The sequence below is a fragment of the Aulonocara sp. 'chitande type north' Nkhata Bay genome, linkage group LG15 (assembly GCF_057382095.1).
Source record: "Aulonocara sp. 'chitande type north' Nkhata Bay isolate Kocher_YH1m ecotype deep benthic linkage group LG15, A_spYH_male_GT1.1, whole genome shotgun sequence".
Lineage (NCBI taxonomy): Eukaryota > Metazoa > Chordata > Actinopteri > Cichliformes > Cichlidae > Aulonocara > Aulonocara sp. 'chitande type north' Nkhata Bay.
In genome coordinates, this window is record NC_141358.1 from 27,274,061 (window position 1) to 27,384,590 (window position 110,530).

At 45.2% G+C, this 110,530-nt stretch overlaps 1 protein-coding gene and 1 long non-coding RNA gene across 3 annotated transcripts; one reads left to right on the forward strand and one right to left on the reverse strand.

Moving 5' to 3' along the window:
- Positions 1–626: 626 nt before the first annotated feature.
- Positions 627–72,834, reverse strand: LOC147313264 (kinesin-like protein KIF26A). Of its 2 annotated transcripts, XM_086265310.1 has the most exons (16): positions 72,682–72,834; positions 71,200–71,463; positions 51,382–51,819; positions 43,390–43,520; positions 31,152–31,344; positions 27,069–27,251; positions 20,748–20,841; positions 20,401–20,663; positions 18,181–18,364; positions 16,478–16,634; positions 15,375–15,537; positions 11,590–14,692; positions 4,723–4,913; positions 4,031–4,054; positions 2,906–3,056; positions 627–2,629 (listed from the first exon to the last, which is right to left on the reverse strand). In XM_086265310.1, the coding sequence occupies exons 1-16, from the start codon at positions 72,739–72,741 to the stop codon at positions 2,442–2,444; spliced, it is 5,787 nt and encodes a 1,928-aa protein (XP_086121436.1). In that variant the 5' UTR covers positions 72,742–72,834; the 3' UTR covers positions 627–2,441. The 2 variants fall into 2 exon arrangements, with proteins under 2 accessions (XP_086121436.1, XP_086121437.1); XM_086265311.1 differs by lacking the exons at positions 43,390–43,520; positions 51,382–51,819; positions 71,200–71,463; positions 72,682–72,834 and adding an exon at positions 33,894–34,897.
- On the forward strand, positions 6,507–15,426 carry LOC147313265 (uncharacterized). The gene is made up of 3 exons (XR_015125181.1): positions 6,507–6,585; positions 6,953–7,039; positions 15,315–15,426. It is a non-coding gene; the product is annotated as an uncharacterized LOC147313265 (long non-coding RNA).
- Positions 72,835–110,530: the final 37,696 nt, after the last annotated feature.

The following is a 110,530-nucleotide window of genomic DNA, read 5'->3' on the forward strand; positions in this document are numbered from 1 at the left end:
CGGCCTCACGTCTTCTAGTCTGACATTTGTAGACGTTTTACCTCCTCATACTTGACCACTGCCACCGAGGTGTGAAGTCACATGACAGAAAGTGAAATGTCAGGTGTGTGAGAGACCTGGAGATGAGAGGAGCAGAAACTGTCGAGGAGTAGGAGGGGAGGAGGAGGAGGGGAGGAGGGGAGGAGGGCGAGAGGAGGAGGAGGGGAGGACAAGAGGAGGATGGGAAGGATAGGAGGAGGAGAAGGGGTGGAGTAGGAGGAGGCAGGCAGGAGGAGGAGGAGGAGGAGTGTTTCCTGAATGATGATGTCTCTTGTATGGAGGACTTTAAACAGGCGACCTGATGAAGCTGAGCTCTGTTGGGTCAGGTTTGATTTACAGACTGGCCGTATGCTGACGTGTGATTGGTAAGTGCTGCAGTGCAACGAGTCCACCAGCTCAGCCTGGAGCACAAAAAGAGTTCACCAAATAACAAAAACATGAATTGAAATCTTTGAATCTTTATTCATGTTCCTGATGCTGCCTCTGCGCCGACCCACGCACTCCTCTTTTTTTTTTTTTTTTACAAATAGTTAGAAAACTGTACAATACAAAAACAAAGAAAAGGAAACAGACGGTTAACACGCCACATCAGCAGAGCGATTTAATCAATTTAAAGAAAAACACGAAACCTGACGAACAAAAACAAGAACATAATGCAGAACGATGCTTCATGCAGCCACTTCAGAAAGAGCCTGAGACGGGAAACGTCTGAATCTGAGTGTGTCAGTTCCTGCTGCACATCACACGTGTGATGGAAATCTGCAATGTGAAATTTTACATCCTCACAGCTGACTCTGAACTTTTATTTTGTATTCTTCAGAGAGTATACTGTGTTTGGAGGTGGGGTCATGTGTGGAGCTCAGAGTTTGATCTTTGCTCTGTCTGAGAAAGCATCTGGGGACAGTTTGGAGTTTCAGAGACATCCTCATGTGGCTGTAGAAGTCGTGGACGAGAAAAGATTCCGATGCGTCATGACAAGCTAACGTTTCAGGGTCCAACAGGAAGTGAGTGTGCATAAACGTGGCCACAGACCATCGATCAGGCAACCACAAGTGACTGACAGTTTATAAGTGGGTGGGGCTTCAGTCAGAGATCTCCAGGTTTTACACATCAGTGCTCTTCTGGACCAGGGGTCTCAAACTTTAATGAGCTGTGGGCCACTCCTGGCACCGTCATCTCATTGGAGGGCCACTTTAGCGTTCAGGTATTAAAAAAGAAACAAAGAAACAAACAAGAAAACACCCACAAATATTTCTGAAAATGTAATATTTTGTTTGTTTTTTTTAAATTTCAGATAGTGTATAACAAGACAAAACTGCAAACGTGAACACAGATTCTTTTCCTCACTCTTAACTAACTAAAGCCTTTCATTGAACTACCAAATAAACACAATGGTCCTCTCTTTCTGGCCAGACACGTGGCAGCACTTCTGCTATCATTTTGTTCGTATTTAACAAAATAAAAATGCAGACATAAGTGTACACATTAGTTTTTGACTGTCTCACTGAACTAACATAGTCAATCTCTTAGTATGTTTGCACTCTCTGCTCATATTGCCATCATATTAAATCATTTTTGGCTTTTTAAAGAACTTATTTTAACATTACACTTAACAACAAACAAATCCTCCCTAACAGAAAAAAACTGCATTATATTTCTTCACGTCAATATACGGACACCCCTGTTCTGGACGCTTCGAATTAAAATGGGCAACTTGCGATCGTCGGTCACGTGATTCGTGATGTCACCTGACCGAGATTCTAGCTTTTATTCAGTGATTTTAAAATTGGATACTGTCAGAACATTGTTCTCTTTCAGAAACACATCCGAGTTGTTATTTACTGAGAGGAGACCATAGTGTTTCAGTGTTTCACGTCCCCTTTAATGTGTGTTTGTATGTCTGTACATCTGTCAGTTAGATACCATTCCTGCTCTGTGGTTCTGGCTGCAGTGCAGATGATGTCATCATGTATGTTGCCACAGATGTTTTACCTGCTGAAACATCTGTTTGAGTCACTGAGAACATGAGCAGGGTGGACGAGGCGGTTTCCTAAAACCAACTTCAGAGTTGGTTCACTTCAACTCGAGTGCTTAAGTCGTTGAGCGGGATCAAACCCATGGTCCTGCTCTGGGTTCTTCAGGTTTGAGGCTCGGGGTGGAGCTTACAGGTGAACAGAGTCCATGCTGGAGCTGAATCATTTTTCCTAAACTCTGCTGCACAACGGATGAATTCAGCACCATAAAAAACACCACGACAAACAAGCTCACAGAGTCGTTGAGCTTGTGAATAGAAGGCACTTGCAAAGCTGCGTCCTCTGAGGTCTGATCTCCGATCAGCCATTTGCTGCTCTGCTCTGACAGGACGTCTGCTTCAATCTTCCGTCGGTGAGTCAGCGAACCTTTCACACCTCCACCTCCTGACGGCCCCCTTGCGCAGCGTCACCTGCCATCATCACGGTGATGTCAAAGCAGGTCTCCATCATGAGACGGGACTTGCACAGGTTGACGCAGTACTCCAGCTCCCCCGTGGCCTGAGCCAGAGCCTCTAGGTACTCCTGGGACTCGCAGTCCAGGTCCTGGTCCACGTCAACTGCAAACACGGAGAAAGCGGTTAGCTATTTAGATGCATGCGGGCCGATGTTTGTACCATGACATCACCACGCTGCCTCAGCTGCTCGTGCACAGCATCTCTGAATGCTTGGCCCGGTCAGTTAAGTTCAGTTAATGACAAACACATGAAGCTGAACTCTGAGGTTTCTGTGGTTCATCATCACAGAAATATCGCAGCCGGTCACTGATGGCTTTCTAAACGGTGAGTAATCTATTATATGCGTACCAGCTCCCTCCCGCTGCAGCTCATACTCACACTCTCCACTCCACCTGCTCGGGTGGAGCATCAGCCAGCTCTTGGCCTCCTCCAGCTCCGCCTTCAGCCTGTCGTGTTTGCTCTTCAGCTCTTGGATCTGCTGCTGCCGCTTCTCCAGCATCCTCAACCGGGCATTGAAGTAGAGCAGACCCTGAGGAGCGAGCACACAGTCAGAGCCTCGAACTGCACACACCGGCTGGTAGGGGTGTGGACGATGACAAGGAAGAGGAGGGGGGATTAGCACGAGGCTTCGAGACTCCAGCCTGTGTCTGGCTTTAATTAGGAGTCAGTGCAGTGCTAATCTGTGATCAGAGGAGGATTAAGGACAACTGAGGACAAGCAGGTGACAGAGAGGTGGTTCAGACCTGCGCTTCATTACAGCTGCCCCTCAGAGAGCTTTATTCTGAAAATCCTGGGATGTTTCTGTTGTGAAAGTCTGTAAATGTGGGCAGCTGAGCAGTAATAAAAGAGTTGATCATCCAGATGATAAGTGACCTGAACATTAACTGTGTGTTTATGTTTCATTTGCAGCAGCTTCTCTGTGACACGCAGCCAAAAAGGCCAGATTCTCAGGTGAAGTCAGACTGACTGACTCCAGTTAGACCATCACAAATTGTTCATGTGGGGCCATGACACAGGCGTGACCAACCTCAGTGAGGCCCATGGGAGGGGAAACCAGTGAAACCAGCGAGTTGCTGATGTAAAGCCAACTCAGGTCTCCGTGTCAGCAGCAAGAAAGCCTTGTTTCATTTGGAGCTACAGGACAAGTTGGGATTTGGGGAAAACATGCAGGTGTAAAATACACATGAACAGATGCAGCAGGACAGGAAGCACCTCCGACAGGTGAAGCGAGCAGAATGAATCCAGTGTGAACAGGTAAACACAAAAAGCATGACAGGCACAGTGTGTGAGACAAAAGTTTGAGCACAGACAAGCGACACCACACGGCCTCCATGTTGGCGTCTCTACACCGGCCGCCAGTCAGACCGGCACCCTCTCTGACCTTTAACCCTGCACTCTCCGGTGGGATCACAGAGGTCCTCCACACCAGGGCCGGTTCGAGTTTCATGTCATGGATGGTTTGTTTGGAGGAATGTAGGAATGAACGTGTAAAGGACAACTCACCTTCTCAACATCGTGGAACGTCTGCTGGGACACAAATAGAATAGAATAGAATAGAATAGAATAGAATAAACCTTTATTATCCCACGGATGAGAAATTTTGGTGTTACACAGCTCTTACAGGAAGGAAAAATAAAATATAAAAGGAAGACACAAGGTGGTCCTATAAACATAAGCAACCGAAGTCCATATATACAGGTAACAATGTACAGAATATGTATAGAAAAATTGAAAAATTGTACAGTGATATGTATAAAAAAAAACAGAGAGAAGCCAATTATTCACCGAGCAGTGCTCCAGATATGAAGAGCACGTCACCTTCCTCTAATTGAAAATAAATCAGAGCCCGACAGGCCGCTCTGCCGAGGGTTAATGACCCGTTAACACTGAGAGAGGCGGCTGTCACAGAGACCAGACAAGCATCCCCCCCACGGTCTGCTTTATATATGTGATTTGGATAAAAATATAAAAAGCTCCTCTGAGTGCGCTCAGACTGAGGCTGAGGGTCCAGATGAAACTCCACCTGCTTCAGGAGGCTGTGTTTGAGTCATTCTTGTCAGTGCATCGCAGAGAAGCGGAGGGTTCTAACACGACCTCCACGTGAGGGGACTAAACCAGCATGCTGTGATGCTGAATGGCATGTGAGCAGCACGTCATTATTTAACCACCACCTACTGGTCAGGTGGAGGACTCACCTCAGATCCCATCAGCGCCTCCTTCCTCTTCTGCACACACTCAACGTTGTCGATCTCATACACCTTTATCTCAAACTGCTCCTTCAGGGTGCCGCCCAGCGGCGGCAGGTCCACCCACTGACCACCCAGCTTCCTGCCCAGGGAGGAGGTGTCCGGCAGGGGGGCAGGGATTAGCCGCCGCCGCAGGAACCCTGCAGGTGGAAAAGGAAAGAGATGAAATAACTCATGATCAGTAAATGCAGCAGACTGTGTGTCAGGTAAAGTTCACAGGGCTAGGGGTGCAGGTGTTTCCAGCTGTGGAAGCTAACATCAGGGCCCTGCATTCGGAGACTGGTGTTTGAATGCTCACTGAACAGCTTCAACACAGCCAGCTGACTCGCTCAGTTAAAGCTGCAGTCAGCGAGGAAGTTAGTCACACCTGTGCTCTGAGCAGGTACCTGAGTCAGTGTCAAGGAGCCGGTGATGTCATTAAAAAGACAGCCAATAGCACTCAATAACAGGCAGGACTATCAAGGCTGTAACGCAGCTGCACCACATGGCCTTAAACCAGACCTGGGCATTTCACGGGCCGTGGCCCATGTCAGCCCAGGTTGGCCCACATCAGCCCATGTGAACCTTCCTGTCCAGCCCGTGTGACTTTCACTGATGTACAGATGCATGTGCAGGTAAATGTTTACTGACCAATCTGCGATGCTGCGTTTTTAACAAGGCCCGGACTAAAAACTCTTTATTCACTGAAGTCAAAGGAAAAGCTGTAAGCTCAGTCTGTGGTGTCGTGTTCAAGAACCATATTTTAAATCAGCACTGTAGCTGGGCATGCACAAACTACAAGAACGTGTGTAATGAAGGGCACAGACTGGTGACTGTACAGGGAGTGCAGAATTATTAGGCAAATGAGTATTTTGTCCACATCATCCTCTTCATGCATGTTGTCTTACTCCAAGCTGTATAGGCTCGAAAGCCTACTACCAATTAAGCATATTAGGTGATGTGCATCTCTGTAATGAGAAGGGGTGTGGTCTAATGACATCAACATCCTATATCAGGTGTGCATAATTATTAGGCAACGTCCTTTCCTTTGGCAAAATGGGTCAAAAGAAGGACTTGACAGGCTCAGAAAAGTCAAAAATAGTGAGATATCTTGCAGAGGGATGCAGCAGTCTCAAAATTGCAAAGCTTCTGAAGCGTGATCATCGAACAATCAAGCGTTTCATTCAAAATAGTCAACAGGGTCGCAAGAAGCGTGTGGAAAAACCAAGGCGCAAAATAACTGCCCATGAACTGAGAAAAGTCAAGCGTGCAGCTGCCAAGATGCCACTTGCCACCAGTTTGGCCATATTTCAGAGCTGCAACATCACTGGAGTGCCCAAAAGCACAAGGTGTGCAATACTCAGAGACATGGCCAAGGTAAGAAAGGCTGAAAGACAACCACCACTGAACAAGACACACGCACTGAAATGTGTCTTAAACTGCTCCTTTGACTGTGCAAGACATTATTAAACAATAAGTAAAGAGTCAAATATCAGCCAGCTGTCGAGTCTTATCCTTTATTTACTTTGAATCTGTCCACATTGGCAGTGGCGTGTCCAGCGGGGTGGCCTGGGGGGGCACAGGCCACCCCCCCCAACCAGACTGGCCATCCCAGGTGCCACCCCAAAGGCAAAACAATAAAATTCAATCAAATATCAAATGTACGATTATGTTTTCACGGTGAAGCTCAGATATCCGAGTGTAAGTGAATGCAGCATCGGCTTCTGCGCTATGCGCATCACGTTAGCAAAGGTAGGAGAGCCAAGCACGAAAGACGGCACTGCAGGAAACAATTTTTCGGTGAAAGAAAATGAGGACAGAATAAATGTCCCGGTAAGTAATATTAAGTTTGTTGAGTTTAGTAAACTTCGGTGAAATTAGAATACCAAGGAAAAAAATAACACTTAAAGAATTATTGCAGAAATATTTCAGACAGTATGCTACTGAGGGGAGCTAACATAAGAGTTATGCGTTATAAGATATAATCTAAGTCGTAACATTGCTGTATGGAGCTGCAGATTTGGTTGCAGGTTAACATAGCTGGACTGGCCATCGGGCATACCGGGCATATGCCCGGTGACTTATTTTTTATTTTTTTTGTAATGGCATGAACAATGAGAGGTGGTGGATTGGCCAGATGCAGGTCGATGTGTAAGAATAACTCAGTTGTTTGGTGGTGGCTGTGGCAGGGCTTCCACAGAGGCCAGCAGGTGGATGAGGGAAGGGGAGGCAGGAGGAGAGCCCCGAGGCAGCCGCCAGTCCGAGTGTCAGGTGAACTGAGCTTCAGGTAAGAAGTTATGACCTGCAGTCTATGTGGGTCAGATATAAACCAAGTTTAGGTGGACTTTATTTTCGTTGTGCTGACTTTTTACTGTCAGTTACAATAACTCATACTGCGTTCTAGCCAGCTTGACAGAGTTTCTACACAGCTGGGTGGGTGCTATGATTTTACTGATAGTGAACTTCTCTCATTCTCCCCCCTCCCTCTCCTGTTGCTACTTCAATCATGAAACTGATCAATGATCAGCTGATCGGCTTTTCTCTCTTGTTTATTTATCGCCCACTTTGCGCCAGAAAGAGGAAACCAGCAGATGTCGCGCTAAACAACAGCAGCACGTTTAAGCTTGATCAGCTGATGTTAGAATTTATTTAATATTAATTTCTAGTATCAGCTGATGTTGGCTGGAGCCACAGCTGTAAAAGCTGCTGGTCATGATGTCGGTTTGGATATGTGGTGAGAGGGAAACATGAAGATGAAACCAGGAGATGTTCTTACTGAATCATCGGAGCTGAACAGGTGATGGAGAAACAGGTTTACCTTTTAGGTGACATGAATGAGTTGAAGTTATGAACTGTTTCTGAGAGACAAATAACACCAGGATCCTTTTTTTATGTAGCTGACAGCTGGTAACTGTGCAGGGGCGGGTCTAGGAAAGTTTTGCCAGGGGGGCAGGTAGGGCATTAACAGGAAAGGTGGGGCACAAGGAAATACTTTTCTTTCTTATTCTCATTTAAAATATCTAGCTTTTATTAAATAATTATCTAAATCTTACAACCAAAGTTTTTATCTGATGTAAAATGTATAGAAATCATACATATACCAACAAGACAGTGTACATATGGAAAAGATATATATAAATTTTATAAAGTTTGTATCTGTCTTGTGTGAAACTTGTATGAAAAGCATGCAAGAGTAAAAACAGATATAAGATCCCATGAAAGATTATATAATGAATCTTGTATGTTTTGGATACTAAAACAATATATGAAAGTAATAAGAAAGTGGCCACTTTCATGAGTAAAGTTTTTACTATTTCTTTTCCATATGGGCACTGTCATAACAGCATTTGTTTTCTTTCAAAGTCTTTATGGCTTTAATACCTGGTGGGCCGGTCTGTAGTCAAAATGCCCGATTTTCTGTCCCAGTCCAGCCCTGCAGGTTAATACTGGCAGTGTCACCATGCCAGCTGACTGTATTTCATCATCAGGCAGTGTTGCTCTTGATCAATATTACCAAAGTTTACCATAAGGCAGCATAGAAAGTATTTACTTGCTTTCAGGTTTTATTCAAATGTTAGTCTTTTCATTTGTTTCCACACTTTTTTCCTGTTTCAAAATCAAACACCAGTTTGTGAGAAGATTGTATTGTATTATAGGATTGTTGAATTATGGTTAATGGTTGGTAGAATTTTTTTTAAACATTATCTGCCAATTACATCTGCCACCCTTCTCCAAATCTGTGCCCCTACCTGGCCCCCCCAACAAAAATTTTCTAGACACGCCACTGCACATTGGCCATAAAAACACTTTTATGTGTAATATGTGACGGTGCCTTTAAATGCCAGCAGCAGGTGGTGATGGACCTGAAGTCACAGCTGGAACATAAACGCTCGCCAAACGCTAACAGAAAGCTGTTTGTCTGTTGTGAGGCGAGCCTAGGGATGGGTATTGATAAGATTTTAACGATTCCGATTCCATTTTCAATTCTGTTTAACGATTCGATTCTTTATCGATTCTCTTATCGATTCTTATTTTTAAAAAAGGAGAACACTAAGGTCGATTAGCTTAAAACTTTGTTTTATATCTTCTCTTTGAACAAGATAGAAATTTAGGAGTAACATGGCCTTACAAACCCAATAGTGAGATCTTAAGAGATCCACAGCCTACGGCTCTTCAATGGGGTGCCACAGGGTCCCCAGGAAAAAAATGTAAATGTAAAATAATAAAATAAACATTCTTCTGTAGCAATAACAAAGTGTAACATAAATTATTCTGTAGCAATTACACAAGAATATCCAGTAATGTCCTGCCTACAATTAAACACGTTCACTTACCAAAGTGAAATCGGGGGCATCTGCTGTGGCAAATGGGTGCAAGACTTTTACCACAAACTCAGTCACTGCTCGGTGACATTCGTCTATCCTGGTCTGAAAGGAGACGCTACTGGTAGACTGCAGCGAGAACTGCCAGCATCTGAGCCAGCCAGACTCTGTCTTTGTCTCTCATCGTGGTCACCTAAATGCACAGTAATGGCAGGTTTTGTAATAAGGCCGATCGCACTAACATAATATGCACTGTTAGTTGATTATTTATCTGCCGCATTAACAGGAGAGGACGTGCAAACGTTACCGCTGCTGCTGGGTTGAGATTCACGAGTCCGGAGCGGAATTAACAACACGACATTTATTTAAGGTCATCGTGTGTTTTGTGAGCAAATGCTTTTGCATATTCGTAGTGTTTCCTCCCTTAAATTAAATATCTACTTTGCAAGTATTCCAAGTTGCCCTGTTGTCATCCGTTCTCGTAAAGTATAACCAAACTTTTGAGTATTTGAGCCGCTTACACGCCGTGTTTCCTGCCAGGTAAGCGACGCTCCGCAACGTGGTGACGTCATTTGGGGCGACTGGAATCGATAAAGGAATCGTTTGCAAAAATGCCAAACAATTCCAAGGAATTGAAACAGTGGGAACTGGTTCTCAACAAGAACCGGGTTTCCATACCCATCCCTAGGCGAGCCAGTGAAATATCACAATAAGCTCAATAAAAAGTTGCTGATTTCAGCAGACAGCTTTAATTAGCCTTCTCTTCTTCTGTGGTGCTTCCTCCTCTGTCAACATCCATTAGAGCTGCTGATCAGGTTTTAAGGCCGCTGCTGTCCACCTGAAGACCTCACTCGTATTTTTAACGACTTTGTACACACGGCTGTCAAATTAGGTTCCCAAGTAAAAGCAGAAGCAGGCATGTGCTCCACAAACAAAAAACCGTTATGGCTTATTAAAAACATCCGGGCTCACTGATGAGGATTCAGACATGATGACAGATTGAGGAGGAGTGGGTGTGAAGGCTGTGGAGTTCTGTGGAGTGGATGGGAGGATGTGTGGGTGATAATTGGAGTTGGATATGTACACTGGGAATTGTCCTCATGAAACATTCATGAGGCAGAAATGAGGCGAGATCCACAGGCCAATGGCAGACAGATCACAAGAGTGCCGATTCCGTATGCATCAGGCCGCTGGCTCGCCTGCCGCACGAATTGCAATCGGCTGCTGGGAGCTGGGACGTGGCAGCGGCGTGCCACATGATGTGCGCCCATGTCAAGTTTTTGTACAAAGACACCGGCTGAGAGATAATTTCACATGATATCAAGGAGGAGAGCTGCCTTTGATAGATGCTCCCACAGCAGTAGCACCTGTACTCGGTGTGCTCAGCACTCATAGGAATATTGTAGCGAGCAGCCATCATCACACACTGATGGATGCTGGAAAAAGCCATAAATATGTTAATTCTTCAGCAGAGATGAGTTTTATTGCTCTTTCACTTTCTGAGTCGATGCACGGAGAAATAGTTGCTGAATATCAAATCTGAGATTTAAATTTTGGCCATCAGCTCTAATGATTTCACAGGTTATTTAAATAATATCACATTGTGATAGAAAAGCTTCCAAGTTCCTCTGCACGAGCCGCTGTTTCATAAAACCCATAAACCTTTCGTTTTGCGTTTCCATAACTGCTTAGATATACCATCCCTCGGAGAGCAAGGGCTCGTTTAAGTCTATGTGAGCTGCTGTGAGGTTAACATGGGAGCGACCGGGACGGATCTGCTGACAGACACAAAGGGGGGAGGAGTGGCCAGACATTGGTGTTTATGTGGCCCTTGATGGAACAGCAGCTGACATACCACATCATGTTTACAGTAATAATGTTGGGCCAAAAAAAGGAAAAGCACTTATCTGCACTTATCTCACATACACACACACACACACACACACACACACACACACACACACACACACACACACACACACACACACATCAAGCTACTTTTTGCACAATCCACTGTCATTGCTGCACTTTTCTATTGCACTGTTGTGCCTGCACTGTTGTGTCGGCACTGTTGTCTCTGTATCGTTCTCTTCTGTCTTTGTTTTGTTTTTTTGCACACTTGCACTTTATGTAATCCTGTGTTGATTGTCTGTTTTATGTAGCACCATGGTCTTGGAGGAACGCTGTCTTGCTTCACTATGTACTGGCAATTGTCTTTATGGTTGGAATAACAATAAAGACAGTTGACTTGACTTGAAAAGACAATTTTAAAAAGACTTTAAAAAATGTTCAGCTTCCACTGAGCCTTAGAACTGAATTCATGTCATATTTAGGTGATGAGCTCATTATATGCGCTCTACATAGAATTCTATGATGAGTACAGAGAAGTCAACGAGTTAAAGATTTTTGTTCTTCAGATCTGATCACTGTAAAAAAGGGGCAGTGCTGCATGGAGCAGAACCTAAAGTGTTACCTGTGTTACATTACCCCATCTCTGGCGGCGGCATGCACTCACCGTTTCCTCTCTTCTTGGGCGATTTAGAAACTCGGCTCCTATTTGATGAGGATGCTCTGCTCTCGCTCATAGAGTCGTGTGCCGAGGAGGTGCTGCCGGTTGTCTCGCTGTCTCGGATCATGCTCTCATAGCCGCTGCTGCCCCCGCTGTGGTAAAACAGGGCGGTGCGTCCCATGGCGGGGGGCAGCTCCCCACTCAGGATGCTACTGTTGTCGCTGCCGTGCCCACTGCTGTAGCGCTGTGGCCTCCGAGGCGCTGTGATCTTGCTGTAAGGTGATGGCAATGGTGCGTTGAGGGGTGATCCAGTGATGCTACCAGTCCTGCTGCCAGGGATGTCGCTTCCAGCTCCACCACCAAACATCTTCCTTTGGCTACCTGAAACCAACTCGCTAATCCGGCTGTTGGCTGCCCTGCCGATGGTCTGCTTGGTGCCCATAATGGTGCCTTTTACTGTCTTGCCTCCGGTTCCAGAGCGAGATGGGGACTTGCCATTGGAAGGTAGGTTGGTGTTGCACCCAGCTACATTCTCTGGCAGTTTGGGGGAGGAGCTTGGGCTCTTCGAAGTGCTGGCAGACAACGTTCGAAGTTTCAGTCCACCAGAAGCTGCTCCTCTTGATCCGCTGCCACTGCGGACCTGCCACAGTTTGCTGGTTGCTGCAAAAACACCAGCTGGAACTTGGGACGGAAAGGCCGATGTGGAGGTGGATGCCGGATCACTGAGTCTTGGCACTGATCTGTTGGATCTGCCATTTCCTCCAGATGTAGCACCACTGTTTTCTCTGAACAGCTCAGGTTTGGACCCAGCTAAGGTTGGGCTGTCGCACCTTTCCAAAGACATTAGACTCCCAAAGTACCTGGAAGAATCTTTGGCTCCTTGCGTCTTCAGGCTTGAGGATGTCCTTGCAAAACTGTGTTCAGTTTTAAAGCTGGATGTCCTGTGGCTGAATGAACCAGCTCTGAGCTTGACATGCACTTCATCCTCTGAGGACTTTCCAGTGTTGCTGCTTGTTTTTAAGGCACTTGGAGACAGCACAATTCTTAATTTTTGTTCTTGACTCGACTGTCCAAACTTTGTGCTGCTTTTTTGTCCATTTGCCTTTTTTCCCAGGGATGAAAACCTCAGTGTACTGATCACTGAAGCAGCTTCTTGGGGGGTGGAAACGGTTCCTAGAGTTGTTGCGCCCCGAGTGAGTCGTGGCAATTTGATGAGAGTGTCTCCTCTCCTGCTGCTGGACTTCTCACAGCCATCAACAACCCTCTGGGCTGAAGAAGACATCTGCATCTTTGGTGGGCGAGGTACACTGTTGCTGTTCCCTCCGGACCTCTTGGAGGAAACATTAGTCACGCCACTTCTTGTTGGCTTACTTGCAGAAAGAAACTCCGCCTCTCTGGTATCACAATAACTGCTTCGCTGAAGCAAAACATCATCCTGCCTGCCTTCCTGTCTGCTGCAGCCCACAGCTGCAGATGAGGTAGGCTTGGTTTTCCTGGGAAGACTGGAATGGGTGGCATGGCGGGGAATCTGTGTTGACACTGATGTGTTCAGGGTATTGGCTTTCACCTTCAGAGAGCCTTTTAGAGATGCTTTGGCTGACTCGGGGGAAGGAGGGCACTTAGTAAAAGATGGTTTGTTTGGGCTAGCAGGGTCGCTTTCCAGCTCTGAGAAACAGACACCGCTGTCATTTAAGGAGCTCCTAATGCCATGCTGTAAGAACGGCTGTTTATGGAATATACATGGTGAGCTCAGCAGGGTGGCATTGTCCATTGTTTTATCCCTCAAGTAAAGCCTGCTTTGTGAATGAATACCATCACCTTCAGCTGATTCACAAAGCCATGAGCCAACAGACGGCTGCTTTTTGTTGTGGGAAAGCAAACCTTGTTGGTGTTCGGTGCCAACATCAGTGCCTGGTCCCACAGCTCCTTGTAGAGAGGTGTAAGCATCATATTCATCATTAATACTACTGATGATGCTGACCGGGCGAGAGCCAGCAGCTAAAGTCTGTGGAAAGCAGTCGGTGTTAAAGCTGAGGAGGTTGGAGGGACGGCCATTATCTGGGACAAGGCTGTGCGGGAGCTCCTCTATAACTGTGAACACGAGCTCGTCCTCTCCATTCAACTCCACGGGCTGCTGCAGAGTGATTGTGGTCCTCAGAAAGTCTCCGTCCAGGCATCGTCCTAACAGAGAGGCCCGGAGGTTGTTCACCTCCGTGGGGTACCTGCTTGTGTGAGCAGCTCCATCTGTGTTTAGGTTAGGGCTTATAGATTTGGGTGGCTGGTCTTGCCTCATTGCTTGTTCACTTATACTGACAGGGGGAGTCCTGCCAAGAGCCTCCTTAGGCCGAGGTGCCGTCCTCGTTGTCCTGGGTAAGGACGGTGAGGCCAGTGGCTTGGGTACAGCTCCTCTGAGGTAGACTTTCTCTCGAACTACAGGCTCTGAGTCATGGGTTGGAGCCCCCCCTGACTTTACCACACATGGCTGAACGGGGGTGCCTGAAAGCTTCTCTCCATCTGCACTCGTCCTTTTGGACGTCTCGATGAAGCCACCAGCTGAAGGTAGTTTGGGCTGATCCTGATCTGATTTGTCTATGCATGTTGTCAGTGTGCTTTCTGAGAACATGTGGGACGAGTTCTTCTCAGATTTGGGTGGAGACGTTGCCTCTGTGGGTTTAAGAGGGCCACTCTGAGCCTTCAGCGCTACTGATTTCTTCTCTGTGCCGAACATGGCCGGGCCCTCGCTGCCATCAATGCAGTCGAGTCTCTCCTGTAGTTCTGCAAACGTGTTACACTTAAAGTGGTCACCGTCGGACTTGGGTGCATCTTTGACTCGCTTTTTGTTCAGGGACGGAATAATGGGAACGAAGGAAGGCGGACCCTCGTTGTCGCTCAGCTCTCGGTCTGAGATTGCCTTCCCTCCCGGCCCAACGTAGATGACAGTGTCACAGGAGTGCTCACTGCTGGAGGAATAGTCGGGATCACTCGAGAGTAGCAGCGGAACATCCGGGTCGAGGGCCACGGTCAGAGGGTGGAAGGGTCGAAGACGAGGAGGCCGACAGGATGGGCCTTCCTCACAGGAGCTCTCCCCTCCAGATGAGCTGGAGGCATGCTGCGAATAAAAGAGAAATAATACAGAATTAACCTCCTAAAGAGAGCTGGAGCATGCAGCGATTAAACTGAAGGGAAATCATTACATGAGTGCCCATGCACTGTGTTACATTAAAATGAATGTGAGTGAGATGCACATGCTACTAACTCTGGATTGAAATCTTCAACATACAGTGTGTAAGTCTGCCTAATGAGGCTCATCTCAGCACACAAATGCCCATCTCTGTAGATACACTGGTATTGATTATCTATCAAACCATGATAGGAAAAGTCGGTGAATTATGACATTCTGAACTCATTAAAATAGATGTGAGGGGTTTATTGTTATTAGCCTCAAGAAATTAGTGAAAATTCATTTAGAGTCCAAAATGTTTGGAAATCCCAAAGAATGGTTTGAAGACTTTGATAACTTTTAAACCTCAATTTGTCCTTTGAATTTGTTTTGCCTTCAGTGTTATAGATGTTTAATGTTCAGAGACAAAGACTTGAGATTTAAGTTTGAGGTGCAGTTTTCTGTGAACTTCAACCTAACAACAATCAGAACCTAATCAATCTCATCCACATGTGAGTAAATGGTTTCTGTATTGGTGATATAACATTTGGTGTTTTGCACACTGTACCAGAGATCCGTGACCTCCGCCACAACGAGCTCCAGAAAGAAAACCTGAATAAAGATGAAGCACCTTCGACTTCTTCTTCCTCATGCGGTGGATGCGATAGGCCAACTGCACCGTGGTCAACGTCTCCATGTAGCCCGCCGGGGAGTCGGAGATGTGAGCGATCATGGTGGTGCGGCAGTTGATGTTGCCCAAGGATTCGCGGAGCAGCATGGTGAGCTTGCTATCCCTGAATAATACATTAAAAAAATGCTTCGTTAGCTCAAAAAAAGGAAGACATGCTGCGGGCGTGAGAATCCCCACGGGGCCGCAGATACCATTCATTACACCGCACAACAGTTTGGCACAGATAGGCAAAAAGGAATAGGAACGAGCTCTCATTTCACATTAATGAAGTTCGCTTTGAACTACACGCCACATGTGATCCAGAGGCAGAGACAGACTGAAATGTTCATGAAACTCTGCCTTTGAAAAGACCTGGACTATCGCTACAGAAGACGGATCAAACACAGAATTTACATACAACAGTCTAAGCTTTTTCTCCTTTTTAACCCAACACGACTGAACTCCAGCCACCGACTGACCTAAAATATCACAAGTCCTCGTTTGGGGGTTTTCTTTGGTTCAACTTCCACTCACTAACTTCACTCATGTAAATGTGTGAAAAAAAATCTTATTAATGGATGTGACTGGAGCATCAAACAACTCAAGGGTTGCTTGTCATTAAAAAACATGAAAACATAAAGATATCAAAGATTCTTCCATCGACAGGCTTGTATGTTAGTCTTTGAAGTCTGTGGATGATAACTGATGAGATTCTTTGGTGCAGATATTCGCTCCATAAATAAAACACATGTGATGCTGATGGCTTCACAAACGAAAAGAAAAGGGGACGAAGGAGCGAGGTGAAAGTTCATCAATATAATTAAAAAATAGCATCCAGAAATAGGTATTAAACAGAAAAGACCAAATGTGAGGAGCAAAAAAGGACTGAACATCAGTTATCATTACTGTGACTTATTCATCAGCATAAACAACCATTTAACACTGACTGAAAGCTCATTAAAGCTCACAGCTTGACCCCCACCCCCCTCACGGGGATCATTGGTCCATCTGTTGTTTGGCTGCTGTGACCTTTGATCCCATTGAGCTCATCAAAATGCCCGTACCTGTAGGGAACGTGCTTGGCTCCATTGGCAAGGGCGAGGATGACATTTCCCAGCGCCGAGAACGACAGACACTGACCCCCGCCCCCCTCTCGGGTCCTGCTGATGTCCGTCTCGCAGCTGCCCAAATCCAGGAGGTGAAGGCGACTCCGACTGGACACTGCCATGCAGATTGAGAGGGCTTTATAATGTATGACACTGCCTGCTTAACTGTTCATTAGTTCTGAGACAACAATCTATTCATTAGTCTATAGACAGAAACATAATCAATAGCTTTGGTAATAACTTATTGGCTGCTTTGAATCATTTATCAGGAACCAAGCAGCCATTAGGGTAAAGACATCTCTTCCTTATCTGTGAATGATAGGAATCATATAAAATGCCCGTGGGCTGTGTGCGAGCTGAAGTAAAGTCCTGCAGCAAATCTCAAGTCATCAGATCATACTTCCAATACATTACTAACCAAATGTAGAAACATATATACGCCTGCATGCATGTGCAAATGTTAAAGAAGCTTCATCTGAACACGTCCCAAATGCATCCCGCTAAGCTTCAGTATCAGTCTGATCCGCTCAGTTTAACTGCCTGCTCATTTCATTAATTCAGAGTAATGATGGCGAGAACCATTAACCGGCCACATCAGCAAGATTTAGAAAGTGCTGAGCGCCACTGAGTGGATGCTTTTCCACAGCTCTATAAACACTGCAGGATGCCAAGCCATCAGGGCTCGTTAGCCATGCAGATTTATTCCAGCATAAAAGCCCAATAACGGAGGAAGCGGCTCTGCTGACAGGTAGACGTGGGTGGAGGCAGCGTTAGTGTAGCTGCTCTGCTTGTAAACGCTCCTGTTGAGCATGTTAGCAATTCAACACCAAGCTAATTAGCAGCTACATGTTTGGAGTGTGGAAAAAAAGAGCTAACGACTAATTGAGCTGCCAAATTTTACAGCTGCATGGTCGCTAATGGGGGCTTTTATTCTTGTCCCGGGGTCAGAGCCTCTAACCTGCTGCTGCTCCAAGTCCTTGCTGAGCTGATGAGTCTGCAGCTGGAGTGTGTGTGCAGGTCTGTGTACTGCTGGGAGGTTTAAGGATTATCATATCTCGCTTCAGCTGAACCAAATAAGCCATTCAGACTTCATTTAGGGTTTTCAATGACATGCTGAGTACCAGTTTCTCTTCAAAGCGCCCTGCTTTTTCCCAGATCCACAGTTTGTATGGAATGAATTGCAACCTTGCCTTCACCTTCAGAAACGTCTGTGAACATCTCAACAGGAAGGGAGACCAAACTCAGAGAGCTCCACCCAGCCTGAATCTCTCAGCCATTTCATCAGAGCATGTCCAATTACTTGTCTGACACCGTGTCAGAAGTGAACCATGTAGAGCATTAGTCCATCATGTATCTGCTTAACCTGCCATCAGTGTTCTCTTTGGTTAGTCTCAGCCTTCAAAACGTGGAGTCCACAAACCAACAGGTGTCAGACGAGTGAGGTATATGTTCCTGATATACTATCAGTTCCCTCAGTGATCTCAAGTTTGAATTTTAAAGGGTTTAGGTTTTATTGCTTGAGGTTCTGCTTCCTGATAACAAACATACTGAAAAGAGGAAGAAGCTGCGAAACTGGTCCACAAATATGAGTAGAGTTTTAACGTCACAGCAACTTTTAATAATTCTGGCAAAATATCAGTTATGACCACGCACACACTCACTGGCTGCCTTGTTGCTCTTGTCCAGTCTCTCCTGGTAGAGGTGCAGGGTAAACAGGAAGTGGGAGTTCCTTCGGACTTCCTGGTTGTTCGGCATTTGGTTGCTCTTCCTCGCTGCCAGGGCGGCGTCCAGGAAGGATGCTGCTCGCTCGGCACTGCTCGCCCGAACCTCTATCTGGTTCTGCAGCTGATAGAAAGAGCTAATGAGATGCAGATAAGCTGGGACTGAGGTGGCTGCACAGAACAGAGGCATGCTTCACGGTGAAATGCTGCAGGCTAGCATGAAAGTCCATGTTTTCAGCTTCTGCTTGCAGGTGTACATGATGAAGATTAGGGATGGGTACCGGTGTCCGGTGCCATGATGGCACAGGTTCTGACATAAACTGTAGTAACCAGACCGAAAAGCAGCGCACATTTCGGTGCTTTATTTCGGTGCTTTTTTTTCCTGAGCTGTGATACACTTCTAGCCAATAATTTTACGTTTCCGAGGATAGTAGGCGGGCCCAAGTACGTACGTTCTTTTAGAGCAGAGCTACAGATTAAAAATGCCCAAGGCGAAGCGGTCAAAAGTCTGGCTGTACTTCACAGCAAAATATGCAAACTCAGCAGCCTGCAACAAGTGCTTTAAGCTGATACTGTCAAAGGAGGCAACACCTCAAATCCGATGAAACACCTGGCGACGCATAGTGTTTTTTTTTTAAAAGCCCAGAAATGCGCCGTATGATAGCTTGCTGCGAGACCTCACACCGAGCGCATCTACTGTGCATGGGTTGCCTGTTATCGGACCCGGAGTTAGCAATATCCCCCAAAAAACCCCGAAGAGGAGAGTCCTAGCCTCTAGCCCTGCCAGTGTAGTGAAATGATGACGGATGATGATGGCAGCAGCAGCCGTTCTTCTCTGCGTGAGTAGCTTAATGTTGTTCGTGTGTAATTTACGTTGAGTAGGCTAACCACGTTATTACATTAATGCATGTAAGGTGAACTAGCAAACAACATCATAGCTACATGCGGCTGTCTTCTTGTTTGATGGCAGATACTCCCTTCACCCTGGCCAAAAAGGCTAAAATGACCAAAGAAAAAGTGGAAAACAGTTAAACATGAGAGGTTTTGGACAAAGTTTGTGTTTTTTCCATTGATTAAGCACTGCTTCCAGCCAAGAGTGATACCATATATGCCCCATAGCTGCAGAAAAGGCTAACATTGTTATCTTTTTACAAAAAACCAGCTGAACATGAGAGGTTTTTGGACCAATTTTGTGTTCTCCATTCTTTAAGCACCGGTTTGAGCACCGTTTAAGCACCGGCACCGTTTCAAAAGTACCGATTTGGCACCGGTATCGGATAAAACCTAAACGATACCCATCCCTAATGAAGATCCTGCAGTAAGAAAGAGCTTTTCTTCTCTGTTCATATAAAGCCAACTTAGATTTATATATACACAGAGTCTGAGAGCTACCACAGGACAGGGGGAAGAGGATGGATGGATTCACATTCAGATTTCACTGAGCTATGACCCTGATGGAAGCTGTATTTATCCAATATTGATGTCTTTCTCCTGACTCAGTTTAACATCAGGCACGATTAAAACACATAGGCATCTTGCAATCAGGCGCAGACACTGCCAAGAGTTTACCCCATATTAGTCAGGCTCGGACTGAAACAAAGCTTTAAATCATTCTGCAGCACAGAAACCAGACTGTGATCATCTTCCTGCCATCTGCAGCTCTGTGATGTTCTTCTGGCTCAAAGTAGAAATCCTTCTTTACTCTTAGAGAGAAAATGAACGAGATAAAAGTTAAAGTAAGACAGAATGAGGTTTGATAAAGGAAAAAAAGGAAGGATGTCAGAATGAGAGGAGAAAAAGAGAAAGAAAATTAAAGTGAGCGCAGATAGAAGGAGCCCGGGGAGATAAAACAAACTGAACGAGTTGGAGGAGGAAGGTCAGGACTAATTGGACAGGTGTCAACAGTGAAGAAGTCTCTAGAGTGAACAGGAGTTCAGTGAGTAGGTCAGGAACAGACAAAGAGAAGGAAAGGAGGAGATGGCGAGGTCTTTTGGAAAGGGAACGGCATGAGTGGCCCGGATGACTGGATGAACATATTGGATATCATGTTGAGCTGTAATCATTAGTTATATATCATCTAATCACAGTCCTCGGTTTATATCAGAGGCCAGTTTGTGTGATTGGTTAAAAAGTGCTCAAAGTGCGAGTTGTTTCCTGTACCTGGGATCCACAGATGGGATCTTCTCTCAGCAACACAGCGGGGCCTGGTGCCTCCTGGTGCCCTGCCGCCGCCAGTTCGGCCAAGAGGTCGGTGAGCGTCTCCTCGCGGCCGGAGATCTCCACGGCCGACACTCTGACTGAGAAACAAGCTCCAGACTTTTCCTTCCGGTCCTCGATCACATTGAACAGCCAGGAGATCGCCGTTGGAGCCACACCCAGGCTCTGGGTGGAGCAGTCCCGACCAATCATGGTGTACGTCTTACCTGTGGAGGCAGGGTCAACTCAACAATCATGTGACTTTTCAGAATTATGTCTTTGTGTGTGTGGGTGGCGTATCATGTGTTTACCCAGGTGAGCATGCCCGAAGCAGAAGATGCAGCCGTCCGCGCCATTCACCACCGACTGGATGACCTCTGCCACCGTTCCTGAACACACTTCAGCCTAGAAGAGAGAAGCCAGCGATCACTTAGAGCACTGCCACTATCACAGCGCCTCATACATAACAATACACACAGTACAGTATTTTTGACAAGCTTTAGGTCAGAGATGTTGGAGCACTTGGTGTACCGAAGCCCGCTGCTGACATGCCAGCAACAGCATGGCAGGTATGTGACCTGCTGCAGGTAACCAGAGCAGGAAAAGTCATTTAGGACCAGCTGTGAGTGACAAAGTGAATCCTTCCCCATGTGGATGCCTTGACTTTAAAGCTGAGCTTACACACCTGAGAGGTGTCCTACAAAGGAAGTTAACATATCCAGGCTTCCTCTGAGTTAGCTAACTCAACTAAACCTGGAACCTCAGTCAGAGATCATGGGTCTCATCACTGTGGTTATCAACTTTCTCTGTTGTGGCTCTCTGCTCCCTGTGAGCTCCACCTTCTCCAATCAGAGACGATATCAGATGAGACGATGATAAAATCTAACAGTAAAATAGTCTTAAAGACAAAAGTGGCAGAAACTGGTTAATCTAGTGATTTGTGTCACACAGCAGTAAATTCAAGATATGAATGGCAGTGAATGATGTGTCTGGGTATGCTCAGTGCTGCTGTTTGTTTCTAAGGTGATGGCTGCACATATAACATTCATATCACACTGAAAGCAAGATGTAAATAAGAGAATTTGTAAAAATCTAGTGCTTCCAGATGATTTTAAACCAAATGAGTGTTCAGCGTTCATTACCATGGTGATTTAGGAGGTAAAAAAGAGACAGCTCAGTAAACGAAAGAAATCATCAGCAGGAATACATAAATGTGTAGAATTACAGGAAGAGTTCTGATAAAAACAATCAAACCAAAAATAGTTGTTGTATATCTATTACTTAATTACTTTGATGGAGATTGAGTATCTTGACTTTTCTAGTGCCTTAAATACAATGTAATGAACCGCTGATCTGTACCATAAGTCATCCTTGCGGGGGTTGTCGGAACTGTATGCGCAGTCGCACTAAGGACAGATGTGCTCAGAGGCATACCCCGTAATGTGTATGGAGCAGTCTGTCGCGGCAGGAATAAGTTGTACAAAGTCCATGTAAGTTACGATAATACTTTGATAAGTATGATAAGTGTGTTTCTAATGTAAGGTATGTTGCTGCGTTTGTATTGTGAGCTATCTGAAAACCTTTTTATTCTGTATTTACGTTACTTACATCCATGTGCTATTTTTTTTGGCAAGACATGTGTGTCATGCAAGCTAGCAGCACCCCATGAGAAACGGGCCGAAGTGTTTAAGTGTTTACCGGAGTTTTGCACCCTTGGCAAGCGGACTGAGGTATGTGATGAGAGGTGATCTGTTGTTATATTTTATTTAACTGAACTGTGTAATCCCTTGATGCTGTTTGAAGTAACCCCTTTTGTTTTATTTAATCTGTGACTGTATATCTCATAATTACTTGTTTGAACTTGCCTGAATTAACTTAAGCTCATTGTTGTTATTCCTCATTGTTATAGTTCAAAAAGTACTGTACGGGTATCAATTTTTTCTTATTTTATAGTTTTCATGGTGCTCAACGTCCAGAGAATGAGCCGTGTGTGGTGAGGAAATAAATGGCTGCACCCGTTAGAGACTCTTCTGTTGTTCTTGATGCCAAGGGGTGCTACAGTGAAACTCATCGCTGCCTTGCAGCCATCTACGCTCATCTTATTCTTTTGTCGAACTGTGAGTAAAGGAGTGTATCGCATCATCCAGAGACTGCTGGATCAGTAAAGGACTCAAAATAAGGACATTATAAATACAATGTCATGCACATCTGCATCTTGTAAGCTGTGTGAGCAAATGATCTTCAACATGGCAGTCTAAAGTAATGCAAGAAAGAAAGACCTCTTCTGTATTTAACACAGTAGCATGTAAACTTGTGATGCTGAATATCCCACATTTCTTACATCAGAATGTCTAAGACTGAATCTGGGCTTTATGCTATCAGTTGTACTTCTGTAAAAACTTAAGTGGCAAATTGTCTGATTTGAGGGCATCATCAGTATTATTTGGGTTTTGTTGCCAGTCTGTGAGGTTAAAGGTGTAAATATCTAAGTTGAGTGTTAATAAGTTTGAAACCACCACTCAACCCATTTGAGTTCAGATATATACACTTAAAAGGGCAGGTGCAACAAGCCAAAAATAAAATTAATAATAATGTGGTCCCCCGTTGAAGAAATAGACAAATCTACAGAGGCACAACAGGCCAGGTCCAGCTCCAGAGAGCGAAGACTAACAGAAAAGGGGCAGGAGATGCATGAACAGGAGGCCAAGAAAAATGAAAGGTCATTTAGCAAGGCATATGAGTCCTGGAAGGAGTTAGCAAGAGGAGTTAGAACAAAGCTGAAAGGTTTCTGCTCAAACGAAGACCTTGTTAGAACACAAACGGACATTAAGGCTAAAGAAGCATTAGTACATGAACTGTATGAGCCTAGCCGACGTAATCATACTTCTACTCCAGATGTTGTCAAGAGAATGGATGCCTGTGTTGCCCTAACAACAGAAATTTGTGATCTCATTAGTAAACGACTAGAAGATATAGATAAGACTTTTAATGACAGGTTCGAGAAGGAGCGTGTAAGGATGATATTAAGTAAGGAGGAGTATGGATCTGTTTTTGGGAAAACTGAAACAGAAACAGTTATTTCAGAGCATTCAAAGGGCTCAGATTCATACTCTGGAGCCACATCTACGACTTCTAGCAAACGTGTGGATGCCGAAGCTGACCTTGCAGCTAAACTAGAACAGGCGAAGGCAATGCAACGAATACATGAACAGCAAGCCAAGTTGAGTAGCTTAGAGCATGAGTGGAAAATCAAGGAAGCACAAATGATTGCAGAAATGACAGCAAAGTTAGAGGAAGAGAGAACTAAACTGCAACAGCTACAGGCAGAAAATGAGGTAAAAGTAGCAGCAGCCAGAGTGAGAGCTTACAACAACTACAATGGATTGGAAAGCCTTAAGTATGAAGCAGATGACAAATCACAACTTGATAGCCAAATCATTGAATCTCAGAATCCATTGAATCCACAGGCTGAATCATTTCGACCTCAGTGTGCACCACCTGAGATTTTGCAAAAGCAACAGGAGGTCAGCTTAACACAGGAGCTTGCAAGCTTGTTCGTCTCCAACTGTCTGCCTGAACCTGAACCCACAGTAACCCTTTAAAGTTTATAGACTGGAAGATATCCTTTATAGCATTGACTGGCCACAAACCCCTCCCCGCAGGTGAAAAAATGTTGTATTTGAAAAGTTATCTTGCAGGTGAGGCACGGAAGGCGGTCGAAGGATTCTTCTATCGAAACTCAGAAGATGCATATCAGGGTGCCTGGGAGATTCTTCAGGAGAGGTATGGAAGTTCATTTGTCGTCCACAAGGCTTTCAGGGATAAACTGATGAAATGGCCAAAAATAGCTCCCAATGACCCAGTAGCCCTCAGAGAGTTTTCAGATTTCCTTCAAAGTTGTGCCGAGGCCATCCCTCATGTTAAAGGGCTGGCAATTCTAAATGATTGTGAAGAAAATCATAAACCTCTCAAAAAACTGCCCGAATGGCTGGTACGCAGATGGGGTCGCGTTGTTGTGGATGAACTAGACAGATGTCAAGAGTATCCACCATTTGCTCATTTCACCAGATTTCTACAAAGGGAAGCTAGAATAGCCTGCAACCCCATTGCTTCTCCCTTCTTATTAACCACTAAAGTAACAGATGAAAGGCTTCCTAAGAGAAGCACTCTTAATTCTTACTCTCATGTATATATCTCATGTATATCTCATGCACATATCTTTCCACGTAGCACTTTTAATTCTTATCCCCACTTTTATTTTTTCCATGTCTATTTAAGTGTTATTTATGACACCATGTTTGCACTGAAGCACCGCAGCAATTTCCTAATGTTGTAAACCTGCTCAACATTTGGCAATAAACCCCATTCTGATTCTGATTCTGATTCTGAGAACCAAGGCACTCAGCACCAATGCTCAAGCTAAGCACTCTGCAGGTAAACCAGGGACCTTAATTTCAAAGCCAAGACCACCATGCTTCGTCTGCAACGATGAAACACACGGTGTCGCCAAGTGCCCAACCTTTGCCACAAGGCTTCCTGATGAAAAGAGAGCTTTCATTCGTGAAAACCGTCTTTGCTTCGGCTGTTTAAGAAAGGGTCACACTAGTAAAGAATGCAAAAGAAGGCACACATGCACTATATGTGGTCGAAATCATCCAACTTGCTTGCACATAGAGAGAATTGAGGGAGCCAGTGAAATGTTAAACAGTGATTCACCATCTGCAGGAAATGAGACAAAGGAAGTCCGCAATGTCATGTCTAGGGATGGGTACCGGTGTCGGACATAAACGGTAGTAACCAGACTGAAAAGCAGCGCACATTTCGGTTTTTTTTTAAAAGCCGAGAAATGCGCCGTATTTGATAGCTTGCTGCGAGACCTCACACCGAGCGCATCTACTGCGGGTGTGGTGCCTGTTATCAGACCCGGAGTTAGCAACATCCCCAAAAACACGAAGAGGAGAGTCCTAGCCTCTAGCCCTGCCAGTGTAGCAGGATGATGACGGATGATGATGGCAGCAGCAGCTGTTCTTCTCTGCGTGAGTAGTTTGATGTTGTTCGTGTGTAATTTACGTTGAGTAGGCTAACCACGTTATTACATTAGTGCAGGTAAGGTGAACTAGCAAACATCATCATAGCTACATGCGGCTGTCTTCTTGTTTGATGGCAGATACTCCCTTCACCCTGGCCAAAAAGGCTAAAATGTCCAAAGAAAAAGAGGGAAACAGCTAAACATGAGAGGTTTTTGGACAAAGTTTGTGTTTTTTCCATTGTTTAAGCACTGCTTCCAGCCAAGAGTGATACCATATATGCCCCATAGCTGCAGAAAAGGCTAACATTGTTATCTTTTTACAAAAAACCAGCTGAACATGAGAGGTTTTTGGACCAATTTTGTGTTCTCCATTCTTTAAGCACCGGTTTGAGCACCGTTTGAGCACCGGCACCGTTTCAAAAGTACCAATTTGGCACCGGTATCGGATAAAACCTAAACGATACCCATCCCTAGTCATGTCACACACATTGACAAGATACTCCTCAGCTACGTCTAGCATTGTTCCTGTTTTTGTGTCATTGGCAGAAGACCCCCACAGCGAGATTCTCACATATGCTCTGCTCAACACACAGAGCGATTCAACTTTCATCTTGGGAGATCTGGTCTCTGCACTAAATGTGAAGACTCAGCCAGTGCAATTAAGGCTCAGTACAATGACAGCAGTAGACACAGTCATAGCTAGCAAAGTGGCTTGTGGATTGCAAGTTCGTGGGCTCCATAGTGAGTCGCATGTTCTTACAGTGGATGGCATTACCTTGACTTGCAGTAACACTGTGATGAACCTTGGAGTCATTTTTGTCCAGGATATGTTCTTCAATGCACATATTAAACAAATATGTAGGACTGCTTTCTTTCATTTGTGTAAGAAGTAACTTCCACAACAACGATTGACTGTTGAGGAAACTGTTGGTGTGATCTAGTGCTATATACATAAAACTGAAATTAATAAGAATGAGGGAAGTCTCTTATTGGTGCACTTTGTCCAGCAGTCAGACACCTGAGCGTGGACTCCACACTGACCCAGGTGTTTTCTCCAATTCTCCAATAAAACTCGTGTTAAACATGAAACCATTATATCACCGATGCAGTCAGGTGTCTAAAAAGAGAGAAGATCTGCAGCCCAGCAGGCACGATGATGCTGAGTGCCATGTTGTTTGCTTGGAGGAGCTGAAAAATTGAACATCATAAACATGTTTTTATGAATCTATCTGCAGGTATATGTCACATCACAGATACAAACATTCAGCACTGGCACTCACACACACACACACACACACACACACACACACACACACACACACACACACACACACACACACACACACAGCACTGTGATCTGTCTGCTGCTGTCATTGCTCTTTGTGGGTAAAGAGCATGCTGACACGTTGCTGATGAAGAGCTCAAACCTTCGTGCGTGCCCTGAATTTAGATTTTTATTCAGAAAACTCTGAAAGTTTCACTTTAAACTGTTCATTCTGCGTCACCAGCAGCAGGTCTGTGCAGCTAAATTATCAGCTGTAACGTTACCCACATTAATCCCCGGAAGAAGATATGGTAAAGTTCCTGATGCTGGAGAACTCACCTGGGAGGCGTCCTGCGAGAAGATGGCATCAAAGGTGAAGGTCTTTGGCGCTGAGGCTGAGGACCGTCTCTGGGCTGACGTCTCGCACAGCGTGAGCTGCTTCTTCCTGCCGTCGACCTTCAGGAAGGACATGGACTCCGAGGACTCATCCTGGACCGAGCAGATCCGGACCATGACTCTGACCTGAGGACAGACAGGAAGCATGAAGCACAGAGAAGACTGCTGCGTTCATCAAGTCTCTGGCTGGACAATGGAGTTGCATCATGAAACGTTAAACTAAGCCAGAGGTGCTCAGATAGTGATAGATGGTTGGCCTGAACGTGGCCACGTTTGCTTCACCTGCAGCCGTTCGTTATCTTGGGTACAAGCGTTCAGAGATATTGACACCGAGTTGGAAGGAAACTGTGCTTCTTTGACTTTGTTTAGTTAAACTTTGATTTGATTTTTTCTACCTGCTGTTTAGTTTTGTTTTCCATGTGGTTTTCACTGAGTTTGCGTTAGATCACCTGACTCAGATCACCTGATACACACCATCAACTGTTTGTGCTGAAAGAAGCTCAGAATCAGCCGTAACGCCTCCAGAGACGTCCTGAGCTCTTCTTCAGGTATTCCAGGATGACATTTTAGACTGTAATCAGAGCTGGACTGAGCAGGGAGTCACACTGCTTTCCTGACCTTTAACCTTCAACAGCCCGTGTCCCTCAGCCTTCTAAAGGGTTTTATTGTGCTGTCATAGAGCTGCTGAGCTGGTGGCGAGGAGTTTGAGTTTACAGCCAATAATGAGACGGAGCAGGTTTTAAACATCGAGTCTCTGCGAGCCAGCTCCTCTGTCACCACGGATACAGACAGGAAGCAGCTTGAAAGTCGCCATCTGATCCAGTCACAGCTAATTTTATGTGTTCCAGTCACTCGGCACTAGGGGTGGGTTTTGATTATTGATTATTTTTTTGATTATTGATTTTCAGATTAAAATCGATTCTAGCTTGAATAACGCAATATCGATTCATTAAAATCTTGAATGAATATAAATCTAAATATAAATTTATTATGCCCGAAATGCCAGAATCTCAGGCTATGTCTCTCTCCAACCAAATTTGACTGAACCAGCAGCAAAAGAAGATCCAAACTACGCTTCACATTTCACTTCACATAAACATCGTCATGAATTCTCTCTTTTGCTGTTTTGCTTCCACCACAGTAAAATGACACTTCATGCACAGCTCTCTCTCTCAGTACACTTCAAAAACACTTTCTCATCTAAAAATCTCTGTTTTCTGCATTATTTTCTTGTTTATTACGCACAAGTCTACTGTTATGTACAGCGCTGTCGGCCGCTGTTTTTCTTTTTTTTAATTTAACTGACTTCTGACAAGAAAGCCCCATTTCTTTTGTTCAATACTGAAGAAAATTTTCAATATTATGTGATATTGCAAAACACTTAGCTGTGTCTCTAATTAAACCTCTGTAAATTTGCTTTCACTTCAGAAACATCAGGTAATGTTCATGTGTAGATTAATGGTTTTCTTCTGTTTTTGTTTTACTGCAGAATATTTTTAAGGTGGTTATCTGCTATAAAAAGACAGGTCAGGAAATTCTCCTTCATGTTTTTCTGTGTTTTCGCTCTGTTACTTTGACACAAAAGCATTTGCTGTGATGCTTACAGAAATGTCAGTTTTCTTTTTAAAGATATAAAAATATGGATATGTACTGATAAATGATCAGAATTATAATATTTCTGTCTGAGGCAAATTTCCCCAATTCAAATCAAATCGAATCGAATCATGGATCAAATCAAATCGGGACCTTGTGAATCAATTCTAGAAATCAGTGACGATACCCAGCCCTACTCGGCACATTTATGTTCAATCACAAATGTTTTTACAGGATTTTTTCTTCATTTTTTCTTTCACCTGATCAGTAACATCCAAATAAAACCCTAAAACTGAAGCTCCGCCTTCCTGGACAGTCTGTTAGTGCAGATGTATGATGTCATTAAAAATGCTCCAAAAAGCTCCAACAGCACAAACACAGCACAGAGGTCCAGTTTAGCTGAAGCTAAAACCCCTTGTGTCACCTGTCAGTCAGAGAGGCCACACCCCTAATAATTCAAATGCAGCTGTTATACAGGGACACATATTTATAGAGACCAAACAGTTTGTGTATCAGGCTGTAAACATGTGGGCACTGACTTCCTGCTGCCTCTGCTGGACGTCAGAGGAAGTGCATGTTTCAGTGCAGTGTTGCAGAAGCAGGCTGGGTCAGATCCTCGCTGTGATATTTTCAGATTAAAGGTATAGCATCAATAGATAGCAAAGATAGCAAATAGCAAAAATCTGAAGGGCTGCTTTCAAACTGCAGAGCTTCAAACAGAAACAGCTCTGACCTCAGTCTGAACTCAGAGTTTGATATCACTCACGATGAAGTGTTTACACCCAGAATCCAGCTCAGGCTCTCTCGCCCACACAGAGAGCAGCCAGAGGCCATGGTGAGAAGTTTTAAGACATTAAAGAGAATAACTGCAGGTTCAGAGGAATGAATGCAGCGCTGAATGCAAACGAGAGAAGAGACGGCAGTCAGAGTGAATACTTACCTCTGACTCTGCCTGTTTCCAGGAGTTCATCTAATGTCACTAAATTCTTACAAAGTCAAATCAAGAAGCATGTGCAGAGGAGGGATGGTAGAGGATGGAGATGGAGTAGCAGAGAAGGCTCATGGATGAAGAAGTACATGCAGAGGTGGATGCTAGGATAGGAGGAGATGGAGGCAGGTGATCTGTTGTGCAGACCATTAAAGAAAAAGAAGAAGAATACGAGCAGCTTCAGTTTTCTTAATGAGAACTTTGTGTTCAGATCAGAAGGAAAGAAGAAGGAGAAAGATGAAATGATCTACATTGTGAGTAGTTTGTAGGTGTTGGCAGTGACTCTGTTAGTTCAGTGTAAGGTGCAGGAGCAGAGATGTATGATCCTCCTAACTTCACCGCGTCTCCTTTAAAATGCTCTTTCATTTCTGTCCTTGCCTCATTAACCGTTGCATTGGCAGGATGCAGATGTGAGCTCCTGCAGCTGCCGGCGGATGGAGATGAAGGAACCTGAGCTGCAGCGAGGAGACATGGAGTCCCTACATGGTGCCTGCAGGGCTCTGAAGCCAGCAGCACACCCTGACCTGTGGGGACCTCACACAGAGCCCACCTGCTGCAGGAGGAATCACCTGACATCTGAATGCCAGCAGAGAGCTTCCTCTTCAGGATTCAGGCACACTTACTGCTGCAGTCACAGCAGCTGGCATAGGAAGAGTTTAGGGGGATGATGAGGGCTTCACATGGACGGAGAGTCATCAAACTCAAACACGTCAGTGAACCATGTATGTCTGCGAGTCTCAGTTCGGTGCTTCTTTGTGTCAGCAGAGATGAGAGAGCACAGAAATGAGGAGCTCACGCTTCAAGCTAATGGTGCGCCAGAGTTACCTGGCTCACCAGTCAGCTGTGTCTGAGAGGTTAGCAAGGACATCGTGTGATTACGGTGATTTGGTGGAGACCTGAGCTCAGACGCTAATCGCTCCGTCCACCAACAGTCTGATAGCCAAGCGTCTGATCTGCACCCAAACGCCAACAAACATTAACCTGTCAGAGACGAGCCTGTCAGCGCCCCCCGATGGGCTGCAGAGCTCATTAAAGCCTCTGAGCTAACGACACTCTTCTTAGAGTAATGCTGGTTACAGGGCTAATCTTCTGGAGAGCAGATGTTTAACCCATTGTTAGAAACATGTGACACAGGCAGTGTGAGCCCAGACTAAGACTACAGCACAGATTCCTGCTGATTGCAGATATCCTGCCGAGGGACGATAGCTCCTGAGAGAGAGACTGCCCACCTGCAGCCAGCCCATAGCCACATGAGCGAGGTAAAGCTTCTTCACCAAACCTGAAGAAGTGCAGTTGATTCTTTCTGAGCTCCTTAGAGCTTACAGTGACCTGGTACCCTCCCCTACACCCCCACCGCTGACTTCAAGGCTCGACTCCATCAGCTGAGCAGGTAAAGTCCCAGTAGCTACATCCATCAGATCCAGACTAACACCACACTATCTCACCTTTCCCATCCCCGGCGTGTCCTTGACCTTTGACCCAACTCGAAGGAGACATGGTGGGATGGCAGGCGGGGAGAGCTGCAAGGCCCCGCTGAAGCCCCCGGTGTAAAGCAGCGGTTCTGGGGACTCGCCGGGCAGGGAGGCGGAGCCGGGCGGGGACTTCTTCCTGCGGGACAGACTGAGCTTGTGAGCCGCCCTGAAGACACAAAACACAGAAACAGAGTCAGAGAGCACCGAGCTGCACCCAAACACACCGTTTAACAGGAAATAAAGAAAACATAAAATAAGATCAGAGAGAGAGAAGAGCTGATCTGAGACTGAGTATTAAGAGATGAGTTTAAGGTCCATGTCAAACACAGGCAGAGAGAGAAGGGAGGAGGAGGAGGAGGCTCAAACTCCCTCCCAGACAGATACTATACTCATTATTGCCTCCAACCACCGGCAGGACTCACTGCCAACGTCACATTTACCAGAGAGAGAGAGAGAGAGTGTCTGTGTGTGACCGTGTGACCGAGGGAGCAGCAGCATCTCCTGGTGCTTTGGAGATAGATGGAGCAAAGGTACAGCAGGACATGCAGAGAAAGAAAGAGGATGAAAACCGTCCCGCTCCCATTAAACTGCGGCGCTGCATCACAACAAGAGAGGAAAGCACTCTGCGAAAGCAGGGCCACCAGCGACAAGGGCCATAAGGAAGGCACCTGTGTTTTGGTCTTGGGTTGTTCCCCACTGCAGAGACCACAGTTGGCGGTCACACAGGTCAACTGATTATCTTATCGAATTGATGCTTTTGCTCTAAAGTTGTTTTTACATTTCAAACCTCTCTCACCCCCAATTTTCACCTCAAGAAAATTCAAAGTAAATACAAAAAAACCTACTCTGATTATTTTATTTGATCCCAGTCATGCAGCTCTCTCTAGGCTCAGCATTAGGATGCTAATGAACTTGCTCCGTGGCTCAGAGTCATTAAAGCATGCTTAATATTCGGTTACTTCACGAAGAAAATGTGAAGCTCGGCAAACATGGTGATGAGGATACCGCCATAGAGGGTGCAGATCGTCCACACATCTGCTCAGGTAAACCTCAACACAGTTTATCTGTTTACGCACTGTGGGAGAGCCTCAGCCTGATCGTTGTGTTTAACCAGGTACGTATTAACCTGTGCTAACCCTCGGCATACCCGACATTCTCTGTGCACGTCACCTAACAGGAAGTCATCCGCAGTGATGGCGGTTACGTCCTTCTGCGGCTGACACACTTCTTTAAAGGACTTTTTAATGCTAATGCAGATGTGCTGATGCTCTGACACCATCACCATCCACACCCACCCGTGATCTGAGACATGTGATCTACATTTACACAATTTCACGTGTTAGCTCGAATGATGGTGTTTCAGTGATGTCACTGGGTTAGGGATGACTCCATCTTCTCTGAGTGGATGTCTGACTCCACAGGTGAGCAACCGCAATAGATTGGACAAAGGGTGAAATATGTTTAACAGCCCCTGAAGGAGAAACTGAAGAGACATCAGAGACTCGTTGAAGCTGTTATTTTACACTCTATGCTTCACGCGTCTACAGTATCAATTACATCTGGACTTCATTTATCACCGCGAGCACGTCTCTCCACGTCTCTCGGCTTTTGCCTTCCACAGAACTGTCAGTACCTCAAACATGAAGCTGGACTGAGATGAAATAGGATTTAAAAATCACTATTATTATTACTCACAGTTCCTTCCAATCCATTATCTGCTCAAACTTCTTGATCTTAAAGAGGAACTGGGACCAAGCTTCTTGTCGTCCTCATTCACCATTGTAAAGACCCAGATCTATTCAAACAAAGTGTTAAAACCACAGCTGTAAAGGAGGGACACCCGGGCCGCATCATCGAGGCTGACCTATGAAGCCTTCTCCAGAAAATAGATCCAGTGTCAAACCAAGCGCACCCAGAAATCTACCCATGATCGGCGGACACTCAGCTGATCAAGGAAAAACGCTGATGGTGGTCCATATCCATATAGTCCATTTTCACTGTCTCAGGTTTACCCAGATGTTTATCCAGATGTGTCCTCTTTTAAAGCACTTAAGGTTCTTCTTTTGTTGTCCTTCTGCATTCAGCTGTAAACATCCAGTGTAGCGTTTCGTAAATTCTACAGGTAGAACAGGTGCCTCAAAGTCCTCCAAGGTTTCTCTTCATTTTCATGCTCCCAACAAAATGGCTTTTCATCCACCAGTTTGACTTTCCATCCCCCTTGAACTCCAATAAACCGGTCTTTAAAGCGAGAATCATTTTACTTTTGCAACAGGAGAACACTGTCCATGCATCCAGACAATGATGATAACATGATGTCCAACATGGTTTTTCCTAAACTCGCAGAGTTTCTTGGTTCGTCAATCACAGCATCAACAGTGTGTCTGTCCTTTCAGAGGGATTAAACATTTTAACAAGTTCATTTTCATTTTCAACATCTGGTTTTTACCAAATCCATAAAGAAGTTTAGGGGTTGAACCTAAAAGATCTTTAAAACTACCAAAGTGCTGCGGAGGGATCCCAAACTTCTGCTAATCCTAAAGCATTCAGTTGAGTACATCAGACTTATCACCATGTTCAGCTTTCAGCAGATTATTATTCCTACTCACTTCTGTCAAACAATAAAGATTCAGTCTGTCCTTCAATCAAAAATAAGACAGGAAACCAAAAAACCCCTTCAGGTTTTTCATGATTGTTCCCATTTAAGCAATAACTCACATCACATTCATTTCATGCGTGAATGAACATCCTTCTGTCTTTGCTCCCTTCACAGGTCCAAACATATCCTCAAACTCTCCCAACCCCGTCTCGCTGTCATCAATCCAATCATCCTCTGCTGAGTGATGTTCAGGTGATCAGAGTTTTCTCACTGAAGTCCAACAACATGTGCCGAGTTCCTGATCAAAAATACATCTAAAAATATCTGACAGTATTCATCTGTAAACCAGCACCTTGGCATCTCAACACGTTTCCCTCAGTTTGTTCCATATGGCTAAACTCCAAATCTATCTTTCCGTGTTTCGGACAGGAAGTGCAAATCTGATCACGGGACATTTTCATATTGGTTGGAGCAAAGTTCTGCAGAGACTCCTGGAGGATGAGTTCACTTTATTTTATGATTGTTATCAATCCACCTGCGATGGTGTGTACTCCACAAAGCTTTGCATCCCTCCATCCTTCCCTCCGTCCTCACGCCCTGCAGCCAATCTGTAGAACTCGCCTCACTCGGTCCCAAATGAAGAGCCTCAGCCGGCTTTCCTTCCTTCCACTCTTTCCTCGTACTGAATCATTCTTCCATCTTTCTGACCCTGCAGCAACTCATTCTCCACACTCTCACCTTCCTCTCCTTCTTCTTTTACCTTTCCTTCTTCATTATTTCCACCTCTCCTCCTCTCTCCTCTTGTCATCTCTCCTCTCCTACTCTCGCCTTATTTCTTCCTTTTCAAAGCTCCACTTCTTTAATTTCGCCTCCTTTCTTTTCTTCCCTCCTTCTCCCACCTCTCCTGCTCATCTCCTCTCTCTTCTCTCCCGTAGCTCCTCAGTCTGTTCCTGCAGTATCGCAATGCCACTCCTCTCCACCCCTCCCACCTCCCTCCTCCTCCTCCTCCAACTCCAGGAGAGAGAGAGAGGGGTGAAAGGAAGTGGCATCAGCAGAGGAGGAATAAAGGACTGAAATAAGAGGTGGAAATAAACGAGTGAATGAGAGCGGGAGGATTCCTGCCTCTCCCTGCCGTTGTTGCTGGGAAACACTGGCAAAGCTCCAGCCTCCCTCCTTCCTCTTCCTCCCCTCCCTCCGTCCGTGGGTCCGTCTGCCTTGCTCACCTCACCTTCCCTCACTCTCCTCGCTCACCCACTCTCTCTCTTTTCACTGCCCCGCCTTCTCGGTGTGTCGACACACAGCAGCTGTGAAACCACTGTTCACCCCACCACACGCGCACACACACACACACACACACACACACACACACACACACACACACACACACACACACACTTGATATGCTACATGAATACTTCATGAGATGACAGACACCCCCACTGCTGGACTTCAAAGACACTCAGCATGTGTGTATGTGTTCGAGTGAGTGTGTGTAGTGTAACCTCTCTGAGAACCTGCAGGCTGGGTCACTGATATGAAACCACAGACAGACTGAAGGAGAGCAAACAGGAGACTTCAGTCTGTGAGCTGCAATCACTGATCAATCAACACAAATTAATCCATTTCAATAATTAATAAAAAAGTAAATGGTTTTTTTAAGGACAAAGGAAAAAAACCCTTTCAGTTTAATGTGAATGGGATGTCCAGGTGTCCAACACTGCTTCTGTGCACATAGGCAGAATGTGTGTGTGTGTGTGTGTGTGTGTGTGTACATGTTTAGACATCATTGTGAGGACATAAAATTGGCATGCTACTATACTTATGGGACAAAGTGAGTGTCGCCACGAGTTTGATGGCATTTTTGAGGCTCAAAATGTAGTTTTAGTGTCAGGCCTAAGGTATTCATTTTTGATGGTTAGGGTAAGTAACTAGGGAAAGTAAAATGTCAATGAGATGTCCTTAATATCGTATGAAAATGAGTTTGTGTGTGTGTGTGTGTGTGTGTGTGTGTTCCTGTCTGGCCATCTTTGTGAGGACCGAAATCTGCATTCTACTATAATTGTGAGAACCAACAGTCACTTGTGAGGACACACACGCCGGTCCTCACAAGTTTGAAGGCCTTTTTGAGGCTCAAAATGTGGTTTAATGTCAGGGTTACAATTAGGTTATGGTTAAGTTTAGGGTAAGGGTTATGGTTAGGCATTGATTTTTAATGGTTAATTAAAGGGCTAGGGAAACCATTATGTCAATGAAGGTCCTCGCTAAGATGGCTGAACGGGCTTGTGTGTGTGTGTCTGTGTGTGTGTGTGTGTGTGCACTAAAACTCTTTCTCATCAAATCTCATCACAATGTTATGCACACGTGCACGAGGCTTGTTCCAGCTTTATGAACGAACACCTGTGCAGACACACTGGAACTCTTCATTTGCAGGTAAAATGTGTATCTTGCAGAGTATGACATGGAAAAAAAAGCGACGATGAGAGTGAAGGATTGTGGGTATGTAACCATCAGAGAGATGTAATCTCTGGAGCGTGTCCGGGCTCTGCCCCCGGCCTCCTCCTGCTAGGACATGCCTGGAAGACCTCAGCTCCCTCCTTTCGACCCTTCTCTATGGGAAAGGAGTGCTCCCCTCAGCCTCCTGGTAGATCATAGATGTACATGCGGTAAGAGTTTGACAATCCTCAGTAATCGTGGTCACAAAGTCATGTGTCTGCCCAGCGGGATGACAGCAACTCCACACCAGCATTTTATGGCAGAGGGGTAAAAAACCCTCCATAATGTAGCCCAACGGTGGTGACACACCGTTCCGGTCCAAAGCTGGTTGGCTGTTTCCTGAGCAGGAAAGTACACAGAGTTCACTGTCAGAAGTGAACAAATCAGAGCTGAGGAAAGCAGCATGAGGAGCTCGGGTTCATTCAGCGCTGTCTGCAGGAGCTCAGCTGCTCTGAAATTATATTTATCATAACTCCCCTTCAGGTCATCTCAGGCCAGACAAACCTGCCAAAATGTGCCTGACAGCAGTTTTACTGTAGTTCCTACCTGCTGCTGCTCTCTGGGGACACGTTTGAATGCATGCCCAGGAAAACAAGCAACATGTGAGTGGAGAGATGATTATTGATCAGAGGAGGAGCTGGAGAGAGCTGTGTTATTGCTGCAGAGAGCGAGGAGAGGTATCAGAGCCACAGATCCATTTCCAGATCAATTCTCTGAAGCAGACGCCAATCGATAGGAGCAGCCCAAGGCCATCTGTCACAGTTAACCTGCAGGCAGGTAATGATCAGCTGTGGTCTTAGGTTCACTCACTGAACGATTAGACACAATTAAAAGAACCACGTCTGTGAGAGCGTGGAGCTAAAAGCTCAGAGGCTCCACCGCTCACCCTTCATATTTACAGTTTTTTTTTTTATCATTGACTGTTTGGTTTCATCTTCTCTGTCTGTCTCCAGGTGTGCATGTTAGATTGACATCACCTTCTGACCAATCACAATAACACAAAGTGGCTCTGTTTAGACCTGAAAGACCATGAATCACCCCCGACTGCTAATCAGTAACATCCAATCAAAACCCTAAAACTGAAGCTCCACATTCCTGTACACTCTACTACTACAGTAACCTAGTGGCAGCCATATTTTTGGTCACATGATGTCATTAAAATGCCTCAAAAGGCTCAAACACGTTCTAGACCTCCAGTTCAGGTGAAGCTAGCAGCTGCAGCCTGTGTCCACCTGTCAGTCACAGAGGCCACGCCCCTAATAATGCAAACTTTGGGCTTTATTCTAACATAAACAGGTGTCTTATGGTTTTATTATCGTTGTGATCCTGGTACCACCTTCGGTCTGACACATGGTTTGAACACGAGGACGTCCTTCTCAATGTTCTTTGTTCCAGAATCATCTGATGACTCTGTGATCAGACGTCCTCTGAGGCAGATGTTTGTCAGACCCAGGGCCCTGCTGTCAGTGTGTGGGTGCAAGCTCCTTCGGTCCAGCTTCTCCTCAGAGTGCTGCTCCAAACATCATCTCAGCCCTTGTTATCCTGGACAGCCGTCAGCAGCTCCACCTCTGCACCACCAGCTTTTATCTTCCTGCCATACGCCCTGCACTCCAGGCCGCTGAAGTCCGACTGTCTGACAGTGAGAGATAAACTCTGAAGGAATGATGTGACTTTGCTTCATGAGCTCAATCGCTTTGGCCCTTTGCCCAAACTCCCCAGTGGCTTTTTTTGAATTCAGTATGAATCATCAAATATTTGTGTCACGCAGTTATAAATAATACAACTCATAATTCATACCACTTCTCACTATGGCAAGACATAAACCTTGCTTAAACCCAGAGAGGTGCAGCAGTGGCTCATTTGGAAGACGCTCCAGAGAAAACTGAGGTTTCTGTCTTTTATCTGCTGCAGGAACAGGGACAACAGTGGGCAGAGCTTTTGTGATCAACCGTCACAGAATCACAAACAGTCGTGACAGCGATGACTTTAACGGGAATGAAATTGGCACAATCAGGATGGACTGCGGACAGTCTCGTGCACTCCATGTGAACCGCTGAACCACTGTTTGTTTCACACAGTTCACATGTGATGGGACACATGTTGAACCTGCAAAATGTCAGGATGTTCATAAAGTTTATTGACAGTAGAATGCAGAAAATATGATCTTTAATCAAATATGAACTCGTTTTCAATCTGAGGGCAGTGTCATTGTCTTCAACATCAGTCTGTGAGATGAGAGCAGCTGCTGCACTGTGAAACATTTAAAACATGTCAAACGGTTTCTCAATTTAGACATTTGACATGTTTTATAAGCTCTGTTGATAATAAATTATGAAATCTGGAAATCATCACCTTCTGTTTCTTTCAGTTTCACATTCATGATTACATGAGGTTACACAAGGGTAATTCTTCGGCATGAGACAGGAAACTGTGAGGCGGTCTGGACAGGAAGTCCTGGGGTGGGCAGCAGCAGGTACCAACCCTCCGTCACACTCATGTCTGCAGCACGATCGGCTCAGCGAGGCCTTCAGGACTCAGCTCTCTCTGGATGTGGGTCACATTACTCCTCAGCTTTCCACTCTATCAACACACTGCTCTCAAGGTTGAAGGTTTGATTCCCAGCTGAGCCCCAGGGGTGACTCTCTGCTCTGTGTAACCTCCTTACATCACTTCCTCTATCACTCTGTATTCCATGCGTACAGGGATCAGGGACACAGGTCATTTTAAAGTCTCACGTCTGCAGAAAGCTCAGCCTGCCTTAGTTACTGAGTAAAGAGTGTCCTCCTCACAAACATGCTAAGCTATGAAATAAAAGCCTGAGACGATCCATATATCAAAGGCTGATCCGTGTCTCAGAGTGTCTGAGGACTGTGTTACTGCTGATGCCCTCCAACAGGACACGATAACAGAATCTAACCTAAGTGGAAGATGTTTACTTCAATGACTGCAGGAATTCTGGCTGTACTTGCGACTCTTCAGGTCTGGAGTCCCACAGGTGTTAAAGGCAGGTCTGCACACTAGCAAAGAGGACCTGGACAGGTCACCGTCGTCGAGGTGGAGAGAAGTTTAAACTGTCCAGCATGCAGCGTCAGGTGACCTGTCGCTGGTTAAACCACAAGCTCTACCTATCTGCACTCTGACTCACGAATGTCTTCACGAGGCTCTCCCTGCACAGAGAGCAGCAGAAGTTTGTGCTCCATGTTCACTGACTTTCTCAAAGTCAGCAGCAGCTGTGATTGGGTTTCACTGACACTGGAGCCAGTTAACCAGCAGTCCTTCTCTGGGCAGACTCTGCTGCAGCGCTGCGGCTCTGTTGGGTCTGAGCGGTTTGGGAGAGGCTCTATTCTGGACAGGAAGTCGATAAAAAAAGCTTGGGCCGTGAGCCAGAAATCCACTTTGGGGAACTTGACTCTAATAGTGGGAGTGGGTCTAATCCTCACTTTATTTTGGGGTTTCACTGTGAGTCTAAGCGGCAGGAGGTGTGGCTCTGCTCTGTGCTCCAGGCTCAACGCCGGTCCGAACCTCCGGCCCCGTGTCCACAGTGTCTCCATCACCTCCGACAACACCTCCTCACAGCACAGCAGCATCAGGTGGCCCTGACCGCTGTAAAGATGCTGCATCGGGCTGAGCTAAGCCTACAGCTGTGACTGAGCAGCAGCAGTGAGCAAACAGCGAGTGGGGAGAGCAGCCGGAGGCTCAGGTGTCGTACCTGCAGACGGCGTGGAGTCGACAGTTGGAGGGGATCCCTGCATTAACATAGCTACGTTTTTGATTGGATGTATGTAATAAACACAAACACAAATAAAACACTCTGACAGTGTTTTGTTCGCGCCCTGAACAGCCGGCTAGAAAACATTTCAGATCATTTGTGTGTCCGAACAGGAGGACACACCTCCTCCATTCCCTCTGTGACCCTCAACATCCAGAATGGGTCAGAATACCAGATTTGAGCAGACAGACGGAGTCAAAGCCCCCCTGATGCCGAACACCACCTCTCACAGCTTGGACAGGAGGAAAAGCTGCCAATTAGATTCTGCAAGGAGAGAATCTGAATCTGGAGCACTTTCATTGATCCCTGAGGGAGACGTTCCTACAGCAGCAGGATCTCCGTGTGAATCCACACATGAGGTTCTGCTGTATGAGCTTCCCTCACAGGACAAACACAACTGAAGCCCAGAGAGCTTCATAAGATTCACAGTTTTCCCTGCCGATAAGGACCTCCCTCATAAAGCAGTGTTTTGGTTTGTTCACAGTGACCCAGGTTTTCTGTGAATTAACAGAAGCGTGAGCGTGTTTTATCGTTACAGTCTGAGCTACATTGGCTGTAATGTTTATTTCGTACAGTTTACATACAGAGAGTCGTGATGACTCACTGAGCCAGGGGCGGATCTAGAAGGGTGGCATGGGGTGGCAAGTGCCACCCTAAAATGATCCCTTGCCACCCCAAGTGCCACCCCAGTTTTGCATATGACGGTGTTGTTTATTAAAATAAGATAGCATTAACAATTTTTATCGTAGTTACAGTCAACAGTGAATATAAATGCTAAAACTGAATATATTGGATAGTGTTCCCCCCTTGCACCATTAACAAATAGTTCAGCCCATAGCAGAACTGTCTTTTTTCTTGTTTTCAGTAGCAATTCATGCTTATGATTGTGCCAGAGCACATTTTGAACAACACCATGGGAATTTCGGATTTTACTCAGGTGGTTGGATGCTACACTCTGGAAATGGAAGGAAGGTGAGTGTTATTAACCCTCTGTGGTCCACGCTGCACCTCCAAATCATATGACTATTTTAAGCTGACATAGCAACAAGCTGCGGCCAAGCTGAGTCAGCCCACATTGAAAGTTAGGACTTCAAAGTTTTTACATTTTAATTACGGGCCAGTAAATCCTGTCATGGTCCTGGGTCGGTGACACAGCGCTTTTAGTTTATTATCATTTTCTAGTTTATTATGATGATGATGATGATTATTATTATTGTTTGAGTTCTATGTGTTATATTCGGTTTGCCTTTGAGTCTGCGTCTGTGTCTCTGTCTGTCTATGGTGTCAACCCGTCTGTGAAGCAGTCTGTTTAGTTCTGTGTCTTGTTTGGTTCCCCGTGTTTGAGTTTCCTAGTTTATTGTGAAGGTCTCTGTCTGATGTGAGTGTGATCAGTTTACGTTTCCCCTGTCCCGTCAGCTCCGATTCCTCCCAGCTGTGTTGCCTTCCTGTCTCTCATCCCCTGATTACTGGTGTGTGTATTTAAGCCCTGTGTGTTCTCCTGCCTGTTGCCGGTTCGTCTGTGTTACTCGGTGTCCTGCTCGTCGTCTGCCTCTCTGCCTCTCATCCCCTCGTCGTATGCTCCCAGGTCTGTTATTTTAGTTCTCCCAGTTTAGATGTTTTCAGTTATTTGTCATGCCCCCACTGCTTGTTTGCCACTACACCTTGTAAATAAACTTCACTAGCGTTTTCATCCACTGCTTGCATCTTGGGTCCTCCTTCCTCCACACCACACGGCTCGCCTTCCCAGCCGTGACAAATCCAGAGTTATGATAATATATATAAGCCATGCTTTTTTCTAAATACTGTCATCACGTATTTGTGTGTGTGTGTTTTAAGCATTTTCTAAGGACAGCGCAAAAACAGTAAAGAAAGGAAAAAAAGCCACCACTTTCCTATCGGTGGAAAAATGTACCATGTCGACCAATTTAAAAAAAAGTCAACATGTGGGATTTAGTTGTTTAGGAAGAGGGGAGAGTTTTGGGAATGACGGTAACGGCAGCGAGACAGAGCGAATGAGTGAGAGAGATTTTTTAGATGTGGGAGATTTGTGACGTTTAGTGTGGAGTGTTTACTTAGTGTGTTGTGTTGTCTTGTGTAGCTGTTCTGTTGTGTAGTCGTTTTATTTTGTGTGTCACTGAGGGCACTAATGAATGTCACTAAGGCACATTTGCAATGTAAACACTGTCACTAAGTAGAAAACCAGCGGAGTGGTACACATCCTGTTGTCAGGCCTGCAGGTTTATCCCTGTGCTGTTTTTTTTTTTTTACTGGCACACATCATTTGCGGGGCATCTTATTGCAACACCTGATTGTTCTCTCATTTTAGTTTTAGTAATATTTTTAAATGGTTGTACAAAATGAAAAAAACGGCATGTGCATTGGCTGCATTTTTAGATAAATAGTTGTATATGTTTAGAAAATGTACAATTTATATTTTCATTTCAAGTTATAAAAATTTACTCAACATGTCTGTGGTTTTCTTTTTTACAGTAAAAAATACTACTAGGATTTAAGTTCTTTGTGTGATTTCAGATCAGTAATAGTACTATTAATAGTAATAGTAGTACTAATGCAGCATGTCAGTGAAAAAACAACTAAATTCAGTTGAGCTGAAAAGAATGATACCAAAAAGGCAAGGGGGAAAAAAAAGAAACAATTTGAGGGTGAAATACAAACGTAAACTCAAAAGGAGTCAAAAATGGCCGATTGTATTTCAGACGTCAGTGGGTGAATCCAACAAATCATGAAGAATTAGGTTTAAATTTTTGTTCATGAAAGTGCAGATTTCTGACATTTTGTGTAATTTAAGCTGTAACAATGTGATTGTTTTCTAACAAAAAACAATGTGAAACTCAAGTTAGGCTTGTGTTTGTAAATGAACCGCCCCATGTTGTGTAGCTTTCTGGATTTTATACTTGTTGGGCTACATATTTATTTATTATACAGGCTATACAGTACATAACATCAAAACTCACATGGTTTATGTAACTAAAGTGTGTAATTATGTGGGCTACAGACAAAAATTAAGTTATAGACTATATTTATATGAAAAACATGTATACTTACTGCATTTGAATCATTTTAACCATATGTAACCACCTGCATATGCGTTTGGGGGGGGGGCTTTGATTTTGCCACCCCATTTGATTTCTTTGCCACCCTCATGCCAGCCTAAGAAAATTTCTCTAGATCCGCCCCTGCACTGAGCTCACAGACTTCATCCAGTCAGACCACAGGAGTCGCCCCTTGCTGGCCAGAATGCAGGTCTAAAGCACGTTAGTATTGGTTAGTCACACTGATCTATGTGCAGCATGTGCTGCTTTGCGTCTCTCTGTCGTGTTGCGTTCACTGACCTGATCAAGAAGGCGGCAGCGGCAGACGGTGGCTGGCTGGTTTGGGTGCTGACGCTGTGGGCTGCTGGTTTAACGGGAACGTTCTGGGCTGTACCCGTCACAGTCAGATGACCTCCATCTGCAGTCAGACCCTGACAGATGAGACAAATATCAGGTCTTAAGCCAAAACATGAAATCCAGCATCAGTCTCCTTTTGATGTTTGTTCTGTTCTTAAATCGTTTATTTTTTAATAAAACTCATCACATTTTTCATAATTTACATAATTAATAAAAGCAGACAGTCTCCTTCAGACTGACACCACCTCACAGAGGATCCCGATGCCATCAGACGCCGTCAATGCTGCACCTTTAGAGAAACATCTGTACTCAGACTTTGATATTTATGTTTAAATATATTTTTGTAGCAGTATAATATTTATAGTAAATAATGCCGATATCCCAGTATTATTTTTATTCAGAGGTCAGACTTCCCCCAACGCTCTTTATTTATCAGAAATTGCAGATGAGCGCCGTTAGCTCCTGGCTTCATCAGCAGCAGGAGGAGGCAGCTCTGGATGAGGAGATCATTAGTTAATTACCTCAGGTCGTTAGCCTGATCGTTGCCATCCAGACTTCCTGTTCTGCTCAAACATGGCTGCTTCAACCACTGAAGGCTTTTTCCGGTTTACCGTGGCTAATGGCTAGTCCTACTGGGCTAATGACCGGTCAGCTGGTCTGCTGCTATAATTACATTTCATCATACAGAGCAGCTTGTTTTGTCCTTTTGTGCTTTCATTCCAGGATAATGGAGCCACAGATGAGTGTGATCTCAGAAACGTCCAGCTATTTGCAGCTGCAGTAGCACAGCTCCTGTCTCTGGCCTCAGATCCGTGGCCTAGTTATGGTGAATTACCGCAGTTACAGGAAGTGGCACACTGGGGCAGATCCACTCTTCAGCTGTGTGACCGCAACACGCTCGGCTGGCTAACAGGATTACACAGAGAGCCGGCAACGGGATGAGCCAGCGCCAAAACGCCATCCTGAGTGAGACCAATCAAACACGAGGGCCACAGAGCACGCTGCGATTACCGCCTCACGGCTGTGCAGTGATGGTTTCCATCCAAGTTTGGAAGAGGAACAGACACGGCGAAGGTTTAAAACATCAGAGCAAAGAAAACATGCTCTGTGACCTTTCACCTTCTGCTTATGTCATCACTGTCATCATGTCACACCTGTGTGAAGGTTTAATGAGTGAATTATTGTAACTGTGCTGAACTTGACCTTTGACCTGTGGGATATGACTGGCTCTGAGGCATGTTGTGTGGTCAGGTGTGTATGTGGCTGAGCAGGATAAATCCATAAAATCATGTGACACTCGTTTTCATCATCTTCACCTCAGCTCTGACTCTGTTTCTCTTTCTCTGCGTCACCAAGTCAATGTTCACCCTTTCACAATAAAAGCCATGTCTATTAAATAACACCTACTGAAAAGCAGCCACTGAAATGCAGTGTCAAGGACATGACATCATCACAACCTCTCCTCACACTGTGATCGGCGGCCATGTTTACTCCTGCCCAGGCGTAAGTCTGAATGCCAATCATGGAGCTGAGATAATCCTGAATATGATTGTCTGAGTTATTATACAAGAATCCATGAAACAAACGATCCAGGTCTGAGGAGGTGCATTGTGTCAACAGTGGGACTGTGAGGACGTATCCCCATGGATGATGACGACCTCGGCGAATCGTGAATCTCAGAACGATCATATCACTGCTGTAGGAGAAGGAGTAAAACGGAGCTGGTGGAGGATCAGAGGCTGCCACGATTAAACTCAGCATGCTGATGGCAAATAATGAGGCCCATGATGAAGACCTGGCTTCCTACAGTGCTTTGAGAGTTTTTAGTCCCGCTGCCGTCATCACGCTGTCACAACTGCTCCATCAAACACCTGAGACTAACTTTGTCTTTTTCCAAAGGTTGCTGCTGAAGGTTGGGAACACCGGAGAAACTGGAAATTTCAGTCTGTTATAACTGCAGCTGACACACACACACACACACACACAAAGAGTTGTAGCCTGACTTTACAGCTGCATTAGAATCATGTGCAGTGTTGGAGTCAAATTGTTAAATGTCGTCATTGTGTTACTTAAATTTGTAAGTCTTAGTTCAAACTTATGAAACGCCAGGACTGCCATAATGAATTAATTAAATACACCATTAAATAATTAATTAAATGTGGCAATAATTAATTAAAGTGAGAAATAATTAATTAATTAAATATTTTTGATGCATTGAATTAATTAATTATTGCAACATTTAATTATTTATTTAACATTTTAATTAATTATTGCCACATTTAAATAATTATTTAATGGTGTATTTAATTAATTCATTTTGGCACAGTTGACTCCTTCAGGTCTCACCATGAAATAATTTTATCTGTCAACCTCATCCATCCAACCCAGGAGGCGGGGTTAACGCTGATCGAGTCAGAACCATTGCTTTGGCCTTGTGGCCATTGTTTTTAGCACACAACAACCGACATGTTAAAACTAACAGAACTGAACTTTGAAAAACCTTGTTTGTGTGTCATCAAATACCGTTTTAATATTTTTTAGCCGAGAATGTAGTGGTTTAATCTTCAGATGTGTGGTTGGTTTGTCAAGATAGAGCCTCTTTGCAAAAGCCCTTTGATGATTTCGGAGATGTCTGCCCAGCCCAGTCTCATGGCAAAGGGTGGGATAGACCCGCTTGCCTCGCAAGCAATTGAGCTGTTATTACCGCCAACAAAATGCAGGTCCTGGTACACAGCTGCCATAACCCCCGCAGTACACTGACTTCATTTACTGAGGTTATATTTATTGGGTTTTTATTTCCTGATGTTCGTATGTGTCATACCTGTTTCAATTCTACATTAAAAACATGTTTAAGGAGGAGAGAGAGCAAATAAATCCGATTAACATCTGATGTTTGGGTTTTTGTTCAATAATGAGCATGACCTGCATATAAACGCATAAAAGAAATAACGTTGGTGTTTCCGTCATGTAGTAACTGCTAGGTTTAACTGTACAAAGGTTGTTCGACACTATGAAACACATACAGACTCCATGATGTTCAGCTAATATTTTTATTGTGAATATTAATCATGAGGGTAAACGGCCCTGTACACCACGGAGCGAGGTCAGCATGTCCACGATATCTTCAGCTTGTGGTGGACCACAGGTGTGTTCCTGTGTTTTGTGGCGCGATATGCGCAGTTGATGTTGGACATGAATAAAGAAGGAGTAAGAACTGGGAGTTCTGTGTCATTGATGCTTACCTCCACATTGGTGACCCCTGATTCGGGCTAATGTAGTGACCTCCGGGGATGCAGCCATGGAGCGCCTTGGCATTGTAGAGCGTTCGAACAGTGCATGGGCCTCTCCGCTTCACATGGTGCCCAAATCGGACGGTCAGTGGCGACCATGCGGAGATTTCCGCCGTTTAAATAATGCCACGGAGAATGACCGTTACCCCATCCCCCACATTCAGGATTTTTCTGCCCATCTCGCCGGAACATTGATTTTTTCTAAAATTGACTTGGTGCGGGGGTATCACCAAGTTCCTGTGCGCGCCGAAGACATTCCTAAACCTGCTGTCATTACCCCCTTCGGCTTGTTCGAGTTTTTGCGCATGCCGTTTGGCCTGAAAGGTGCTGCCCAGACCTTTCAGCGGCTGATGGACTCCGTTTTGCGTGGACTGCCGTTCGGTTTTTTTTTTTATCTGGATGATATATTGGTGGCCAGCTGCTCAGCGAGCCAGCACGAGTCCCATCTGCGCCAGGTTTTCCAGCGTTTGGCAGCGCACGGCCTGATCATCAACCCTTCCAACTGCCAGTTTGGGTTGCCTGTTCTGGATTTCATCGGGCACCGCATTTCCGCTGAAGGTGTGCTTCCGTTGCCCAACAGAGTCCAGGCCGTTTCGACTTTTCCGCGTCCCACGTCGGTTAAAGCGTTGCAGGAGTTCTTGGGGATGATAAATTTTTACAACCGCTTTCTCCCCAGAGTTGCCCACCTGCTACAGCCACTCTATGCTGCCTTAAAAGGTAAAACAGCCAAAGATCCGGTTGACTGGCTGCCGGAACGCATCCAGGTGTTGTCTGCGCTGGCTGACGCCACCCTGCTGGCCCACCAGCTTCCATCGGCGGAGATCGCGTTGACCACCGACGCGTCCGACGTGGCAGTGGGTGGGGTGTTGGAACAGCGGGTTTCAGGTCTCTGGCAACCGCTCGCCTTTTTCAGTCGTACGCTCCGGGATGCTGAACGCAAGTACAGTGTTTTTGACAGGGAGTTGCTGGCCCTGCACCTCGCGACACGACATTTTTGTTTTTTCCTCGAGGGTCGCAACTTTACTGCGTACGTTGACCACAAACCTTTGACGTTTGCGATGTCCAAGGTCTCTGACCCATGGAGCGCACGCCAGCAGCGCCAGTTGGTGGCCATTTCAGAGTTTACCACAGACATTCAGCATGTGGCTGGTAAGTCCAATCACGTCGCTGATTGTCTCTCACGTGTGTTGGTTTCTCCGGTGTATGTCGGCGTCGACTACGCTGCCATGGCCGCTGAGCAACGTGCTGACCCAGACGTCCTTGCCCTTCAGTCAACAAAAACGGGCCTCGTGCTGGAGTACACCCCGGTGTGGGACGCGGTCCGCACCTTCTTTGCGACGTTTCCACCGGCCGCCCCCGCCCGGTGGTTCCCCTTTTGTGGCGTCGTCGTGTTTTTGACTCGGTGCATGCCCTCTCTCATCCCGGCGTCCGGGCCTCGGTCAAGCTGGTCAGCGCCAGGTTTGTTTGGCCGGGCCTTTGCAAGACGGTGAAAGAATGGGCGGCGGTTTGTATCCCATGCCAACGCTCGAAAATCCACCGGCACACACAGTCACCCCTCGAACCTTTCCGTGTAGGCGTTTCGATCACGTTCATGTAGGCCTGGTTGGTCCCTTGCCGCAGTCACAGGGTTTCACGCACCTTTTGACTGTGGTGGACCGCACGACCAGGTGGCAGGAGGCGGTACCCTTGGCGTCCACAACAGCGGTGACGGTGGCCAGGGCTTTTTTGTCAACGTGGGTTTTGCGTTTCGGTCCCCCTGCTAACATTACCTCGGACAGGGGCCCCCAGTTTGTTTCTGAGCTTTGGTCTGCTATGGCTGACGGCCTGGGGGTCAAGGTCCACCGCATCACAGCATACCACCCGCAAGCTAACAGGATGTGCAAACGGTTTCACCGGTCACTTAAGGCCGCGCTCCGGGCTTCCTTAACAAGTGGCGACTGGGTCGACCGTCTTCCATGGGTTTTGCTGGGATTGCGTAGCGCGGTTAAAGAAGACCTCGGGGTTTTCCCGGCTGAACTGGTCCTCGGCCAGCCTCTCTGGGTCCCTGGGGAATTCTTACCTGAGAGCCCTCCCCCATGTTTCGATACCTCTTTGTTGCCTTTTCGCCCCCCCAAGAGACTCATTTCCTGTTCCTGGTCCTGTGCACCACTGCCTGCCTGACACTTTTGTTCCGAGTTCGTTGGACTCTGCTCCTTTCGTTTTCGTCAGGCACGATGCCCATAGGACTCCGCTGCGTCCACCATATGACGGGCCATACAGAGTTCTTAAACCAAGCAACAAACATTTCATTTTGGACTTTGGCGGTAGGCAGGAGGTTGTCTCTGTTGACAGACTTAAGCCTGCACATGTTATGCAAGAGGATCAGGTGGTCCCGGCCCAGACCCCTCGCCGCGGCCGCCCACCTGTCACCGGGCTGATGGATTCTGTTTTTTCCCCCAGGAGCGACCCAAAATCAACGGAGTCCGACTCGTCTGCAGCTTTTTCTGACCACCAGTGCCAGCCTCGCTCCCGGACTGGGTTGCCCTCTGTCAGTTCCCCACCCCCCGGTTCAGCCGTTCCGGCCGTTTGCTTAAGCCCCGGGTCCTGGACTAGTTCTGCTGGGTGTTCGGGGGGCATGTGTGGTGGACCACTAGAGGGCTCCACTCACACCCAGTGTATAGGAAGTGTGTTCCTGTGTTTTGTGGCGCGATATGTGCAGTTGATGTTGGACACGAATAAAGAAGGAGTGAGAACTGAGAGCTCTGTGTTGTTGATGCTTACCTCCACAAGCTCTCTGAGTTAACCCAGCGTTTCCCAGCTGACTAATCTAACGGTCATCTACGAATAATTCACGGGTCATATCAATATGATTTAACAGAAAATCATCCTTATTACTGCCCACTATTCCAGAGACGTGAAAATCTACAGCATAAAGAACAAAAAAATATAGCAGTCTAACGCAACACTGTAACAGAGATGAGCGCGTCAGTTTGTCACAGATCAAAGTGAAATGAAAGTGATTGGTTGAACAGGTGTTCGTGATCTGTGTTTTCTGCATTTTCATCAGCGTAAGAGACTCAGCAGCAGATTAGAATAACATTTGTACATTTAACAAATCACCAAATTAATACACAGAAGAAACTATCAAACCTGTTCTGACAATTTGAGTTTGTATTCCCTCAGCTCCAGACTCGCTGCTGTTTAAATGTTTGAGAGAGAAGATTAGATATAAAAAAAAACGTCAAACATAGACTCAGTCTGAGTTCACATTTGATATTAGGCTAGGACGTAAAGTGGCTGTGCCCTGTTTTAAGATCATATATGTAAAATTGTTGTCTGACCTCCGTCGATCCAGCCGCTCAGAGTCCGTGGTTACCATGGTTACTGCATAAGTAGCTGTAATTTAAACAGCTGGCATTTTAAAACTTTACACCACCACCATTACTGCCTGTGATTTGAAATGCATTCTGGGATACCTGGTTTCCCCAAGTCCATCGATTATCTAGGATTGACCTGTCTTGACTTACTTTGCACAGCAACCAATCAAATGTTAGAGAAGCTGCAGTGGCAACCCCGCCCACTTAGTTTGATGGGTGAGGCTGACAGATAAAATTATTTCAAAGTGAGACATGAATGGGACAATAGTGCCATAATGAATTAAATAAATAAATCGGTAAATAATTAATTAAAACTGTCAATAATTATTTAAATGTGTTATTAATTAATTAAAACAGTCAATAATTAATTAAAGGTGTCATAAATATTTATTAAATTAATTATTTCTCATTTTAATTAATTATTTAATGGTCATTATGTCAGTCCTGGCGTTCCCTACAAACTATAGGATCAATGACATTCTTTTGTTTCTGTTGACATGCCCAGCCTGTTGAACGGTGGGGGAGGCTATAGTGTTTTATTATGAGACATCCTATGTGAGGGTTCTGTTTTCTTGTTTAGTAAGCTTCCTGCTTTTATGACCCTTTTGTGGGCAGGAGGTCACACAAACGCACCCCCAAACACAAACACACACACTCACATGCATACACACACACACATTCTCGCACATGCATATACACACACACATACACACATGTGCTTACACGTGCACACACATACACACATAGTACCTTATCTTTTAGAACCATAGGGGGGGTATTAGGGTGGTGCTTGTGTGTACTGTAACTGTTTGTGTGTAACAGAATAAAAGGCGGCAGGGGAAGCTGGTTCTTTGGACTCGTTTGACACCGAGGGCAGAGGACCGAGGGCAGAGGACTGCTGCCGTCTGGCTCCCTTTGCTAGCAAGTGAAATTGATCGATCGCTGATTGTCTTGCTTCCTTGCTTCGTTAATAGGAATAAGTTTCTAAACCAGCGGGGCCTGTGGAAGCGCAGACCCAACATGCAGAAAAAAATGTGAGGCTGAAGCTTCTGGTTTCTGAGTACAGGTGTGCACGTGTGTACAGGTGTGCACAGGTGTGTGTGTTTACAGTTGTGCACAAGTGAGTACAGGTGGAGCCATACTGAGCAAACTGGTGTGAGATAACTGAACAGTTCATATGGAGACCAGCAGAGAGTGCACGTTTGGAGAAAATACAATCCTGACCCAGGTGACCCCTGACCCTTGACATCTGTGGTTCTCCTGAACAACTAGCTAAATAGGGTGCTTACCGCACTGTTTCGAAGCTCAGGTGTGCAGCAGGAGACCCTCCACACCCCCTCCAGGTTCTGAGCTGGGTTCAGGGGAAGGGGCGTTACTGTGGCGAGCCCTTTAGCTCCGCCCCCACCGAGGTAGGTGCTCTGCACTATGCTCGATCTCCATGGGGCTCCTCCCTCCTGCTGCTGCTCCTCGTGCTTCCACCTCTGCTGCTTCACTGGGAGCTCGTTGCAGACCCAGCTGCTCTCTGAGATTGGGGCAGCGCTGGGAGTGGCAGGGCGTGGTGCCATCTCCCCGCTGATGCCCAGAGCCCGCTGCAGAGCGAGTTGCCTCAGTTGCTGGAAGGAGGCACCGCATACATCACAGTGGGCTTCGATAGAAGTATGGCGAACACGGCGAGGCAACTGGAGACGCTGGAGCTTATTAAAGAGGAAGGAGGCATAGGCCAGATCCTGGAAGAGGTGAAGAGAGAGAGGACAGTCATGTGGAAGGTTGGACAAAATAACAGGAACACCAAAATCCAGTTACTGACACAGCTGAGGACCATGAAGAATTAAAGCTGGCAGAAATAATCTCAAAATAAGTTAGCTCACTGCTGGTACAGCTGGACGACAACATGAATCAACAACCAAAAACTGTCAGAGCAGCAAGCTTGGAAAACCACACACACACACACACACACACACACACACACACACACACACACACACACACACACACATCTGGTATTCATATCTTGTGGGGACATCTAATTGACATTTTGCTTTTCCCTAACCGCTTACCCTAAACCAGTCTTTCTCAAAGAGTGGTACGGTACACAGGCTGTCTCTGGTGCTATGCGGAAAATCTCAATTTTCTTTAAAGATTAAATAATATACTATTGTGGAGGTATGCAAAGACGACACGAGAGTTCCTGAGGCTTTTCCGGGAGGCGGAGTCAACCAGAAAATGTGTCACTGAGCGTCAGTCCTCTATAAAGAGTAGCCCTTCCTTATCGCCAGCGGTCGTGGCCGCTACGGAGCGCTGGTGGGAGAATTGGTAGGGCTGCGGGAGATGCCGCCAGTGAATCGGAACCCTTGATGCCAAAGCTCCTGGTAGCCAGGAGAATGCGATCCGCTTCTTCTGCAAGTGAGTGGTAATCCTTCGCGACCAGCAGCAGGTAGTTGGGGAGGCACCTATCGTAGGAAGACATGAGTGAAGAGGAATCCGCCGTCATCCGTTCCTAACAAGGACAGCGTGCCCTCCATAAGCTTGAGTGCGGTACCATCACCCAGGCCCGAGAGAGAGAGGAGTTTCTCAGCCACTCTGCATCAGAGAGGGAGTAGCGCCAAAGCAGCAGTGCCTTGAGAGCGGTGTATTTCCCTTGGGTGGGGGGATCCCGGAGGAGAGTCATCACACGGCGGGTGGACAGCTGATCCAGCAAGGCCACCACATGATGGTATTTTGTGTCGTCGGCTGAAATGCCACGAAGAGCAAACTGAGTTTCAAAGTGCACGAACCATGAAGTAGGGTCGTGATGCCAAAAATCCGGCATCTTATCCGCCACAGCAAAAATTAAAATGTATCATACAGTGGGGCAAAAAAGTATTTAGTCAGCCACCGATTGTGCAAGTTCCCCCACTTAAAATGATGACAGAGGTCAGTAATTTGCACCAGAGGTACACTTCAACTGTGAGAGACAGAATGTGAAAAAAAAATCCATGAATCCACATGGTAGGATTTGTAAAGAATTTATTCGTAAATTAGGGTGGAAAATAAGTATTTGGTCAGCTCAAACAAGGAAAATCTCTGGCTCTCACAGACCTGTAACGTCTTCTGTAAGAAGCTTTTCTGTCCCCCACTCGTTACCTGTATGAATGGCACCTGTTTGAACTCATCATCTGTATAAAAGACACCTGTCCACAGCCTCAAACAGTCAGACTCCAAACTCCGCCATGGCCAAGACCAAAGAGCTTTCGAAGGACACCAGGAAAAGTATTGTAGACCTGCACCAGACTGGGAAGAGTGAATCTACAATAGGCAAGCAGCTTGGTGTGAAAAAATCAACTGTGGGAGCAATCATCAGAAAATGGAAGACATACAAGACCACTGATAATCTCCCTCGATCTGGGGCTCCACGCAAGATCTCATCCCGTGGGGTCAAAATGATCATGAGAACGGTGAGCAAAGATCCCAGAACCACACGGGGGGACCTGGTGAATGACCTGCAGAGAGCTGGGACCAAAGTAACAAAGGTCACCATCAGTAACACACTACAACGGCAGGGAATCAAATCCCGCAGTGCCAGACGTGTTCCGCTGCTGAAGCCAGTGCATGTCCAGGCCCGTCTGAAGTTTGCCAGAGAGCACATGGAGTATACAGCAGAGGATTGGGAGAATGTCATGTGGTCAGATGAAACCAAAGTAGAACTCTTTGGTATAAACTCAACTCGTCGTGTTTGGAGGAAGAAGAATACTGAGTTGCGTCCCAAGAACACCATACCTACTGTGAAGCATGGGGGTGGAAACATCATGCTATGGGGCTGTTTTTCTGCCAAGGGGACAGGACGACTGATCCGTGTTAAGGACAGAATGAATGGGGCCATGTATCGTGAGATTTTGAGCCAAAACCTCCTTCCATCAGTGAGAACTTTGAAGATGAAACGAGGCTGGGTCTTCCAACATGACAATGATCCAAAACACACCGCCCGGGCAACAAAGGAGTGGCTCCGTAAGAAGCATTTGAAAGTCCTGGAGTGGCCTAGCCAGTCTCCAGACCTCAACCCCATAGAAAATCTGTGGCGGGAGTTGAAAGTCCATGTTGGTCGGCGACAGCCCCAAAACATCACTGCTCTCGAGAAGATCTGCATGGAGGAATGGGCCAAAATACCAGCTACTGTGTGTGCAAACCTGGTAAAGACCTATAGTAAACGTTTGACCTCTGTTATTGCCAACAAAGGTTATGTTACAAAGTATTGAGTTGTATTTTTGTTATTGACCAAATACTTATTTTCCACCCTGATTTACGAATAAATTCTTTACAAATCCTACCATGTGGATTCATGGATTTTTTTTTTCACATTCTGTCTCTCACATTTGAAGTGTACCTCTGGTGCAAATTACTGACCTCTGTCATCATTTTAGGTGGGGGAACTTGCACAATCGGTGGCTGACTAAATACTTTTTTGCCCCACTGTAAATGAAGACAGAAAACTAAACAGCAGTGGTGTCTGTAGGGTTACCGATGTTGGGCTAGCTGGTATATAATGATGTGCTGTGTGGTGGCTAGTGACACAGCTATGTTAGCATAATATAAACACAGTGAAGCTGGAGGATGAACGCTAACTTTTTTTCCACTCAGTGAGGGTTCCCGATGGTTATGAACAAATGTCAGGAGAACAACTGCAATATAATGTACTGCAATATAATAATACTGCTGAGCTGTAGTTACATCGTAAGGTTTTAAAAACTGAGCTTGAAAATGAATAGTGATGATAAAAACTGAAAGAGGCCGTCGGTGATCACTGACTGTTTTAGGGGCTTGTTCAGATTAAATAGCAGTAAAACATGTTAAAAACACAACATCCTTGTTTGGGCCCGCAACTAGGTTTCATCAGGTCATCACTCCAAGATCCCACCTGTTGCAAATGTTTTAATGCAGTACAGTTGTTATTATTATCACATGTCACATCCTGTTTATGACAGTTAAAATAAATAACATTCATATAAGAAATAAAATTGTCTCGTGTAAACTGTATGTGGTGTTAAATAGGCCTATTCTACTGTACTTTAATGTCGGTCATAAGGGTCGTACTTCAAGAGCCATATATTTTAAGAGGTTGTACTCATTGTGAAAAGTTTGAGAACCACTGTTCTAAACCTAACCATAATCTAACTGTAACCCTGACACTAAAACCAGAAGTCTCAAAAGAGTCTCAAAAATGTCTTCAAACTTGTAGGGACGGGGATTTAGGTCCCCATAAGTGTGTAGTATAGTAAACTTCCAATTTTTGGTCCCCACGAAGATACGAATACATGCTCATATGCACATACATGCACACTCTCACACACACAGACAAACACACACTCACTCACACACACACATACACAGCTGTCAACCTCAGATTTACAGTTGGCTGTGTCAGGGTATTACCTCCTGTTGACTCGAGTCACTGATCATCAATGGAGGTTGGCGCCCTGCATGATTGGAATAACTTCACATGACCAATCAGACAGCTGCAGCCCAACAGCCCGAGCTGAAGAGCTTCACCCTAAAATCAAACGTGCACGTTTCCTCGGCCCTGCAGCCGTTTGTCCTGCTGGCTGCTGCAGCAAGCTCCATGTAGGAGTTGAACTGTGTTCATGTTCACGTGAAGAAATTTCTCACTTTGGCCCAAATAAAGAGCCTCTCTCTGGAGTCACTTTCAGAAACCAGCTGCTCCGACACAAACAAATCTCTCTGACAGTCTCTCTGACCTCTGACCTCTCCCATCTGCTGCTGCAGAGCAGCTGGCAGGATTTCAGTTAAAAAAAACCTCATCAACAAGAACCACTTCTGAACTTTTACAGCCTAATACGAGCCATGAGAGAGAGGAAGTAACAGAGGAGGCTGACAGATGGAGAGAGCCAGATGAGGTAAAATGGGGAAAAAATATGAAATTAACATTTCTCATCAAAAAGCAACTTCCTAAAATGATTAAAAAGATCATCCAGTCAGAAGCTTTCACGTAATGTGACCATGTCCAGGAGATGCACAGCTCAAGCTGAACAAGATCATTGCAAACAGACACCGAGCAGAACCTCATGAACCCACCTGACTGAAACACGCACAGCAGGAGCTGTAGGTGGAGCTTCAATCATGACATCATCACTGAACTCATCTGGAGCTCAAACTCTTTGTAACGTCAAACTATCAAACCTTTTCTACCTGCTGACACCTTACCGCTCAAGCCGACACACTTGCAAACAGACTGAATGACCGATCCCAGTTCCCTGATCAAGCTGACCCTGGTTCCCTGGACCAGCTGACCCCGGTTCCCTGGATAGTCCAGGTTGTGCAGTCTGATCCCGAAGCTACTTCCACGCTGAGTGTAGTCTCAGTTTGAGAGCAGCCGGCGCCTCTCTTTAAATCACTTTTTATTCACACACATGACAGAGAGCTGTTCCATGAGCTGGGACCCTGCATCTGCAGCAGGCCCTGTGCTGATGTCACTTCCTTTTCTCACTGTGGTCAGTCACAGCTGTGGCTGCATGCTCACAAAGGATATCAACGTTTTAAATATGATGCATGAAATCCCTTCAAGAGTAATACCTGCTCTGAAGCAGAGGTGGAGGTGTTGGAAGTGGTGTTGGAGGTGGAGGTGTTGAAGGTGTTGGAGGTGAGAAGATGTGCTGAGGTGAGCTCACTCAAAGTGTTTCAGGGTGTTATATTATTGACCACCAGGACCGCTGTGTAGCTCCTCAGGAGGGCCCTTTACTATCCGAGCATGCTCCTCACACTCACTTTAATCACATGATTCATAGTTAGGGATGGGTACCGGTGTCCGGTGCCATGATGGCACCGGTTCTGACATAAACGGTAGTAACCAGACCGAAAAGCAGCGTACATTTCGGTGCTTTATTTCGGTGCTTTTTTTTTCCTGAGCTGTGATACACTTCTAGCCAATCATTTTACGTTTCCGAGGATAGTAGGCGGGTCCAGGTACGTACGTTCTGTTAGAGCAGAGCTACAGATTAAAATGCCCAAGGCGAAGCGGTCAAAAGTCTGGCTGTACTTCACAGCAAAATATGCAAACTCAGCAGCCTGCAACAAGTGCTTTAAGCTGATACTGTGATACTGTCAAAGGAGGTAACACCTCAAATCCGATGAAACACCTGGCGATGCATAGCGTTTTTTTAAAAAGCCGAGAAATGCGCCGTATTTGATAGCTTGCTGCGAGACCTCACACCGAGCACATCTACTGCGGGTGGGTTGCCTGTTATCGGACCCGGAGTTAGCAACATCCCCCAAAAACACGAAGAGGAGAGTCCTGGCCCCTAGCCCTGCCAGTGTAGTGATGTAGTGATGACGGATGATGATGGCAGCAGCAGCCGTTCTTCTCTGCGTGAGTAGCTTAATGTTGTTCGGGTGCAATTTACATTGAGTAGGCTAACCACGTTATTACATTAATGCATGTAAGGTGAACTAGCAAACATCATCATAGCTACATGCAGCTGTCTTCTTGTTTGATGGCAGATACTCCCTTCACCCTGGCCAAAAAGGCTAAAATGACCAAAGAAAAAGAGGGAAACAGCTAAACATGAGAGGTTTTTGGACAAAGTTTGTGTTTTTTCCATTGTTTAAGCACTGCTTCCAGCCAAGAGTGATACCATATATGCCCCACAGCTGCAGAAAAGGCTAACATTGTTATCTTTTTACAAAAAACCAGCTGAACATGAGAGGTTTTTGGACCAATTTTGTGTTCTCCATTCTTTAAGCACTGGTTTGAGCACCGTTTAAGCACCGGCACCGTTTCAAAAGTACCGATTTGGCACCGGTATCGGATAAAACCTAAACGATACCCATCCCTATTCATAGTTGTTATTAATCTCTGGTTCAACAAACTCTAAGTTTTCCAGATGCGCTGCCTTTGGCAAGTATTATGAGTATCACTTCCCAGACCGCCTTCGAAACGAGGACATCCGACGGAGATGCGACAACCAACCGCCAATCGAGGGGCAAATTCAAGAAGAAGAATCTCTGGTTCTCTTCCACAGCATGTCTTTTATGCTGTCTTCCTTCTCTCACCCCAACCGGTCACAGCAGATAGCTGCCCCTCCCTGAGTGATTTTGGTCTTACTGAGTGAAACATGAAGTCTGTATGTTCTGGATTATTCAGAGCATGCTCACTCTGGCTAACTACCTGTCAGTCACAAGTCATCAGCCAATGAGAGCGCTGGCTCACAACTGGATCCACCCCTCATGGATATTGCAACATCCACCTTTGATATACAGTCTGTGGTTTAAAGTTTATCTAAAGACAGAGTGAAGCTGCCCCTGACCTTCTCTAAATCTCTGCAGCGCTCTTCCCCAGCACAAGGCCACACTCCTGCTTCTCTGTGACAGAGTGAAAAAGTTTTAGACGGAACAGGTCACCTACTGATCGGAAGGTTGGTGGTTCGATCCCTGGCCCCTCCAGTCTGCATGTCAAGTATCCTTGGGCAAGATACTAAACCCCAAGTTGCTCTCCGATGCATCCATCGGAGTATGAATGTGTGTGTGAATGTTTTTTTTTTTGTTTTTTTGTTTTTTTGGCCTGTCCCGTTTGGCTCTTTTGCCCTCAGAATTGTTGTCTAAAGGCAAAGAAAGATGCCCAACGGATTTACTTTACCAAACTGACCATCCCAGCCTTGCCGTAATGGTCCATTTGATTCACCTTTTATTGTTTATTTTATTTTCACTTACTGAATACGGGACAGACTTGACTGGGGGAAAGAAGGGGAGAAAGAAAGAGGGAAAGAGAAACAGCTGAGAAGAGGTACGGGGGAGAAGGGCAAAAGACAAAAACCAACAGAACGGGCAGAGAAAAAAAATGCATATATCAATCACCTGGGTCACCTGCTGAGAAAGAAAAAAGAAAGCAAGCAGAAGAGAACAAGAGTAATAGAATAAACAACATCACAATGATATATGGGAATATGACAGTAAATACTAAATGTTAAACATTATTGTGCAGCATGTGTGTGTGAATGTTGTTAGAAAAGCACTCAGTTTAGAGTCAGTGCTTAGGGGAAGAGTACTTTGAGTATTCCGGGAGAGTAGAAAAGCGCTATATAAGAATCAGTTCATTTACCATTTACCATGAAGCTCATGTCAGAGCTGGTTCTGCCACACCTACATAGAGCATCAATCAGTGCTCTAATTCTCCCGCGAGGCCGTGAGAGAGTTTTCAGAGCTAATGGCTCTTTTGAGCGTGTTTAAAGGCAGGAGCTGAACTCGCCTCCCTCGCTGCTAATTAACTCATTAATCATCAGTGTGGCGGCAGAGGAGTGCTTCCTCGCCGAGATTCACGGGGACCCTGCAGGCGCGTGCTTCAAAACAGTCCTGGCTGTAGCTGTCGGAGATTGGTGAAGCAACCTGCAGCAATGCTGCAGCATCAACAATGCTCTGCTTGTGTTGTTGTTGTTGTTGGTGGTGTTGGTGATGTGTACCGCTGGCAGCGGGAGAGCTGCAGCTGTTGAATGTACTGTTACAGCAAGTACAAGTGATTATTGTAATCACTTGTACTTGCCTGGGGCTCAGTCACTCTGGCACAGCTGAGTGACCCCTCATCTGGGGCTCTCCTCAGCTCTTTCTGGGATATTGATGCAGCTGGCCCTCCGTTGTTCTTCCTTGGTCTCTTGTGTTCTGAGGGCCTCTGGATGTCTGGAGTCTTGGGGCCCGTTCTTCGTACGTCGCTTACTACATCCAAGATCAAATGACACATCCAAGACCAAACCATCGCGCTAACCGTGAGCTCGCTAATCTGGTTCCCCGAACACACCTGCTGTTGACGATTAGTACAGCTGGACGCAGTAATGTGACATCACTGGGTGTCGTAAAAGGGGCTACGCATCGATAGTGGAAACATTGATCGGCAACCCTCTGATTGGTCGGCGAAAATGTCGACGGAGCGCGCTCGGCTCGGTATTTTTCGGCAGCAGAGCAAGAACTCTTGAGTGAGGGATTTCAGGAGTTTCAGAGTTTAATTAAAACGCAAGGGAACACTGCAAAGGCTGCAAAAGCAAGGAGAGAGGGCTGGCAGAAAGTTGCTGACAAATTAAACTCGTAAGTAATTTAATAATAACAATAATAATGGAGTGGATTTATATAGCGCTTTTCAAGGCACCCAAAGCGCTTTACAATGCCACTATTCAGTCACTCTCACATTCACACACTGGTGGAGGCAGCTACGGTTGTAGCCACAGCTGCCCTGGGGCAGACTGACAGAAGCCAATTCAATTCAATTCAATTCAATTTTATTTATATAGCGCCAAATCACAACAAGAGTCGCCTCAAGGCGCTTCATAGATACAGAGAAAAACCCAACAATCATATGACCCCCTATGAGCAAGCACTTTGGCGACAGTGGGAAGGAAAAACTCCCTTTTAACAGGAAGAAACCTCCGGCAGAACCAGGCTCAGGGAGGGGCGGCCATCTGCTGCGACCGGTTGGGGTGAGAGAAGGAAGACAGGATAAAGACATGCTGTGGAAGAGAGACAGAGGTTAATAACAGATATGATTCAATGCAGAGAGGTCTATTAATACATAGTGAGTGAGAAAGGTGACTGGAAAGGAAAAACTCAATGCATCATGGGAATCCCCCGGCAGCCTACATCTATTGCAGCATAACAAAGGGAGGATTCAGGGTCACCTGGTCCAGCCCTAACTATATGCTTTAGAAAAAAGGAAAGTTTTAAGCCTAATCTTAAAAGTAGAGATAGTGTCTGTCTCCCGAATCCAAACTGGAAGCTGGTTCCACAGAAGAGGGGCCTGAAAACTGAAGGCTCTCCCTCCCATTCTACTTTTAAATACTCTAGGAACAACAAGTAGGCCTGCAGAGCGAGAGCGGAGCGCTCTAATAGGGTGATATGGTACTACAAGGTCATTAAGATAAGATGGGGCCTGATTATTTAAGACCTTGTATGTGAGGAGCAGGATTTTGAATTCAATTCTGGATTTAACAGGAAGCCAATGAAGGGAAGCCAAAACAGGAGAAATATGCTCTCTCTTTCTAGTCCCTGTCAGGACTCTTGCTGCAGCATTTTGGATTAGCTGAAGGCTTTTCAGTGAGTTTTTTGGACATCCTGATAATAATGAATTACAGTAGTCCAGCCTGGAAGTAATAAATGCATGAACTAGTTTTTCAGCGTCACTCTGAGACAGGATATTTCTAATTTTAGAGATGTTGCGCAAATGGAAGAAAGCAGTCTTACATATTTGTTTAATATGTGCGTTGAAGGACATGTCCTGGTCAAAAATGACTCCAAGGTTCCTCACCGTGTTACTGGAGGCCAAGGTAATGCCATCCAGAGTAAGAATCTGATTAGATACCATATTTCTAAGCTTTTCAGGGCCGAGTACAATAACCTCAGTTTTTTCTGAATTAAGAAGCAGAAAGTTAGCGGCCATCCAGGTCTTTATGTCTTTAAGACATTCCTGCAGTTTAACTAATTGGTGTGTGTTATCTGGCTTCATGGACAGATAGAGCTGGGTGTCATCTGCATAGCAGTGAAAATGTATGCTATGTCTTCTAATGATACTGCCTAAGGGAAGCATGTATAATGTAAACAGAATTGGTCCTAGCACTGAACCCTGTGGAACTCCATAATTAACCTCAGTGTGTGAAGAGGACTCTCCATTTACATGCACGAATTGGAGTCTATTAGATAGATATGATACAAACCACTGCAGTGCAGTACCTGTAATACCTACAGCATGTTCTAATCGCTCTAATAGGATATTATGATCAACAGTATCGAACGCTGCACTGAGGTCTAGCAGGACAAGCACAGAGATGAGTCCACTGTCAGAGGCCATAAGAAGATCATTTGTAACCTTCACTAAAGCTGTTTCTGTGCTGTGCTGAGCTCTGAAACCTGACTGAAACTCTTCAAATAAACCATTCCTCTGCAGATGATCTGTTAGCTGTTTGACAACTACTCTTTCAAGGATTTTTGATATGAAAGGAAGGTTGGAGATTGGCCTATAATTAGCTAAGACTGCTGGGTCTAGAGATGGCTTTTTGAGTAAAGGTTTAACTACAGCCAGCTTGAAGGCCTGTGGTACATAGCCGATTATTAGAGATAGGTTGATCATATTTAAGATCGAAGAATTAATTAATGGCAGGACTTCTTTGAGCAGTTTTGTAGGAATGGGGTCTAAAAGACACGTTGATGGTTTGGAGGAAGTAATTATTGAAGTTAACTCAGAAAGATCAATTGGAGAAAAAGAGTCTAACTTAATATCAATGGTACTAAGAGTAGCTGTAGATAATATTACATCTGTGGGATGATTATTGGTAATTTTTTCTCTAATGATAAAAATTTTATTTGTGAAGAAGTTCATGAAGTCATTACTAGTTAACGTTAAAGGGATGGTTGGCTCAAAAGAGCTCTGACTTTTTGTCAGCCTGGCTACAGTGCTGAAGAGAAACCTAGGGTTGTTCTTATTTTCTTCAATCAGTGATGAATAGTAAGATGTTCTGGCTTTGCGGAGGGCTTTCTTATAAAGCAGCAAACTATTTCTCCAGGCTAAATGATGATCCTCTAGATTTGTGACACGCCATTTCCTCTCCAGATTACGAGTCATCTGCTTTAGGGTACGTGTTTCAGAATTATACCACGGAGTCAGGTACTTCTGATTTGAGGCCTTAGTTTTCACAGGAGCTACAGTATCCAGAGTCGTACGTAGTGAGGAGGTGAAATTATTAACAAGATAATCGACCTCTGTTGGGGTAGCGTTCAGATAGCTGCTTTGCTCTGTGTTGGTACAGGGCATTGAAGATGATAACAGTGGGTGGATTATATTCTTAAACTTAGTTACAGTGCTTTCAGAAAGACATCTACTTTGATAAAGTCTACTCTTCACCGCTGTGTAATCAATTATTGTAAAAGTAAATGTTATCAGGAAATGATCAGACAGGAGAGGGTTTTCAGGAAACACTGTTAAATGTTCAGGTTCGATGCCATATGTTAAAACAAGATCTAGGGTGTGATTAAAGTGGTGGGTGGGTTCTTTTACATTTTGAGAGAAGCCAATTGAGTCTAATAACAGATTAAATGCCATGTTGAGGCTGTCATTTTTAGCATCTACATGGATGTTAAAATCACCCACAATAATTATTTTATCTGAGCTCAGAACTAAATTAGATATAAAGTCTGAGAAATCAGACAGAAACTCTGTGTAAGGCCCAGGTGGACGATAGATGATAACAAGTAAGACTGGTTTCTGAGTTTCACAGCTGGGGTGGACAATGTTAAGCATCAGGCTTTCAAATGAATTAAAAGTCTGTCTTGGTCTTTCATTAATTAATAGGCTGGTGTGAAAAATTGCTGCCACACCGCCCCCTCGGCCTGTGCTTCGAGATTTCTGGTAGTTAGAATGGCTCGGGGGTGTTGATTCATTTAAACTAACATAATCATCCTGCTGCAACCAGGTTTCTGTAAGGCAGAGTAAATCAATTTGTTGATCAATTATTAAGTCATGTACTAACAGAGACTTGGAGGAGAGAGACCTAATATTTAATAATCCACATTTCACTGTTTTACTCTTTGGTTCAGATGTGGATACTGTATTGTTCTTTCTTTGTGATTGTTTATGTTTAAGTTGTTTGTTGCTGGTTTTTAGTTTGTTTTTTGTCTTTTTGGAAGCTGACACAGTCTCTATGGAGATGGGTTTTTGGGGGGGTAGCAGGAGGAGAGAAGCTGCAGAGAAGCGTGTAAGACTGCAACTCTGCTTCCTGGTCCCAACTCTGGATAGTCATATTTTGGGGGGTTTAATAAATTTGTCCATATTTCTAGAAATGAGAGCTGCTCCATCCAAAGTGGGATGGATGCCGTCTCTCCTAACAAGACCAGGTTTCCTCCAGAAGGTTTGCCAATTATCTATGAAGCCCACATCGTTTCTGGGACACCACTCAGACAGCCAGCAATTTAAGGAGAACATGCGGCTAAACATGTCACTCCTGGTCTGATTGGGGAGGGGACCAGAGAAAACTACAGAGTCCGACATTGTTTTGGCAAAGTTGCACACCGATTCAATATTGATTTTAGTGACCTCCGATTGGCGTAACCGGGTGTCATTACTGCCGACGTGAATTATGATTTTACTGAATTTACGTTTACCCTTAGCCAGCAGTTTTAAATTTCCTTCAATGTCGCCTGCTCTGGCCCCTGGAAGACAATTGACTATGGTTGCCGGTGTCTCTAACTTCACATGTCTGAGAACAGAATCGCCAATTACCAGAGTTTGACCCCCGGCGGGTGTGTCGCCGAGTGGGGAAAAACGGTTAGACACATGAACGGGTTGGTGGTGTACCTGGGGCTTCTGTTTAGGACTATGCTTCCTCCTCACCGTGACCCAGCCGCCCTGATTCCCCAGCTGCTTGGGACCTGCCGGGGAACAGCTAGCGGGGCCTACGCTATTTTCGGCTGCACCAGCTACAGGGGCCTGGCTAGCTGCGGGTGAATGAAGGGTGCGAAGCCGAGTCTCCAATTCAGTAATCCTGGCCTCCAGCGCTGCAAATATGCTACATTTGTTACAGATATCATTACTGCTAAAGGAGGCCGAGGAGTAACTAAACATCTGACACAATGAGCAAGAAAGTGCAGGAGGGACAGGTGAAGTAGCCATGGTGCTAATGAGTCGGCTACGAGCTAAGCTAGGCTAGCGAGACAGTACAGAGACAGTGAGTGAATACTTTGGCTATAAATTAGGTAGTGAGTACACAGAAAGTGTGCTTCGGAGGAAGCACGTGAAGATTATACTATGAAAGAAGAATGTATTTAAAAGTTGTTAATTAAATCGCTAAGCGAATAAGCTACTCAGAAACACCACTGTGTTTGAGCAGGCTGCCATATCGCGCCATCGGCCCCTCTGGCCAACACCAGTAGGCGGTAGGGTAGATTTATTATATTACGCTATATTATCCAATATTATATTACATTATATTATAATATGTTATATTATATCCCCTTTCACATTAGAGCCACAACAGGACCCACTAGAACATGGGAACAAGTAAAAGTGAAATATAAGAATATTCTACAGCATGGTAATATTTATCACTTATATTGCTTTTCGTCTCTTGGAAAGAGACCCTGAAATAATCTGTTTGTTTGTTTATAACAGCAACCAAGAAAAGGGCAGAGTGGTGGTCCTGCACCCCCTCGTCAGCAAGTTGGTTAAGTAAATAATACCCTCACGGGAAAATCGATATCTCTCTATGAGCACACTGTCGCGCTGAGCTAAAGGATCCTGTCTGTCCCGCAATATACGCTGAATTCTGAAAACTCTCCTTATCAATCTTGCACCTTCCGCAATGGGTGGCTCGCGTATACGGACAGGACATGGCTGCGACAGGCTTCCCAAATCCACCTTCGCTTTTATAGCCGTGGTCTCTCATCTTGATTACACGAAGTAATTTGCAATTGCTACTCTGAAATATGAATTACATCTGTAATAATCACATACATGTAATAGAATGTTAATAGTACATTTCCCTTTTTTAGGAAATGACCTGTATGCATCTGTGTGAAATCAATAAATGGATCAGGTGCTGCATTGTCTTTAGTTACATTGATGTTATTTATTTATGGTGAAACAGTGGTGGAATATCGCTGTTGCTTTCGTATAAATGAAGCGGACATACCTGCGTGGCCGCGATCTAATCCTGTTTACATAAAGTAAACCTGCTCCCGAGTAGGTTTACGCTTACGGCTCTGTTGCTATGACAGCAAGTCCCGGAGGAGCTTCGGGGAACCGAACGATCCAAGATCACGCGAAATCGTCAACAATCAAATCCAGCTAACCTACTTAGCGAGGTACGAAGAACGGGCCCCTGCTCTCCTCCATACCTGCTTCATGCCCTGGTGGACGGGGCTGTGGCTCCCGACACCCAGATCATTACATGAAGGAACCTTTTAAATACAAGTGTGCTCATGCTCACAGGTGTACACACGGGTGCTCACACATACAAACTACACCCTTTTTGGCTCCTACCTCAAAGCACACTGTGCGCTGTCGATCTTACGTGCTGCACAATAATGTTTACTATTTAGTATTTACCGTTATATTCCCATAGATCATCGTGATGTTGTTTATTATATTGCTCTCTTTTTCTTCTGCTTGTGTTCCTTTTTTCTTTCTCAACAGGTGATCCAGGTGATTGATATATGTATTTTTTGTCTGCTTATTTTGTTGTTTTTTGTTTTTTGCCCTTTATCACCGTCCCTCTTCTCCGCTGTTATTCTTTCCGTCTTTCTTTCTCACCTTTCTGTTCCCCAGTCAAGTCTGTCCTGTATTTAGCAAGTGAAAATAAAATAAACACCAAAAGGTGAATCAAATAGACCATTACGGCAAGGCTGGGATGGTCAATTTGGTAAAGTAAATCCGTTGGGCATCTTTCTTCGCCTTTAGACAATAATTCTGATGGCAAAAGAACCAAACGGGACAGGCAAAAAAAATTATTAAATAAATAAATAAATATAAATAATATTTAAGCCACTTTATCACCAAAGTCACGTAACAACGCAATATCTAAGCACAAGAGGGGGGAGGGGGAGCAAAGTGTGCCTGCTCTGTGCTGACACAGCAGCGGTGAGTCTGGCGACCTGGCTGTTTCGTCTTTGCCGAAAGCACAACATTGCAAACAAGAGCGGAACTTAAAGTAAAGAATCGATCTCACCAGGCTAGTATCAATCCGATACTTATGCTGACTTGGTATTGGTATACAACTGATATTTGGATTGATCTGCCCACCACTAATCAGCAGTGCTAAAAACAGTTTGTCTTTATTACAGTCAGATTTTGCACTTGTCTGATTCATTAGAATTTCATTTTTATTTGTTACATTTTTATTTTGTTGCAAGTTAATGAAATTCAAATGCTTATCAACAAACATGAATTTGTCTGAATTTGTTTGAAAAAACACACACAGAGACACACACACATTGATCTGTTAATTAAGAGTAGCTGGCAAATTAATCAGAGACTGCGACACATGACTGAGTTCATCACCAAGAGAAATGAAAACGGACAGTGAGTGAAATAATATGGGGGCGTGGCCACACAGAGGGCGCCGTGGATCAGTGTTCACACAGAATGTTTTCAGGATTTAAGGATGAGCTGAAACGATCCTGAAACTGAAGCCAGAGAAGTTTCAGGAGCTAGAAACATGTAAACATAGAAACATGTGAAAATAGAAATGTAAACACAGTCTCCCAATGTCTCCCATTCCCTGATTGCTCCTGTGTGTATATAAACCCTGTGTTTTATTCTGCTTCTTACTGGTCATCTTGTGTTCCTCCCAGTATGTTTTCCTGTGAGTTATGGTTTCAGATTTGTTGGTTAGATTGTCCCCGTTTAGGTTTGTTCTTAGTTTCCGTCTGTCCCATCTCTGCTCTGTCTGTATTATCACCTCATGTAAATAAAGCCCACTCTTTGCATCATTAGTGCCTGCGATTGGGTCCTTTCCCCTTCAACCCTACACGACTGCCACCGCAGCTGTGACAGAAACATGTGACCATAGAAACACATTAAAATGGAAACGCGTGACCATAGAAACAAGTGAACACAGAAATATGTGAAAATAGGCACACGTGACCATAGAAACGTTGAAATAGAGCCACATGAACACAGAAACATGTAAAAATATAAACATGTGACCAAAGAAACGTGAATACGGGAACACAGAAACACGTGACCATAGAAACGTGTAAAAAGAAACATAGGACCACAGAAACGGGAAACGGGAAAATAGAAACACGTCACTATAGAAGCAGAGTTTTATTCTCTCCCGCTCTGCTCTTCTCACCACAGGAAATAAAGTTGAGTAAAGCCTTTAACTCGTAAGACCTGATCTCTTTAATGGCATGCATTTTTAATTTCTCTTTGCTATTTGGGCTGATTGGGACCTGATTAATTTAAAAACAAAGAATTATCTTTTGGATGTAGGAGATGTTCCTTCCCTGCTAACCTCAACTAAACCTCTGACAGGATGTTCGCAGGGCTACGATGTGACTGTGTATGAATGGATAAGAATGTAAATTTGTGCATCTCCAGTCTTTTCCAAAAGTAGAAAAGGAGAAACCTCAGCTGCTCTGAAGCTGTGAAATCTGTCTGTTCGTTCACAGCCTCAAAGAAGAACCTTAGATGTTTGATTGAAGGTCACATATGTTGCATGTTTTCTGTGAGGGTGAAGATGTTCCTGTTACAGCTGGTGGGGTGAAGGATGGAGTCGATGAGCGGGTCCTGCAGAGAGCATCATCATGGTAAATGGGCTGGTTCTTATATAGCACTACTCTACTCTTTCTGAGCACTCAAAGCGCTGTACACAACTTGTACATTCACCCATTCACACAAGCTTCTAAGTAACATTCACACACAAATTCATACTCCGATGGATGCATCGGAGACCAATTTGGGGTTAGTCAAGGATAACATGCCAAGGACATTTGGCATGCAGACTGGGGAAGCCAGGGGTCGAACCACCAACCTTCCGATCAGTAGATGACCCGCTCTACCACCTGAGCTACAACCACCCCATCAGTCTCAGTCCGTGCCGGCCTGCATTAGCAGCTCAGCGTGGACTCCATTTGTTGTCTCTAACAGATCTGGGGCTTCCCTCTCAGGAGGTGGAGCTTCATCTGCCCTCCATCACACAGTCATTTATCTCAGCAGGCCTCCTCGGGGTCTCAGACTCTGAAAGAAATGCTCTTGTAGTCCGCATTTCAGAGCATTATGTTTCAGTGTCTGTGTCCCTGCAGTCAGACAGCAGGGTGGAGCTTTCACTGACTCTGATGCTTATTTGGAGCTCCTCAGGCTGAGGATCAAACTTTGAGAAGACGCTCAGACTCCACATCAGAGCTGCCAGCTGCTTTTATGTGCAACACACAAACAGCCTAGATGTTTCTCTTTAAGCCATTCTTTCATGCTCTGAAAATGATGTGCAGCAGTGCCCCCCGGTGTGTGCATACAGGAGTCCACAGTGTGTTTGCCTATGAAACCAGCTGTTAATTAATCAAACCTATAACCTGAATCATAGAAATTATTATCAGCTTGTACGCTCTGAGCATCAAAAACAGAACACTATGCGGAGAATCAATTAAGTAAACTGGGTTTATATATTTAATGATGGAAGAACTTCATTAAATTACTATCCTGCTCACATGACCCATTTGAAAGCATTAAATTGGGTTTTTAAAGTCTGAAGACCCGAGCTCAGAGTTTATTCTCCTCAAAACCTGCAAAATCCCCATCACCATCATGAAGTGAGATATGTGCTGTGGTGATGATCAGGATAATATTGGGCCTGAATGCACAGGCAGAAGTGACGCTCAGCACTTCCTGTCAGGCTCTTGAGGTCAGGCTTATAAAGCTGCTGCTGACACAGCACATCCTCAGGGCTTTTACTGGAGCGAGACCTTTAGCAGTAGCGCATACCATAATCAAACAGGATTCAGGATTAAAGCAAATGTGAAAACTTGTAGAAATTTAGTTCTAGCGCAGATTTACGTGAAATCAGAGAAGAAACTGATGAAATTGTTTTTGCTTGCTCCAAATAAAATACCCATCACCATGCACGAGCTAAATCAGTCTGACACCAGGAGACGTTTCCGGGTCCAAACAGACAAACCAGTCAGATCCTTTTAGCTCTCACACAATGATCAGTTTATTCTAAATATCAGAGATGTTTGGCGGGCTGGTGAAATCAGGGCAGATGATGACGTACTGCTAACTAATGAGCTCTGGATAGGCTAACAGGAAGACATTAACAGGAATATAGAGGTTAAGGGTTAAATTGTTCACATTGAGGGTCCCTGATGGGCAGGAAGAAGACACAAACGATGCACCGAAGTCCAGCAGAGAGTATGTCTGAGGCGATCCATCCGCAGCACAAGGTCAGCCATAAGTCTGCTGCTGATCCTCATGTCCACACTGAGAAGGATTCTTCGTCTATTTAGTGATCGGGACACCATGAGTCCCACGGCTGCAGTTACATTGTACTTCCTTTAAACTTGGAGCTAGAACGACCGCAGATGCGTTTCTGTTCAATGAAAGAGACAAAGAGACGAGAGGCTTGTCCAGCGCTGGAGATGCTCGGACCGGAAACACTTTAATCCGTCGGACTGTCAGTGAACAAGGCTGTTCTAATTCAGCTAACACAAACTGGCGGTCAGTGCTCATTTTAAGGATTTCAGTATTTACAAGTAATAATTTACAATTTTTCCTTCCATACATGATCTAAATACTTCCTGCATACCAGGATAAAATTATTTTCTCTGGATCTAATATATACTTAAAATACACATAACAACGAGATGGAGGGGAAAAAAGAGATTAAAGAGGCGAGTGAAGGAACACAAGTAATTCAGACTTTGTGATGTTATTGTGTTCAGCAGAGCGAGCAGCGACTCGGTGACCAGAGAGATCATCAGAATAATCACAGCTACCCGCTCTGCAGAGCGAGCGAGAGCGAAGAGCAAAGCTTGCTTGGCCCAACGGAGACGTGAGCCACTCTGATGTTCATGCATTGATATAAAAAAAAGCCTGACAAAGGAGTTCAGTGTCAAACATTCACCAGGACAGGAAGTGGACCTCCAAATCTCCCAATCAAAGTTCATAGCAAATACAGAAACATGAACTCCATCAAACTACATGAGCAAAGGAAACGATGAGAAGTCTGAGTGGACGGCGTTATCAGAGACCGCAGGCCTGCCTGCATCGACATACACTCAAATTCTGACAACAAACTGAAAACAACTACAGAACAGGTGAGTGCAGTGGTCACACACGGGTTAGAGTCCCTGTGAATCTTGGAGCCTGGAGCCAGCCTCCTTTTAATGGGAACGTTTTTCTAAACATCAATAAAACCACAAACTGTAGCGTGTGGAACATACAGGATGTATATGACGTATCTGTGAGTGCCACAGAGCTTAACGTTTATTCATGGGAGCCTGTGGTCACGCCTCAAAGGCGGCTGTGGCTCGGCAGGCGCTGTTATTCGCCCTCGCCACAGGCCTAAAGAGACATTCAGAAACTACATCAGTGATGTCCTTGCACTGGTGCCGGGTTTCGTGTTTCCGAGACACGTGTGTGCATATGTGTTTCTGACCTTCAGCGCTGCGGTGTCGGCCAGAGCAGCAGCCTGTCGGTTCAGCTGGGACGCCATGATGTGGCAGCGCTGGCACAGTCTCTGTAGCTCCTCCTCCTCAGGCTCGCCATAGCGGCTCAGCTCGCCAGCCGACAGCGAGCCTTCGGGATTGGGCCGAGATGCGCAGCTCCTCCTCAACTCCTCCTCTTCGTCCTCTCCTGCAGAATGAAGGCGTTTCCTGCAACAGGTGGAGCCCAAAGGAAGAGGCGTGTCCCCCTCCACCACCTGCATACAGGTGTGCATATATACATTTAATGTGGAGTGTGTAGAACAGGGCATGCATTCAGAGACACAGAAGTATAAGGGCATAAATACTGAGCACATGTGAAAGAAAGGGAGCAATAGACTGTTGATCACTCATACCAGTAGAAACCGTCTCTACTTTCAGCTCTAACTTTTGTCTTGTCTGTTGGTCTCGGGTTTTCTAATTTCAATAGAAAATGTCTTTAATCCAAACTGACCAGGTAAGCTGTGCGTGAACAGCGTTCCACTGAGAACCCAGGAGTGTGGATACCTGAAGAACAGATGGAACCAAACCCTCGGCGTGCTCGAGTCATGTGGCATCCTCTGTTGAAACGAGTCGGGTTTTGGTCAGAGTAAAATGGATTGTTGTGATTGGTCAGGAGTCGGCTACAGCAGCACATATTTATTCTGTTGTTTATCAAAATATTTATTTTGATAATTAATTAAAACAAAAACAGGGCAATCAGGTTGTTTTCATCAAGCCAATCAGAGCGAGACATGAAAGCTGCATGAAAGTACAGCAAAGCAAGTTTGACACATTTATACGTGAACTATACCATCCAGTCACTTCCGCTTATCCTTTTCAGGGTCACGGGGGGTGCTGGAGCCTATCCCAGCTGTCATAGGGCGAGAGGCAGGGTACACCCTGGACAGGTCGCCAGTCTGTCGCAGGGCCAACACACAGGGACAGACAACCATTCGCCCTCACATTCACTCACACATAGTGACAATTTGGATTATCCAATTAACATATCCCCACAAGCTGCATGTCTTTGGACGGTGGGAGGAAGCCGGAGTACCCGGAGGGAACCCACGCAAACACGGGGAGAACATGCAAACTCCACACAGAAAGACCCCGGCCTGATGGTGGAATTGAACTCAGGACCTTCTTGCTGTGCGGCAACAGTGCTAACCACCGTGCCATCGTGCTGCCGTGTGAAATATACGTCGCCATAACCAGAACGCCATTTTAACCCTACGCAGTAACCTGATGTGCACCGTGGGAGAAAAGCAACTCCACACCGACATGTACCGAAAAGACTTGAGGATCAGTTCGGACTGAAGTTAGTCTGAATCAAGCTTTAGAAATGATGCCAAGCACATTCAACAGTGAGCTCAGCGTAGACCTAGGACAGATGTTTGTGCTCATCTGTCTCACGTGTAGCAGGATCAGAGTGGTTTGCATTGTGTGATACTCACCGTATATCTCCTGTAGTCCGGCCCGCGTCCCCGAGCCATGTTCCAGTACTGTGAGTACATCTCTGCTTAACCAGTGCTCAGTTATGAACTCTCTGGCTTGATTTTCCTTCAGCGTCCGAGGAAATCTGTGCTTCCACTGCAGAATAAAGGGACGCTGGGTGTGCACGGGCTGTGGGTGGAGAATGATGTTGCTGAAGCGTGAACCTTCACACAGTGGGACAGGACAGGCTCTGACACGGGCTTACATAACGGCTCATCAGCACACTTCAGCTACATAATGCTGATGGTGCTCTAACACCACCCACAGGAGTTTAAAGTGGGGTGGAGGTCAGTGAGCGAGGAGCCGGTCCTGAGGTCTTTACACCAGGTCCAGGATTAACACCTCTGTCTCGACTCTGCAGGTGGGAATGCCTTCAGGTTCTTGTTCCTGGGTGGTGGGGGTGGGAGGAGCTGGAGACGACAGACAGGTTGGTGTAGCTGCTGTGAAGCTGTCACTGACTGAAAGCTGGTGGGGGTGAATGTAAGTGGCGGTGAGCCTCCTTTGAAGGGTGCTGGTGCTCAGGTTTGACTCACTGAGAAGGAGAACCACTGTGCCTCCTCACAGCACGGACACAGGCCTGCAGGTGGAGGCAGAGTCAGAACTTCCTGCTGTGGAAACTAGAATCATCATTATTATTTTGACCTTTGCCTCCATAATCTTCAGGTAATCAGTATTTGTACTGGAATATGACCTGAGTCAGACCCAAGCGAGGCCTCAGAGCATCTGCTAAGTGTTCCAGGTTCCAGGTTTAACCTCGGGGGGGGGGGGGGGGGGGGGGGGGGGCTTTTATTTAAGCTGTAGCGTTTATTAAAGTGTTCATTCTGTAGTCTGAAGCTGAACCTCAGTGGCTCTTTTTAATTGCTTAGATTAGTGAAATGAATTAAATTCTCTCCTCAGCTAAAGATGAAAGCAGCCCGGCTAATTTCAGCAGATTACTGTTGAAAAACAAGACTAAGTGGAACTGGGGTCACAGAATAAATATTTTTTATGTCTATTTTCTATTGTAAGCAGTGGCGATCCTAGCCTGTTTGGCGCCCCGGGTGAACACTCCCTCTGGCGCCCCCCCCCACACACACACACACACACAGACACACACACAAAACATATTAAGGATTGTGCATTAACATAAAACTGTTGTCGGAACCATACTGAATTTCGCCAGAGAAACACACACTTATGAAGAGAGACACGTATGTGAGGATGCTGTTTGTAGATTACAGCTCAGCATTCAATACCATCGTTCCCTCGAAGCTGGACAGGAAACTGCAGGATCTAGGACTGAGCAGCTCCCTCTGCAGCTGGATCCTTAGCTTCCGGTCTGACAGACGCCAGGTGGTCAGACTGGGCAGCATCACCTCATCCCCCATCACACTGAACACTGGTGCTCCACAGGGGTGTGTACTGAGCCCTCTCCTGTACTCACTCTACACCTACGACTGCACGGCCACTAACAGCTCCAACATCATTGTGAAGTTTGCGGACGACACTACAGTGGTGGGTCTTATCACCAACGGTGATGAGACGGCTTACAGGGAGGAGGTCAGCGCCCTGACCCACTGGTGTCAAGACAACCATCTCACCCTCAACGTCGCAAAGACAAAGGAGTTGATAGTGGACTTCCGGAGGTGCAGAGAAGTACACACCCCCATCACCATCAACGGCGCTGCTGTGGAGAGAGTGAGCAGCTTCCGGTTCCTTGGTGTACATCTGGCTGAGGATCTTACGTGGTCAGTACACACAAACAAAACAGTGAAGAAGGCGCAGCAGCGCCTCTTCTTTCTCAGGAGACTGAAAAGATTCGGCATGAGCCCCCACATCCTCAGGACCTTCTATCACTGTGCCATTGAGAGCATCCTCACTGGATGCATCACCACCTGGTATGGCAACAGCACCGCCTACAACTGCAAAGCTCTCCAGCGAGTAGTGCGGTGCTCTGAAAGGATAATTGGAGGTGAGCTTCCCTCCCTCCAAGACATCTACAGGAAGCGCTGCCTGAGGAAAGCGGGGAGGATCATCAAGGACTCCAGTCACCCCAGCCATAAACTGTTCAGACTACTTCCATCAGGAAGGAGGTTCTGCAGCATCCGGTCCCGTACCAGCAGACTGAGAGACAGCTTTTTCCATCAGGCCATCAGACTGCTGAACACGTCATAGACACCTCAGCTTCACTACTGGAACTTCAACATTATGCACTCCACACTGTATATAAATGCCACTTGTTTTGCACATATTCAACTCTGTATATTTTATATATTTTATTATTATTATTATAATATATATATATATATTATTTTTTTTTTACTATTTAATTTGTAAAAATGTGTATACACACACACACACACACACACACACACACACACACACGTAGGAAAATATTTAGTATACACATCCAGAAATGCATACACTATTATATATTGTACATATATTTATTAGTTTCAGGTTGGCCATTCTTGTATTTTGCTCGTTTGTGTTGTTGTGTTTGCACATCTCTGTTGCTTGTGGGGCTCGCACACAAGAATTTCACTCGCATGTGCTGTGCCAGTGTGCCTGCACATGTGATGTGACAATAAAAGTGATTTGATTTGATTTGATTTGAAGAGAGAGAGAGTATGCATTGTATGCAAACGGCTACCAAACAGCCATCATAATTCGTCATACAATGAGAACAGGACAAATCAACAATTGACAATGACTAATTACTATTCAAATCTGTAACATAATGTATTGTTTGGAGTTTAGTCTGTTACTGTTACTATTTTTACCATTTCTTCTTGGAGCAACTGTAATCCACATTATTTCCTTAGGGATTAATAAAGTATTCTGATTCTGATTGTTTCAGGATGACCTGCCATTATCCAATGACACATCTGCTTACCTGTATCTTTTGCTCGTTTCTCCTCCTCTTCTTTTCTCTTTTTTCTAAACTGAGCACCTGATGGCTTTGAACTTTTTGTCATGATACGGCTGTGTGGCAGGCAGGATGAGGACCCAATCGCAAAAACTCACGGACTCAAGGGATAAACTCAAAATGCAGCTTCAAACTTACTGTTCATCTCTGATGAGTTACAGACGTGAAAAACTGCGGACTCAGGAACAGAATATTGTCCGAGTTGGTCCGACTTGGAAGTGGCATGGAAGAAACAGTTAGTGTCACTCACCACCAGAGTTTGCTCAGAAACTTTAGGGCGGCGGCGGCGTGAGCGCCGTTTTCGCCGAGAGGGGGGAGGAGATGAGCCGGGCCGCGAATCCTCCAGCGGACCGGGCTGAACGTCCTCCGACCCCTCACACTGGAGAGGCAGCTCCGGGCGGACGCCTACGGTGGAAACAAGGAAGTCCCGGATGTGGGGGTGCAGCGCTCCGAACAGCCACGGGAGTCCGGACACCATCCGCTGTAGACGGACGGCTACGACCTCCCGATGTTCGTCTCCTGGCAGCGCCTCCCACTCCTGACAGTGGTACTCCACCGTATAGATCAAATCCTCCCGGAGCTCAGCGGAGGGGTTGTGAGTTGCTGGGTCCATGTCGTGGTCGCGTTCTTCTGTCATGATACGGCTGTGTGGCAGGCAGGATGAGGACCCAATCGCAAAAACTCACGGACTCAAGGGATAAACTCAAAATGCAGCTTTATTGCTGACAAAAGATAATAGGAAAACTAAACTGGGAAAAACTAACATAAAGTTCACCAGGAAACACAGGGGGAATCACACACAGCATGAGGGAGAATGCGACGCCGAACAGAGGGAGACGCAGACAGAAATACACAGAGGGTTAACGAGGAAAGTGGGAACACACGGGGAACACAGCTGACACAGATAACCATAACGAGACAGGGCGGGGTGAACATAACACTGACGGGAGACAGGCAGAGTCAAACAGGAAGTACAGCGGTTCAAACAGGAGGAGAGAGAGCACGGGGAAAACACAGACATAACGGGCTGAGGAAGACATGGAATAAAACACGAGGGCTCACAGTTACACAGGGGCACACAGGAGGTAACCAAATAAGGAACATCTTAACAGAAGAACCTAGGAACCAAGGCATGACTAGGGGATGAAATACAAAACATACAAAAACTGAGAATACCGGGCCCACATGGCCCGGGACCATGACATCACCCCCCCCCCTTAAGGGCTGGCACCCGACAGCCCAAACCCAGGAACCAAAACACAAGCAAAACAGAAAACACCCCACCCAGGGCGGGAGGCGGGGGACCAGGACGGAGGGACCAAAACAGGAAACAAAACCCCCAACAGAAAACACCGGAGCACAAGACACTAGTTCATAACAAACGTCAGGAGGCCGACCCAGGGCCCACAGGCACAAAAGTTCACGGGCCACACGGTCGGGGGGCCGACCAGACGGGTGGCACAGGAGACAGAGCTGGTCCGGAGGCCGGCCGCGCGCAAGGCAACGGCAACGGCGGCGACGGCTGACCAGAGCCGCCAGTGGAGACGAGGCGGCGCTGGCCGGGCTGACCAGAGCCGCCAGCGGAGACGAGGAGGTGCTGGCCGGGCTGACCAGAGCCGCCAGCGGAGACGAAGAGAGGCTGGAGGGGTTCCCCTGAACCCCCAGCGGAGACGGATGCAGAGCCAGCGGGTGCGGGGACCTCTGGCACCGCGGGCGCTGACTGTAGCGGCACAGGGCACACAGCCGGCTTAGGATGCAACGGCTGGGGCTGTGTAGGGCAAACAGTCAGCTTAAAGTGTGTCAGCACCGCGTAATCCTCAGCTGGCGAAGAAGGCTCACAAAGGCTTCCAGCTGAGGTGGGCAGTGACTGAACGGGTTGCTGGGCTAAGCACTGAGCTGGTGACAGAGACAATAACTGAGCTGACAAACTAACAGGCAATGAGGCAAAGGACTGAGGCGGTAACGGAGCGGATGACTGAGCAGACTGTGGAGCTGATGGCTGCGCTAAAGACAGGGGTGCATGTCGCAGTGATGGCGAAACAGCAGGTAGTGGAACCGATGACTGAACAGGAGATGGAGCTGCTAACTGTGCTAAAGCCTGGACTGGTGACAAAACAAGAAACTGCGTAAACAACTGAGCTACAGACTGTGTTATGGATAGTAAAGCCAGTTGAAGTGGTAGTTGCGCTTGTGGTTGAGCAGGTGTCTGACTCTGGGTTGCTCTCTTTCTGGGAACAGGAACAGGTGCTAGGCCTGGCCGAACACCAGCCATCCCCACCCGAGAAACAGATACGGGTGCAGGGACGAGCTGGGCTCTGGCTGCCTTTACCCTGGGGGCCGGTGTAGGTGCAGGAGCTAGCTGGACCTCTGTCGCTCCCACCCGAGGAACTGAGACGGGTGCAGGAGTCGGCAGGGTCACGGCTGACCTCACCCGGGGAACCGGAACAGGCAATGGCTGGGTGTCCATCAACCCCACCCGAGGAGCAGGTACGGGTGCCGGGATGAACGGAGCCTCTGCCAGGCTGGGGACAGAAGCAGGGACCAGCTGGACCTCAGCCACCCTCACCCGAGGAGCTGATACGGGTGCAAGGGAGAGCTGGGCCCGCGCTGCCCTGGTTACAGGAACTGGAGGCGGAGAGCGAAGCACAGGAACAGAAACAGACACAGGGAGAATCGAGTTAGTGGAGCTAGAAGCAGTGTTAGCCAACAGAGATTCATGGCGAGTCACTCCTGGCAACTCTGTAGGCCTTAAGCTGTCCATGTTAGGAGTAGCAGTCTCTAAAACAGTCATAGCACAGGAAGATCCAGGTTTAGCAGAGTCAGAGTCAGTAATACCGAGCACAAAGGGATCCGTTGCGGACACAGGAGCATTCACACAGACCGTTTCTAAATATACAGGCTGGAGAGCAGCATAGTTCAGGACTGAAGAAACACCATCCACAGTCTTATACATAGGAGGTACAGGAGTTGGGGAGTTAACACAGGCGGTGTCCGAGGCAACTTGGTGAGAAACTAACTCAGGAATAGTCAACCTGAGCTCCCCTAGCAGTTTACACATGACGGACGGTAACTTGTTGCACTTAACCTTAACAGTTGTGATTGAATGCACAGTCTTAGTGTTTTCAGAACCTGAGTTAACAGACTTCGCATCAGCTAGTGTTAACACGAGAGGAGCAACATTCTTTATCCCTGGAGAAACAGAGTCAGAGCTAGCAGACAAGGCAGGAAAAGCTAAATGTGGCAGAGGGTCACAAGCAACCTGAGAAACAGAAAGTGTAGCCTTTGGAGGTTGGCAGACACACTGTTCATTTTCCAGGGGGTCCCCTCTGGTTTCAGCAGGAAGAGGAACCTCAGGACAGTTTGTTTTAACACTTAGTTCACAAGTATGCAACTCAAAAATAGTCTTTTTCTTTTCTAAAGTGGGATTATCAGTCTGTGTGTCAATTACGGCTGACCCGGGAGGAGCAAAGGAAAAACAGTCATTCTCAAACATGGGTGTGAGGGTAGGTAATGCAGACTCTGGATTAACTGACCCAGAATTACCAGACACAGAGTTAACAGTCTCTGGGATGACGCACACAGAGTCTACAGTGCCAGAGTTTTTTAAGTCAGCCTGAACAGCAGTCTCTAGGGGGGCAATGAACTCAGTCTCATGCTTAATAGGTGCAGAGGTGAACTTAGAAATGTTATGAGGCCTGGAAACACAGTCATTTTCAAACTTACTGTTCATCTCTGATGAGTTACAGACGTGAAAAACTGCGGACTCAGGAACAGAATATTGTCCGAGTTGGTCCGACTTGGAAGTGGCATGGAAGAAACAGTTAGTGTCACTCACCACCGGAGTTTGCTCAGAAACTTTAGGGCGGCGGCGGCGTGAGCACCGTTTTTGCCGAGAGGGGGAAGGAGATGAGCCGGGCCGCGAATCCTCCAGCGGACCGGGCTGAACGTCCTCCGACCCCTCACACTGGAGAGGCAGCTCCGGGCGGACGCCTACGGTGGAAACAAGGAAGTCCCGGATGTGGGGGTGCAGCGCTCCGAACAGCCACGGGAGTCCGGACACCATCCGCTGTAGACGGACGGCTACGACCTCCCGATGTTCGTCTCCTGGCAGCGCCTCCCACTCCTGACAGTGGTACTCCACCGTATAGATCAAATCCTCCCGGAGCTCAGCGGAGGGGTTGTGAGTTGCTGGGTCCATGTCATGGTCGCGTTCTTCTGTCATGATACGGCTGTGTGGCAGGCAGGATGAGGACCCAATCGCAAAAACTCACAGACTCAAGGGATAAACTCAAAATGCAGCTTTATTGCTGACAAAAGATAATAGGAAAACTAAACTGGGAAAAACTAACATAAAGTTCACCAGGAAACACAGGGGGAATCACACACAGCATGAGGGAGAATGCGACGCCGAACAGAGGGAGACGCAGACAGAAATACACAGAGGGTTAACGAGGAAAGTGGGAACACACGGGGAACACAGCTGACACAGATAACCATAACGAGACAGGGCGGGGTGAACATAACACTGACGGGAGACAGGCAGAGTCAAACAGGAAGTACAGAGGTTCAAACAGGAGGAGAGAGAGCACGGGGAAAACACAGACATAACGGGCTGAGGAAGACATGGAATAAAACACGAGGGCTCACAGTTACACAGGGGCACACAGGAGGTAACCAAATAAGGAACATCTTAACAGAAGAACCTAGGAACCAAGGCATGACTAGGGGATGAAATACAAAACATACAAAAACTGAGAATACCGGGCCCACATGGCCCGGGACCATGACACTTTTCTTGTCCATCTTCCATTGGTTTTAATTATGCACTCCAGTATGAACACCCATCCTTCAACCCGAGGATCACCACAACATAACCTAATAGACCTACATATTAGTTCACAGATTCACTTTGTCTAAGGTGTATTTCTGGGATTTCACACAACCCAGGATTCAAATCATGAATACATAATGGGCTTAGATATTCCACATTATGAATGAAATGTGCTCTATTTCGAGGCAGCCGGCCCCTCCCCTTTCGACGTGTTGTGTGTGTGACTTTAAATCATCAAACTGTAAATTATAAATTTTAAATTGTTATTGAGCCTTTTATCCCTAGTCCCCGGCCTCGGTGGGCCGGTGGGGAAGCTGTGTCGGGGGCGTGGTTTGCTGGCCTGCTGCAGAGGAGGGGTGACACAGGCTGTACCCCAATTCAGGGTCTGCAGCCTTAAAGGCCGCATTTCTGTGACTTTAAGGGGACCCATTGGAGTATCGGCTGTTCATGCGGTCATTTGAACATGTTGTGGAGCATAGAACAGAGAGTGACAAGGATCAATTGTACTACATGGAACAGTACACAAGTGGGCAACCACGAGAATTGATACGGAGTTGTCTTCATATGGAACCTATACATGGATATCAAACGGCTAAGAGACTGTTGGAAGAGCACTTTGGAAATGCCTACAAGATATCAGTGGCATACATTCACAAGGCTCTTAACTGGCCAACCATCAAGTCAGATGATGGAGAGGCTCTGCATGCTTTCAGCTTCTATCTTACTGGATGTCATAATGCAATGATGGATGTGGAGTACATGGAGGAGTTGGATAACACGGCCAACATGCGTGCTATCGTTTCCAAGCTTCCGTACAAGCTGAGAGAAAGGTGGAGAACATTTGCTTGCGGGGTCTTAGACAAGGCAAAACGCAGAGTCAAGTTTGCAGATCTGGCGGAGTTTGTCAATAAGCAGGCCAAACAAGTTTTGCATCCATTGTTCGGTGATATAAAGGACAGCACCTTAAAGGTCCAAGTTAGAGGGCAAGTGGATGAGAGGTTGCAAAGGAGAAGTGGAAACAGAAAAGGATTCACCACAGCTGCAACTATCACCACTACACAGGACTTACCCTCTAAAGAAAGGAACAAGGTCAGCGGAAATCAGGTGTGTGCATTTTCTAAACCCTGTCTCTTCTGTCGTGGTGAAGAGCACACCATGGAACAGTGCAAGAGGATGAAGAAGTCACTTCATAAGGAAAAGCTTGACTTCATGCGAACTAAAGGACTATGCTTCAGCTGTTGTGGAGATCAGGGAAATTATTTTACTGCTATTGTTAATAATCATCATCATTACCATTGCATTAATAATATAATCTACAGCATTGGTATTGTATTCAGATGTTTAAACAGTGTGTGTCTTTCAGAAAGACTAAGTTGCAGGCTGACAGGAAATTGCAGGTTTGCAGAGTGTGCCTTTTGCAGAAGTGAAACCGAAAGCAGAGTCTAAGGGCAGGTTATTCAAATTGTCTTTTTATACTCTTATATTCTTTTATTAAGCTTTTAGTAGAGGTTCTTGATTAAAACATTTATTCAACATACTACATATAGTTCCAGTTAGGTTATTACACATAAGGATGAGCCTCTGTTCTGGTAAAAGGTCAGAAGTGCAACGGGTGAGATGAGAGAGCATTTAAGGACGACATACACACACACACACACACACACACACACACACACACACACACACACACACACTCAGTTAGAGAGAATCATTGATAGGTGAGAGGTTAATCGTGTTTGCTTGTAACTGCGGGTTTGGAGAAGCGGCAGTCAAAAGGTTGACAGGAAACATCTGCCATGAAGATGCCATGTTCCTTTTTAAATTGTGTTAAAAGTCATTGTGGTTTTGGTGTGACCTATGTATGAAGTGTATCTGATGATGCATGAGCTCCACCAGCTGGAGAACATAAGCGTTCCAAGATGTTTTAAACCTGTGGGCTTTGGAGAGTCAGTATACAATCAGCTGCAACACTTTGCTGATACCAGTGAAGAGGGCTACGGTACAGTAAGCTACTTGCTACAGAGGAACAACCGTAACGAAGTCTACTGCGCATTCATGTTGGGAAAGGCAAGAGTGGCCCCACTTAAGCCCATTACAGTTCCCCGCATGGAACTTACCGCAGCAACAATGGCAGCACGCATGGACAGGGTTCTGACATCTGGATTGCAGCTTCCACTCCAACCATCTGTATTTTGGTCAGATGGTACCATGGTACTCAAGTATATCAGCAATCAAACAAGTAGATTCCATACCTTTGTTGCTAACTGTGTGGATGCCATCTTGAAATGCTCCAGTCCAGAGCAATGGAGGTATATCAACACCTCACTGAATCCTGCCGACTTTGCGTCAAGAGGGCTCCAAGCAGAGAGATACCTGCAGTCCCACACATGGGTACAGGGGCCGGACTTTCTCACCAAATCCACGAAAGAGTGGCCAGAAGAGGTGCAACCAGTTGAAGGCCTGACTACAGATGACCCAGACGTAAAGGGTAACCTGGTGTGTGCTAGTACAATCAAGGAATGTGAAGATGTAGTGCTGGAGTTCCTGCAGTACTTCTCATCCTGGTTTAAGCTTAAAAGGGCAGTGGCATGGATGCTTAAAGTCAAGAGCATTCTGCTGCAACTGTGTCTCAAAAGGAAGGAGTTGAGTGCTGTTAAAACTCATCCTGAAGTCGATAGGGATATGAAAGGTTTCAAGGACAGCCTGTTTCAAGGGGACACCAACAAGCTAACTGTAGAGAACCTTGCTAAGGCTGAAGAAGCAATCATTCGCTACCGTCAAAGGAAGACATTTCCCAAGGAGATCAGCGCACTTTCTAAAGGTCAAGGGGTGAAGAGGACTAGTAGTCTTTTCAAACTGTGTCCAGTACTTGAACAAGGCATCCTCAGGGTCGGAGGGTGACTCAGCAGAGTAGCACTACCCGAGGAGTCTAAGCGGCCAGCAATCCTGAACAAGGATCTTCACGTCACGAAGCTTATCCTCAGAGAAATACACGAGAACTTGGCTCATTGTGGTCGCAATCATGTTTTCTCCAAGTTGAGAACAAAATTTTGGGTACCCAGTGCCTCTGCAGTAAGAAAAATACTCGCTAGGTGTATTGCCTGCCGGCGTGAGGATGGAGTTGCAGGGCAGCAGCAAACGGCTGACCTGCCCCGAGACAGAGTTTTGCCAGATGACCCTCCATTTACTAACTGCGGAGTAGACTACTTTGGTCCGTTCGAGATCAAACGTGGTCCAAGTACGGTGAAGAGGTATGGAGTCATTTTCACCTGCCTAACTACTCGTGCAATACACTTGGAGATGGCAGCCTCGCTGGACACAGATTCCTTCATCCATGCTCTCCGTTGCTTCATAGCCAGACAAGGCCAGATAAAGATCCTTCGTTCTGACAATGGAACTGACTTCATTGGTGCAGAGTGTGAACTTAAAAGAGCCATTGCTGAATGGAATGTGTCCAAAATTGAAGACCACCTAAAACAACAAGGCATTCAGTGGACGTTCAACCCTCCCTCAGGACCCCATCATGGAGGGGTCTGGGAGAGATTGATCAAGTCAGTGAAGAAAATCCCATACGTTACCTTGAGGCTGCAGACACTGGAGGAAGAGAGCCTGCATACACTTCTGTGTGAGGCGGAGGCCATTATTAATAGTCGGCCAATAACCAAAGCGTCCAGCAATCCAAATAATTTGGAAGTACTCACTCCCAATCACCTGTTGATCCTCAGGAATAAACCATCTCTTCCTCCCGGACTGTTCGACAGGCAAGATCTCTATGCAAGAAGATGGAAGCAAGTGCAATACATGTCAGAAATATTCTGGAAACGATGGGCACGGGAATATTTGCCACAACTTCAAGAGAGGCAAAGGTGGACCCGTCCATCTCGCAACTTTTTGGTTGGAGACATTGTGCTTGTTGTTGATGATACAGCCCCATGCAACTCTTGGATTACAGGGAAAGTAATCCATACCATCTCGGACAAGGCAGGAATGGTGCGGCAGGTTAGGCTCAAGACCAAAACGAGTGTACTGGACAGACCTATTACGAAGATTTGCCTTCTGCCGGAATCGGACTGAAGTAATCAACTGCAGAGACTGAAGTTTGTGTACTTTGGCTCCACAAGTTGGGTAATTGTGTAATAGAGTCACAATTAGGGGCCGGTATGTGGGAGCATATGAACTATCTTAACTTGGCTCCCACATACCGGAGCCAAGTTAAGATAGTTCATATGTTTTAGTATTTATATTTCACTATTGTTAAGCTTGTTTGTGTAATTAATAATTTAAGAAGTAAATGCATGTTTATGGTGGAACTAAAATTATTTTATTGCTGTGTTGGTTTGGTTACGTAGTACCATGAATGCATGTGCCTTAAAGACTCGTGTTTATAGTAAAATCCGGGCAACACGGATATATAATCCATCTGTCGATCTCCGGCTCCCTTCTCCCATCACTCACGAACAACACCCCGAGATAGTTGAACTCCTCCACTTGGGGCAGGAACTCATCCCCGACCCGGAGTGGGCTCTTAATCTAATCTTTAATTAGGGGTATAACATGGATATATGCAAATTAGCGCATGCGGTGCGGGAGCGGGGAGAGAGAAAAAGAGTTAATACGGCATAAGCTATAAGCGGCAGCAGGGTAGAACAGAGCCACACGGTTTTCCTACCGTAGTAGGTTATTTTGTTGAGGATAAGTTAAACCTGACCACTCCTGTAAGATGCAAACTGTGGAATAAATTTTTTGTTACATCTTTTCACATCGGAGTCCCGTGGAGTTCTTTTTCCTCTTCAAACTGACGTACGCGAGTGAAGCACGGGAAAACTGGTCTCATGGCTTATACAATAAGTACTGAATATTATGTCACTTATTTATGTGCAAATGTTTAATAATGAAGAACATTAAAACATTACTTTTGGCCACATGCCGGCAAAGTTATGTGACATTAGCGATGTTTGTACTTTCAGCATTTACTTTGTTTTAAAGCCTTTACTTTATACGCCGTTTGATAGTTGGCCTTAATCTTACAGAGAATGTGATGATTTTGTGGATAATTAAAGTCAGTCATATATCCACAAACGCAACAAGCTGAAAGTCAGTGAATGCTGCTCGGTTTGCGGTCCTGGATATCACCGCATAAGCAGGATCCACTGCACTGTTAATGTTAGCTATGTTATATTGCTGCCTCTGTTCGGTGGTGTCAAGCCAAACGGACTTTAACGTTTGTTTGGACGAGCTGACGGTTCACTCGTTAAGCTGATAGAAAGATGCTTTAATCACAGGAGTCACACATGTGTCCACTGTACCATCTGGGAACTCTTCTTGTTTAGTACTCGTAATAACACAATCACTAAATTCTCCTTCTCTTGTGCTGTTTTGTAGCAGTGTATACACCTGAGACTGTCACCTGTCTGTCCTGCACTCTCTCTTCTTTTCTTTCTCTCTGATTGTGTAATAAAAGTCTGAACATGTATTTATAAGTTACATTTGTGTTTGAATTCTGCAGCTTATCACACATTTGATTTCCATGTGTGACAACTGCAAGTGTCCAGAGTGAGGACAGACTGAGGGACCCACTGCTGCACATCATCTGTGAGGCTTTGCACCCCTGATGATCCACCAGGACAAACTCAGCAGTGTGTGAGGAAGAGGAGGAGGAAGAGCCAGCAGCAGCTGACAGATGGAGAGAATAGACAGACTGTTCCCTGTTTGTGAATGACTGCTAGAAAAGTTTAAAATAACTGTCTGTCCTGAATCCGTCTTATTAGGTAATGTTCAAATCATTTTATCATTCCAGTGTTTTCAGTGTGGGAGAAAGTATTCAGGGCCTTCACGTTACACACTATGAAAGGCAGAAACAAGTTTAATATTCAGAAACCTAAAGTATGTATCAGCAGCAGAATGGACCTAAAGATAAATGTTTGTTTCAGTTCTATGAAGCTTTGAGTATTTTGGATTAGTAGCACTGCTGTGTTTGTTGCATCATATTGCTGTAATTGTTTATATGCTTTAAATTGATCTACATCATATTCTATAAGGATGTTATGTGTTTGTAGACTTTCTGCCCAGTTTGACCCATTTAACAGAAGTCAGACTGTTTAAGGCTCTGATATCTATTCTGTATGACTTAAAGCAGTTATGACATGGTCTGATTTTCTCACCCAATAAAGGAATATTTAATATATCAGTCTACTCTTCATTTTATCAGCAACCGTTATCACAGCTCATACATTTTCTTTTTACACATATATGTAAGCATTGAGCCAAATTTAGTAATGCCAATATATTAAAAGAACAATATTTGTCTCTTATATATAATACATCTATAGATACACTGTCAAAGATACTTGTCTTTGAGTGAAGATTTAAGGTGATAGGACATATAAATAGCTGCAATTTGAATCTTTACTGAAGCTCAGTGTTTGACACAGAGTTCAAACTCACTGCTGTAATAACTAATAATTATTAATATAATAACGATAATATTGGCCATATTATATTTACATTACCAAAGTGAGATGACTTTAGTCTCATGAACAACATTAGCTAATTGTTATTTACTAACTAATCTTAAAATGACTGTTCAGTACAGATATGAAGCCCAACAATCATGTTTTACAGTCCTGTGGTCTCAGCCTCAGATACTTATCAAATCACACAAAGCTCATGTAGAAACAAATGTACAAAATATGTTCTCCTTCATTTCTGTCAAACAAAGCTGTATGAAACATTTCCAGCTGTTAGTATCATGGCAACCTGGGCAGCGCGACGGAGGCTAGACCGTCCCATTTCACAAGCCTACAAGCCTCGCACTTCCGGCCTTAGCGGTCTTTGAGTACGCGGCCCTTGAGGACCGTTAAGGCTGCGTACTTTAAGGCTGCAGACCCTGAATTGGGATACAGCCACAATGAACTCTCTCGGCAGCATGGAGGCGGGGAGGCAACAGGGGTACAGAACTGTGTTAATGAGGGAGATGTCTTTTTGTGTGCCCACAGTGAGATGGAGCAGATGATACTGGCAGAGAGAGGGAGTGGCTGCGTCCGAGGCGGGTGCCAAAAAACCGCAGATTATTTCCAAAATAAAAAGACACTAAGCATAACCCATGTGTGTGTGGGTCCTGTGTCACATATCCCTAGTCCTAAAGTGATTATTTATTTTCTTACTCCTCTTATATTTATTGTTTGTTTACTTGCACTGCTGTAACTGGAGCCTCGTCATCTCATCTCTCTATATACTGGACTGTATGTAGCGGAGATGACAATAAAGTTGACTTCAGCAGTGAGCAGGCGCACCGAGGGCTCTTGCGCTCACTTTTCGCGTACAGAATTTCGAAAAAACATCGGTGCAAATTATAAGTCTGTATCATAATGTCTGGTGTTTTCATGTTTGTTGTTGTGTTTTTATTATGTTTTATTTTGCGAGTTGGTTATTAGATGCTGCTCCAGGCACCACTGAATCACAGGCTCCTCCTAGTTTCAGGCTCCTCCTCTTGTCTAGTGGTCTCGATTGTCCTCACCTGTGTCTGTAACCTTCTGTGTGTACAGTCTGTCGTCTCGGTCCTTTGTTGCTCTGCGATTTCTGTATTTTTCCTTTTGATTCATCCATCCATCCATCCATCCATCTTCATTCACTTTATCCGGGGCCAGGTCGCGGGGGCAGCAGCCTAAGCAGAGAAGCCCAGACCTCCTTCTCCCCAGCCACCCCCTCCAGCTTATCCGGGGAAACACCAAGGCGTTCCCAGGTCAGCCGAGAGTTATAATCTCTCTAGCGTGTCCTGGGTCTGCCCTGGGCTTCCTCCCGGTGGGACATGCCCAGAACACCTCACCCAAGAGGCGCCCAGGAGGTGCCCAGGAGGCATCTTTGTCAGATGCCCGAACCACCTCAGCTGGCTCCTTTCAATGTGGAGGAGCAGCAACTCTACTCTGAGCCGCTCCCAGATGACCGAACTTCTCACCCTATCTCTAAGGGAGAGGCCAGCCACCCTTCGGAGGAAGCTCATTTCCGCCGCTTGTATTCGCGATCTCGTTCTTTTGGTCACTACCCACAGCTCGTGGCCATAGGTGAGGGTAGGGATGTAGATCGACCGGTAAATTGAGAGCTTCGCTTTTACACTCAGCTCCCTCTTCACCACGACGGACCGGTGCAGTGTCCGCATCACTGTGGCCACAGCACCAATCCATCTGTCGATCTCCGGCTCCCTTCTCCCATCACTCACGAACAACACCCCGAGATAGTTGAACTCCTCCACTTGGGGCAGGAACTCATCCCCGACCCGGAGTGGGCTCTTATTACGGATTCAAATATTGGGGATGGATACAAGAGGAAAACCACAATAACAACACTGGTCCGGCCGGGTTGAGTCAAACGATGATTTTAATGATCACACGTGTGGGAGATGGACACCGTACGCAGCATCAGATCTCAAAATGGTGGAGCATTGATCAAACTCTTATAGCCTCTAGTGGCCCCCACCTAATCATAAAAGCCTACACATTCACATTCTTTCTCTCACACGGCGCCTAAGCTACGACCTTGGCTCCCTGTTTATCTGCTCCTGCTGAGATGGGGCAGAAAACTCCAGTATGTTCTGTTCTCTTCCAATCAGACAAATAAGGCGATGACTTTCTGCAAACAGTATTTCTTATTACTCAGCAGTACAATGCATCATAAACAATATCATTCATTCACAATAAATCAGCAGTCTAATGTAATGCAAATCAGTTTAACAAATGCAATAGTTATCACCTTCTTCTAATTCAGGAGAATAATGCAAACTAAATCTACATAATAATTCACAATCTTTAATTAGGGGTATAACATGGCATAAAATAATATTATAATCCCACACTCCCCCTGTTGAGCTCTTTAGAATAAAGAGCTAGCCTACACCCTGTAATCCAGTGTGGGCGGGTTCATTTCTTCTCACTCCTGAGGCCCTTTGTCCCCCTGTTGGGTGAACCATATGTGAGATGACCTCTGAGTTTGTGCAGTTCAGATGCAAGAAAAACTATTATTACAATAGCAGGTACAGATGACACTCCCCAGTTCTTCCACAGCTTTATTTTGGTGCGACCTTATACCCTTCAGATGTACTCAGACTAGAACCTCTGTCCGAGGAGCTTTTAGCCTTTATTTTATTGCTGCAGCCACCAGTGTCTTCCAGTTGGGTGATCCTCTGCTCTTCTTTCTTCAACCTCAGGGGTTAGACAACCCTTCAGACGTTGCACAGATCAGGGGATTATTATGCCCCGATTTCAAACAACGATCTGTGTATCCTTGGGTCCTGTGTATCCTGTGTATCCCCCAGAAAAAGGAACAGGAACGTGTCCCCCTTTTGACCAAGAGCCTCTTGAACCTCGTTGGCCTGGTGTTCCTGGATTTCCGCCAACCCCGTCATGGTTATTGCTGTATTTATGGGATCCATCCTTTTGAGGTGACTAGCTGGAGCCCAAACGCCATGACACTTGAACCCAGTTGGTGTCTCAGCAGCCACTGTGTCTGTCTCTGCTGCGAAGGATCCTCGTATATCTGTGACCTCGTCTGGTGTCTGTTCCTTTCTCTGTAAGAGACAGAAAACCAAAATACCTCTCTGCCTAGCTCTAATAATCTAATGTTGTTATCTACTGATCTTCTGGTGATTCAGAATTGGTTTAGAATATTCAGAATGTCCCAGGGACTTATTCCAATCATATCCTATGTGTGTGTAAGCGTGTTTGCATTTAGCCCTCTGCACTCAAAGTCAATACCTGCAATATATCAGTCCGGACCATCACGCCGAACGAAGCTTACGACCTCCAAAAGACCGAGTGCCACTCCAACTCATTATAAGCACATTTGCAAGGCGTGTCTGAAAATTATTAAAACCACTCATTTTAACAAAAGACATCAAAAACAAATTAGCCATTTTTAATCCTAACATTTGCCCCCGTTTTCACAAAAATCACGTGTTTCCTTCTGCCTACCATCCCACGGTTTCCTCTCCAGTGTGGTACTCAGCTTCTCATGAACACGGGCATTTTATCTTCTAAACGCTATTCAGTTCATTTCAATGATTAATGCTTAAACATATAAATAATGATTTATGCTTCTCACTGATTCTCTAAAAAAGTCCGGAAACCTTTTGGGTCACTATTAGCTTAAGTTCTACCATACCTGAGTTATTAAAGCACAAATGAAGTCATAAAAATGTTCATATAACCCTTGTTTGATGTTAAAACTCAACTCCCCCCCCCCCCCCTTTTTGACACATTCCCATATGTCAAATCAACGAAGCTAGAAAATTAAAAGAAAAGGTTAGTGACCTCATATCTTAGAAAGTATGAGACCTTCTCCTATCCAGTGTCGTTGCTCCAGTCTTGTCATCCTGTGCCAGGGAATGAAATCAATTTAATTGTCATGTTAGATCTGTTCAACTCCTGGCTCCGCCCAGAGCCTGCGTCCGCAGAATTGCCAAGAAACAAAACCTGTATTAATATGAACTTCACTTCAATATGAACTTGTTGACTACTTTTGACACAGCAAAGGAACATTCTCTCCTTCTCGAGGACGGGCACTGACTCCCATCTATCTCCTGGAGCCAACTGTCCCTTATGGAGACACAACATTGTAGCTACAAGGTTTTGCAGATTGTTAAGTTGATCTGTGTATAATGCTCTGAATCAGGTATGTAATATTAAATGAATGCTGTTTAATCAACTGCCACTACTTAAAACTTAGCAAAAGATATAACTGAATAAAAGATCACAAAGAAAAGCATGATATCAGTGTTATGTAAGCGAGTGCGGCCTTCCATGCCCAAAGTCACTCCAGTCCATAGATCAGCCAAACATCGCGCTGACTGTAGCTTTTAACCCTTATTAACTTGAGCACAACTCTATAATGAGCAACAAACTGCAATATGTATAAAAATGATCATGGTTACACCTGCAATGAAAGATCATATGATTATCCTGACACCTGTAAATAGAAGATTAACCTGAGGTTATAACAATCACTGGAACACAAATGTTAGTACAATGTCAAAAGCTTCAAGAAATGTTTAATGCAATGCTTGTTATAAATTCAAATTCAAATTCAAATTTTATTTGTCACACACGCACAACCATACACAGTATGACATGGGGGTGAAATGCTTGTAGCTGTACAATGCCCAACCATTAAATGACAGAAGAAAAGTTTTACAATATTTACAATTTACAGTTTACTACAAAAAATTTACAAATCAACTTAGGAATTTACAGTAAAGAATGTGCAAATAGCAAAAGAGATTATAAAGATAAGGATTATAAATTACAGGAATTATAGGATTATAGGAAATGTGTGGTGGTGCGTGTGGTGACGTGTGTGAGAGTCCAGTCTTATAGTGACGTGTTTGGGAGAGTCCAGTCCTACACCTGGTTCAGGCCCCGAATAGCCTGGGGGAAGAAGCTCCTCCTCATTCTCTCTGTTTTGGCCTTAAGGGAGCGGAAGCGCTTCCCAGACCTCAACAGTGAGAAGAGTCCATTGTTGGGATGGGAGAGATCCATCATAATCTTCCTAGCTTTGGACTTGCACCGCTTGGTGTAGATGGACAGCAGGTCAGGGAGCTCTGATTGAATGATGCGTTCTGCCGAGCGCACCACCCTTTGCAGATCTCGTCTGTCCTGCTTGGTGCTGTTCCCAAACCAGGTGCAGATGTTTGCCGTCAGGACGCTCTCGATGGTGCAGGAGTAGAAGTTCTTGAGCACCTTCAGTGGCAGATCGAAGTCTAGAAGTCTTCTGAGGAAGAAGAGACGCTGACGGGCTTTCTTAACCAGGGTGTTGATGTGACAGGACCATGACAGGTCCTGAGTGATGTGGACACCCAGGTATCGGAAACTGTCCACTCTCTCCACTGGCGTGCCACTGATGACGAGGGGTTTGTAATTCCTCGCCTGCTTTGTAGTGACATCCACGATCAGCTCCTTAGTCTTGCTGATGTTTAGGAGGAGGTTATTCTCCTGGCACCAGGTCTCCAGGTTCCTAATCTCCTCCAGGTAGGCCGTCTTGATGTTGTCGGAGATCAGGCCCACAACAGCAGTGTCGTCAGCAAACTTGACAATGGAGGTGGTGTCTGATGTGGCTACACAGTCATAAGTGTACAGTGAGTACAGCAGGGGGCTTAAAACACAGCCCTGAGGCACTCCAGTGCTGAGTGAGATGGAGGGGGAGACTTGTTTTCCCACCCTCACTGATTGGGGTCTGTCTGTGAGGAAGTTGAGGATCCACTGACACAGTGATGAGCTGAGTCCTAGATCCGTCAACTTGGTGAAAAGCTTAGAGGGAATTATTGTGTTGAATGCTGAACTGTAGTCCACGAACAGCATCCTAACATAATTCCCTCTGCCAGTGTCCAGGTGACTCAGGGATGTGTGGAGCAGGTGAGATATGGCATCGTCTGTGGAACGATTAGTCCGGTAAGCAAACTGAAGTGAGTCGATGGTGGCAGGAAGTGAAGAAGTGATGTGATCTCTCATCAGTCTTTCAAAACACTTCATCACAATTGAAGTCAGTGCTACTGGACGGTAGTCATTGTGGCAAGCAGGCTGTTGTTTCTTTGGAACAGGGACAATAATGGACTGTTTGAAGCACGTGGGAACCACAGCTTGGGCCAGGGAGAGGTTGAAGATCTCCGTGAACACCGGTGCTAGTTGATCAGCGCAGGCTCTAAGGACCCGGCCAGGGATTGCATCTGGTCCTGCTGCCTTCCTGGTGTTCACCCTCCTGAAGGTGTTCCTCACGGCATGCTCTGTGATGACGAATGCATTTTCTTCACTGGTGCACTCCGAGCGCGCGCAGCCGTTTGTTGTTTTAATTGCTGCGGCGTCGAAGCGAGCATAAAACGTGTTCAGCTCATCAGCCAGTGAAGCATCTGCATTCATCATTGAAGAAGCTGGTCGTTTATAGTCCGTTATAGTCCGCAGTCCTTTCCACAGGCTCCAGAGTCGCACTGTCGTAGCTGTGACTCTAGTTTTTCCCCGTAGCTCCGCTTTGCCTTTCGGACCGGGCTGCGCACGTTGTAGGACGCAGCCTTGTATAGGTCCATATTACCGGAGACAAGACCTTCATTGTAGGCAGCGGTGCGTGATCTCAGAGCGTTGCGGATGTTTTTATCCACCCACGGCTTCTGGTTGGGAAACGACTGTTACATCATATTCTATAAGGATGTTATGTGTTTGTAGACTTTCTGCCCAGTTTGACCCATTTAACAGAAGTCAGACTGTTTAAGGCTCTGATATCTATTCTGTATGACTTAAAGCAGTTATGACATGGTCTGATTTTCTCACCCAATAAAGGAATATTTAATATATCAGTCTACTCTTCATTTTATCAGCAACAGTTATCACAGCTCATACATTTTCTTTTTACACATATATGTAAGCATTGAGCCAAATTTAGTAATGCCAACATATTAAAAGAACAATATTTGTCTCTTATATATAATACATCTATAGATACACTGTCAAAGATACTTGTCTTTGAGTGAAGATTTAAGGTGATAGGACATATAAATAGCTGCAATTTGAATCTTTACTGAAGCTCAGTGTTTGACACAGAGTTCAAACTCACTGCTGTAATAACTAATACCGTAATTGTCGGACTATAAGCCGCTACTTTTTGCACAAGCTTTGAACCCTGCGGCTTTTAGTCAGGTGCGGCTTTTCTATGGATTGTCCATGAGCGGATTTGTTTTGTTTGTTCCGCTGTTGTACGGCACTACGTTGCCTGGCGGAAGGATCGGGGTTCAAGAGTGGTATGTTGGTCACATGTCCATCCGCCAGGCAACGTAGTGCCGTACGAAGTAGCGTGAAAAACAAACTTCAAAGTAGCGCTACGCGTTCAGCTGGATGATGAGCGGCGATAAACTTGCGAAAAGCAAGTTATGCCCAACTCCACCATTGGATTCTGACAGCGTGGAAAAGTGTGAAAACATCCACGATCACCAACGGATTTCGAAGGGCTGGACTGCTGCATGATGGAGAGGAGGACACCGCCACGGCCCTTCAGAGGGTGTTCGACTCTGACACTGACAACGAGGATTTGTTTGGTTTTGAAAGTGACAACGAAGGAGAGAAGCGGAGAGTGGATGACGAAGCCATCCTGAGCCTGTTCGTTTCCGACACTGGAGAAGAGGACTTTGGTGGTTTTAGTGCGCAGGAAGAAGAGAAAGATGGTGGTGAGTGACTGACTTTTCTTCTTGTTAAAGCCGTGTCACTGCACCTGAGCCTAAAAGGTAGTCTGAATCTATTTTTCTGGTGTGCTGTAGGTTATTGTTATATACTACATTTGTTACTCATTTATGAAGCACAGTACATGTGCAAATATGTACCCATAACTTGTTTTTCAAAATATTAATAAAAGTGATGTCTCCAAACAGCCATCTCTTTCCTGACAATTCGCTTTGTTCTTTTTTTGACAATTCTCTTACATATGATAAGTCAACATTGAAACACCTGCGGCTTTTAGTCAGGTGCGGCTAATGTATGTACAAAACAGGATTTTCCCCTGATTTTAGCTTGTGCGGCTAATATTCAGGTGCGCTCTGTAGTCCGGGAAATACGGTAATTATTAATATAATAACTATAATATTGGCCATATTTACATTACCAAAGTGAGATGACTTTAGTCTCATGAACAACATTAGCTAATTGTTATTTACTAACTAATCTTAAAATGACTGTTCAGTACAGATATGAAGCCCAACAATCATGTTTTACAGTCCTGTGGTCTCAGCCTCAGATACTTATCAAATCACACAAACGTTCGGATGATAGTTCTTTCTGCTGTGTCGTCCGCTAGTTTCCCGATAAATCCCACAACCGCTTCCGTAAACATGTTGATGTCATCAGAGCTGCACCGAAACATGTCCCAGTCTGCGTCATCCATATGATTCTGATGCAATAATAATGCTGATGCTGAAATAACAGTAAAACACCCCCTTTTATCCCGTTTATAAACTTGACACATAAACGTTTATAAATGCCTCTTTTAAATTTTATTTCCCCCCGTTTTTCCCTTACTGACCACAGCAGGGGAAACTTTGTCTTGATTCAGCCATGAATCCAGCTCACCTGATTCATCACTGAGCCCCACCGTCACTGGCGTCTGACAGGGTGGCGCTGCATACTCTTCCTTTAATGTCACTATTTTCAATCTGTTAATTAGAGTGCTTAAACATGAAGTAGACTGCGCCCACAACAAGTCAATACAGCTGTAAATGTGGCCAATTATCAATCTATTACCAATCAATAACAAAAAATAGCTTTTATTTTATGCATGCTTTTAGTCAACTACTCACCCAGAGGATTTCCAATCCCAGAAATTTCCTTCTCCTCATTTAATGAGTCTGTCCTCCTTCCATGCCCTGGTAACTGGTCCATCCAGAGCCAGATCATCTCGAAATATACATACAACAAGCCAAACCACACCTTGGTCACACCAACCCTTTTCCGCCCTGAAGATGTCCAACGCCATCTTAGTCTGGACCAGGGTTTTAATAGTTTCGCAATTTTCATTAGTTTTTATTTTTATTTAGTTTCGACCTCAGATTTTCAATTTTATGTCAATTGTAATTAGTTTTTACCAATTGTTTGCTAGTTTAGTTTAGTTTCTATTTTTTGAAAATCCTTAGTTTCAGTTTAGTTTTGATTAGTTTCAGTTATAGTTTTAGCTGTGTTTGCAAAAATTAAGTGTAACAAAATCCCAGTTTCATCATATCAGTCATGCTCTTCTGCTTATCCTTGGGTATTGAGACTATTAACTCTTGCAGCACCGGGTGTTCGCAATTTTGGTTCAAGTGAATTGATAAACTCTTTAAAGGCAATTGACTCACACAGTTATGTAGATGTCCCAGTCCTGTTGTCTCGGACGCATCACGCTGCCTTGCATGGGGTTAGCTTCTGTTTTCTGGGGATGAGGGTTTTGAGTGTGCTCCCGTACCTTCTCAAGGTAAGCTAGGTTAGCCTTCTTGTGTGAGCTTTTCAAGTGCACTCTAAGGTTTGTGGGATTTATTCCTTTAGAAATGTCTCTCATAATTTGTCTCTTTCCACTACAAGACACTTGCTTTATCCAAAGCACAGTCATACTCAAAGTAATCCCAAATTGGACTCTGGCGCTTTCTCCCGACTTTTCCTGACATGATTCTGCGCGTGGACGGAGCAGCAACACAGACGACTCGACTAACGTACTTGCCACCTGCTGGCATAATGAGACAGCAAGAAAAAATCTGGAAACTAAACTTCATTTCCACCCTTGACTATTGTAGGACACGCCCACATCAATGAAACTAAACACATTTTGCTATAAATTCAGTTAATTTTAGTTAGTTTTGTGAACACTCATTACAGTTTTAATAATAATAATAATAATGGATTGGATTTATATAGCGCTTTTCAAGGCACCCAAAGCGCTTTACAATGCCACTATTCATTCACTCTCACATTCACACACTGGTGGAAGCAGCTACGGTTGTAGCCACAGCTGCCCTGGGGCAGACTGACAGAAGCGAGGCTGCCATATCGCGCCATCGGCCCCTCTGGCCAACACCAGTAGGCGGTAGGGTAAAGTGTCTTGCCCAAGGACACAACGACCAGGACAGAGAGCCCGGGGATCGAACCGGCGACCTTCCGGTTACAGATACGCTTCCCAACCCCCTTTTTTGTTTTTATTTTTATTTCCGTTAACGAAAATGTTTTTTTCACTTCTAGTTTTTGTTATTTCATTAGTTTTCGTTAACGATAATAACCTTGCTCTGCACACTGGAATAAACATAATCAACATGATCAACATTTTACTGCGTGTTATTTCACCATCTTATCGATTCCAATGCTCCATCCTTATGTGGTTTGCAACATTATGTTTATCCACTCTGTCTCTAAATGTTTGAAGAATTTTTCAAGTTTGGGGTCAAATTTTGAGAATTTGACCATAAGTGAAAGTTATGGTGTTATCACCCCCTTTGGGGCTTACCTTCCCCACTTCTGATAATATTCCTCCCTATTCTTTGCAAGTACCCCCTTTTGGTGGCGAGAAACTGTTGGTGTGGTCAAGTGGGTGCTATAAAAACAAAAGCTCAGGACAGAACAGTTATCAGTCATGTACTTCATACAAAATTAGCATATATTGAATTTCATATTGATCCTCTGAGTGTAATGGTACATTTTAATTTGAATTACTCAAAGCTAAACACAATAATTTTTCTTTATTTTGCTCTTGTTCTTGTGCAGCACCACCTCTCAGCACATGCCCCGTTATTGTCTCAGTATCAAGTCAGTTAAAACTTTTAGTTGTCAGTCCATCACAGTCCAGTCACATGCATACTTTCACACACATTCATACCAGTTATTGCTGATAATGGAGTCTCACGCGCAACCTATTTGAGCCTCCATCACCAGCAAGATGACGTCATCATTTTAAAGGAAAACAGTTCCTTGTTTTTTGGACTGGATTGACTCGCTGCAATCCTTTTGGGTTCAGGACTTCTCATGTGATCAATGTCCCAGATAAGTGAATCTCTCCCAAGCCCATTATAATCATGGAGAAAAATACTTTGCGACTGTTTCCAGTAAGAATATTTTATAGCGCTTTAAAGTTCAATCTCTCAGGTCTGGATTAAAGAGCTGATTTGTTAAATCAGGAACTCACCCCCACTCCCCTCCCTCCAGAATTCCCAGGTAACAACCTAATATACATATGAATGACTAGCCAATTTAGCTTCCACTTGGCTGAAGCTAAAGCCTAGCTAAAAGCCTACCAGCCATTTGGCTGCTCTCCGGGTTTTATAGGTAGAAAGGTAGAAGCCTGGCTTTGCAGGTGTTAAAGCCTGAGGCAATTGTGGTAAATACACGCGAGATGCTTACGTAAATCCAAGGGCTGGCCCCTTTTTTTTCTTTTTCTTTTTTTTTCTCAGTGTGTTCCTCCTTCAATTAAATCTCAATCACAAAAATGTGGCGCTCTGAAATAAGGCTCACACCGTTAATTCATCATTTTCACTCTGTGCCACTGCTCCTTATCAGGCTATGTGAAGCACAGTAAACAATTCAGTGGAGGCCTTAACAGACACCACACACAGACATTGTTTTCATAACCAAACTGCCTTAGACCCTGTCCCCCAAATCTACACAAATGCCTTCTGGGTGACATGAAATCCATTTAACCAATAAACAATCAATGGCTTCTTGTTGTTGTAACAGATTCTGAATTTGGATCTTTGTGTGCAGCATTTTGCGTATCAGTGTAAGCATTTGTTAGTAAAGCATTCTTCATTGCATCAGCGTGTGTGTGTGCATCACTCTTCATTGCACAAGCGTGTGCATGTGTGTGTGTGTGGATCACTTCTCAGTGAATTAAATCAGCATTCCTCCTCAATGATTGAGTGTCATTTCTCACTCAATCAGCGAGTGCATATATGTTCATATGTGTGTTTCTCTTCATTCTGAGTCAGTGGTAGTAGATGTGTGTGTTTGTGTGTGTTTGTGTTCATCACTTTCCTGTTCTGGTGTTCTGGGTAAACCACGGCCTGAAGCGTGCCCTGGGGTCCTGCCCTCCTCCTTTTCAGTCTGTTTGCATCCATTGGTGCTGCTGCTCAAAGTTCTGTCCATACTGGTTCTAGCCCCAATTGAGGCAGTGCTTTTCTCCAGTGTCCTGCATCTTCTCCTTGTCCAGCTCCTCCTTAACCCTTTTGCTTCTGTAGCTCCTTCAGGGTTTGCTCCTGCTGTTGGAGCTTCTGGTCAGGTTTGGCGACCTCCTGCTCCAGCAAACTCCGGCCTGGTTTCAAGTCCTGTGTCTGGGACTCCAAGCCTGACTGATGGGTTCGATAAGCAGCCAGCTCCTCCTGAGCCATGCTCAGTTTCTGCTCTGATGCCTTGAGCTCTTACTGAGGGCAGAAACCTCAGAGTCTTTTCCGTACACGTCAGATTGAAGTTTATTGATGTTTTCCTTGCTTTGCTTCCACGGCCTTCTACAGCTCTGCTGTTCGGCTCTTCTCAGAGGTCAGCTCCTGGCCGAGCCCCGACACCTGTGCCTTCAGCTTATTTTCTTCTTGTGCTTTTGTCCATTCTGAGGTGCCTCCTGACCTCAGTTACTCCTCCTGTCTCTGGCACGCCCCTTTTGCTGCCCGATCATTCGTGTTGGTCTGTCACTGTCCTGCACAGTTTTAATGCAGAGTTGTTAAGGTCAGCATTCTTTTGCTCGGCCTCACTTTTCATCTGGGCTTAATGGGCGTCTCGTCACAGCTCTGTCAGCTGAAGCTGTCTGGAAATCTCCCCCATGTAGTGAAACGGGCCTTGGATTTAACACTCTCCGTCTCCGCTGCATGAGATCGTTTTCCTGCGGCAGTGTTGACATTTTCAGGTTGTTGTTGTGGATCCAGCTGCTGTCGCATTTGGTCAGGGTCACATCAAAGATGGTAGAGGAGTGAGCAAAGATGGTAGAGGGGAGAGCAGGAGTCCAGGTCAGCCTCGGCTTTCCGGGCCGACAAAGCAGCCTGTAATCAAGCATAAAGAGAAAAAACAAAACAAAAACAAAACAAAAACAAAACAAAAACAAAACAAAAACAAAACAAAAGCGGACGAACAGGAAAATGATGTTGTGTTGGCTGTGTTATTCAGAGAGGGGAGAAACACCGAGCCAGGCCCTGTGTCAGCCTTCTCTCCCCCTTTTTTTGTTTTTTTCTCACCATATAATCAACTCATAACCCACCAAGCTGACAGGACAACACAGGTACATGTTAAAATTCTTAAGATCATGTTTAAAAGCCAAAAAAAAGGAATTTTCCTTCATTTAGTAATCATTTGTATTAATCAATCAGCAGAAAACATGTCACAATTTGAATCTTTTAACCACTAAATTTGTCGTGTCTTCACTGGTTAGTCAGACCAGTGTCTTGCTTTTTGAAGTCAAGTCGTTGTCCTGCAACCCAGAAAGTTTATTTGTTAGTAGTGGATAAACTTTATCATTTAACAACAGGTGTATGTTAAGTTTCGCTGCTTTAACCTTGCTGGAAAATCTTCACGTGTTCATGACTGTAAGCTGTTTCTTCATTGCGTGTGTGTGCGTTTGTGGGTGGGATATTTTAGCTTTTTTCTCAAACAAGGCATTCCTCGAACACGTGTCTTTTTCATACATTTCTCTGGTTGTGTGTGTGTTTTTATTTTGTTTCCCAAATTTTGATTTCCCACCTTAAATAACAGCATTCCATGTCTTCAGCCAGGAGTCAGAGCTTGCTTGTGAGATTTCAGGGACACATGGTGCTAATAACAATTCAGCCAAAAACTTGCCTGAAAATTTCTAGTGATGGTAACCGATAACTGGAGGAGAAGATGTCCTTTAAGTTTCTTTTCAGGGTGGGGACAAAGTGAGGCCAAGCTGTAAACTTTTGAGCCAAAGCTTGGCCTGTCTGTCGTCCCAATTCTGTTTATGCTTTTGCCACTGTACTCAGGTTTCCAGGTGGAGAGAAATCCACCTGTATTAAAACACTAAAACATTCACTTAGTATTTCTTTTTCTGAAAACATCCACTTACTATTTTTTCTCTAAAAACATCCATTCGCTTCATCTGCCTAGATTTTACTCTCTCTCTCTCGGTGCATACTTCACACAGTCAGGCAGTTGCCTTTTATGGGCATGCAGAGTTCCTGTCACACACACAGCTACTCACCACCAGCAGCTGCAAAGCTGTCTTCAAGTCTTTTCTCCACACTCTCAGTCACAATCCTCCATTAATATGAATGTATAAAACCAGTAATAATCGTAACCATAAATCAAATGTAACTGCCTATATTATTGAACTGAACCAAGAGTCACTTAAAAATCTTATAAATCCTGCTTCACACCACAAAACTGAAACAAATCACAGCTGTATTTATCACTCAATCTTACCCTGCCGACTGAAGTGCCGGTCTAAATCATGCACGATTTGTCTCTTCTATATCAAAACCCAGCCAAACATCAAACATTCACCCTAGTCATTCAAAACTTTATTTGTAATATTATAATCAGCAAAATCAGCGTTTTAATTACAGGCATGTATCATTGTCTGCAAATCATAATTATAAAACTCAATAACACGCTAAACAAGAAGCAAAAGTCCTCTGTGCGCTTCACAGCAGCCACCTCATTTGCATGTTCACACACCGTCTAAAAATAGCTCGTAGCGTTGCAGCGCGCTGACATCACACACAGCCTCGTCTCACACACAGCTCTATTATTTTATGTTACAAAGACGTCTTATATTTACAATTACTCTCAGGCCTGACAGCTTTAGCGCCTACACAATTTCGACAAATTTAAGTTAACGGTCCAACCGAAAAAGTCCAACTTTTTTGTGATCAATTAACCAGTATCTGTCCAACAGTCTCTGGCCTCATCTCTAAAGTCCCTAACTCAATTTAAAAGTGTCCAACACCCAAGGTCCAACCTTTGCTGCCCAAAAAAGCGCAGATACCGTTCCAAACGGTAAGGAGACTCTAACTCCTAGCTTATTCCAGGATGCCCTGTACCCCACAGTCAAGCCAAACTGAACTAACCCTGTTCGCCGACAGGTCAAGGTCGCGCGTCCACGGCCAGGAGGGAGCTTAACCTCCGGGCTATGTGCTTCTTAACAGTCCAACTGCCGTTCTTGAAAAATTTATAATACTTTGAAACAACAGTCAACACCCCAAAACAAGAGTATGACTGACGCACGTCCAACCTTAAAACCAATGGGGACTCTAACCCACAAAATGACCAATTCCTTATCAAACTAAATTCACTCAGCAGTCCAACTGCTTTAACTTCAATCAGCAGTCCAACTGCTTTAAATCTCTCAGCAGTCCAACTGCTTTAAATACTCAGTACTGTCACTTTCAAAGTTTCATTATCATTACTTCAGCTTCAGTTCTCATGAGATTTTTCATCAAAATCAAAACGGGCCTTCACCAGTAATTTCAGTGAGTAGACTTTAATTTTATCATGTCCAATTTGGCACACTTTGGAAATAGATTCAACAGGTAGTGCCTTACCTTTGTATAACCCGGCTTATGCCCACTCACGTCAGACCACTGGCTTGTGCCTGTCCGTTCGACAACCTCGGACCGTCCAAACCTCCAACTTCCACCCCAATACCACAGGACGAGCCCCCAAACTGTTACGGATTCAAATATTGGGGATGGATACAAGAGGAAAAACCACAATAACAACACTGGTCCGGCCGGGTTGAGTCAAACGATGATTTTAATGATCACACGCGTGGGAGATGGACACCGTACGCAGACAGCATCAGATCTCAAAAAAGCATTGATCAAACTCTTATAGCCTCTAGTGGCCCCCACCTAATCATAAAAGCCTACACATTCACATTCTTTCTCTCACACGGCGCCTAAGCTACAACCTTGGCTCCCTGTTTATCTGCTCCTGCTGAGATGGGGCAGAAAACTCCAGTATGTTCTGTTCTCTTCTAATCAGACAAATAAGGCGATGACTTTCTGCAAACAGTATTTCTTATAACTCAGCAGTATAATGCATCATAAAACAATATCATTCATTCACAATAAATCAGCAGTCTAATGTAATGCAAATCAGTTTAACAAATGCAATAGTTATCACCTTCTTCTAATTCAGGAGAATAATGCAAACTAAATCTACATAATAATTCACAATCTTTAATTAGGGGTATAACATGGCATAAAATAATATTATAATCCCACACTCTCCACCCTTTTCTGACTGAGAACCATGGCCTCAGATTTGGAGGTGCTGATCCTCATTCCTGCTGTTTCACACTCGGCTGCAAACTGTTCCAGTGCGAGCTTGAGGCCTTCACCCGATGAAGCCAACAGAACCACATCATCCGCGAAAAGCAGAGATGAGATTCTGAGACCACCGAAGTGAAAGCCCTCCGCCACTTGGCTGCACCTAGAAATCCTGTCCATAAAAATTATGAACAGAATTGGTGACAAAGGGCAGCCCTGGCGGAGCCCATCACCCACCGGGAACGAGTCCGATTTATTGCCGGCAATGCGAACCAAGCTGTTGCAACAGTTGTATAGGGATCGAATGGCCCGTAGCACTTCCCACAGGACACCCCGAGGGACACGGTTGAATGCCTTCTCCAAGTCCACAAAACAGATGTAGACTGGTTGGGCAAACACCCATGCACCCTCAAGTATCCTTGAGAGGATAAAGAGCTGGTCCAGTGTTCCGACCAGGTAGAGCACCGCTTTCCCTTCCTGAGACGCCTGATGGTTTGCCAGAATCTCTTCGAGGCAGTCCAAAAGTCTTATTCCATGGCCTCTCCAAACTCCTCCCACACCGGGTTTTTGCCACTGCCCGAGCCATATTCCGCTTGGCCTGTTGATACCTGTCAGCTGCCTCCGGAGTACCACAGGCTAACCAAGCCCGATAGGACTCCTTCTTCAGCCTGGTGGCTCCCTTCACCTTTGGTGTCCACCATTTGGTTTGCGAATTACCACCACAGCAGGCACCAACCACCTTGCGGCCACAGCTCAGTGCAGCAGCTTCGGCAATGGAGACGCTGAACATGGTCCATTCGGACTCAATGTCCCCAGTCTCCCTCGGAATGCTTTTGAAGCTCTGCCGGAGGTGTGCGTTGAAGATCTCGCGGACTGGGGCCTCTGCTAGACGTTCCCAGCACACCCTCACAACGCGTTTTTACCTGATCCAACTCACCACCAGGTGATGATCAGTTGACAGCTCATCCCCTCTCTTTACCCGAGTGTCCAGAACATATGGTCGCAGGTCTGGTGATACGATTACAAAATCGATCATCGACCTGCTACCTAGAGCGTCCTGGTGCCACGTGTACTTATGGACACTCTTATGTTCGAACAAGGTCTTCGTTATTGCCAAACTGTGATTTGCATGGAAGTCCAATAACAAAACACCACTCGGGTTCAGATCGGGGAGGCTGTTCCTCCCAATCACGCCTTTTCAGGTCTCGCTGTCGTTACCCACGTGAGCATTGAAGTCTCCCAGCAGGACAACAGAGTCTCCAGGTGGAGCACCTTCCAGCACCACACCCAGGGACTCTAAGAAGGCTGGGTACTCTGAACTGCCACTTGGCATATAAGCGCAGATGACAGTCAGGACTCGTTCCCCAACCCTCTCATCCACCGGGAAAAACACCAGCAGCAAGCCAAGATTATATTAGAATACCCACCCCAGCCCGCTGCCTCTCACCAGGGGAAAATCCAGACTGAGACAGAGTCCAGCCCCTCTCCAGGAGACTGGTTCCAGAGCCCAAGCCATGTGTAGAGGTGGGCCCGACTATATCTAGCCGGTACCTCTCAACCTCACACACTAACTCAGGCTCCTTCCCCACCAGAGAGGTGACATTCCATGTCCCAATTGCCAGTCTTGGCAGCTGGGGATCAGTCCGCCAGGGCCTCCGTTCCTGGCCGCCGCCTGGCACACAATGCACCCGACCCCTATAGCGCCTCCTGCGGGTGGTGGGCCTGCGGGAGGATGGCCCATGTCCCCTTTTCGGGCTGTGCCCGGCCAGGCCCCATGGACCAAGGCCCGGCTACCAGACGCTCGCCCTCGGGCACCCTCCCCAGGCCTGGCTCCATGGCGGGGCCCTGGTAACCCTATCCCGGGCAGGGTAAACTGTTCCCTTGATGTTTTCTTCATAAGGGTCTTCTGAATCGCTCTTTGTCTGGTCCCTCACCCAGGACCAATTTGCCATGGGAGACCCTACCAGGGGGCAAAAGCCCCCAGACAACATAGCCCCTGGGATCCCTGGGACACACAAACCCCTCCACCAGCGATTCTTTTAATTTTATTTCTTGTAATTTGGACTTCATTATGGACTCTTACAGGACATGCCCTGCAATCAGATAACAATAATGAAAAAGTTGGAATTGGAGAAAAACTGGATGCAGAGAGTCGTTTTACATCTAAAGAGCCATTTGGACCCGGGTTCCACGCAAAAGAAAACATTGGGAGCTGCAAATACTTTTTGACATCTAAAATGAAGATAACACTGTATATATTGTTTTTTACCTTTATGCTTTGTGTCAACAACTAAGGTGTGTTGCTTATGAAATCCATGAAGTGCTACAGAGAAAATTACATTTTATTTATGTAATTAACACGTTTTAAACTCTTAAAGAAATATAACAAAAGGAAAGACACCCAGCTGAACTAAAATGATCCATGTAGCAAACAAAAACTGTTGTGAGCCACCACTCTACTCGCCTTTTGGATTTTGGAGCCTTGACCTAACTTTTAAAAAACAACCGGAAAAAAGCACTATGCTGCTAAAAGATGAAAAATAGATATTTGCAAAATTCTACCTAAATATGTATTTTACCTGGTTAATGTGTGTGGCGGGGCGTGGTCTGTAGCGCCACTGCAGGGGAGGCGGACGCACCTGAGCGGGACCCGCAATCATGCCTCGCCACCTTTACGTCTGTGCTATCTATGCTGTTGTGTTGGTGTGTGTCGGGCTGTGAGCTGCAAAGCTACAGCCGGCTGTATACGTACAGCAACCGTGTGTGAAAAGTGGTCAATAAAGAGATGCTGAAAAGCGTGTTCATACAAACATCGTCGGGTCTGCCATGATATGTTTACAATGGGACTTCTGCTCCTGAACCTCTGTGCACAGCGTCTGCAGATCGGGGCTGTACGAAGTCACTTTCATCTTTACGCAGGACTGTAAGCTGTCATCTGTGAGGCATGAGCCGTGTTTGTTTTTAACATAGTTCACGGTGGAGAATAGCTGCTGGCATAATGTGGATCCGAAGATCCATAATTGGCCTACCTGGGGTTGAAAGTCTCGATAAATGCACAGCGTTTCGGCTGGTACACCGGCTTCCGCGAGTGTGACGCTTATTTTGAGCGATAAAAAAATAATAGAATATAATTTTATTTTTATATTTCAATATCACAATAATCTTCCAATTTAGAACTACAAGTTAAAAAAGAACTAACATAAATAAAATACACTTCCGCTAAATCTAATTTACTTTCCCAAACCACGCGGAGCTGGACTAAAGAACCGCATGCAGCTCCGGACCTTTCCACTGTTAGACGTCCTGCAGTTTAATAGATGCATGAATAAGAAAATGCATCCTAGGTGAAAAAGAGAATAAATCAATGTCTCACTCTCCTTTTGTGATTGGTTTATATGGTCGACGTTATATCTGAACTAATCTGATGAACGGCTGATATTCTGACTCTGAGGTTAGACATTTAGCTGCTGATTGGCTCCATCTAGTAGCCAAACAATAGAACTCCATCATCTGCTGTGAGCAAATATTTTTCTGCAGGTTTTGATGATATTTTACACTCTGCAGTTATGAGGGTGTGATGGCGTCCTCAGATAGACTCATCTGAAGTGGCCTCAGCATTTTTCCAGGATACTGCACACGACTCTTCAGTAGAAGTGTGAGCCGCAGCTGTTTTAAAAGATTACATGTGCATGTTTTCAGTGAAAGGTTTATGATTTCACAGCTGTACAACACGAATGTGATCTAAGTTTAAACAACCAGCAGTAAGTTTCACAACTGGTCTCACAGCTTTGAAGGAGTTAGCTGAAGCGTGGAGCTGATGACAATCTCCTTAAAGTAGTCAAAAGGGCAATGGTCCGGACTCAGAGCAGATGGCATCAAAGGCATCAAAGGCTGGAGGCGAGACACGAGTTAGTGCCATGACTGCTGTTCTGGCTAAGAGTAGGTCAGTTGACTCTGTGTGTTCTGAGTAGGAGGGAGAGTCTGAATCTGCAGCAGCTTCGGCGTTGGGGTTCACTGTTGATGAACTGAATACTGCAAACAATGACGATAGCTTTTATTAATGGATCTGCTGTTGAGATGGCCGAGATTGTTGAGATGGTCAACAGTGTGAAGTTCCTGGGTGTGCACATATCAGATGGCCTCTCCTGGAACCTGAACACCACCACAATCATGAAGAAAGCCTAATAACATCTTCACTTTCTTAGGAAACTGAAGACGGCCAGTCTCCCTCCTTCCATCCTCACATCATTTTACCAGGGAACCACTGAAAACGTTGTCTGCTGCCACATCACTATCTGGTGCGAGTATAACCGGTGTGTTTCTGCGTTGTCTAGGGATGGGTATCATTTAGGTTTTATCCGATACCGGTGCCAAACCGGTACTTTTGAAATGGTGCCGGTGCTTAAACGGTGCTCGAACCGTTCCTTAAAGAATGGAGAACACAAACTTTGTCCAAAAACCTCTCATGCTTAGCTGTTTTTTTGTAAAAAGATAACAATGTTAGCCTTTTCTGCAGCTATAGGTCATATATGGTATCACTCTTGGCTGGAAGCAGTGCTTAAACAATGGAAAAAAAAAAAAAAAAACTTTGTCCAAAAACCTCTCATGTTTAGCTGTTTTCCACTTTTTCTTTGGTCATTTTAACCTTTTTTGCCAGGCAAAAGTGCGCCGACGTTTTTGGAGATGTCTGTTACCCACCTGGTAGATAGCTAGCCGGGGGGTTCAATAGTCACTCAAGCCGGCGAGAGCAACAGACTCTCAGCTTCATTGTTTTCAGACCCCCGCTGTCTTTTGCTACTCAGGTTAAACATGATATATAAGTCACTCGGATAACTTAAAAATGTAATTGTTTGGCTTTTTTCAGTGTTTTATTTGTTCCAGAGCAAATCGGTTTGGCTGAGATCAAAGTTATTAGATTAAATAAAACTTTATTAATCCATCGGGTGGGTTCCTCTGGGATTTTCACACAGCTGAATAAATGTCAAACAGAAAACTGATTAAACAGAAGTGTGAGACGGTCAAGAATTTACGGCAGTGTCCTGTTATATTTTAGATAGCAAGGGGCAGACAGCTGAGTTTATTAAACTCCACCGACACAGCGGTGATGCAAATCTGAAGGCTAGACTGTCCCATTTCACAGCCTTGCACTTCCGGCCTTCTTGGTCTTCGAAGGACCCGGCCCACGTTACCACGAAGGCTGGGTCCTCCAAAGGATGCGGCCTACGTTTTGGGACACAGCTTGTATTTATAGGGTTGCACCAAAGAAGAAGAAAAACAATGAGGAGGGGCTCTAACTGATAATGAATATAACTACAGGCTTGAAGGTCCTAACAGTTAGGTATAAAGAACACATTTTGTGTAATCTATGACTGGGTTACACGGGAACTGCACCTTCACTGAAAAGAAGTAGTGAGGATAGCAGAGAGGAACATTGGAAGCCCTCTCCCACCCATCTCCAAACTCACATCATCTGACGTGTGAACTGCATAGTAAAGGACACTTTCCACTCGTCATATGCACTGTTCTCCCCCCTTCCATCTGACAGATGGTTCTGCAGTATCAAAACCGTAATGGCGAGACACTGCAAGAGTTTTCCCCCCAAGCAATCAGAGCCCTCATTTCACAACCACTAAAGGACTGACAAGCACAAAGACTTTTAAAAACATCTCATACACCTTCCTCTACACCCCCCCCCCCCCAATTTTTGCACATGTCGAGGAGCGTGTCAGGCTACATTTCACTGTGTGTTATACTTGTATAACTATGCATGTGACAAATAAAGAACCTTGAACCTTGAACCTTCATACTACTCACCAAAAGAGTCAAAAACACCAGAAACATCCACAAATCCACAACAAGCTGGGCCTGGGAACAATATGCTTATTTGCACACCTCCGTCACATAGTTACTGAACACATCTACATAACGCTATATTGCACATTTTCCATCTTGCACATGCCTTCGTCCTGTCTTGTCTACTATATCCCAACTCACAACTAAATTGCTAAATTGTATCTAAATCATATCTATCACTGTAGCTATGTTTATACATGTCCTCCTTGTTTATTGTGTGGGGTAAGTGATGATGGGAATTAGGGGTAACAATGAATAGTGGGATTCAATAAAATGTTGAGCATGGGGTAAGTATGTTATACTTCTTCCTACTCCATTTCAGACTTAATAATTGTCATTTCATGTCATTTAGACTCTGTTTTATTTTATTGATTTTATTTTATTTTTTGTCTGAACACATACGTGTGTGTATTTACATATATATTCGTATTTGTAAATGCAAGTATGTGTACTTGTGTATATATTGTTTTTTTCTGTATATGCCTGAATTAAAGATACAATGATAATAATAGTAATAATAATAATAATAATAATAATAATAATAATAATAATAATAAACTGAACCTGTTATTCAATACCTACTGGACAATCCACTTCATATTGTCTCCGTCCTGTCTTTGTGTATTGTACATAGATATAGTTAGTTATAGTACCTTTTTTAGTGAGTTATTATTATTATTATTTTTTATATATATTTTTATTGAAATTTTTTATAGTGCAATACAAACAAATTTTGAACACCCTCACATTCACACACCCATCCATACATCAAACCTGCCTACATCACATTCAAATGTAGAAATGAGCATAGTTCTCACAGTAATACAAAAATACAATGGGTTAGGATAGACACGATTTTCCCTTCCTTCCCTTCTTCTTTTCCTTCTTTTTCATAAATGTCCTTCACCTCCACTCCCTAAAATATCCATATATGGCTTCCACATATTCACAAAGTCCCATTGTTTGCCCTTGCAATATATGCTAGTCTTTCCAGGCCTAGAGAGACTGCAATTTCCTTCTTCCAGGGAGCATCCATACTTTTCCAACATAGCGCAATGGCTCTTCTGGCTTGAAGTAGTCCATAGGCCAGTAATTTCGTTTTTTTTTCCCGATTGCTTAAATTCCCTTGGATATATTCCAAGTACACAGAGTTTTCATTTTAAAGGGATTTTTACCTTAAACACTTCGGACAGATATTTTATAACATCTTTCCAAAATTCCTGGATTTTAGGACACCCCCATAGACAATGAAGAAGAGTTCCTTTTTCAACTAAACATTTAGTACAGATGTCCAGAATATCATTGGACATATGATGAAGCTTGACAGGTGTTATATAGGTTCTCATGAGCCATTTATATTGCAGTAGTTTAAAGCGTGTGTTTATTGTTTGTTTTGTGCTTTTAACATCTATGTCCTCTTGGATCTCCCTTCTCCAAGCATCCGGTTTATCTGCTGCTGAGTCTTTGAAGGAA

Coding starts and splice junctions, on each gene's coding strand:
- LOC147313264 (XM_086265310.1), bottom strand. CDS start 72,741: ATGTACTCACAGTACTGGAACATGGCTCGGGGACGCGGGCCGGACTAC. Junction 18,365..20,400: donor ATCCCATCTGTGGATCCCAG/GTACAGGAAACA, acceptor TCTTTCTATCAG/CTGCAGAACCAGATAGAGGT. Junction 16,635..18,180: donor CAAGAGCAACAAGGCAGCCA/GTGAGTGTGTGC, acceptor TCTGCATGGCAG/TGTCCAGTCGGAGTCGCCTT.